The following is a 108,891-nucleotide window of genomic DNA, read 5'->3' on the forward strand; positions in this document are numbered from 1 at the left end:
GCTAACTGAAATAAACCAGACACAGAAAGATAATTACTGCATGATCTCATTTATATGTAGATTCTTTAAAAATTGAACTCACAAAAAAGAACAAAAAAAGTAAATAAATAAATAAATAAAAACATAAAAATTAAAAATATTGAACGCATAAAAGCAGAGAGCAGAATGGTGGTTGGCAGGGCTGGAAAGCAAGGGAAATGGGGAGATGTTGGTTAAAGGGGTACAAAACTTCAGTTATTCAGGATGCATAGATTCTGGAGAGCTAATATAAATCATGGTGACTAAAGTTAATAATAGTGTATTGTATACTTGAAGTTTGCTAAGAGCAGATCTTAGGTGTCCACAGGGAAAAATGTAACTATGTGAGGTGTTGTATTAATCTGATTATAGCAATCATTTCACAATGTCTATGTATATCGAAACATTATATTGTATGCCTTAAATATATACAATATTTATTTGTCAAATATATCTCAATAAAGCTAGGGGAAAAAGTATCCTAAACACTCTAAAATGTATGTTTCTCTTTATAGACACTAAAATGTTTTAGATATTATTCTCAATTATGTTATTGTAATAGTGTAATACAAATATGTTTTATTATACTATAATAAATATAAAAATTTTTAAATATAAAAATAATTGTTTTAAAGACAACAACAAGGAAGAACCGTAAGACCTGAGACTGTAAAACTCCTAGAAAAAAATATAAGAGAAAAGCTCCATGATAGTTGATCCATGAATTTCATGGATATGAGATCAAAAGCACAGGCAACAAAAACAAAAGTAACCAAGTGGGACAACATCAAACTAAAAAGCTCCTGCACAGCAAAAGAAAGAATTAGCAGAATAAACAGGCAACGTGTGGAAGGGGAGAAAGTATTTGCAACCCATATATCTGATGAAGGGTTAATCTCCAAAATATACAAAGAACTCCTACAACTCAATGGTAAAAAACAAACAAACTAATAACCCAATTAAAAATGGGCAAAAAACTTGAATGGACATTTCTCAAAAGAAGACATACAAATGGCCGACAGGCATAGGAAAAAATGCTCAGTGTCACTAGTTATTAGAGAAAAGCAAATCAAAATTACAATGAGATATTACCTAACATCTGCCAGAATGGCTACTATTTTTTTTTTTCAAGACAAGTGTTAGCAGGTATTTGGAGAAATTGAAACCTTTGTGAGAACCATTGGTGGGAGAGCAAAGCGGTGGAGCCATTGTGGAAAGTAGTTTGGAGGTTCCTGAAACGATTTTAAATGTAGTCTTTCGATTTCCACTTATATCTGCATCGGTTTCAGTATTCTTTGCTTCAACATCCCAAGTGAGAAAATATGATTGGTTTAAGTGGGGGGAAAATAAACCCAAACCTCTAAACCTTAAAGTGATATCCTTGAGCAGCCAGCTTATATAAATGGACTTGAAGCAAGAAGGGGGAAATTGGGGTGACAGATAATTATAATAGATGTAAAATATGAATCAAATGTTAGTTACTGTTCTGATTCATAGTCTAGTGTGCCTTCTAGTAGATCACACATTGGGAAAAACAAGCAGTAGTGGGAAATTACCTTCTGGGAAATTCCAACAGCTAATCTCCAACAGCTAATGTAGGCCACAAATGGTAAATCAGTTACTTACGGATTCCATGTTCCATTATTCAAATGTACTACCAGTTAAGAGAAAACCACACCTTATTCTTAGACTTCTGTGGGCATCTTATGCTTAGATTTCGTTTCAAATCAGTGCCTTTTGCTCCACTGGGCAATTCCTAATACAAAAATGTAGGTACTTTATCCTTTACTGATTTACACATATTTTAAACTTTTTTAGGAGATAAAAACCCTGTATGTTTTTCTGCCTTAAGACATAGAATTTTAGAGTTGGCGATTATCTTTGAGTTTAGACTAATTCTAATTTTATGAGTGAGGAAACGAAAGGTCCTGAATATTACAGTTACTACCCCAAGCTCCAGTAAATGGCTGGAGGCCATGACAGTCTAGGTCCTTAGTTTAGTTTGGCTCTAATACATGCAATAGCGCTTTATTTTCCAGTGACACTACATAAATGAAATGGAGTTTTTCCACGTGTGAATTTTCCAGATAACTAAAATGTAAGCACTAAATTAATTGTCAGCCATTTTTTGAAAAGTTTTAAGGTGGGTATTTTGCACTTTTTTGTCTTGAAAAACAAAGTAAATGGGTCCTCACTTAGCCTTTTATAGATGGCTCATTCAGTAGTATAAACATTACTTACTGTGTTATTATATAAGGAAATCCTTTTGAAATATGAAAAGCTGTATCAATAATGACTTTTCTGTGTCTTCATAGAAACTACATAAATATCTGTTGGTGGAGTGATTCTACACATTTGCAATCATGCAGGAGACTGAGGTTCATGGCAACTATTTTTCTCAGAGGCTTAGAGACAAAAGTTGGAGTCTGGTTCAAATTGAAGGTTGATTCCAGACTGGCATAGTATTGTGACATACATGTATTATTTTTATTAAAATATTATAAAATTCAGCTTTCTCTTTCCCATCCCCTCCCCTTCATCTTGCCCTTTCCCCCCATTTCCCGTTCTTTTTTTGAGCAATTCAGGCTTAAAAACATTAGGTAGAGCAGAGCCAGACAGGAATCAACAAAGGGACTGACTTGCATGAGGTGTCAAACCCAGGAAGAATGAGAAAGGTAACCACATTGGCAGGTGATGTCAATGTGAGAAGGGTGAGGAAGGCATCCACACAAGAAAAGGGGGCTAGAATGAGATGTCAGCTCCCAAGTGGTGTGAGAAAGGCTCCCACACATAGGGGAGCCTGGCATGGAGACCTGGAGCCCAAAAGAGTGAGGATGACACACTTGAGTGAGAGTAACCTGGCCTCACGTGTCAGAGCCAGAGTCACATGAGGAGGGCTTTCAAATGGGTGCAGTGGAGAAGGGAGAGACTTGGCTCAGGATGTGAAAGGCTATGCAGGGTAAGGAAGGTCCTTACACAAGGGAGATATGTGGTATGGGATATCAGGGCCCAAAGAGAGTGAGGAGGGCATCTACCTGGAGAGGCAGTCCTGCAGTGAAGCAGAGCCTGAGGAGGGTGTCCATGCATGGGGGCAACTTACGGGTTTCAAAGCTGGAGTGGATTAAGGAGGGAGTCCATATAGGAAGGAGACCCCACTTGGGGTGTCAGAGTTCAAGGAGGATAAAAAAGTCATCCATGCAAGGAAAGTAGCCTGATGTCGTATATAAGCCTGAGTAAGGAAGATGCACCATTTGGTGGGAAGGAGGTAACCCCGTCTCAGGAAGGCCGGGGGAGGTGGGGGGTTTCTATGTGGGAGAGGCGGGGCAGCAGATTGATGAAATAAACATGAAAAGGAGGAAACTAGGTTGGATTCTGTGGTGTTGGATTGGAATTGAAGGTGCCAATGTAACTCATGGATTTCAATATTTAGAGATAGATGTAGAAATTAATGCAGTTGTAAATATATATATGTGTATTTACACATATGTGTGTGCACATATGTATGTGTCCACATACACATACTTCCTACATCTAACCACTGATAGGGCCTTGGAGCAGTGACCACCCCATCCCCACACCCCACCTGCAATAGGAATCAGCACACCAAGCACCCAGATCATGGCTTAAAAATCAGTGTCCACTAAAAGGAGCCAAGTCTTCCTTGAAGAAATGACTGATTTCAGGGATGGGCTTGATGAAGTACTAGATGGGCCTGAAATATCTTGTCCTCAAAAGCAAGGAAGTGCCTTAGAAACATAGGGACATGTAAAGCACATGGGCATCAGCTTGAAGGAGCTCCTGCTGGTCAAATCTGGGGCCCTTAAGCCTGGTAGTAACAGTAGTAAAAATTTATTATGCATGGCTTCAATTTATATAAATAAATGAATACATAGAAAATTTGATGAGAAATAGAGTGTGGAGCAAAATTTCAAAGTACCTCTCCACAAAATACTTAGTAATTCCAAAAAAATATGTAATAACTTCACAATGGAGAAAGCTGACAGACTATACCTTAAGTGATTCAAGTTAATAGCCTCAATAGTGGGACAAATTGAAATTATTAGAGACCTGATAGAATGAAATTCTGTGATATTCCTGCCAAAGATGCAAAATCTGAATATAATCATAAGGAAACATCAGACAAATCCAATAGAAAAACATTTTACAAAATAAGTGGCCTATAATTTTGTTTTAAAAGGTGACGGTCATGAAATTCAAAGAAAGGCTGAGGAATAATTCCAAACTGAAGGGACAAAAAAAGACATGACAAATACAACACACAATTCTGAAATAGATCCTTTTGCAATAAAGGACATTATTGAGACAAATGGAGAAATGCAAATGGGGTCTGTGAACTTGATACGGATTTGATGGTTGTAATGTAGAAATGATAATCTCTTGATTATAATGGTTATCCTATGGCTTATGTAGGAAGAACGTCTTTGTTTGTAAAGAATATACCTCCAAGTATTTGAGGGTGATGGGTCAGCCACTTACTGTCTAATGATTTAGGAAAATAACATTATTTGCATTGTACTTGTAATTTTTCTGTACATTTGACAGTATTTCAAAATTTTAAAAAAGTTTCAAAAAATATCCTCTTTTATGACTCGTGTCATTTTCTCAGCAAGGTCTTCTCTGACAATCCCTTTAAAACTGCAACCTCTGCCCAGCACTCCCATTCCTTTATCCTCATTTATTTTCCTCATAGTATTTATCCTCTTGCATTCCACATAATTTACTGATATATTTGCTCTCTACGACCCCACCCCCACTCCATTCCATTTCTAGAATGTAAGCTCCTTGAAGATAGGATGATTTGCTTTTGTTCACTATTGTAAATCAATGTGTAGAACAGTGGCCAGCATATGATATGTACTCAAATAGTCATTAAGTTACTGAATACAGTTGGTTGTTCAGGGACAGGTTCTATTTTTGCTCTATAAATTGATAGCTCTTTGTTCATCAAAAAACCCAGAAGGCTATTGAGTTTCATGAAGTTTAGGTCTAAGTATGTTAAACAAGGTAGAGAGTTAGGGATCTTTAGAACTCAATTTATTCCTTCATCCTAACTTCTAATTAAAAAAAAAAAAAAACCCAAAAGTATATAAATGGGTATCAATGAAGTAACAAATAGATTTCACAAGCTAGCAATAAAATACATTGCCATGCTTTGCATGCATATGTATGTGTGTGAGAGGTTCATTTAAAATCATCTATATCTTGTTTATATTGAGATTTTTGCCACATGGTTGTCAATAAAAACTTCCCAAATATTGATCATTTCTTAATATTCAACAGACTACTCCTTGCTAAATCAATATTTTGCTCCTTCATGGTTCATGAGTTTCATTTGTATTGAAAATGGCTGTTGTAAATATTTTTGAGTCATAGAAATTTAGCATTATTATGTACATTTAAGACTATTTTAAGTAAAGTTGTTCTAAAAATTGTTATTTAATTACAAATTAACATCAACCATTTATGGTATCTTTATATCTTATTGGTAGGCAGGTATGTGTTTTCAATTTATGATTTCAAATATCTGTGATATTTTAGTATCTGCCTTTTCTTTCTATCATTAGAATCTAACAAAGCAGAGATTTGGCTTTGTTTCTTATGACCTAAAAATATACTTCTTTGTCTAGAAATAGAACTGTTTGTTGACAGCATCACATATCTACAATGCAATTCTGAAACGAGGGCAATGTAATAGTTTCTTGCATAACAACAACAACAAAAAAAAACTCCAAAAATCCCAGTAGTGCCTAGAGTGAACATTTCTGTTTTTTTGTATGTGTTCCATTTGTGGTTCTGAAAATACTCATAAATTAGCATGATAATCACCAAGTTGTACATGGTGACTGAGGAACAATTTTCAATATTACATAACTGAATATATAAATCTAGATATAGCATCAGTTGACTGGGCTATCAGTTTTTTACATTATTATACAGATCTTACTTAAAAGACAATGTAAATTACAACATAAGTGATAGCAATGAAATTTTAAATGTTTTGTAAAATCTCATGGGGTAATATTAGTTTATCATATGCAAACCAATGCTCAAACATGATATGTAAAATTCATGATCCATTACTAAATCAAGTATTGCTTTAAGAATTTCATTTAAAATTCCAGATGTTATTGTTTCAGCAGAGCCTGATAGTTTGGCAATTAAAATTAATTTTAAAATCTATTAAAAAGCTTTAATAAATCAAGCAATGTCCTCTCATTTGGCCTGCTGTTAATACAAATTAATGAAAATACTGATTATAACACAATTAGCAATTTTTCTAAAATGAAGAAAAAACAATTTTTACAAAATAAATATATAATAATGTATTCATTATATATATTTTTATACCATTCGGACATCACTGGCCTATCACTAGAATGCCAGACATGCCAAGCATAATTAAAATAAATCATCTTTTACATTTACTAACTTGCAGCTATTTAAAAGGAACATAGTTCTTTACTTTTAAAAATGTTATAAATATAATTTTGTCAGTGTAGGGTGATAAAACATTTTACTCAATAATTTGTTAACTTTTAACATGTAAATATTCAGGAAAATAGTAAGTATGCCTCCACAAATTCTGGGGTTAATTTGGTTTTTGCTTGGTTTTGTCTGTTTCTAAACTTTTATTTGAAGCTCAGGGGTACATGTGCAGGTTTGTTCTATTGGTAATCTCATGTCATGGGGGTTTGTTGTACAGATTATTTTACCATCCAAGTACAAAGCCTAGCACCCAATAGTTATTTTTTCTGATCCTTTCCCTCCTCCCACCCTCCACCCTCAGGAAGGTCCCAGAATGTGTTGTTCCTCTCTTTGTGTCTCATTTAGCTCCCACTTATAAGTAAGAACATGTGGTATTTGGTTTTCTCTTCCTGCAATAGTTTGGTAAGGATAATGGCCTCCAGCTCCATCCATGTTCCTCCAAAGGACATGATCTCATGTTTTTTCATAGCTGCATGGTATTCCGTGGTGTATATGTACAACATTTTCTTTATCCAGTCTACCATTGATGTGCATTTAGGTAGATTCCATGTCTTTACTATCATGAACAGTGCTGCAATGAACATATATGTGCATGTGCCTTTATAATAGAACAATTTATATTCCTTTGGGTATATACTCTGTAATAGAATTTCTGAGTCAAATAGTAGTTCTGTTTTTAGCTCTTTGAGGAATTGCCACACTGCTTTCCACAATGGTTGAACTAACTTACACTCCCAGTAAGTGTATAAGTGTTCCCTTCTCTCCACAACTTCGCCAGTATCTGTTATTTTTTAAAATTACTACTTAATAATGGCCATTCTGACTGGTGTGAGATGGTATCTCATTGTGATCTTGATTTGCATTTCTCTAATGATCAGTGATATTGAGCTTTTATTTCACATGCTTGATGGCCCCATATATGTTTTCTTTTGAAAAAGCATCTGTTTATGTCCTTTGCCCACTATTTAAAGGGGTTGTTTGTTTTTTTCTTGTAAATTTGTTTAAGTTCCTTATAAATACTAGTTAATAGAACTTGTCAGATGCATAGTTTGCAAATTTATTCTCCCATTCTGTAAGCTGTTTGCTCTGTTGATAATTTATTTTCTTGCGCAGAAGCTCTTTAATTAGATCCTATTTGTCAATTTTTGTTTTTGCTGTAATTGCTTGTGGCATCTTTGTCATGAAATATTGCCAGTTCCTATGTCCAGAATGGTATTGCCTAGGCTATCTTTCAGGATTGTTACAGTTTTGGGTTTTACATATCAGTTCGTAATCCATTGTGATTTGATTTTTGTATATGGTGTAAGAAAGGGCCCCACTTTCAGTCTTCTGCATATGGCTACCCAGTTATCCCAACATCATTTGTTGAGTAGGGAGTCCATTCCTCATTGCTTACTTTTGTCAGCCTTGTTGAATATCAGATGGTTGTAGGTGTGCTGCCTTATTTTTGGGCTCTTGATTCTGTTCCCTTGGTCTATGCATCTGCTTTCATACCAGTACCATGGTGTTTTGGTTACTATAGCCCTGTAGTATAGTTTGAATTCAGTTAGTGTGATGCCTCCTGCTTTGTTCTTTTTGCTTAGAATTGCCTTGATTATTCAAGCTCTGTTTTTGGTTCCATATGATTTTTAAATTTTATTTATTTATTTATTTATTTGAGATGGAGTCTTGCTCTGTCACCAAGCTGGAGTCCAGTGGCCCGATCTCTGCTCACTGCAACCTCCACCTCCTGGGTGAAGCGATTCTCCTGCCTCAGACCCCTCAAGTAACTGGGACTATAGGCGTGCACCACCATGCCCAGCTAATTTTTGTATTTTTAGTAGAGACGGGGTTTCACCATGTTGGCCAGGATGGTCTTGATCTCCTTACGTCATGATCCACTTTCCTCGGCCTCCCAAAGTGCTGAGATTACAGGCGTGAGCCACCACACCTGGCCTCCACATGAATTTTAAAACTGTTTTTTCTATTTCCGGGAAGAATGTAATTGGTAGTTTGATAGGAATAGCACTGAATCTATAAATTGCTTTGGGCAGTATGACCATTTTAAAGATATTGATTCTTACTATCCATGAGCATGGAATGTTTTTCAATTTTTTTGTGTCATCTCTGATTTCTTTGAGTAGTGTTTTGTAGCTTTCATTTTAGATATCTTTCACCTCCCTGGTGAGCTGTATTCCTAGGTATTTTATGCTTTTTGTGGCAACTGGGAATGGGATTTGGCTCTCAGCTTGGCTGTTGTTGGTGTATAGGAATACTAGTGATTTTTGTGTGTTGATTTTGTACCCTGAAAATTTGCTGATGTTGTTTATCAGCTGAAGAAGGTTTGGGGAGGAGACTATGGGATTTTCTAGCTGTAGGATCATGCCATCTGCAAACAGGGATAGATTGACTTCCTCTCTTCCTATTTGGATGCCCTTTATTTCTTGCTCTTACCTGATTGCCCTGGCCAGAACTTCCAATACTGCGTTGAATAGGTGTGGTGAGGGAGAGCATCCTTGTCTTGTGCCAGTTTTCAAGGGGAATGCTTCCAGCTTTTGCCCATTCAGTATGATGTTGGCTGTGGGTTTATCATAGATGGCTCTTATTATTTTGAGGTGTATCCCTTCAATACCTAGTTTATTGAGAGTTTTTAACATGAATGGATGTTAAATTTTATTCAAAGCATTTTCTGCATCTATTGAGGTGATCATGTGGTTTTGTCTTTAGTTCACTTATGTGATGAATCATGTTTATGGATTTGCATATGTCAAACCAACCTTGCATCCCAGGGATAAAGCCTACTTGATCATGGTGAATTAGCTTTTTGATAAGCTGCAGGATTCAGTTTGTTAGTATTTTGTTTGGATTTTTGCATCAATTTTCATTGAGAATATTGGCCTGAGGATTTGTTGTTGTTGTATCTCTGCCAGGTCTTGGTATCAGGATGATGCTGGTCTCATAGAATGAGTTGGGAAGGAGTTTCTCCTCTTAAATTTTTTGGAATCGTCTCAGAAGGAATGGTACCAGCTCTTCTTTGTACATCTGGTAGAGTTTGAATGTGACTCCATCTGGTCCTGGGGTTTTCTTGGATGTTAGGCTATTTATTGCTGATTTAATTGCAGAGCTCATTACTGGTCTATTCAGGGAATCAATTTCTTCCTGGTTCAGTCTTAGGAGGGTATATGTGTCCATGAATTTATCCATTTCTTCTAGGTTTTCTAGTTTGTGTGTATAGAGGTATACATGGTAGTCTCTGATGGTCATTTGTATTTTGGTGGTGTCAGTGGTAATATCCCCTTTGTCATTTCTAATTGTGTTTATTTGGATCTTCTCTTTTCTTCTTTATTAATCCAGCTAGCAATATATTTATCTTATTAATTTTTTCATAGAAACAACCCCTGGATTCATTGATCTTTTGACTGGCTTTTTGTGTCTCAATCTCCTCCAGTTCAGCTCTGATTTTGGTTATTTCTTATCTCCCACTAGCTTTAGGGTTGGTTTGCTCTTGCCTCTCCAGTTCTTTTAGTTGTAATGTTAGGTTGTTAATTTGAAATCTTTCTAATTTTTTGATATGGGCATTTAGTGCCATAAATTTCCATCTTAACACTGCCTTAACTGTGTCCCAGAGATTCTGATAATGTTGTATTTTTGTCCTCATCAGTTTCAAAGAATTTCTTGATTTCTACCTTAATTTTGTTATTTACCCAAAAGTCATTTGGGAGCAGGTTATTTAATTCCTATGTAATTGTATGGTTTTGAGTGATTTTCTTTGTCCTGAATTCTACTTTTATTGCACTGTGATTCAAGAGAGTGGTTAACATGATTTCAGTTCTTTTACATTTGCTAAGGATTGTTTTATGTCTGACTTTGTGGTTGATTTTAGAATATGCACCATGTGGCAATGAAAAGAATGTATATTCTGTATTTTTGCAGGGAGAGTTCTGTAGATGTCCATCAGGCCTGTTTGGTCCTGTGTTGAGTTCAGGTTCTGAATATCTTTGTTATTTTTCTGCCTCAATGATTTGTCTAATACAGTCAGTGGGGTGTTGAAGTCTTCCACTAGTATTGTGTGTGAGTCTAAGTCTTTTGAAGGTCTCTGAGAACTTGTTTTATGAATATGGGTGCTCCTGTGTTGGGTGCATATATATTCAGGATATTAGGTCTTATTGTTGAATTGATTCATTTACCATTATGTAATGCCCTTCTTTGTCTTTTTTATCTTTGTTGGCTTAAGTTATATTTTGTCTGAAATTAGGACTGCAATCCCTGCTTTTTTCTGTTTTCCATTTGATTTTTCTTAATCCCTTTATTTTGAGCCTATGGTTGTCACTGCATGTGAGACGTGTCTGTTGAAGACAGGATATCACTGGGCCTTGCTTCTGTATCCAGCTTACCACTCTGTGCCTTTTAATTGGGGCATTTAGCCAGTTTCCATTCAAGGTTAGTATTGATATGTATGGATTCATCCGTCATTGTGTTGTTAGCTGGTTATTATGCTAACTTGTTTATGTAGTTGCTTAATAGCATCACTGATCTGTGTATTTAGATGTGTTTTTGTAGCGGCTGGTAAAGATCTTTCCTTTCCATATTTAGTGCTTCTTTCAGTAGCTCTTGTAAGGAAGGTCTGGTGGTAACAAATTCTCTCTGCATTTGCTTGTCTGAAAAGGATCTTATTTCTTCTTTGCATGTGAAGTTTAGTTTGGGTTGATATGGAATTCTTGGTTGGAATTTCTTTTCTTTAAGAATGTTTTGAATCTAGGCCCCCAATTTCTTCTGGCTTGTAGGGTTCCTACTGGGAGGTCCACTGTTAGTCTAATGGACTTCCCTTTGTAGGTGACCTGTCCTTCTCTCCAGCTGCCTTTAACATTTTTTTCTTCCATTTCAATCTTGGAAAAATCTATGATCATGTGTCTTGGGGATGATCTTGTGAATTATTTTATGGCAGTTCTCTGCATTTCCTGAATTTGAATGTTGGCTTCTCTAGCTAGGTTGGGGAAGTTCTCACTGATAATATCCTGAAATAAGTTTTCCAAGTTGCTTCCATTCTTCCCATCTCCTTCAGGGATGCCAGTAAGTTGTGGATTTGCTCTCTTTACATTCCTTTTCATTGTTTTTACTTTATTCTTGTCTGACTGTCTTATTTCAGGAAGCCAGTCCTCAAGCTCTGAGATTTTTTCCCCCACTTAGTCCGTTCTGCTGTTAATACTTGCAATTGCATTATGAAATTCTTGTAGCGTGTTTTTCAGCTCTATCAGGTCAGTTATTTTTTTCTATGCTGGCTATTTTGTCTGTCAGCTCTTGTGTCACTTTATTGTGATTCTTAGCTTCCTTAGATTGGGCTTCAATGTTCTCCCGAATCTTGATGATCTTCATGCCTAGCCATAAATTATATTTGTCATTCTGGCCATCTCAGCCCAGTTATGAACCCTTGATGGAGGACTACTGTGATCATTTGGAGGAAAGAAGGCACTCTGACTTTTTCAGCTGTCAGAGTTCTTGTGACGCTTCTTTCTCATCTGTGTGGGCTAATAATGTTCTTTCAATATTTGAAGTTGCTGTTTTTGGATGAAGTTTTATTTATTTTATCCTATTTGATGACCTTGGGGGTTTGATCGTGGTATAACATGGGTTCAGTCGACTGGCTTCATTTCTGAAAGATTTTAGGGGGCTAAGGCTCAGCTCAGGACTCCTGGACTCCATGCTCTAGCTCTAGGGGACTGGTATTGAGCCCCAGCTTTGTTCTCTGGCTTCTTGAATTTAGGAACCTGCTGCACTGTAGGAGCTGGAGTGCTCCCAGACTGCAATTCACAACACTCCAATGGGTGGTGCCAGCCAAAACACTTCATAGGGTGGTGGTAGCAGAATTTATGCTCGTGTGCACAAGTCAGCAGCAGAGGCGGCAGCAGCACAGCACAGGGGTTGCATAGTCGTTATCTGTGTCAGGGTGCTAGTGGGTGCCAGGGTGCTGGCTGCTGTGCTGGCATTCACAGCAGCTGTGGTGGCAGCGCCGCTCAAGGGGGCAGGAGACCCTTGTTGGTGACTGTTTACATGTTCATACCTGTGGTGGTATTAGCACAGGGGTGGGGCACCAGTGGGTACAGGACTGTGTGTGCCCTCTGTGCTTGTTCCTGTAGGTGGAGGTGGCCCTCAGGGTGGAGGTGGATCCACTGTCTTCCATGCCTATGTTTCACGCTAGCAGCAGTGTCAGCACAGGGCTGGGGCACTAGCCAGGGCAGGGCTAGTGGGCTTGTGTCTGCCAATGCTCCAACGACAATGGCAATGCGGTTGGGGAAAGGATGGGTGCACTTATGCAGGCAGCAGTGGCATGGCAGGGTGCACGTGTACACACGCACTGCTAAGAAAGGAAAGGTAAGGTCCACCCGTGCCAGCAAAGTGATGCAGAGGGATGGAGTGAGTGCATGCAGGCAATGCACACAGGGCAGGCTGCCAAGTGGGGAGGGTGCAGGTTGGTTGGTGAGGGTCTGCCAGCCTTTCTGCTAGAGCACTCTGCTGGTCAGGCCACGTCCATTAGCCAGAAGCTATAATGTGGGTCCCTAGGAAGTACCTGGGGGGCTGCACTGCAAGCAGGCGTGTCCAGGCCGGGTCCCCAGAAGAGACCAGCAGAATGAAGGGTGCTCAGGTCAGATGGCCCCTTGTCACGGGCAAGACCACCCAGCAGAGTTCAGGTCGGACAGTACCACCAGGGCTCAAGTCTCCTATAGGCATCCCTGGCTATGCTCCACTAAGGACGCTCCCACATCAAACCAACTGGGCTCCATGCTGGCTGTAGCTCTGCCCCAACCACCTATCAAAGCAGCTCCCCCTGCCAACACAAGTGTCCATGGTGATCACAGGGTCTCCTCCTGCCAGGATTCCAGAGTCCAGTGGCCAGAATGGGTTGCTCCTTGCCTGTTCAAGCCAACCCTTCCCCAGGAGTTGCTGGGGACCAGGAATGAGTCTTGGTGAACAGTAGCCCTGTGCAAGGTTCCCAGTTTCCTTCCCCTTCAGCTCAGCATCTGTGTCTTTTCTCCGTCTGCTCTCAATGGCTTCCCTCTGAAGTTCTGCTAGGAGCATACCAGTCTTCCCGATGTCTCGGTCACTCGGTTGCAGATGTTTCTCCTGCCTGCATCTAGTTGGCCATCTTAGAGCAGGAAAAAACAGGCTGATTTGTTAAAAATCATTACATAAATGTGTAAGTTAGTATTTTTTTTACTCTAAACAAACTGAGGATTTATATCCTATTTATCTGGCTCATTTGCAGTTTATCTGGTGATATAGTCTGTTGACTCTGAAAAGAGATGACTCATTGCTCTCCATACTAAAGAACCCCATTGAAAATGGCATAAACAAATAAAGCCAAAATTTAGTACCAGGATAAAAAGAGAAATTGGTTAATCATTGAGGTATTGGTATTTGTATTATTTTATTCCTGTCTACAGAAACAATATATTTCTTGCAGTTTTATTATAATCTAATATATATAATATAAATATGACCTATAGGCACTACTAGAGTTATTAAGTAAAAATAGAATTATTGGAGACATTCTGTCAGGTCAAATTTTATTTCATTATGTCAGAGTTAGAAAGATTCTATGGGACAAGGAGCAGTAGTTCACACCAGTAATCCCAGGAATTTGGGAGGCTGAGGCGGGAGGATCACTTGAGCCCAGGAGTTCGAGACCAGCCTGGGAAACAAAGTGGGACTCCATTTCTACAAAAAATAAAAAATAAAAAATATTATTCAAGTGTGGTGGCACACACCTGTAGTTCTGGCTACTCAGGAGGCTGAAGTGGGAGGATCACTAGAGCATGGGAGGTCGAGGCTGCAGTGAGATATGATTGTGCCACTGCACTCCAGCCTGGGTGACAGAGTGAGACCCAGTCTCTAAGAAATGAAATCAAATTTAATAAATAAAATAAAATACAATAAAAAGATTCCAAAAGAACTATTAGAAAATAGTAGTTTCATATTAGGACCATTATATTAGAATCTTAGAGATGCAAATCTAATAATTAGAGAAACTATATATTGGTAATGCTAAAATAAGGTAACTTGGTGATCAAGATGCCAGCTTTGATCTTGACCCAGGTGCTTTTGTGGCTCCTGGGCTCCCAAAGTATACTAATATGCTTAAATGTGAATTATCATAGATTCTTAGACAAGTCTAAGACAGACTTTATTATTTAAAATATTTGTATATTGTTTTATTACCACACCTCTTTCTTCCCCAGAGTATCTGTTCTATATCCAGCAAATTTTCAGTGGCTTCCTTGCAAAGTATTTGTTCCCTATTTTGAAGCTTTCCCAGTTAAGTGAAACCTAACTTCTCAGTAATATATGCAGTTTCAATACAGGGTATCTGGAAGCTCATCAGCAGGATGTGTTTCTGCCAGAGATGAATGAAGAGGGGGAAGATTGGAACCAGGAGGCTGGAGAGTATGATTGGGGGAAAAATTATAAAGGGGGCAGGGGAAGATATACCGATTGACCATAGAGAGAGGCTTTTGGAAAGAGTGAAGATAGCTGTGAACTTGAGAAGAAATTTAGGAAAAGAAAAGAGGTGTAAAAAGCAGATTTTCTGAAGTTTGCCATATGATTTGCTATTTGAACTCACTCTCCTTCACTTTCTAACCTTAATGTGAGTTTGATTTTCAGGTTGTAGTCTTTTCTAATACTTATCTGTCAAAGTGAAATAAATAGTGGACCCTCTGTATCCGTGGATTCCACATCCATGGATTCAACCAACAGTGGATCAAAAATATTTGGAAAACAAATTGTGTTTGTACTGAATGTCTTTCCTGTCGTTATTTCCTAAACAATACAGTGTAACAACTATTTACATTGTATTAGGTATTATAAGTAATCTAGAGATTATTCAAAGTACACAGGAGTATGTGCATAGGTTATATGCAAATACCACAACATTTAATATCAGCGACTTGAGCATCTGATAATTTTGGTATCCACCGGGGTTCCTGGAATGAATCTCCAGAGATACCCAGAGATGACTGTACTTAACTATTAAGGTAAAAAATTTTCAATCATCTACTATCTGAAATTGTCTCTACTTAAAAATTGTACATGGAAATATGTGGAGAAAGAAGAGGGCTTAGGACCAAGCCCTGGAAAAGTGCTATCTTGAAGTCAGGTAGTGAAGAGACAGTAAAGGAAAGAAAGCAATAAAAGGAGAAGAGGAGCAACCATATGGTATCCTGGAAGTGAAGAAATGGCAGTATTTGGAGTAAAGTGTGGTCATGCTGCTGAGAGTAAGAAGAAGGCAGAAAACTGAGCATTGGGTTTGGCAACATGACAAGTAACACTGACAAGAACCTTTTGAGAGGCCTGATGGGAATGAAAATCAAATATAAGTGGTCGAAGAGAGATTTGGAGGTGAAAACATGACAACCACCTGCAAAGAAAAATCCCATGAGAAGGTTTCTGTGAAAGGGAGCAAAGACAATGTGGCAGCTGGAAGGAGGCCTATGGGAAGCAGAGGAACTCTTTCTTAGCTATAGTGGGGGCAAAGCAGGAGAAGATGGGTGCAGATGCAGGGAGGATTGTAGAACACTGGTAGGAAGAGCAGATTCTCATGGAATGAGGCCATCACTGAGATTGAGGGCAGGGAGTGGGTTAGATCACTGATACTTAAACATAGCTGTGCATTGGAGTCATCCAGCAGGTTTTAAATAGTGTTTATGCTCAAATCTCACTCCCAAGAGACTCTCATTTAATTGGCATGGGTTGAATCCTAGCATTCATGAGTTTCAAAAGCTCCCCACTTTCCACCTCCCCTCCATTCTCGGCCCCAGGATTCTGACATGCACCGAATTTTGAGAAATGCCAGTTAATGCTTTTTGAGGATACAGAAGATATTAGGCACCAACTAGTTGCACAGATCCAGACTGCTACGTAGGAAAAATAAAATCAAAGTCACTTCCTGCTTTCAAGGCACTGTAAATCTGTAGGTTATTCAAAAATCTAAAATCAGTCCAGGAAATATGAAAGTAATTTAGGAGCATTAGCAATTTAAAGTATATTAAAGAAATCAGGGTATAAACCATATTCAACGATGCAGAATCAAGGGGAATAAGAGATCAATTTTGGAGATTGTGGCTCAGGGAATGTTCACTAAAGGAGAGTATTGAGCCATATTTTGAAGAAGTAAAGTGCAAAATTTGACAGCTATCTGAAGCACATTTCAGATAGAGGAAGCAACAAAAGCTTTGTAAACAAAAGCAGGTGATCAAGGAAACTATGGAGAAAACACATTGCTGAGCAACTGAAGGATAGGAGTGGGAGAGAGAATTTTCACTCTATACCACTTTTTTTTAGCCTTTTAAATGTTGAAACATTGACAACTTTAGCCTTTTCAAGAATAAATTAATAAACAATGGCTTTTTAAATGGGAAAAGAATAATCTAGATTGAGACCATTAGAAACAGTGAAAAGTGAGAGTAAAGAGATACAGATGAGCCTGTTATAAAGACATTGAAAGTACTAGCAGTGTCCACAGGAGTATAATCTATTTTCTCTACCATTCACCTGAAAAGACAGAATAATAATTTATCTAAATAAGACCTAACATCACTGTAGTGAAATGATCCTTAGCAGGCACAAAGTAAGAAACCAATGTGAGCCAGACACGGTGGCTCACGCCTATAATCCCAGCATTTTGGGAAGCTGAGGCAAGTGGATTACTTGAGGTCAGGAGTTTGAGACCAGCCTGATCAACATGGCGAGATCCCTGTCTCTACTAAAAATACAAAATTAGCCAGGCATGATGGTGCATGCCTGTATTCCCAGCTCCTTGGGAAGCTGAGGCAGGAGAATCGCTTGAACCTGAGAGGCAGAGGTTGCAGTGAGCCTAGATCGCACCACTGCACTCCAGCCTGGATAACAAGATCAAAATTCTGTCTCAAAACAAGCAAACAACAACAACAACAAAAAACAATGGGGAAGTCTATCCTTGTGTGTCTAATTCTCCTACTGACGGAAATACTAGAGCCAGACCAAATGTGTTTCTTGTTGCTGTTTATTAGGAGAAATTTTTGCTTTTGTTTTCAAAGTACTTTGTAGCCCTTAAGCCGTTAATTACTTTGAAGAGATATTAATGTTGTTTCATGTGGCCTCTTTTTCCAAAAAGGGGATAAGGATAAAAGGTTATGTTTTCTTAAGTTCTCTCTTCATGACTCACAATTATGTTGTAAGAACAACTTTTCATTAATGCAGGATGTTTACGTGCCTTAAACAATTTCCAGAAAAGCTGAGTTCAAGTGCAAAACAACACTGAATATTGGCTGCAAATTGAATTATAAATTACTCAGAACCATCTAAGTCACAGTTAATGTTGCCTGTGGCTTCTCAATATGGTACTCAATTTATCTGTAAGTTTTTGAAGAGGCGAAATTGTATTATGTGCTGAAATTAAAACAAACAAACTTGAAATATTAAACATACGGTATAAAACAGTAAAACTCGGGTGATTTTCTTCATTATAAAATTATTTCTTTACTCTGGTATCTTTTTAAAGGAAATTTTCAGTGTAGTTAACTACACCTGAAGAGACAGAATAATAGTTTTTCTAAGTAAGACCTAATATCACTGTAATAAAATGATCCTTAACAGGAACAAAGTCAAAAACCAAAGTGGAACTCTGTCCATGTTGAGCAGATCTGATTCACCTGCTGACGGAAATATGTAGAGGCAGACCAAATGTGTTTCTTGCTGCTGTTTGTTAGAGGAAATTTTGTAAATTACTTTTAATTATTTTTAAAAATCAGTGTAGATAATTTTTCACTTTTGTAAAATGAAAATAGTCATGAAATATTGCCAGCACTCATTCTTCATGCTAATAATATTTTATCTTGGTATGATGCATTACAGTTGAAAAAGCACATGACTTAGCTCATGCAGTCTTCACAATAGTCCCATTCTGCCCAAGAGAAGTGGAATGCTCACATAGGTTGATTAGACCAATGTCTCTTAGCTGGGAAGCATAAATGTCAAATCCAGTTTGTTCTGAATTTAATTTTCCTCTTTTTTTCCACTGCTGCATCTTTGCTTCTTACCTTTTGTGGTTCATGTTCAAGTTATTTGCATGTTATTTTAGTATAGCCCAACAAAACAAAATTTACAGTCAAAATATTTATATATGTAGATAAACTTATCTATTAAAGACAGCTCAGCACAACTTCAAACAATAAGTATCATTTATGTGGCGAAGCCAGAGTGGCTAAGAAGCGAAGCTTGGTTTGTTTAAATAGGATATTGGGGTTGGTCTTTTTTCTTTTTTTTTTTTCTTTTAACTTAAGGGTAAAAACTATGATATGAAAAGGTCACAAACAAGGGCAAACTGCATGACCACAAGGCAAAGTTTACCATTTTTTTCTTCCTACACAGAGACAGCATCTGCAGCAATTTCATTACCAATTTTTTCTTTTTGAACTCTACTGAAAATTTCAAATAAGCACTAATGTCAATAATTATAAATATTTTGCCATATTGTTTATGCTTCCTGCATTAAAAAAAATTTTTGGAGCATTTTAAAGAAAATTTCAGAAATCATTTTATATTTCCCTGAAATACTTTAATGTGCTTTCTTTAAAAGTAATAAAACAAAGGACATTTTCTTACATAAACAAATGCCACTGTTTTCTCTAACAGCATTAACAATTATTGCTTCATATTACCTAGTTCTAAGTCTATATTCAAATTTCCCCAATCATGTAAAATTTAAGGAAAAAAACACCACTTAAAAAAACAACCACTACCACTAATTGGAGGTTTAATGACATCAGCTTCCAAACAAGGTTCACACATTTTACTGGGTTGTTCTATCTCGCAATTCTTTTTAAATATCTCTTAATTTAGAACAGTTTTCTCCTCTTTTTTCTCCTCCCCTGAATTCTATTGCCTTATTGAAAAAAGTAGGTCAATTTTACACATTGTGGATATGGCTAATGATTCTTTGCATTGTCTGCTTGGTGGCTTTTTATTTTCAGTGCCAAGAAATCAGTCCTGAAGACTTGAACAGATATGGGTTCAATTGTTTTTTTTTTTTTAAGAATACTTGATAGGTGGGATTGTGTAGTTCATTTTCATGTTAATTACATCAAGAGGCATGTGGTGTATCTGGTTGTTTTAGTTTTACAATACTAAGATTGATGGGGGGTAACAGCCATATACCTTCATTGTAAATTTCCTAACCTTACATCTAATGATTTTACAATAGATTAATGACCTTTAAATGATTCATGTGAAAGTTTAAAAATTGAGATTTAAAAATATATATATTATTTATTCTGCATTTATTAACTGACATTCTGTTGTTCAGAGAAATTTTTCTCATCAGTTAGTTCAGTATAAACTGAAACATAATTCATGGCATACAGACAAGATAAATGCTTATTTTTTCACCTTTATTTGTATCTATTTATTTGAGACAAGATCTCACTCTGTCACATGGCTCACTGCAGCCTCAACCTCCTTGGCTCAAGCAATCCTCCTGCCACCTCAGCCTCCAGACCAGATGGGACTACAGGCATGTGCCACTATGTCCAGCTAATTTTTTTTTAAGTTTTTTTTTTTTTAGAGAAGAGATCTCACTATGTTGCCCAGGCTGATCTCTAACTCTTGGGCTTAACCAACCTCCTGCTTCAGCCTCCCTAAGTGTTGGAATTACAGGCAGGAGCTACCTTGCCTGGCCTACTTCTTCACCTTGAATTATCAGTCATGAGATATGAGTAATGAGTTGGTGCTGTGGACACTTACAACAGCATCCAACAAATTTTTTTTCTCTCTCTCCTCCTCTCCTTCTACCTTCTTCTTTCTCCTCCCCACTCTTCTCTCTGAACTCTCTTTTTTCTCTTCAATTTGGACTCATTACTTTTTAAAAATCCAATAGGTTTGACTCAAACTTGTGTTCATTATTGTTTTTGTTGCTCAGTGTGCTCCAATTTGGCCAGTGGAAGAGTCTTCAAACTTGTTCTCTGTCCTCTCTGCCCTTCCATTCACTGTCATAATTTTTATTACTTTTTCATTTATCCATCCACAATTGTTGTTTTGTAAATATGACCATTTATGCAATATTTTATCCCTCACATAACTTAATACATAACCTTTGCTGTACTTATTTCTTTCACTTAATAATACATCCTGGAGATTATTCTATATTTGTATGTAAATATTTTTCTCATTACTTTTCAGTGCGCCATCCTACGTCATTGTGTCAATGTACCACATTTTATTCATTAAGCTATCTATTAGTGATCATATGATAGTTCTTTCCAATCACTTGCTGTTGCAAATGCCACAATAAATAACCTTGTGAATAATTTTCTTTTTTTTTTTTGCAAAGCACAGTCTTTTTAAAAGTAAAGAGTGATTAAAATAAGGGTTATTTAGGAGAAAACGTTGGCCGAAACTTCTTCTATTACATATTATTAGCAAATGAGACTAGTGTCCTAATAATGAATTATTACATAGATGTAAATCTCTTTAAAATGTCTTTACATTGATTGTGTTGTGACTGCAGACCAGGCATACTAGTTAAGGAAGGCTAAGTACTGCCAAAAAAAAAAAAAAAAAAAAAAAAAAAAAAAGCAATTGTGATAGCTTAACACAATTTAAGTGTCAGTGTTCCTGATTGTCAGGTATCCTTTCATGTGATCAATCTTGTAAATTTAACCTCTTCTATGCTGTGTAGTCATATGTGTACAACTCTCAAATACAGAAAAAGAAGGCATAGAAGGCACACCTACTTTTCAAAAGCCTCCATGTTGAAATAACACGTGTCACTTCTAGAAACACTAACAAGAATCCATCACATGGCCACCTCAGGAAGAAGAAATGGGTCTGGTGAACAGTGAGCCAGTCTCAGCCATTCAGGGCTTTGATTACCTACTTCATATTCTTCAGTGTTTTTACCTCAATGTTTATATACATATTTATAATCCATAATCCATATGAAGATCATGTTAAGTGCAATGGTGCCTTCTCCATTCCAAGTAGGTTTTGCAAATGTAAGAAGCAAATGGAGTGAGGAAGCTAATGGCAGCTACAATTTTAAAAATGAATGGGCCAGGCACAGTGACTCATGCCTGTAATCCCAGCACTTTAGGAGGCCAAGGCGGGCAGATCACTTGAGGTCAGGAATTCGAGACCAGCCTGGCCAACATGGTGAAACCCTATCTCTAATAAAAATACAAAACTTAGCCGGATGTGGTGGTGGGCACCTGTAATCCCAGCTACTTGGGAGGCTGAGGCAGGAGAATCGCTTGAACCTGGGAGGCGGAGGTTTCAGTGAGCTGAGATCTCGCCATTGCACTCCAGCCTGGGCAACAAGAGTGAAACGCCGTCTCAAAAAAAAAAAAAAAAAAAAAAGACTACATTTTTACATGAGCTATCATTCAAAACAAATTTCAGCATGTAGGGGTGACTTGGGGAGACCTGGCCACTCCAAAATATGCAGTCTGAATAAAAATGTTGCTTGTTTATAACTGCAGTTTCAAATTATGTCTCTGAGCATTGTAGGACAATCAAATTGCCATAGCCAACCAAGAACAGAGCTGCAATATTTCAGATACTAGTCATCTGGAATTTTCAACATATCTTTGGAAATTTAACTGTAGTTTGGACCAGGCGCGGTGGCTCACGCCCGTAATCCCAGCATTTTGGGAGGCCAAGGCAGGCGGGTCACTTGAGGTCAGGAGTTTGAGACCAGCCTGACCAACATGATGAAACCCCGTCTCCACAAAAATAGAAAAATTAGCGGGGCATGGTGGCAAGTAGCTGTAGTCTCAGCTACTTGGGAGGCTGAGGCAAAAGAATCGTTTGGACCCAGGAGGTGGAGGTTGCAGTGAGCTGAGATCACGCCACTGCACTCCAGTCTGGGTGACAAAGCAAGACTCTCTCAAAAAAAAAAAAAAAAAGAAAAGAAAAGAAAAAAACAAACAAAAAAACTATAGTTTGAACTATCCATAAAGAATGTTTATAAGCCAATTTAGAGAACACAAAATGTAGAAATTTCCAAACATATATTTTTAAAATTCTTGAACTTTGATAAATTTTCAAATAATGCTATTATAAATCTTTTTTTTTTTTAAAGCAAATGTACTAGTATTTGTTCTTGACACCACTGATTAGCAGCCACTTGGAGTTTTACATATATTCATATGTAAAAGTATTATAAATTTGTTATATGTTTATATTTATACATCTCATATATGTATACACTCCATTTATTTTTAAGTGCGGTATAATTCATAATATTCATTAATTTGAGGAAGCCCTTTCTGCAAATGAGTAGTTTTACTACATTGCAAAATCAGTGATGTGAAACAAGTACTTCTACATTATAACGTACAATAACACTTATTTACCAGACTTTCTCCTCTCCCTACACATTTTGTAAAATTCCTGAATTGTCAGCTTAGCTGGGGGAAAAAAGTGACTTGTTTTATTTTTTTAGAATTAAGTTGAGTATACTGTTTTGATTTTAAAACAGGAAAAAATGGCTGGGCGCAGTGGCTCACACCTGTAATCCCAGCACTTTGGGAGGCTGAGGCCGGAGGATCACAAGGTCAGGAGTTCGAGACCAGCCTTGCCAACACGGTGAAACCCTGTCTCTACTAAAAATACAAAAATTAGCTGGGTGTGGTGGTGCCCACCTGTAATCCCAGCTACTTGGGAGGCTGAGGCAGGAGAATCGCTTGAACCCGGGAGGGTGAGGTTGCAGTGAGCCAAGATTGCGCCACTGTACTCCAACCTGAGAGAGAGCGAGACTCCGTCTCAAAAAAAACAAACAAAAAACTAAACAAAGAGCCAGCATGTAAATTTTTATATCTTGTGGTGAAATATGAGAAGTCACCTGGACAGCTCTTGCCTGGAGATGTTGGACTAATCTATTAATGGAGGAAGAGATTGTCTCTATTTCCTGCTGAGAATCTGAGCAGTAGAGAAGGATTATGGAAGAAATGACTATTTCACAAACTATGAGGACAGTAGGAAACAATGAAAACAATATTCATCTAGAAAAAATGTCATTGATGTCTTAAAAGTTGTTCAATAATAGAGTTTACGTATTTCATTAAAGACAAAGAAAATCACAGGCATGTAGACACATAAGCACTAATTAAATCCTCTTCTGAGAAGTGTTTCATTTAGAAGTACGAAGTTATAGAAAGAGCATGGAGGACCTGAATCAGGTCATTGTATGCCTGAATGTCCCCTAAATCTGTTTTTTCATCTTTAAAAATAAAGATGAGCTCTGCTCATGTCTACCTTGGATGTTTTCAGGTTGAAATGAATCCTTAGGAAGTCTTTTAGTGCGGTTGATCTTCAATATCATGTCTTAAATATCCTAAATCTGCTGACTCACTAATCATTATCTGATAACCATGTATCTATTCCTATGCACAAAAGCACTGCTCTTTCATCCTCTTCTTGGGCACTAACAATATTAAATTCCAATAACAGTAATTCAACAACAATAGATACAATATTTACCAAGATAATTCTCAGATGCATTGACAGCCATATTTGTTTCCACTAGGTTATGCTGAGATAACCAATGACTGTAAGCTCCTCTACCCCCGCATTCCACTATAAAACAGAGTTAAGAAAGTCTAAGGGTGTAGAAAAGCCTTTATTTTAAAATATTTATTTCAGTAGTTTTGGGGAACAGGTGGTTTTTGGTTACATGAATAAGTTCCTTAGTGGTAGTTTCTGAGATTTTAGTGCACTTGTCGCCTAAGCAGTGTACACTGTGCCCACCAATGTATAGTATTTTATCCCACATCCCCTCTAACCCTTCCCCCCAAGTCCCCAGTGTCCATTATATTATTCTTACACCTTTGCATCCTCATAGCTTAGCTCCCATTTATAAGTGAGAATGCATGATGCTTGGTTTTTTATTACTGAGTTACTTCACGTGGTATAATTGCCTCCAGCTCCATCCAGGTTGCTGTGAATGCCATTATTTTGTTCCTTTTTATGGCTGAGTAGTATTCATGGTATATATACATATACCATAATTTCCTTATCCACTTGTTGGTTGATGGGCATTTAGGAGGGTTTCATAGTTTTGCAGTTGGGAATTGTGCTGCTATAAACATACATGTTTCTTTTTCACATAATGACTCTTTTTCCTTTGGGTAGATACCCAGAAGTGGGATGGCTCAATCAAATGGCAGTTCAAATTTTAGTTCTTTAAGGCATCTCCATACTGTTTTCCATAGCGATTGTACTAATTAACATTCCCACCAGTAGTGTAAAAGAGTTCCCTTTTCACAATATCCACACCAACAGCTATTATTTTTTGATTTTTTTTAATTACGGCCATTCTTGCAGGAGTGAGGTGGTATCTCACTGTGGTTTCAATTTGCATTTCCCTGATAATTAGTGTCGCTGAGCATTTTTTCATATGTTTGTTGACTGTTTCTGTATCTCATTTTGAGAATTGCCTATTCATGTCTTTTGATTAAGTTATTTGGTTTTTTTCTTGGTGATTTGTTTGAGTTCCTTGTAGATTCTGGATATTAGTCCTTTGTCAGATGCATAGTTTGCAAATTTTTTTTTTCACACTATGTGGGTTGTCTGTTTACTGTGCAATTATTTCTTTTACTGTGCAAATGCTTTTTAGTTTACTTAGGTCCCACTTATTTATTTTTGTTTTTGTTGCATTTGCTTTTGAGTACTTAGTCGTGAATTTTTCACCTAAGACAATGTCTAGAAGAGTATTCTAACGTTGTCTTCTAGAAATTTTATGGTTTCAGGTCTTAGATTTAAGTATTTGATCCACCATAAGTTGATTTTTTAATAAGATGAGAGATGAGGACCCAGTTTCATTTTTCTACATGTGGCTTGCCAGTTATCCCAGGATCATTTATTGAAAGAAAAGCCTTTGGACTCTTCTCTGAGCATGACCATCCTAGTGTATTTGACTCCCCAGTCCTTTCAATAGGATGGTCACACCTTTTATATGGTTTCTGCCCTGAGGCTCAATCTGTGGAGGGGTGTGAAGTATTGTATAACTTTATATTCTATTTTGTGGTGCCTCCCTTTTAGGACAAAGGTGGCATTTAGACTCCTTTTAATACTAAGAAAGTTGTATGGAATTTCAAACGTAAAGAATTCAGCCAATGAGTTTTTCTCAGTTATGATTCTTTCGTAACATTGGGCATAAGAAATGTACGTAACAAGCAAGAGTTTTGGTAATACCCAATTTAGTCACAGAACCCATGGCAACATCTCATCTTTGATAAACAGTCAAGTATTACAGATCAAAAACAGATTTGATGTTCATTATGCAAAGCTAGCAGTGCACATGCAGAAATGTTGTGAACACCATCTTGTTAGATATTACCACTAAAGAGAGTTTTCTAAGTTTAGTATAAAGTCGTTGTGCCCACTGTGAAATCACTTTAATTTTCTGGGTCTGTTGCTTCAGCTGTCTTTTAACTTACTTTCTTTTTTAAAAAAAAAAATTCAAATTTTTTATTCATTTATTTATTATTATACTTTAAGTTCTAGAGTACATGTGCACAATGTGCAGGTTTGTTACATATATATACATGTGTCATGTTGGTGTGCTGCACCCAGTAACTCATCATTTACATTAGGTATTTCTCTTAATGCTATCCCTCCCCGCCCCCCACCTCACGACAGGCCCTAGTGTGTGATGTTCCCCTTCCTGTGTCCAAGTGTTCTCATTGTTTAATTCCCACCAATGAGTGAGAACATGCGGTGTTTGGTTTTCTGTCCTTGTGATAGTTTGCTCAGAACTATGATGGTTTCCAGCTTCATCCATGTCCCTGCAAAGGACATGAACTCATTCTTTTTTATGGCTGCATAGTATTCCATGGTGTATATGTGCCACATTTTCTTAATTTAGTCTATCATTTGGGTTGGTTCCAAGTGTTTGCTATTGTGAATAGTGCCGCAATAAACATACATGTGCATGTGTCCTTATAGTAGCATGATTTATAATCCTTTGGGTATATACCCAGTAATGGGATCACTGGGTCAAAAGGTATTTCTAGTTCTAGATCCTTAAGGAATCGCCACACTGTCTTCCACAATGGTTGAACTAGTTTACACTCCCACTAACAGTGTAAAAGTGCTCCTATTTCTCCATATCCTCTCCAGCACCTGTTGTTTCCTGACTTTTTAATGATTGCTTTCTCTTATTGCCAACATACTTGGTAGGAAATTCCACTTGGACTTCCCTAATGTCAACTTACAGTCAGTATTTCACAACTTTCCTGACTTACCTCTTTCTCTACCCCTCTTAATTTGCATCTATCCTTTTACCTTCCCTATTCCTACAGATGATCTTGTTACTTTATATCCCAGACCACCACCCTCAAAAACCTAGCTCTTTTCTCTTATCGCTTAGTATCCACCATCCCCCCTACATCTTCCTAAATAGCATACTTAGTCACAAAATCTTAGTGCTTTTTCTTTCAAGATGTTTTACAACCTTCACTTGGTTTCAGTGTTATATAAGTTTTAGGCTGTATTGGTAAATTTTCATGCTACTAATAAATACATACCTGAGACCCGGCAATTTACAAAAGAAAGAGGTTTAATTGGACTTACGGTTCCACGTGGCTGGGGAAGCCTCACAATCCTGGCGGAAGGCAAGGAGGAACAAGTCGCGTCTTTCATGGATGGCAGCAGGCAAAGAGAGAATGAGTTTGTGCAGGAAAACTCCTGTTTTTAAAACCATCAGATCTCGACCAGGTGTGGTGGCTCACACCTGTAATCCCAGCACTTTGGGAGGCTGAGGCAGGAGGATCACCTGAGGTCAGGAGTTTGAGACCAGCCTGGCCAACATGACGAAACCCCATCTCTACTAAAAATACCAAAAAAAAAAAAGAAAAAGGCTGGGTGTGGTGGTGCATGCCTGTAGTCCCAGCTACTCTGGGAGGCTGAGGGAGGAGAATCGCTTGAACTTGGGAGGCAGAGGTTGCAGCAAGCTGAGATCGTGCCACTGCATTCCACGGTGGGTGACAGAGGGAGATTCTGTCTCAGAAAAAGCAAAACATAACAAAACAATGAAACCATCAGATCTCGTGAGTCGTATTCACTATCATGAGAACAGCACGTGAAAGACTTGCCTCCATGATTCAATTACTTCCCACCTGGTACCTCCCACAACACATGGCACATTCAAGATGAGATTTAGGTGGGGACACAGCGAAACCATATCATAGGCTTTACACCTAAGTGATATCAACTTTATCAGCCTTCTAACAAAATTTTTCTCTTTTCTGATTTGCCCTGTAACCCATATTAGATTAGTATCCTAAAAGTGAGGAACCCTGTATTCTTTCTTTCTCAGAAATATTAATTGGTTCCTCAGTCTCTCAGGGTAAAGTCTGCTATCCTTCTACAAGTATTTAGGGTATTGACTCATTATAATAGTTAGGATTGGGTTCAGCTGCAAGTGACAGATGACCCAAAATAAAAGGGGCTCAAACAAAATAGATGCCCATGTTCAGAGAGATCCAGGGTAGGTTTGACACTCCATAGTATCAAAGACCCTTGCTCCATTTATCTTGTTATTCCCTCATGTGTGGCCTATATTCCTAAGTTCATTTCATGGTTCAAGATGACTGTCCAATTCTGTTTTCAATCCAGTCAGCAAAAATAAGAAATCGGTTTGCCTTATTTAAGGAAACTTCGTGGATGTTGCACCCACCACTGCAGTTTACACCTTTTGGTCAAAACTTATTTTCAAGTCCAAATTTAGCTTTATTCTGATGAACATTAGCTATGGTTGGAATGTTTTTGTCCCCTTCAAAAATTATGTTATAACTTATTTCACAATGCAAAAGTGTTGGCAGGTGTGGCCATAGGGAGGAGACTGAGTCATGGGATCACCCTCATGAATGAGATTAGGTGCCCTCATAAAAGGTCTTCATGGAGAGGGTTCATCCCTTTTCACCTTTCTTTGTCTTCCACAATGTAAGGACACAATGTTCCACTCCAGAAGATACAGCATCAAGGCTCCATCTTCGAAGGAGAGAGCAGCCCTCAACCAGACAGCCAAACCTGCCAGTGCTTTGATCTTGGACTTCCTAGACCCTAGAACTGTGAGAAATAAATTTCTGTTCCTTATAAACTATGCAGTCTCAGGTATTTCATCACAGTAGCACAAAACAGACTAAAACACTATGTGTCCAGCTAAAAATTGGAAGTTTTATGACTGAGGTTGATAGAAAAATGGACATATGATTATAAAAAGAAATCTCTGCCATATCTACCTTCTAACTGCTACTTCTTACACCAATTCACCATTCCAGTCAAAAGCTCTCCTTAGTCCATTTAAACATAAACTCTCCAAAATGCTCCAGCCTGCAGTTGTCTCTGTCCTTTAAACTAGAGGTACTGTTGATTTGGCAGCCAATCAGGGACTTATTTTGTAACAACCTTCTTATTTATTTATTTATTTATTTAGAGGCAGTCTCTGTCACTCAGGCTGGAGTGCAGTTGCATGATCTCTGTTCACTGCAACCTTGGCCTCCTGGCTTCCAGCAATTCTCATGCCTCAGTCTCCCGAGTAGCTGGGATTACAGGCATGCACCGCCATGCTCCGTTAATTTTTGCATTTTTAAAAGAGACAGGGTTTCGCCATGTTGGCCAGTCTGGTCTCGAACCTCTGGCCTTAAGCAATCCACCCACCTTGGCCTCCCAAAGTTCTGGGATTACAGGTATAAACCACCACACCCAGCCTGTAACAGCCTTCTTAATGTGGTTTTAATGATTAAGACATTGTTTGAATATTCCTCCCATTTAATTTTCTTAGCTAGATTAAGGGAGGCTCCTAAGCACTATATATCCCATCTCCCAACTGCTATTGCTTGGCGTATTGCCTGGAAAGTAGAGTGACTTGATGGATATGCTCTATTTTACCTAACAGGCTGACAGCACAAATCTAGTGCTATCATATATTCTATTATTAGGGAACGGTTATGTATCATGCGGTATAATGTATGGTATTGCCTTCCATCTCAGTTGCATATATACAGACAAAAGAAGACAATACAGTAATAAAAATGTGTTAAATCTCTACAACAATTTCCTTGGTCACTATGTAAGAAATATGCAATAGGGGCATTAGTGGGTGTATTTATAATTTAGCTGTGGAGATAAGTATCAAAATACTAATACAATCATCCCTCTATATCTGTATCTGTGGGGTATTGGTTCTAGGATCTGTCCCCACCCCCCGCTGCTTGGATTCCCAAATCCATGAGTGCTCAATCCCTTCCATAAAATGGCATAGTAGTATTTGCATATAACATATGCACACTATATGCTTTCGATCATCTCTAGATTACTTAGAATATCCATTACAATGCCTACGCTATGTAAATAGTTGGTACACTATATGGTTTAGGAAATTACAGGAAAAAAATGTCTGTATATGTTTAGTACAGATGCAACCATACTTTTTAAAATTTTAAAATAGAGAGAGAGAAAGTCAGGGTCTTGCTTTGTTACCCAGGCTGTAGTGCAGTGGTACAATCATGGTTTACCGCAGCCTTGAACTTCTAGGCTCAAGGGATCCTCCTGCCTCAGGCTCCCTAGGAACTGGGAGTACAGGTGTGTACCACTATGCCTGGCTAATTGAAAAAAAAAAAAAATTAGAGACAGGGAATTGCTATGTTGCCCAGGCTGGTCTTGAACTCCTGGTTTCATGCGATCCTTTCACCTCAGCCTCCCAAATTGTTGGGATTACAGGTATGAACCGCCACACCCCAAACGCAACTTATTATTATTATTATTTTTTCTCGAGACCGAGTCTCACTCTGTCACCCAGGCTGGAGTGCAGTGGCATGATCTCTGCTCACTGCAGCCTCTGCCTCCCAAGTTCAAGCAATTCTCATGCCTCAGCCTCCAGAGTAAATGGGATTACAGATGTACGCCACCACACATGGCTAATTTTTGTATTTTCATTAGAGAAAGGGTTTCATCATGTTGATCAGGCTGGTCTCAAACTCCTGGCCTCAAGTGATCCACCTGCCTTGGCCTCCCAAAGTGATGGGATTACAGGTGTGAGCCATCACGCCTGGCCACACCCAGCTTATGTTGTGAATATTTTTGATCCTCAATTGGTTGAATCCACAGATGTAGAACACAGGGATACAGAGAAGGAGGACCCACTGCATAGACAAATACACTATCATTTAGGAAAACAATTTCAACACATGGACTCCCTTCCCCTGCCCCGAAAATCCTAAAGATAAATATTGATATCGATAATAGATAATAAAAGGATAATATGATAAGAATCTTGATTTTTAAAATTTTAAAACAATAAATTTCCAAAAATTCTGAGGATTAATGTATGGAAAAAGTAAGTTAGTGCTATATTAAAATGGGTATTGGGTCCCATGATCTTTGTTCTTCCTGAAATGACAGTGGATCTGGGTTGAGCAGATTCTGTTGATCTTTGTAATATATTCCCTGCATTTGTGAATCATTACCTGTGTGCAATCTGTGGTCATGAGAAGTGCAAAGCTGGGCAATTTGGAATTTAAATCGATGGCTTTGGTTTTATCAACACTGAATTAAACACACAGGCTTCTCAATCTAAACAGAATTCAGGAAGGACTATGGCTTTGGGGCCAAAAATATTATTACATCACTTTACATATTCTTCACACTTAATGAAACTCTGTCACAATTCTATCAAGTTGGTTTATCTGATGCTATGAATCCCTATTTAATAAATGAAGAAACAGTGCTTCAGTGTTTAACACACTTCAGGCCATATAGCAAGTAAGTGGTTACCCAAACTCAACCCTAATTCTTTTACTCTAGGTCAATATTTTGCATAATACCACACTGGAACTCAGTTTATTCACAGCTGTGTGAATCCTTGAAGGCACATATTTTTCCTAGATGCCCTAGGTAGAGAGAACTAAGATTCTAATGTGGATTTCCTCATGAGAAGAATTTTGCCATTTTTGATCTAAGCTAATATCCTTGGAAATAACTGGGGAACTTATTCATATTTTCTTAAAAATAGGTTTTTAAAGCAAGATGTAGTTGAGAAATTTGTAATTCCCAAGTGTAAGAGTCTCAAATTCTCTACATAAAAAGACAAGAACAACAGTAGTTAATATACATGCTAGTGTTTCAGAGGAGATAGTAACTAGTCGTGGAAAATCTAGATTAGTTAGGAAAAGGCTATTAAGGAAAGATTCAATAATAGTGGGTTTGCCTACCTCCTATTAGGATTTTGTTTTGTTTTTTTGAAACAGGGTCTCAGTTTATCACACAGACTGGATTTCAGTGGCACAATCATGGCTCACTGCAACCTCAACCTCCTGGGCTCAAGTGGTCCTCCCATCTCAGCCTCCCGAGTACATGGGACCACAGGCAGGGGCCACCATGCATGGCTAATTTTTGTATTTTTAGTAGAGATGGGTCTCACTATGTTGCCCAGACTGGTCATGAACACCTGGGCTGAAGTGATCCTCTTGCCCTGACATCCCATATTTTTTATGGCAAGAGAACTAATTGGGTATGGCATTAAACAAAAATAATTACATAGCTCTGGCTAGGTATATTATATACACGTATTACCATTAACACAAGAACTGGAAAGATAAACCAAGAATATTAACATATTTGCATTGTACCTTTTCCAGGGGGTAGGAAAGAGAGTAGGAAACCATCGCACCACTCTGAGAAAAGTGCAGAAAGTAATACTGTCCTGTTCTCTGAAGGAAAGCTATGGAGTTATTAAACCAATTTCGGATTTTAGTTTGGATGTTGGATGACTTGGTTGTGTATACTTTGGGCAGGTTTCAAGCTTGCTGCTTCCACATCGAAGAAAGAAAATACACCAAATAGCAAAAAAGATTTTTGAATAGAAATAAAAGATACTTTATATCATCCCTCTCCACCATCCAATGTAGAAAATAATAGCAGTTATTTACTGAGGGCTAACTATGTGCCAAACACATGCTACCATGTACACTGCATACCTTTTCCCTCAATCTTTCAACCATGTGAAAATAGATACTATCTTTTCACAGAAGAGGAACTCCAAGCTCCGAAAGATTAGTAACTAAGATGACACAGTGAGGAGGAGGCAGAACAGAATCCATCTCTACTTGCTTCTGAGTTCATCCTCTAACCACTATTCAGCGAGGCAACAGTAAATTCCTTTTGTTGGGCTTCACAGCAAAGAGCTGGCAGAGTATTATCTAAACTAGACATGGCATTAATGTTGGTTTGTTATATATCACAAAGCTTCCCTGGAGCCATCGTTAACTATTATATCAGGTTTTGTAGTTTAATATATCATCATTACATCATCAGTAGGAAAACGGTTCATGAACTCTTGCTATCGACATCGTAACAGTTCCTTGGTTCCAAGAAATAATAAACCTCAATGTCAAAATCCTTGGGAAGTTCTTCTCTAGAATTTATCTCACAGAAATTGGGAGGTCCTCTGATTCAATAAAATCTTTCCAATTGAAACCCAATCTAAAGTACTTCAGAGTATATGTTTGTTGTTGTTGTTTTTGAGAAGGAGTCTTGCTCTGTTGCCCAGGCTGCAGTGGCGTGATCTTGGCTTACCACAACCTCTGCCTCCCGGGATCAAGCGATTCTCCCGCCTCAGCCTCCTGAGTAGCTGGGATTGCAGATGGGTGCCACCACGCCTGGCTAATTGTTGTATTTTTAGTAGAGATGGGGTTTCACCATGTTGGCCAGGCTGGTCGTGAACTCCTGACCTCGTAATCTGCCCGCCTCAGCCTCCCAAAGTGCTGGGATTAGAGGTGTGAGCCACCACACCTGGCCTAGAGCATATGTTTCAAAACGTTCATCACACTGAAACTATTCAGTTATGTTAAAAAGTATAATGCACTAAAACACTACTAATGAGATTGAGACACTACTGTCCCCAAGCAGCTGGAGATATACGTAGGTGTTAATAATCTACTAGTTGGAAGGATAGTACTGTGTGTACAGTATCATTATTTTAACCTCATCATTTGCAGTTGATTGCATTGCACCGACCCTCTGTAACTGCCTGTGAATCATGTCAGAGTTACTCCGTCGACATTTGCCGAACATTTGTCATGTGGCAAAATATTTATTGTAGAAAAGTTGACACATAATAGCTCTGAGGTTTCACTAAATGAGCTTTACACATCAGGCTACAGGTACAACTCATTGATGTGTAGTCTCCAAAAAATATGGTTTATGATTTAAGAATACTGCCTCGCCAGAAGCTCCTTAAGTGTAAACAAAAAGGGTTTCGTGACCAGTGAGGTCACTTGGCTTCACCGTTTGCTGTCACAGAACTATTCCGTGGGGGATTTCATAAGTAGTGAGGGAGAGGTGGAAGACCCGGCTGAAAATAAAGTGGGAGCAACCGGTCCTGATCTGTTGTTGGTGACTGGGGATTCGCCTAGAGGGAAGAAACACGGAATCTCTACTAAGGCTGAGGAAGGCGTCAGGGCAAACCTCAGCCTCCCCTCACTGGACGCGTTCGCGCCACCTGTCAGACTGGAGGAGCCGCCAGGGATTGAGAGGGTCGGGAGAGGGTGCCCGGGGCCCCGGAAGGCGGCTGCAGGTCGCAGGTCTCCGCCCGAGAGGCGCTGGGGGTGGGGTTGGGAGCGGTGGGGGCTGCGTGCTAGATACGGACGAGACTTCACGTGGTCTCCAAAGCCCTGCTAGGGGACCCGGGGCGCTACCGCGCGCCCCTCCCCTGAGGTCTCAGCTCCTCCTCCCCGGCACGTGACCGCAGCTGGCTGGTAACTGCGCTCCCGCAGAGTAGCTTGCTCTGTTTCTTCCCTCCCGCCGCGGTGCCCTTCTTCTCCCCCGTTCCCATCCCTCCGCCCTCCCCCGCTTCGCTCCTCACGTCCCAATCGCGGCTAGAGCTTAGAAGCGCCCGCCCCTCCACCCTTTTCTTTGCTTGCTCATTGGCTGAAGTCTCAAGGACGCGTCCCGAGGGCGGGTGGCAGCCATTGGTGGGATGAGCAATCCGAGTTCCCGGATGAGGGAACATTCTGCAGTATAAAGGGAGCAGGGAAGGCGGGAGACAGCGCAGTTTGAATCGCGGTGCGACGAAGGAGTAGGTGGTGGGATCTCACCGTGGGTCCGATTAGCCTTTTCTCTGCCTTGCTTGCTTGAGCTTCAGCAGAATTCGAAATGGTAAACTTCGCAGAGACGCTCGATGACTTCGCGGGTTTTTGCCGGCGGGAGAAAAACCCGTTACACGGGGGATGGGGGTGAAGTGGCGACGGTTGGGAACGCGCGGAGACAGGATTAAGAAGAGCGGGGGGAGGTGTTTTGTCGGCTGCTAGCGGAGCAGCCTCGGATCTCGCGGCGGGCGGCGACGGTTGGGTGGCGCGCGCAGCGCCGCTGGGGGCCGGCGGGCGGGCGGAGGCGCGCGGCCGCGGCGAGCGCGCGCGGCGGGGGGCGGACGGGCGGGGTCGCCCCTGCGGCGCGCCGCGGGCCAGAGACCCCGGCGGGGTGCGGGGACGCGCTCGCGGCGGGACGCGCCGCGGTGGGGGATGGGCGCGCCGCCTTGGTAATTCTATATTCTCCGTTCCTCCTCCGCTCGCGGGCGTGTGCGCGCCGCAGGCTGGCGGTAAGGCTGGAAAGGACTCCGGAAAGGCCAAGACAAAGGCGGTTTCCCGCTCGCAGAGAGCCGGCTTGCAGGTCAGTAGTTGTTCGTGCGGTCTGGGAGTCGTGATGTTTTTCTTTGCATCTCCTTTTTTGTTATTCACCGCTCTCCATGGGCGTTTCGTCTATGCGTGGGTGATGCGGTGTCGCGACTTGGGCTGCCCATACGATAAATATGGGGGGGAGGAATCACGTGTTTCGATGTCGGGACGCGTTGCTGCGCCCGTGCCACTTGCTTTGGCGCGCATATAATTTCCCCATCTCTAGTTCTCCTATTTTTGTGCATTTATGTTTGTGTATGCTTAAAATTTAAGTTCCCAGTGGGCCGTATTCATCGACACCTGAAATCTAGGACGACCAGTCATGGACGTGTGGGCGCGACTGCCGCTGTGTACAGCGCAGCCATCCTGGAGTACCTCACCGCAGAGGTAAATGGGTGAACGCCTATAATCCGGAGAAGGTTTGGGGGGCGGGGAGACGGCAAGAGGGAAGGAGGAAAGTGATGCAAGAAAACTCACAGGCCCTGAACGCGGCGAGAGGCCTAAGAGAACGCTAGAGGGAGCTGCTGTTCAACAAGGATCCTACTGAGCTTGAGTTCTCTGCTCTTGGAATTAAAATTGCGTGCCCCCTGTATATCTTGCCAGTCAGATAGTGGGGAACGACTCCAGTTGGTAGATAAGCGTTTGTGAGGGTTTTATTCTGTTCTCTGAATCTTGGCCAAAGGAAAGTTGGAAGGGAACTGATTAGATTCTGCCTTCTAGGTACTTGAACTGGCAGGAAATGCATCAAAAGACTTAAAGGTAAAGCGTATTACCCCTCGTCACTTGCAACTTGCTATTCGTGGAGATGAAGAATTGGATTCGCTCATCAAGGCTACAATTGCTGGTGGTGGTATGTTAACTTCTAAAATTTTTAAAAATTTCTTCAGAGGAAGGAATTCTTTGCTGCTTTAATTTCATTAGTTTTTCTAGAAGAGAAAATTTAAGTATATTTTCATTGACGCAAGTATGGTTTTATCATGAAATTTGATTCATATGTATAACTGAATTTTTACTTCATACTTGAGCTGCACGTTTTTAAAGATACTTGAACAGTATACTTTTCTTGGTTTCAAATACTGTGATTTAAAAAAAAAAATCTTAAGTAGAATTAATTCCTGTCACTTTCCTAGGTGTCATTCCACACATCCACAAATCTCTGATTGGGAAGAAAGGACAACAGAAGACTGTCTAAAGGATGCCTGGATTCCTTGTTATCTCAGGACTCTAAATACTCTAACAGCTGTCCAGTGTTGGTGATTCCAGTGGACTGTATCTCTGTGAAAAACACAATTTTGCCTTTTTGTAATTCTATTTGAGCAAGTTGGAAGTTTAATTAGCTTTCCAACCAACCAAATTTCTGCATTCGAGTCTTAACCATATTTAAGTGTTACTGTGGCTTCAAAGAAGCTATTGATTCTGAAGTAGTGGGTTTTGATTGAGTTGACTGTTTTTAAAAAACTGTTTGGATTTTAATTGTGATGCAGAAGTTATAGTAACAAACATTTGGTTTTGTACAGACATTATTTCCACTCTGGTGGATAAGCTCAATAAAGGTCATATCCCAAACTAGTTGTGTATTAAATTGGCTTGATTGTAATATGAATTTGTTTTGAATATCTAGCAGCAATAACTAAGCACATTTCTTTGTGACTGACCTGTCAAATCTAGATCAACAAAGTGAGATAGACCAAGTATATATTTTTAATGTTATATAATAAGCTACTAAAGTTTTAATTTAAAAAGTTGGCAGGAGCTGGAGTGGGAGCATTTCAGTTTGTGCATTGACTTTGCTTGCTGTGTGACAGCACTGCACTAGTATGCTGTTAGTGTGGTGGACTTGGGGAGGGAGAGAATAGGTAGGAATGTCCTGTATATCCACATAATGAACTCCGAATTTAAATTCTGAAGCTAATAGTGCTACGTGCTAGGCCCTGCTTTGAAGTCTGAAATTGAAATTGTTAAGTGCTCAGTAACATCATTGGGGATATACTATCTCCATTTTATTGAAGAGAAGCAGGCTTTCTTATTTGAAAGTACCGAGTTCTGGTGGTAGTTGGAATTAACAGCTTGGCTCACAGCATTTTGTAAAAATCGTTACCTTGTTGGGTTGAGCAGATCGTTTCCACAGTTTGTCATGTTTTTTAAAAAAATTAAAACTGCACATAACATTCACCCCCACCCTCACCGTGAAGACTAACATGACACCGTACTTCCAAGTGGTAATGTTACCCAAATGGGAAGGAAAAGGTGAAATCAAAAGTTTGCTTTCGTTAGGGCAACACTTGAGGGGCTGATTCCTCCCTTGTTTTGAATACACAGGATTAGGGCCGCTCTGCACCACTCGTTGCAAGCTACAAATTAAACTGCTTTGTACTTCTTTGGATAGCCTGACATCTGGGTCAGAAAAAAATGTGCAGCTGAAATAAGGCTGTCGTACAAGCCCTAAGATTATTTTCAAACGACGCTCTAACAGTGTCCCGGAAGTGCTGAGACTGGACTGACACCTTGGTCCTCACCTGACCGCATCCTCCCTCGCTTGAGGGGCTCAGAAGCGGGGCCTCCAAGCCTGGGAAATTAACTGAAAACGAGTGTCCCCTTCCGCCATCCCGTCCTCCTGCCCCCATCTGCGAGGGCCGTGCCCGGAGGTCACAGGGCAGGGCGCTTCCAATGCCGGCAATCGGGTCCGGGGCGGAACCCCCCACTCCGCGATGGGCAGCCCGGCTGCCATTGCCCGCCTCGCGGGCAGGTAAGCTTCTAGCCTACCGGCGCCGTGCGCGGACCACCAAGTCAGCTCGGATGTCCGGGCCCAGCAGCTTGGTCCTGGGCCGGGACGGATGCGGCTAGCACCCTAGGGGCTCGCGGGGGGCGGGGAGGCCGCCGTGAGGAGGCGGAGCTGCAAGGCCCGCCCGTCAGCCCGGGCCGTCGCCGCCGCTGCCGCGGTCCCCTGCGCTCCTCCCAGCCGGCCGCCGCACGCCCCCAGCCGGTCCGCCTCGCCTCCTCCGCGGCGGCGGCTTCCGCCCCTCTTAGCTGCGCTGCGAGAGGAAACGGAAGAAGGAGCAAGCTATGGAGGGGAACAGGGATGAGGCTGAGAAATGTGTCGAGATCGCCCGGGAGGCCCTGAACGCCGGCAACCGCGAGAAGGCCCAGCGCTTCCTGCAGAAAGCCGAGAAGCTCTACCCATTGCCCTCGGCCCGCGGTGAGACCTCAGCGTCCCTTCTCTCCCTGCCCAATCCCCAGAGCACCGCGTAGCCCTCCCCTGCCCCCACCTCGGCCCCTCCTGGAAGCCTGCGGAGCCCCGGCCTGCCTGAGCCATCCCCAGCCCCAGGCCGGTGGGGAGCATCTCGACACACCCCCGCCCTGGCCCCGGCCCCGGCTTCGGGCCGGGGCTCGGGGAGAGCTGCCGAGGCTTCTCTGCTCCAGCCTGCCCGCCGGCTCCGCGTTCCGCTGTCCTGAATGTCCAGGTTTCATTCTCCCTGGAGGAGACTTGTCTGGTCCCGTCTTACCACAGTGAGGCTTTATTTGTATCTGTGTTGTTTATGTGGCCCCCTTCCTCCCCATTCTCAGTCCCACATAAGGCCTAGGCCCCTATCGAAGTGAGAGGAACGGGGTACTCTAGTGGCTAATCTCAGGTGCCATCATTTCTGAGATCTGTAGAAAACTGTTCCCAAAGCAAACATCGAATACCTGAGATGACATTGCTTTTCCCTGGGAGAGAGTTCCTTTAAAAGAGAAGAGCACACATTCGGCAAGAATGGTTAAGAGTCAGTAATGATTGCTGAATAGTATCTGATTTGATAACACCAGAATTATCGACGAACCAAATCTCTGAGGAATATGGTACTGGGTTTCCTTTAGTTGAATTCAGCTTATTTATTGTCCTACTCAATTGGCTTCAGAGTAATAATAGCCAACATTTATTGAGCACTTACAAAGTGCCAATAGTTATGCCTAACATTTTGCATGGATTATTTCATTTATTCCTCAGAACAATTCTGTGTAGAGGTGTGGGATTCATTTGACCAGGTTTACCCACATGGAAACAGACTTTTTGATGAATGAATGAATGAATGAATTAGCAAATGAATGAAAATATCTTACCCAAGGTCACACAACAATTAGTGGCAAAGTCAGAATAGTAGCCGAACTTTCAGACTTCAAAAAGCCTTTAACCACTACACTGTTGCCTTGCCGTTAGTTTTTCCAGATTGAGAAGAAAGTTATCGATAGAAGAAAGTTATCGATAGATTCAATTAATTGTGGAAAACTGTTAATGAAAATACTTGTTTTGTTGTCTCTTAAATTTTTTTTCCCTACGTCGTTGAAGCCCTGTGCTCTTTGCTTTTCTCTCTATCCTTTCTATTACATTGCCTTCTAACACTATACCCGTGAGGACAGGAAAATAAAGTTAAAGAAAAGAGTTAATAATTTTTAAAATTGTGGTTTAAAAACCCACCAAATTTATGGTCTTAACTATTTTTAAGTGTACAGTCCATTAGTGAAGTATATTGACATTGTTGTGCAGACTCTTAAGAACTTTTTCATCTTACAACACAACTGTGTACTAATTAAACAGCTCCCTATTGCCCCGTCTCCCAATATTCTGGCAACTACTATTCTACTTTGTGTTTCTGTGAATGTAACTACTTTAGTTACCTCAGATAGGTAGAATCATGCAGTATCTTTTTGTGACTGTCTTACTTCACTTAGCATAATGTTCTCATATTTCATTTATGTTGTAACATGTGAAGGATTCCTTTTTAAAAGAATACTGAATAGGCTGGGCGCGGTGGTTCACGCCTGTTATCCCAGCGCTTTGGGAGGCCGAGGCGGGCACATCATTTGAGGTCAGGAGTTTGAGACCAGCCTGGCCAACATGATAAAACCCCATCTCTACTAAAAATACAAAAAAGTTAGCCAGGCATGGTGGCGCATGCCTGTAATCCCAGCTACTGGGTATGCTGAGACAGGAGAATCACTTGAACCCAGGAGACGGAGGTTGCAGTGAGTCAAGATCGCAACACTGCACTCCAGCCTGGGCGACACAGCAAGACTCTGTCTCAGAAAAAAAAAACAACACTGAATAATATTCCATTGTATATATATACCACATTTTGTTAATCCATTCATCTGTCTATGGACATTTGGGTTCCTTTCACCTCTTGGCTATTATGAATGATGTTGCTATGAACAAGGATATGCAAAGATCCTGCTTTCCATTATTTTGGATACCCAGAAGTGGGATTGTTGGATCATATGGTAATTCTATTTTTAGTTTTTGAGGAACCACAATACAGTTTCTGTAGCGACTGCACCATTTTACTTTCCCACAAACAGTACGTAGGGTTTCAGTTTCTCACCATCTTTGCCAACAACTATTTTCTGGTTTCGTTTGTTTTGATAGTACCCATCCTTGGGTGGGAGGTGATATCTCATTGTGGCTTTGGATTTGCGTTTCTCTGATGATTAGTGATGTTGAGCATCTTTTTATATGCTTATTGGCTATTTTTATAACATCCTATTTTTGGAGAAATGTCTATTCAAGTCCTTTGCCCATTTTTAAATCACATTACTTACTTTTTTGCTGTTGAGTTGTAGGAGTTCTTTGTTTATTCTGGATATTAACTCCTTATCAGATACGTGATTTGCAGATATTTTCTCCTATTTATATGTTGCCTTTTCATCACTTTGTTGATGGTGTTATTTGATACACAGTTTTTAAGTTTGTTGTAGTGCCGTTTGTCTATTTTTGCTTTTTTTTTTTTATGCTTTTGCTGTCATATTCAAGAAATCATTGCCAGTAGTTAATTATTTTTGAATCCTCCCCTACTGTTGAATATGATTTCATGTAGTCATTATCTAGTCCTAGAGGGACAGTTTTAACATTAAGCGAGTAGGCAGTCTAGACAGAATAACTTGGCTTTTGAAGTCTGACTCCACCTACTAGCTTGTAACCTTGTTCTTGAGCAGGGTGGAGAACCTCTTTAGCCTTTAGCTTTTTCATCTTTAAAACGGAGACAATGTACTAATCTCATAGTGCTGTTGTGAGGATTACATGGGTTAATACAGGTAAAGCATTTAACAGTAAGCACTCAATGAATTTTGGTGTCATCCCCATTTTACAAGTGTGAAGCTCTGAGAATTCTTAAAACCTACCCAAACTTACACAATCTATCATGCTTCTGTCATGCAAACAATTTGAATGAATCTTCTAAAAGACATTATAAGATACCAAAGCACAACACAATTTGTTGCCCTTAAAGACATGAATGTAGGAAAAATTAAATATGAGGGTGAAAGTTGGTAGTACAAATGTAAGGCAGTATGTGATTACCAGTTAAAGTGATAGGGGATAACTATGTAGTCCAAAAACCTTAGTTCAGATGCAGATGTTGTCTCTGACTCCTTTTTAACCACTGACAAATTACTTAACTTCTGTGAGCCTTCTTTAGTTACATGTAAAGTGAAGATGTCATCACAGGATTTATGTGAGCTGAAATAAAGTTATGTGCCAGTATTCAGAAAAGTGTATTTTATATAGAACATTCTAGAAGATGTTTATTGGCACAATTTAAGAATTCAGGAGAGAGAAAGATCTAGGACATTTGTGTGAGATCCTGATAAAATATTTCATATAGAAGTTGAAGCTATTGGTTACAATGAGATTTTACAATTTTAGCCCTGAACTTCACTTATACTAGTCCACCACCAAATTCTTATAACTCAGAAAGTTGACTGAATGTTCGTCTGGATGTGCTTAAACTAAGAGAGGCAAAATAAAAGATCACATTTTGATTTCCATTATTCTTCCATGATAAGTGGAAAAACATGAGACTAAATTCCTGCTAGATTCCAGGATTTTTGTCCTCTTAAAATTTTATTTATGCCAGGTAAGAAGTCTGATACATAAGACACTTTCAGAAATTGGCAAGAGTTTTTCTTGACAAAAAACTTGATCCCCAAATGGATCTAGGATATTGTTTCTTTCCATGTTTTTAGTTGAGAATATTATTTTACAGTTTACTTATTGCAGTGGACTTCTAAGTGAATTCAGTTGTACAACTTTCAAATATTTTATGAGTTTAGGTTTGAAAGTATTGATATATATGAATAGCTACCACATAGAAAATATAAATATTCAAAAAAATGTCAGTAAACAGAACTCAGTAACTGTAGTTTCTGAATAAACTGTACATTTATTGAGTTATTGATATGTTCTGGATTTTCAGAGAGGGATGCAATCTGTTTTAATGCTTTACATTGCAATTTTAATACTTTAATGTTTCATAATAATTGGGAGATAGTTTGAAATGTAGATTTTTTTTTTTTTAGAGAAAAGCATTTTTATTGTTTTCAGGAACACTGTAGTAATTTGAATCAATTGGTGGCTTACAGCTTCAAAAAAGACCATTCTTCATCTACTGTAATGAATGGATAAGTATGATAATCCAAATTATATATTGAATAGTATATAACTCGCAGCATCCATCTGCACAATAGCAATTTAAATAGTCCTTTTTCTTTCTAATTTTTGCTACATTATTTTAAAATTTATATCTAATAAAAAATTCAAAGTTCTCTCTTTTTGTCTATCTTAAAATGGTTTAAAAAGTAGCTTTTAAATTTGTCATTGTACATCTGGAGTATTATCCAACATATTCTTTTTAAGATAATTTCATTCTTTTGTGTTTCTGACTTAATTAAAATTTAGTGACAAGTACAAATTATACATTCAAAACAATTATTTCTGTAGCACCAACTGAAGTGTTACAGAAATGATTTCCAAATTTCAGCTAGTAGCCAAATTATTTCAGATATTACAGTTGAAGAAAGAATACTGATTTGGGGTTTGAATCTTGATTTAATAATGATGTGACCTTGGATATATAGCTTAATCTTTCTGAACCTCAATTTCCTCATCTATAAAATGGGGTTTGATTTATTCAACAAATTTTTACTGAATATACATTTTTCTGTCCCAGACAATATTCTAAGAACTGGGGATTCAGTGGATAGTAAGACAAAGTCCTTGTCCTCATGGAGCTTACATTCTAGAGGAAATATGAAGTATATCTGTCTGGTATATGACACAATAATTCCATTTCTGTCATTGCCTCTTCCTTTCCTGAGCCTCAGCTTTCTTGTTTATAATCTTCACAGGCTTATTGTGAGGATATTTTATTATCTTAAGTGCTGTAAGCATGTCATGTATTATTTCTATAGGAAAAAAAACTTGCATAGTGCCTTGGGGTTGATAGTATGTTTGTCTCTTTTGTCATTTGTTAAAGTAATTATTTGAGGGTAAGATAATTGCTTTATATTAGGAGTAATCTTAATCTGGATTCAACTACTCATTCCATGCTTAGTTAACATTTATTTCTTTTGCCTTGCTGACTTCATCTCTTACCTTGCCTGTGTATATAGCTGCTGTCTCTCTCCTACATCTAAAATACCTTAGCAGTCAGGAACCATTTTAATCTTAATTATCTTTTTTACTCCCATGATGCCTAACAGTATTTTGCATGTATTTGTGACATCTATGGGCCTGGATTTTCTGGAGTGATAACTGTTTATTTAATTTTACTCTCTTCAATAAAGATAATTTGTTAAATAAATAACTAAATGAAAATATAGCTGTAAGGCTTTCTATATTAATACGTTCACAAATGAAGCTTTTCTACAATCAGCCTAAGTGTTCAAAAAAAAAATATATATATATATGGATTGTCTCTATAGCAAAAATTTGGAAAGCGTATAAATGTCCATTAGTGGAAACTGATTAAATTCATTGCATTCATAAACTATGCACCTATTAAAAATGATGACATGGACCTATGTTTATTTCTATAAGGTGATATATCTAATGTGTAAACAATTGAATAAAATTAAGCTAAAAACAGGTAGATTCTTACATTTTTAGTTTAATGATGTCTAAAAAGCTAGAGAGCTAGCTAACTAGAGTAACCAAAAGGGTATAGCAATTTTTTGCAGGGGGAGGGGAGGGTTGGAAGGGGATTTATAAGTGATTTTTACTTTGTTATTTTATTTATTTATTTTTTTGAGACAGAGTCTCACTCTGTCACCCAGGCTGGAGTGCAGTGGCACAATCTCAGCTCACTGCAACCTCTGCCTCCTGGGTTCAAGCGATTCTCCTGCCTCAGCCTCCGAATAGCTGGGACTACAGGCGTGTGTCACGACACCGGCTAATGTTTGTATTTTTAGTAGAGATGGAGTTTCACCATGTTGGCCAGGCTGATCTCAAATTCCTGACTCCTGACCTCAAGTGATCCACCTGCCTCATGCCTCAGCCTGCCAAAGTGCTGGGATTACAAGTGTGAGCCACCACACCTGGTTGTTATGTTTTTTAATGAGCTGAACATACATGTTTGTATAATCACACAAATAAAAGCTATTTGTATTTTGTGAGAAAGATAAAACATTATTTATTTTTCAAATCATGTGTTCTGATATTCAATTCAGCTAATGATATACATTATATAGGAGTCCAACAGAAACAGGAATAAAAATAGATTTCAGTTCTTCCTTTTTGGATTATCAACATAAATATTTTAAATTATATATTAACTTTTTCATTGGTCTTTAATATGGAATATACTAAATTACATGCAGATTATGTTAAAACTCCTAGTAGAGCAGTATGTCTGGAAGGTAAATGCATAAAATGAGATTAGATAAAATCTTTCATAAAAGTGAATGTTCTCTGGTTTATAAGTACTATCCCAATTAATGTTCGTAATACTGCACATTATTGTAAAAGAGATCCCATGTGATAACTAAGACATTTAATAAATCAGAAAGATCCAATGTGTTCTAAATTCTCACGGTAGTTGAACTGAGTCATCTTCTTAGGCATCGGTTCCAGTGATTATTGGTACTGACAACCTTGCTGATTCCATTTTTAAGATGATTAAACTAGATTTTGAGGCCCAGAAGTAATATAACTTGTCCACATTTTCACTTGATGGAGCCAAAGGCTGTGTAGTATGAGCTCATGTGTGCACACAGCTACTGTTAGGCAGAAGCCCTATGCATGAAATTCCAGAAAAAATTTCATTATCATAGTAACTGCCAAAAATCTGTAACAACTATATGATTCTGCTCTAGCAGTATCCAAAATTTAGGTGTTAACATGGAAAATGTCCAGAGGAACCATGGAAGAACATGTTTGTGCTGAAAATGAAAGGGGGAACACACAGATAACTTCTAATTAGCATGCATTGGGTCATCGTGGCCACCTTTATTTATTTTGTTTTATTTTATTTCATTTTTAAAAATTTTTTGAGATGGAGTCTTGCTCTGTTGCCCAGACTGGAGTGCAATGGTGCAATCTTGGCTCACTGCAAACTCTGTCTCCCAGGTTCAAGCAATTCTCCTGCCTCAGCCTCCCAAGTAGCTGGGACTACAGGCATGCACCACCATATCCAGGTAATTTTTGTATTTTTAGTGGAGACGGGGTTTCCCCATGTTGGCCAGGCTGGTCTCAAACTCCTGACCTTAGGTGATCTACCCGCCTCAACCTCCCAAAATGCTGGAATTACAGGCATGAGCCACTGTGCCCGGCTGGTGGCCATTTTTAAATATTAAACCTATATAACCACTTTCATATCTGGCTCTACAATTTTTAAAAAGTATTTTTTTTTCATTTATTAGCCGAAATAGTTATATAAAGAGACACTTCCTCCCCCACCTGTCTTATGGTTATGCAGTGGTATAGTTTATATAGGAAAATCATGATAAATGCTTGATTGCTTTTATCAGTTTTCAAGAAAAGGAGGCTGTTCCTTTTCATTCTCCAAAAAAGAGCAAGTTATTATTTTTTAGGTTTTTGGTCAGTGGGAGCCCCTTTATATTAGTACATTTAGTTTTGGAAAATTTTGAAATAATTTCAAACTTACAGAAAAGTTGCAAGAATAATATAAACTTATACAAATACAAAATAATACAAACAATACAAAGAATACTAATTTCCATATACATTTCATTTGCTTTGTATTTGTTAAAGTTTTTACATTTGCTTTATCATGCCCTTCCTCTCTCCCTCCCTGCTACCCTTCTCTCTTTCTCTTTCTCTTTCTCTTTCTACACACACACACACCACAGTCTATTTTTTCTGGAACCAATTAACAGTAGTTGTAGACATGATCTCCCATTACCCTAAATAATTAAGTATACATTTTTTAAGACAAGGACACTCTCTTAGATAACCACAGAGTAACCATCAAGTTTATGAAATCAGTGCTTACACCTTATTCAAATTCTGCCAGTTTTCTTAATTATGCCCCTTATGGCAAAAAAGCACATGTCACATTTATGTGGCCATGATGTTTTATTCTCTAGATGCCATCATTTTTTTTCTTGACCTTGGTATTCTTGATGAGTATAGGCCTTTTTTTTTTTTTTTTAATCTCTGCTCACTGCAACCTCCACCTCTCGGGTTCAAGCAATTCTCCTGCCTTAGCCTCCCAAGTAGCTGGGATTACAGGCAGGCACCACAGCGCCCGGCTATTTTTTTTTTTTTTTGGTACTTTTTAAGTAGAGACGGGGTTTTGCCATGTTAGCCAGGCTGGTCTCAAACTCCTGACCTGAAGTGATCCACCTGCCTCAGCCTCCTAAAGTAAAGTACTGGGATTACAGGCGTGAGCCACTGTGCCTGGCCTAGGCCAGTGAGTTTATAGAATTTCCTTCAACTTTTTTTTTTTTTTTTTTTAAATACATAGAGACAGGGTTTCACTGTGTTCTCCAGACTGGTTTCGAACTCCTGGGCTCAAGTGATCCTCCCACCTTGGCCTCTCAAAGTGTTGGGATTACAGACATGAACCACCATGCCTAGCCCTTAATTTGGGTTTGACTGATAGTTCATTATATTTGTTTTTTGTGTAATACCATGGAACTGATATATGTTCCTTTATTATTATTTTTTGAAACGAGTCTCACTTTGTCACCCAGACTGGAGTGTGTAGTGGCATGATCATGGCTCACTGCAACCTGTCTCCTGGGCTCAAGTGATTCTTCTACCTTAGCCTCCCAAGTAGCTGGTACTACAGGCATATGCCACCATGCCTGGCTAATTTTTGTATTTTTTGTAGAGGCAAGGTTTTGCCATGTTGCCCAGGCAGATCTGGAACTCCTGAGCTCAAGTGATCAGCCCACCTTGGCCTCCCAAAGTGCTGGGATTACAGCTGTGAGCTACCGTGCCCAGCTGATGTGTATTCTTAGTGTAACATATCAGGAGACACATAATGTTGATTTGGTCCTTACTGGTGAGGTTACTTTGATCACTTTGTTAAGTTAGTGATTGCTGTTTTTCCCCACTATGATATTATTCTTTGAGATGGAGTCTCCCTCTCTCACCCAGGCTGGAGTGCATGGCACAATCTCTACTCACTGCAAGCTCCGCCTCCTGGGTTCATGCCATTCTCCTGCCTCAGCCTCCCGAGTAGCTGGGACTACAGGTGTCCGCCACCACGCCTGACTAATATTTTGTATTTTTTAGTTGAGACGGGGTTTCACCGTATTAGCCAGGATGGTCTCGATCTCCTGACCCCGTGATCCACCCGCCTTGGCCTCCCAAAGTTCTGGGATTCCAGGCGTGAGCCACTGCGCCCGGCGGTGTTATTCTTTTCTTACTTGTATTTAGTACGTGTTTTGTAGGGAAATACTTTGAAACTGTATGAGTCCTGTTACTCAACGAACTTTCACTATCTCTTTGTAGCATCCATTGATTATTCTTTCCTGAATAAATTTCTGATGGTTGCCAAATGTGGTTTTCTAATTCCATAATTCCTTCTACATTTATTAGTTAGCATTCAGCCTCAATTATCTGTTATGGATTCATGGTTTCCTATTTAATCTGTCATTGTCATCATTTATTTTGGTGTTCAGATTTAGTTAGTGGGAGCCCCTTCAGGCTGGCTCCTGTTTCTTTTGGACGTCTCCTCATTGTTCTTTGAATTTTTCAATTTCCTAACACAAAACAATTTCAGGTTCACATTTTACTTTCTCTGCCCTAGGAATCAGCTAGTTCTCCAAGAAGTCCTGATTCCTTTTACTAAACAATGGTATTTAGAAACTAGATGTAGATACTAAATGAACTCATAGCTTACAGAGGTGTCATTGCTTCCAGCCTTATCAGTGGACAGAGTCAGGAAATAAATGTATGTGTGAATGCATGTATGTATATTTATGTATATATGTGTGTTATATGTGTTTGTGGTCTACACATATCTATAGTAATTTGGTCAATGTTAATTTTAGTATCTGTGATGCATGCACACATATATATTGTATTCACATACTTCCATTTTTAGTAAAATACACAGGGTTCATTCTAGCCATCTCCATTTCCATATTTGTGATTCTGTTCTCTGTTACAGAATGAGAAATGTGGCTACCACTTATTTGCTCATTTTCCCTTTTATGTAAAATTTTGCATGTATTTTAGCATATAAAAGCCCATTGGTCCAGGCCCTCTTGAGCTCAGCCATGATTTTGGTTGTGACTGTTTCTATTTTTTAATTTATTTTATTTTTTGATATAGTCTTCGTCACCCAGGTTGGAGTGCAGTGGCACAATCTTGGCTTACTGCAACCTCTGCCTCTTAAGTTCAAGCAATTCTCCTGTCTCAGCCTCCCGAGTAGCTGAGACTACAGGCGCGTGCCACCACACCTGCTACTTTTTGTATTTTTAGTAGAGACAGAGTTTCACCATGTTGGCCAGGCTTGTCGCAAACTCCTGACCTCAAGTGATCCCTCTGCCTCTGCCTCCCAAAGTTCTGGGATTACAGGCGCGAGCCACCGCACCTGGCCATGACTGTCTCTTGAGTCCCAGTAAGCTTCCTTGGTTCAGGGTTCACAGGCGTTGCCAGCCCCAGATGGCAAAAGGAAGAGAAGGGAAAGGAAGAAGCCTAATTTTTCTGTTAGAGGAGGGAAAGACAGGGGAAGCCCACCATTTAGAAAATATTCAAACCGTGTCTACAGTGTTAGAAGATACTGCTGTTACATGCTGTATGCTCTCTCTTAACCATCATTTAGTCTTAGCTGTATAAATAACTATACATTTAATGCTTACTACTACCAGTCCTTATGTCAGCATATATGTAATTATTTTGGATTCCTAACACCTGTTTTATAGTGGCTTCCCAGAAGGGCTTGTGGGAACTAAGTTCCATTAATTCTACAATGTTGAAAACAGTTCATTTGTGACCTTACTGCTTGAAGTTGGTTTGGTGGATACAAAGTCTTTGCCTTACATTTTCTTTCCATGTGTATCTGTGTTAACTCCATTGTTTTATGCAAGTACTACTGATGAACAAAGTCTGATGACAATCTAATTTCCTGTCCTTTATAAGTCATTTTCTCTTTTTGCCTAGATGTTTAGTTAATTTTATTAGAATATGTCTTGGTGTTGGTTATTCTTGTACAATATTAGGTCTGTGATTTGCCCTTTCATTTAATAGTTTCAGATTTTTTGTTTTTGTATCAGAAAAGTTTATTCTATTCTTTTGTTTTTCTTCAGTACTCATTGTACGTATGTTGGATCTTTATTGTTAATATTTGCTGTTTTCTCTTGAAACTTTTTTGTCTTTTTCACTTTAAAAAATTTTTTTTAAATTTCCCTCTGGTATATTTTCTTTCTCTTAAATCATTATCTGTTGTATTTATGAGTCTTTGTTTCTTCTAGATTAGTCTTTTTTTAATTGATTTTTTAAAATGTCTTATTTTTTATTGAGTTTTATCATGTAAGTTTTTGATAGATAATTTCTTTTTTTTTTTTTTTTTTTTTTGAGACAGAGTCTTGCTGTGTTGCCCAGGCTGGAGTGCAGTGGCACAATCTCAGCTCACTGCAACCTCCACCTCTGGGTTCAAGCAATTCTTCCACCTCAGCCTCCTGAGTAGCTGGGATTACAGGCACTGGCCATCATGCCCAGCTAATTTTTGTATTTTTATAGAGACAGGATTTCACCATGTTGACCAGGCAGGCTAGTCTTGAACTCCTGACCTCAGGTGATCTACCCACCTAAGCCTCCCAAAGTGCTGGGATTACAGGTATGATCTACTGCATCTGGCCAATAATTTCTGATGTTGTAATTTTGATATATATTGTTCTTTTATATAATGCATTATTTTTTAGTTTTTTCAGCTTGTTTTGAAGTAGTGAAGTGTTCATCTGTTTTGTTAGCAAGTGTTTGTGGTATATATTCATTGTCTTCAGAGGTTTAATTTGTATTCATCCTTTTCTTCTTATAATTTTGTACCAGATTTGGCTTCTGTCATTTTCTTTTACTCATTTTTATGTGCTGTTAGACTTTCTAAATACGTAGCGATCCTTCTGTTTTTGTGTAATGTTTAAAAATGTCACCTTGCTAAATGAGATCTTCTCATTCCTTTATCCTTCCCTACTTTTATCTGGAGTTTCTCTTTTTGTTTTTTTTCTGTTTTCCCTCTCCTCTTCAGTTTGGGTCCTGTTCCCAGCAGTTTCTTCTTGGTATGACTTTGTTCTGGAAGAGAGCTTTGGTTGATTATTTTTAAAGGCGTGTAGTGACTAGAGTCTTCCATGCCCTTAAAGTTTTATTGTGGACCCTTGCACTTGTGTACTCTTGTATATTGTAGTAGGCAAAACTCATTCCTTTTTACACACTTTCCCCAGTTTTGCCTGCTGTGCTATATAGAGAGTATCTGTTGGTTATTTTTATTTTTATTTTTTTTATGTTCTGTGGGCTGGCAAATTCCCCTTTATTATACTCCACTACCTACACAGATCTTGTAGCAGTTGGTGGTTTGTCCCCACCTTCTTATATTTTGGGATTTTGTGCATGAGATTTTCTCTGATTTTATGAGGGAATTTGGAGAGATTTAAAATTTAAGCTGCTGTCAGCCTTTTTTCCAGAATTCCCACGAAAGTTTTTATGTTTAAATGTTGTGAACCACTACTTCCCTTAGACCATGCTGGTTTCCATTGTGATTGCAGACTAAATACAGACTGTAGTTTAAAAATTGGCCAGACGTGTGGCTCACGCCTGTAATCCCAGCACTTCGGGAGGCTAAGGCGGGTGGATCACTTGAAGTTAGGAGTTTGAGACCAGCCTAGCCAATATGGTGAAACCCCGTCTCTACTAAAAAAAAAATTACAAAAATTAACCGGGTGTGGTAGTGGGTACATGTAGTCCCAGTTACTCAGGAGGCTGAGACAGGAGAATCACTTGAATCCCGGAGATGGAGGTTGCAGTGAGCCGATGTTACACCACTGCACTCCAGCCTGCCTCAGTCTTTAAAGAAAAAAAAAAAAAGACTATGTTATATTTCTCATTAATAACTGTAGATTGGTACCTAGTTGAGTGTGTGTGTGTATATATATACACACATATATGTAACATAACATTATGTATAAATATATATACATTTATTTATGTTTTATAAATATTTATTTATATATAACTATATATAAAAATAGCTTTATTGAGACATAATTCACATACCATACAATTCGTTCATTTCAATTATACCATTCAGTGGTTTTTTAGTATTTTAGCAGAGTTGCACAACAATTATGGAAATCAATTTTAGAATATTTCCTCACTTCAAAAAGACACCTCATTACTCTTTAGCAGTCATTCCTCATTTATTCCCAGTTCCACCCTCCCCTGAACCCCCAGCTTTGTCAACGATTCATTTACTTTCTGTCCCTGTAGGTTTGCCTGTTCTGTACATTTCATATAAATGGAACCATATAGTATACTATCTTTTGTGACTGAAGTCTTTCACTTAGCATAATGTTTTCAAGGTCCATTCATGTTGTAGCACATATCAGTACTCTGTTTCTTTTTATTTTTGAAAATATTTCATTGTTTGGATGTATCATTATCCATTCATCAGTTGATAGACATTTGGTTGTTTCTATCTTTTTGCCATTATGAATAATGTTGCAATGAACATTTGTGAGTCAGTTTTTGTATGTTTTCATTTCTCTTGGATATGTACTTAGGAATGGGATTGTTGAGTCAAATGGTAACTGTGTTTAATTTTTTAAAGAACTACTAGATGATTTTTCAAAGCAGCAGTACCATTTTACATTCTCACCAGAAACTTATTAGGGTTTCAATTTCTCCCCATCCTTCTCAACATTTGCCATTGTTCATCTTTTGGATTATAGCCATCCTTGTGGGTGTGAAGTGATACATGTCTTTGTGGTTTTGATTTTTATTTCCCTAATAGCTAATGATGTTGAGCAACTTTTTTGTGTGCTTATTGACCATTTGTTTTTTTGTTTTGGAGAAATGTCTATTCAGATCCTTCACCCGTTTTTTTAACTTGTGTTTTTGATCTTTTTATTATTGAAATGTAAGAATTCTTTATATATTCTGGATACATTTTTTTTTTGAAAATCAGTTATGTTATTTGTAAACATTTTTTTTCATTCTGTTGATGATAGCCTTTGAAGTACAAAAGTTTTATATTTTGATAAAGCCCATTTTCTCTATTTTCCTTTTATCACTTTTACTTTTGTTTCTATAGTTAAGAATATTTTGCCTAAATCAACATCATGAAGATTTACTTCTGTATTTTCTTCTAAGAGTTTTGAAGCTTTAGCTCTTACATTTAGGTTCATGATCCATTCTGAGTTAATTTTTGTGTCCAGTGTGATGGAGTCCAAATTTATTCTTTTGCATGTGGATAGGTAGTTGTTGACCCACAAGTTCTGATATGTAGTATTTTCATTTCTATTCAGTTCTAAGTATTTTGTAATTTCTATTATAATTATTTCATTGATACACAAGCTGTCTAGATTTTTGTCATTTTGTTTTTTCAACCCATTTGTGATTTTTTTTTTTCTTTGAGACAGAGTCTCACTGTCTCCCAGACTGGAGTGCAGTGGTGCGATCTCAGCTCACTGCAAGCTCCGCCTCCCGGGTTCACGCCATTCTTCTGCCTCAGCCTCCCAAGTAGCTGAGACTACAGGTGCCCGCCACCATGCCTGGCTAATTTTTTGTATTTTTAGTGGCGACGGGGTTTCACCATGTTAGCCAGGATGGTCTCGATCTCCTGACCTCGTGATCCACCTGCCTCAGCCTCCCAAAGTGCTGGGATTACAGGTGTGAGCCACCGCACCCAATCCATTTGTGATTTTTTTTTTTAGTTACATTTTTTGTAATTGATTTATCACATAACTGTATTGTGCTCATATATTGTGGTATATGTATATGGTACTAATTCTTTGAGATTTGAAGAATACCACTCTATGGTCTATCAATAATGTGGGCCTGTGAGAAAGGAATATTCACCAGTTGGGTATAATGTTATATCTCTTAGAAAAAGCTTATAAATTTGATGTCTAACTTACCTGTATCCTTAGTATTTCTTAAAATTTACCTTATGTCAGATACTGATTGAAATGTGTTAAAATCCACAATGATGATGGATTTCCCTTTTCCATTAGTTTTGATAAAATTTTTTACGTTTAGTTTTAACTTTTATTATGGAAAGTTTCAAGCACACACAAAAGGAGAAAAAAATAGTATAATCAATCCCTATCACTCACCTGTCTTGAACCATTATGAATATATATGGCCAACCTTATTTCATACACATTCCTTCTACCCCTACTTTTATGCTTCTCCTCCCCAGATTATTAAAAAGCAAATCCTTGATAAGACTATTATTTTTTTACACACATTGTTCACATTTACTCTCGTATTTACCACACTATTTGTGTACCATTCCTTTTTGCATCTCAGCCTATCTGTAAATGTTTTCCTTTTGCCTGAAATGTATATATTACAGTATCCTCTAGTGAAAATCTTTTAGTGATAAATTTTCTATTTGTTGGAAAATGTTTTTATCTTGTGCACTTTCTGGAAAATTAGTGCATAACTCAAGTTAGCAGTTTATTTTTTCTGAGCACTTGAATGATAATATTCCAGTGTCTTGGCTCCCGTTGTTGCTGTTGAGAATTAAAGAGGAAGGCTAAATTTCTGTTATTGTGTGGATGATCTCATTGGCTGCTTTAAGGACTTACCTCTTTTTCTTTGGTAATCTGCAGTGTCACATGATATGATGAATAATATTATGTCATAAATAATTGAATGATTATAATCTCCAGTTACTAGCTTTAACTTAACATTCTACTTGTAGGTGGTGATTAGTGTTCTGTAAAAAGTTAAGTACATAAGGGAATGCATGCTAATTAAAAAGATCCTATGGTGAATCTTTTTGGAGAACACAGTTCATAATTTGTCTGCTTTAAAACTTTCTTCTCAGGATCTTGTGTATGTACCTTGATGTAAACAGGCACAGTATACTTTATCTTTCTACAGCACTATTGGAAATAATTATGAAAAATGGAAGCACGGCTGGAAATAGCCCTCATTGCCGAAAACCATCAGGTAGTGGTGATCAAAACAAGCCTAATGGCACAAAGGACAGCACATCTGGTAGTGGTGAAGGTGGAAAAGGCTATACCAAAGACCAAGTAGATGGAGTTCTCAGGTAGGAATAAATATGGTTTACATCTCAATCATAATTAGTATTGTACTTTTTGATGTTATAACACCTGAAAAAAGTGAAATATAACATTAGAAGAATAGACATCAAAGAATTGAACTCTGGGTTTGTCTTATGCTTCATATTCTTTATAAAACCAGTCTGTAGGGGCCGGGCGCGGTGGCTCAAGCCTGTAATCCCAGCACTTTGGGAAGCCGAGACGGGTGGATCACGAGGTCAGGAGATCGAGACCATCTTGGCTAACACGGTGAAACCCCGTCTCTACTAAAAAATACAAAAAAAAAAAAAAAACAACTAGCCGGGCGAGGTGGCGGGCGCCTGTAGTCCCAGCTACTCGGGAGGCTGAGGCAGGAGAATGGCGTGAACCCGGGAGGCGGAGCTTGCGGTGAGCTGAGATCTGGCCACTGCACTCCAGCCTGGGCGACAGAGGGAGACTCCGTCTCAAAAAAAAAAAAAAAAAAAAAAAAAAAAAAAAAAAAAACAAACCAGTCTGTAAAGTACCAACTCTATAGAATATTCTGTTTTTTAAAGTAACCTCAAGTTACAAAGCTTTTTCCAAATAATTTTTTTAAGAAAAATTATTGCAGCTTTTTGACACAATATGTTGTTTGCATAGCAATATTAAAAGAGGATGAAGAATTGTTTTATTTTACATAGATGAAAATGGGAGAATTTCATGAGAGGAATATTGAGTGTAATAGCAACATTTTCAATTTCCTAGTTATATTAGTGAAGGATTTTTTTCTATTTATATATTTTTTAAGGCTATATATATGCAGACACTATAATGTCTTTTCTTTTTGTATATTTTTAACTCTGATTATTCTGTCTCTGTTTTTAGTTTTACCTCATGATATACTTTTACTTCAAGCAGAAATGTTAGAGTTGAAAAGCTATAAACTGGGTTTTGGGTATCTGGCTTTTAAAAATTTTATAAGTAAAAGGTTTTCTGCAAATGAGATGAAACTTTTGGAAACACTAGAAAAAAGTCTGTTTTGTTTCCTGCTAAAGCTTAAGGAAGCTGTATTGATGTTGTACTGATATTACTTTGCTAGGGAAACTAAAGATTAAGAATTTTGAACAGAGATTAATTCAAGAATTCTCATGGAGAGTGAATAATAATTTAGTGAACTGACTCAAGTGAAGAGTAGTTAAAATTAGGTTAAATCTCTTTCTCAGTTGTTCTTTCTTGTCTCTCTTTTAATTTTATTTCTTTTTTCACCTTTTTACCCCATTCTCAACTTTTTATTTACCATAATTTGTAACTGAAGTGTATTTTGAGATATAGGTTTTATTTATTAAGGAAAGTGGTTTACCATATCTTAATTTTAAAATCAAATACCCATATATTTATACTTTGCATTTGTCCCTATATATTTAAATGCAAAACTTGGTTTTAACATTTTATTTGAGAGTGATTACAATGAGAAAAAAGGATTCTCTGGGTGTGGTGGCTCACGCCTGTAACCTTAGCACTTTGGGAGGCCAAGGCGGGCAGATCACCTGAGATCAGGAGTTTAAGACCAGCCTGGCCAACATGGCAAAACCTCATTTCTACCAAAAATAGAAAAAGTAGCCGGGCATGGTGATAGGCACCTGTAATCCCGCTACTCGGGAGGCTGAGACTGAAGAATCACTTGAACCCAAGAGGCAGAGGTTGCAGTGAGCCAAGATCGCACCACTGCACTCCAGCCTGGGTGACAGAGCAAGCCACCTTCTGAAACAAACAAACAAATGCACAAAAAAGTATTCCTTAATCATGGTAAAGCCATTATAGAGTATTTGATGAGTATGAATGAAGCACTTTGAGAATATAAATAATGCTACTAACCACTTTTATACCTATAGTACTGTATCAGAGGTAGCTGAATAAGTTAAAGAAATGAATAAGTGAGAAACTTACTTTTGAAATTATTTCGTAAAAAACTTTTGTTAGTAAGCAGTATGCTTGAAACATCTTCCTGGAAAACACATCCTAAAACAAATTGTACTTGCTTATAGGATTTACTTTATGTTGGGAGAACATATTCTCAAGGGTTCAAAGAAAGTTAAATGTATTATATATGATTTGTTTTTTTTTTTTTAAGAATATAGAATCACCTATATATTTGAAAGTCTACCAAAAAACTATGGTTGAAAGTTTTGGAAAAGAAGAATCTCCTAAATCTGGTGTTTTTAAAAAGTCTGTTTCTTCATTTCCTCTACCCTAGCCTTGAAAGAAAAAGAAGAGTAGTCCAAGGTGTGGTAGAAATAAGGAAGGAAGAGCATTGATGCCTCTTTGTTCTGGTATTGATTATATATATATGTGGGATGGGGTTGGTTTTGTGTGTATGTGGGTGGTTGTGTGTGTGGTTCTCCAAAGCCCAGAGGAACTGGCTCTAGGCAAAGAAACACCTTGAGAATGGAAGAATGAAAGATGATGGTGAGTGTAGATATGCTCTGTGTGTGGCCAGAGTTGGACAGGTGGAAACATAAAAGGTGGAGGGAATTTTTCTGTTTTCTCTGTCAAATTGGAGATGAGGTCTTCTGAGAGTAAGAAGAAAAGAGATGAGGTTGAAAGCTTAAGAGAGTGGTAAAAGTATGGAATATTTGCAGAGGATAAAAGCAAAGGGAATGGAGTGTGACTGATTTAGCTTTGAGGCCCAGCCACATTTGAGACCATGAATTCTTTAGGAGTGGAAGAAATAGCTTAGTAGTATACCTGTATTAAAGATTGGTCCCCTGGTCAGTAATCTTATTATACCTTTTTAATTAAATATAATTTTTTGGGGGGACTAAATATGATTGGAACAGTCTCTAAGAGAATCCCTACATTTTCAAAATACTTCAGTCTGTACTTTATGTGAGTTTCTTAGCTGAATATACCTTTTCGCTTATATTAGCCTTCATAAGTGTTGCTTTAGTGAGGGTACAGATCACCAGCAAACACTTACATGATGTATGTTTTTGTTTTTTCTTTCACCTATACACAGGGGATTTTTCTGAAGAAAGCCATGTTATCTTGTTGGTTAGCATGATTATGCAAACAAGTTGCTCAGTAACAATTTGGCTCAATGGGGAGAAGTCTTGCAATAATACTGCATCCATTGCATAAGTAAGAGCTAGCTTACAGTAAGACTGAGGAAAAAGTGTGTAACTTTGTAAACTAATATTCTGTTAAACTTGGCTATTTTTTTTTTTTAGTTGAAGCATATTGAAAAATAATGGAGACAAAGTTGTCATGGATCTTATTTGAAATTTTTAATATACCATTGAGAAACTTTAATGTATCATTTAAAAACTTTACAAGATCAGTGTGAAATTATTAATGGGAGTATCATTGTATTTATCAATTAGAAACACTGTACAGCTGTTAAGTCAATTTAATTATGGGGATTTGAATTTAAGATTTGATTTAAGCTTCAGTTCTTTGAGAAGAAAAGAAATCATTTTGCTAAACTTATAAAATAAGTAATTCCTTGTCTCAGGAATAAATAAATGTTTCCTTAAACACTAGTTAAGTTTGGAGTATATTTAAATAATTAGCTATATAGCACACATGAGAAAAAGAGAATCGAAAAATGACCTTCCTCTCCCACCAACTATGCTTCCATGTACATAAGAGAAGACATAAAGTCTGGACCAGGCAGAGTTTTCCCATTGTTGAGCTCCACACAGATCCTTTTGGCCTTTTTGTACATTATTTCCTTCCAAGATAGGTAATGGGTTACTCTTTTTAAATTTATTTTAATTCTTCAGTGAGGCAGGAGAAGGTTTTACTCTTTTAGAAAGCAGCAGATTGTAAAAAGTGTAACAAACAGATGTAGCTGATGAAAAGGAGCATGATGAACAACAATGTGAATGAAAATAGATACCTGAATGCTAATTTCTCATTCAGGTGTGAAAAATTAGGTGAATGGGTATATTTGGAGCATTACTTCAAATACATAGCCTTCAGGCTGTCCATTGGTGATGATGACTTTATAACCGCTGGCTTCTCAAGAATTTCTGCTCTAATATATAATGAAAATTTAGTGCAGAGAAGATATGGTAGAGCTGGATACAGCTAAGACTTAATGAAATAACTGTTTTTCCTGTCTAGCCTTTTTTTTTTTCCCTCATCTGTGGCAATTCTTAACTTTATGACCCTATCTAGAGCAATGTAGTTTTTCACCTACTTTGTCTACACTATCCAGCAACCTTCTCCTGTGCTGGCTTTTTAAGTTGACCAGGCTTTTGTGCTCAGTAATTATAAAGAAGACAATTTAGAGACTTAATCTGGAACATAATTCAACCTCCTACACACTCAAACCAAGCAGTAATGGCTTTAGGATTGTTCAGTGTTTAACTTACCTTTTATTTTTTGCATTCAGGTAGTGTCTGCCATATTCATAGCTGTATACCTTGTCTCACAGTCTGTTTCACTTCTGTTAACTGCTTCTCTTCTATTCCAAATGACTTTTATTACCAACTACATTTTCATGACAGCATTCATCACATTTGATCTGAATGTGACTTTTTAGATCCCCATCATTTCTGCTCTCAAATTGAAAGTCATCTGTCCATCCATCCAATATATATGGTGAACAAAACATAATCCCTGCCTTCAAAGAATCTGTAATCTAGAAGAGTTGTCAGACAAGTAAAGAGGCAAATGTAGTACACTGTGGTAATTGTTGGGATAAGGCTAAGTTCAGAGGATGTGGGGAGGATGTAAGAGGGGCAGCAAATCTACTTCTGAGGAATCTGGATTCTTAGGAAAAGGAGGAGTTAAGCCAGAGTCCGGAGAGTTGTAGAAACTAGCTAACCAAGAGGAGAAGCAGAGAAGGTGTGCTTAGCACCAAAAACAGCTGCAAAGATCTAGGAGGTAAGAGAGTCGGCTTCAATACTGATTGTAAGAAAGAAACAGGAAGATGATAGGTCGCTTTGAAATCTGAAGGGTATCCTTTTTTTCTGTATTCCAGTTCTGAGACAGCACATTTTCAAGTCAGATAAACAGATTTGAATTCTTACTTGTGAGGCCTTCCTTTATTACTTATTTGAAATAGGAGGCCTGCCCTTCCTTTCTGTTTCTATTAGCTACTTTATTTTTCTCCAGATATTTATCACCATATGATGTACATTATATTTTACTTATATATTTGTTTATTGCTTGTTCTTCTCCAAATTGTAAATTTGTGATTGTTTTATTCAACACTGTAGCATCTGAAATTGTGCCTAACAGAAAGTAAATATTTGTTGTTAGTAAATATTTGTTGAAGAAATAAGTCCTCATTCTCATCTGTTACTTGATTATGTGAATTTAGGCAATTTACTTAACCACTCAAAGACTGGTTTTCTCATTGGTTAAATAGCAATAATGTCTACCAAATGAGGAGTAAATGAGATAATTTGTGTAAAATAATCAGTATAATAAAATTCTATAATTCTTTATGTGAAATCTTTGTGACCAAATGCAATTTGGAATTCAGAATTCTTCGTATTTTAGAGAGGTACTAATATAGTCGGCTCTCCATCTATGGGTTCTGCATCTGTGGATTCAACTAACTGTGAATTGAAAGTATTTGGTGAAAAATAACAATACAACAATAAAAAATAATACAAATTAAACAACCAATAAAGTGTAACAGCTGTTTACATAGCATTTACATTGTCTTAGGTATTATTTATAACCTAGAGATGATTTAAAGTACATGGGAAGATGCATAAAGGTTATATGTAAATACTACACCATTTTATATCAGGGATTTGAGCATCCATAGATTTTGGTATTCAAGGAGGGAGGATCCTGGAACTAATCCCCTGTGGATACCAAGGAATGACAGTGTATTATATATTATACATCTTAGACTCTAGGGCAGCAGTCCATAACAAATAGTAATATATTGCAGCAAAACATACAGGTATTCACACTTAAATGGGATAAATGAAGATTCTGTAGTAGCTTCACATCTTTTCAGGTCAGATTTTTGCCTAGAGGCAAAATCTAAGTCCAGTTCAGTTTTTTATGCAGTAAAATTAGTTATAGAATGACTTTGATTTTTCAGAGCTTTATGGATATTAGAACATTGATATGGGATCGTGGACCTGTACCTAACACACAGTAGGTGTTTTATAAATGCCCCCCATTTCCTTTATTTCTATCACATAGTTTCTAAACATTTCTAGGAGAATGAGTCTCCACACAGGTGGGGATCATTCTCTTTTTTTGTTTACAGATACATGTCAAATACCTAGAACACTGGGCATAGTAGGTATTCAATAAATATTATTGACTAAATAAAGGAAATGTCATGTTTTTGAAATAAAATTGACATATGTTAATGTTTTTTAAGTCTCTAAAGTAGAAAAATCCAATTTTAATTTCTGTAAATTTGTATAATTTTATATTGCTTGCCCTTTTAACCTCCAATTTCATATAACAAATGATAGATGCCTTCATTATATAAAGAAAGCTAAGGCTCATTTACTTCAAAAATATTTACTGAGACCCTATTGTGTGCCCAGCACTGTGATATCTAATAGGTTTAATAGTTAAAAAAAAAAAAATCAATCTTGTCTCTTTTCTTTGAAAACTTTGAATCAGTCTTTGCAGTTCTTTTGCTGCCAGTGTCCACTTATACCCTAGATCATTTCGCCAGTCACTACCTCTGTCTACCTCTGTTATCAAGCCACCCACACATGGAACACATCTAAAGTTGCAAAGTACTCTCCAAAAATTTTGAAAATGTACTGTGGTTTTGTGAAAGTAAATTACTAGATTGTGGAAGAAGGTTGGCATCCACTTGTACTTAATGTTCTCTGTTCCATTCAGAGTATTTCTTTTCTAATCCTAATGTACTTTAAATACTCCAGGCTTAAATCTGTTAAATATTTAAGGTACAAACTGTATGTATATAATCTTTAGAAATGTGCTTATCACAATGAAAATCAGGGATAACATTTTTTGAGTACCATGTTGTATTTTATCATGAGATGTTATCTTTTTCAGAGAGTGACACAGATAAATTATCTTCGGCATAACAGGGCTGGCTGGGTGCAGTGGTTTATGCCTGTAATCCCAGCACTTTGGAAGCCTGAGATGGGAGGATCATTTGAGGCCAGAAGTTCGAGACTAGCCTCAGCCCCAACATAGCAAGACCCCATCTATACCAAAAATAAATAAATAAATAAATAGGCTAACTTAATTTGACATTTAAACCATAGAATACTGCAATTGTTTTGCATATACTAAACTATTGATTTGATAGTTGGTTAGATCTACATTATGCAAGAACAAAATTTTTGGAATGTAATGCATGTTCATTCTTAGCTGTGACACGCTTTTGAAGAGTTTTGGAATTACTTTATCCACTATGAGTAGTAAAAAATTGTTCATATTGTCTCATTTTAGTTACAATATATGTTCTGACTTTCATCCATGATTATTATGGGCTTTGCTTTACTTCTCTGTACTTGTGATACCTTACACTAAGGACATTTTCATGGTTTACTCATCTTAGACTAGGGAAGAGGTTGGAGGAATGGTCTGTGGTCGAAAAAGAGAATGAAGTAAACTAATCCTTAAAGAGATAAGCCATCATTAGATTTTGAGAAAGAGTCCACAGATAGTTCTTTATACCATTCTAATAAATTAAAAAATTAGAGATATTACATGACCGTCTTCCTTGAAATTTACATTATAACACACTTTCTTGTTCACAGCATAAACAAATGTAAAAATTACTATGAAGTACTTGGAGTTACGAAAGATGCTGGTGATGAAGATTTGAAAAAAGCTTATAGAAAGCTTGCTTTGAAGTTTCATCCAGACAAAAACCATGCACCTGGAGCAACAGATGCTTTTAAAAGTAAAGTAAACCTTTTAAAGCAATTTTACTAAGCTTTCTTTAAAATTCACTTTATAGTGTTTCAGAATATTAAATTCTGCTTTTGGACTGGTGCATTTAGAGACCAGCACAAGCAAGGGTCTGGAAAATCCTTTAAAACTTCAGTATTAACTGGTCATACCCGAAGTCAAACGAATGCAGTTTGGCTTCACAAAAGCAATATTCCAGTTCTGATACAGTCTTAAGTAACTTTTCTAGGCACGTATGCATGCTTTCTTGTTTACCAGGAACAAGTAGGGTGATGATTATGCATGAGCTTCTAGCGTATTGCCATCTGGTTCTAAATGAACTAAAAGCAAAATATAGTTTTTGTGAGTTTTTAAGGTACAATAGACTGGAACTTGGATATTTAAGAAAAATCTCCCCAGAGTTATTTTATTTCTATTAAACTTTGCCCAGTTTTTTCATTTTATATATGTAGTTTTAGGTAATGTCATTTTTTCTTTTTAAAAATATCATTCCTCTTGCCTACTATTTATTTTTTGTTTTCCATCCCAATAGTCTTTAAATTTTTTGCCAATTTAATAAATTTCAGGGAAGTGATTTTGTCATTTTATATTTTGTTAAATACAATTTATTTGTAATAATTAATTTCTAATTCATAGTTAAATGCCTAAATTTGTGATTGTTCATTCTTGTGAATTTGGCATTCATAAAGCCAGTGTATAATGTTTACAGTACAATGGTGGGGTCTTAGAATCACTGGAAGTAGATACTCATTTTAAACATCTTCCAAAAAGATAGAAGAATCAATTGGTGCTTCATGAAAATACTGATAAGATTGTTTCCAAAACAGTTTTGTTTCTTGAAGGAAGTTGCCAAGAAAATACATTTGGGAATTAATAATATATTCCAATAAAAGCCACTGCCAAAGTGGTGCTGGTGACAGTAAATTACCACTGTGACAGGGAGAGACGTCTCAGTTTGTTTCCTTAAAGTAAAAGTGGCATGTTGAAAGTACAGGAAAAGCTTTACTCGAAAACACTAACTTGCAAATTACATTTCCATCAGTTCATTACCTGAAGAATGTGTCCAGAAAATAGTGCCATTATTTTCTTTCCTCCAAATACACACCTTTATTAAACAAAAGTAAAGCTTTCATTTTTAAAAATAACACAGATAATAGCACTTAGGTTAATTTATAATTCAATAGTACAGAAAGTTGGGAAATTTCTGATGGAATTGTCAAGTAGAATAAGTATTTGTTTAATTTGTGTTATAGCTTGAGCCTAATGTATGCAGTCACAGAGTTACCAGAAAATGTAACTGAAATCTTTAAATAGCTAATTTATTATCATATATTCCCCCAAAAGCTAAAAGTGAGCTTAGATTTATGAGTTCCACAAATTTAATTTAAAGTTTTTTGAGTTTTAAAAACGTTTAAAATATTTTGGCAGTGGATTATTCATATGTTTGTGATCTGCTAAGTGATTTCAGTGTTAATTCTTCATTAATGCTAAGAACATTAAACTATTTCTTCAACTTCTGTATTGAAGTCATATTAGCATCTTGGAATAACACTAAATGTATGTAACATATTTCTACAGCCTCTGTAGTGTTTTGAATAGGTTAACAGCATAGATGTCACCTAAGGAAGCCAGCTAGACACTCAGTGGGGTTTTACAAAGCTGGTTATACTTTTGTGTGGTACATTTCAGAGTTTAGTGCTCTGCTTTGCAAAACTAGAGACTTAATACTTACCAACATGCCAGGAGATGATTTATATCAAGAGGAGAGGATCACATTGTTCAATACACAAAGAGATTACCTGTAAATCAGAATGCCAGTTTATTAGTCCCAAAGAGGATCAGAATAGGGAATTGGCTGATGAGCCTATTTTTCACTGAGTGGAAACTACATAGAAAACTCAAGTTGTAATCCACAAATGCTTGGCTAGTAACAGTAGTTAATTAGAAAATATTACAGATAGCATCATCACACAGAAATGGCAGGTTTCATTCATTTAGCATACAGGATCTTCTCATTGTCTTCTGTATCATCTTATTTTATTTTTAACCAACCAGTCTGTTTTTGGAATACTAAGCCATATATCTCTGAGCAAAGACAATACTGTTGTCTTTTTTATAAAAGCTAAAGTATGGATTGATTGCTCTGTAATTACTAAAACACTTTTTTCAGAAAATGGAAACTACTTGCTTTTATTTCCTTCAAGAATAGAAAATGAAGAGGTAATTAGTAATTAAATGAAGAGATGTTTCATTTGTGTGTTTTGTAAAGCTTTAAAAATAAAAAAGATTGTTCTCAAGGAGAATGAACTCATACGTTCATGTAGCTATTTTGCCTTTCCAGTTAGGATTATAAGTTTCCCAAGTGGGGAGTATTTTATTTACATGTAAAGTGAGTTGCAAAATACATGTAAACATATTTTAAAACACATTTTAATGAAATGAGTCCCTTTCCTTTTTTCTGATGTAGACGTCTTCAAAACATACCCATTCTACATTATCTTCAAAGATTCCCAAGTATTTCAGAGACTATTTGAATAATACCTGTGTCTATTGACATACACATGAATGTAGTAATAGAGCATATATTAGTTGTTTATGTGTTTTCTTGACAAGTAATAGTGGAATGGGAGTTGTTGCTTGTATTAGTTCTGGTAGTTCAATATGAACATCTAGAGTATATCTCTAAGTACAAAGAGTTTAATTCTGCCATTTGGGTTAGTTCTTGTAGAGAAGTACAATGAGAGAATCTGAGATATCTTCTTCCCCAAAGAATTTATAATTCATAAAGGGGAGATAAACCTTACACAGAACTTTTGTGATATAGTAATGCCTCACATTTAAGAAACATCTTACAGTTTTTCATTCCCATTTTTAAATTTAATGCTTATTAAAAAATCTCATGAAATAGTTAAGAGACCAGTGTCATCCTCATTTCAAGAATAAGAAAATTGAGACTCAGATTTACCCAGGATCTCACAGAAGACCAACTATATTTAAATACTAAAACAGACTACAGATGTCCAAAGAAAGGTTAGAAAGATGAAGTCTCATTGTGAGCAGAGTAGTTGGAGAAGCCTTCATAATAGTTAGAATTAAGGTTAAAATTAAGAATTTTCTTAAGAGTTAGCATGATGTCTATGGTTAGAGAAGAGAGGGGATAGCAAAAGCTTGGCAGCGAGAATGAGGTGGGTGATCTAAAATTCCATGAGGACTTCCACTTTCAGGAAGATAGGACAGATATACTTTTCCCTATTTCTCCCAATGAGTACAACTGAAAACCCCAAACATTAATATATAAAATAAAGAAAACAAACAAAGGAAGACTCTGAAAGGTGGAGAGAAAAAAGGTAGACCAACTAGGTAGGGACCTCAGGATTCAAAGAACAACACAGCAGTTAGTTGCTTAGGTTTTTTTGTTTGTTTGTTTGTTTGTTTTTGACGGAGTCTTTCTGTGTCGCCCAGGCTGGAATGCAGTGACACAGTCTTGGCTCACTGCAACCTCTGCCTCTTGGCTTCAAGCAATTCTCTGCCTCAGCTTTCTGAGTAGCTGGGATTACAGGCGCCTGCCACCACACCTGGCTAATTTTTTTTAATTTTTACTAGAGATGGGGTTTTCACCATCTTGGCCAGGCTGGTCTTAAACTCCTGACCTTGTGATGCACCCACCTCAGCCTCCCAAAGTGCTGGGATTACCAGCATGAGTCACCGTGCGTGGCCTACGTATTCTTTTTTTACCCCATATATATCCCAGATTAGATGCTGGAGGAGTAGGTAACACAAAAACACCAATAAGTATAGACAGAAAAGCCCCAAGAAAAGCCTGCCTTATCTAGCCAAATGATCAGGAAAGGGATAGCCTAGAAAGACAGAAAAACAGTAGCCACTCTACTGCAAACACCACAGGAAAAACTGTTGCCCCACTCTGACCCACACTAGCAAAGGCTGAGTAGAGAGCCTAGACTACCACCCCCTCTATGCTGTAATGAGATGCTCTAAGCTCCCTCCTGGGATGGTAACAGAGAAGGTTAACTAGATAGCTTAGACTTTCATTTATGCTGGGTAGTAAGAAAGGCTTCCCTCACAATGTCAGTGGGGATCATGTGGACTTTCACCTCCACCTAGCAGTGAAAGGGTGCTCATTCTCCCTGCTGGGGTAGTATCAGAGGTAGCCTAATGTACAGTCAGGACTTTAATCACCACCCAGAGGTAACAAAGTCATTTCCTTATGGTGTCAGTGAAGTTAAATGGAGAACAGTAATGAAGCATCTCTTCTCCTCCTAGCCAGCGAGATATAAGTGGAGGTCTGATATTCCCATAAGGGAACTTCTGTATCTATCCAATGGGACCCTTCCCCTTGAGTGTCTTCAGAGGCCAAGGGAAAAAACCTGGACTTCCACTCCCGCTTAGGAACAATGAGATGGTATTCCCCCTTCTCCGCTGAAGTGGAGTCAGAAGAATACAATAAAAACAAAATATATAAATAAGATCCAGACTCTCATAAGATAATACCCCATATTATGAAGTTTCAGTTGAAAATTACTTGTCAGTCTAAGAACCAGGAATATCTCAAAACTATAGAATGTTTATGATCATATAAATGTTTCAATGGGTCATCATATGTTTCAATGAGCAACTACAAATAAGCTTAAAACAAAATAATCTTTGCAAAGCAATAGAAAGTCTGAGCAAAGCTATTAAAGTATAAAGAACAAAATAGAAATTTTACAACTCAAAAATAAAAACTATCAGTAAGTGGAATAAACAGCAGAATGGACAGATAGAGGAAATAATTGGCGAGCTAGAAAATAGAAAAATAGATGTTATCCAATTTGAACATAGAAAATAAGCTCAAATGAAAAAGGACATAGCCTCAGAGACTGGTGGGACTATAGCACAAGATCTAATATTTAGGTGATTAGTGTCCTAGAAGAAAGGGAGAAAGAAGGCAGAGCTGAAAAGGTACTCAGAAAATTAAAGGTTGAAAACTTCCCAAATTTGGCAAAAGATAGAAGCCTATAGATTCCAGCTGAATGAACCCCAAACTGATAAACCCAAAGAAAGCCACACCAAGACACATCATTGTCAAACTTTGGAAAACTAAAGACAAAGGCTTGAAAACAGCAAAAGAGAAATGATGCTTTACCTATAGGGGGAAAAGCAATTTAAGTGACAGCAGATTTCACATCAGAAACCACAGAGGCCAGAAAGAAGTGGCACATATTTCAAGTGCTGAAGGAAAAGGAACTGTCAACCTAGAATCCTATACTCAGCAAAAATATCTTTCAGGAATGAAGGGGAAATCCAGACATTTGTCAGATGAAGGAAAAATGGGAAAATTTGTCATGAGCAAATACAACCTAAGAGAATAGCTAAAGGAAGTTCTTTAAACAAAAGGACACAATAAAAGAAAGAATCTTGAAATATCAAGAGGAAAGAAAGAACACGGTACTCTGGTATTATTTGTGGTGCCCCAAAGTTTGTATGTTGAAACCTAGTCACAAATGTGATGGTATTAGGAGGTGAGGCCTTTGGGAGGTGGGATTCTACCTTGTGAAGACACAGTTAGAAGGAACCATTTGTGAACCAGAAAGCAGGCCCTCACCAAGACACTGAGGCTGCCAGTGTCTTGATCTAAGCCTCAGCCTCTGTAGCTGTGAGAAATAAATTTGGTTATAAACTATCCAATTTATGATATTTTGTTATAGCAATCTGAATGGACTAAGACACATGGTAAGCAAAAATATGGTTAAATACAGTATACTTTTGCTTGAGTTTGATATTTGAAGCAAAAATTACAACATTGATAAGGTTTTAGATGTATGTAAAGAAAATATATAAGGCAATTATTTTTTTGTTTGTTTTTTTGAGATGTAATCTCTCTCTGTCACCCAGGCTGGAGTGCAGTGGCACAATCTCTGCTCACTACAACCTCCGTCTCCCGGGTTCAAGTGATTTTCCTGCCTCAGCTTCCTGAGTAGCTGGGATTACAGGCTTGCGCCACCACACCCAGCTAATTTTTTTTTTATATTTTTAGTAGAGACGGGGTTTCACCATGTTGACCAGGATGGTCTCGATCTCTCAATCACGTGATCCACCTGTCTCAGCCTCCCAAAGTACTGGGATTACAGGCATGAGCCACCGCGCCTGGCTGGCAATTATGTTTTAAATAGGGGAAGATAAAGGGAAGTAAAGGGAGGTAAGGATTCTGTACTTAATTCAAACTAACAAAATGATGACACCAGAGGATTATAAATTATGTATATATTATGTATATATAATACATATAAATTATGTGTATATAATGTATATATAATGCCTAGAGCAACCACTAAAAAGTTATACAAAGATATATACTCAGAACAGACTATAGATAAGTCAAAATGGAATTCTAAAAAATGTTCCAGTAACTAACTCACAGGATGTCAGGAAAAAGAAAACAGGAATGAAAGGACAGAAAATAAAAAATAAAATAGCAGGCTTAAACCCTAACTTATCAGTAATTACATTACATGTAAGTGACCTGTCTATGCCAATTAAAAGTCTTTTGGTATAATGCGTTTTAAAAGCATGATTTCACTAGGTGAAGTGGCTCACGCCTATATATTCCTAGCACTTTGGGAGGCGAAGGTGGGAGGATCAGTTGAGCCCATGAGTTCAAGATCAACCTAGCCAACAGTGAGACCCCCATCTCTACAAAAAATTAAAAAATCAGCTGGATGTGGTAGCACGTGTCTGTTATCCCAGCTACTTAGGAGGCTGAGGCAGGAGAATCACTTGAGCCTGGGGGGTTGGGGCTGCAGTGACCTGTGATTGTGCCACTGCACTCCAGCTGGGGTAACAGAGCGAGACCTTGTTTTAAAAACAAAACATGATTTTGCTGTATGTTGTCTACAAGAAAATTATTTGATAACACTATGTCCAGAATAAAAATAAGATTGAAAAACTATATCATGCAAATATTAGTCAAAAGAAAACAGGAGTTGCTATATTAATATTAGAGCAAGTAGGCTTTAGAGTAAAAAAATTATCAGAGTAGTACATTATGAACATGTACATGATAAAAGGGTCAGTCCTTTAAGACATAAATGTATATGCACTGAAAGACAGCTGCAAAATATGTAAAGCAAAAACTAATAGAACTGGAGGAAGAAATAGACAAAGTCACAGTTATAGTTGGAGACTCTGATACCTCTTTCTCATAACTGATAGAACAATTAAACAGAAAATCAACAAGAATATAGAAGAACTAAACACCACCATCACCCAACAATATCTAATCAACATTTATACATGCCGCTCAACAACAGCGGACTGCAAATTCTTTTCAAGTGCCCACAGAACACACAGGAAGATAGACCATATCCTGAGTCATAAGATAAACCTCCACTAATTTAAAATATTGAAATCATACAAGTATGTTCACCAACCACAATGGAATCAAAGTGGAAATCAGTAACACAAAGGTAATAGGAAAACGTCCAATCCTTGGAAACTGAACACATACTTCTAAAGTATCCACGGGTCAAACAGGAAATATCAAAACAAATTTTAAAAAATATATTGAACTAACTTGGCCGGGCACAGTGGCTCACGCCTGTAATCCCAGCACTTTGGGAGGCTGAGGCGGGTGGATCACAAGGTCAGGAGATCGAGACCATTCTGGCTAACACGGTGAAGCCCTGTCTCTACCAAAAATACAAAAAGCTGGGTGTGGTGGCGGGCACCTGTGGTCCCAGCTACTCGGGAGGCTGAAGCAGGAGAATGGCATGAACCCGGGAAGCAGAGCTCACAGTGAGTCGAGATTGCGCTACTGCACTCCAACCTGGGCAACAGAGCAAGACTCCATCTCAAAAAATATATATATATGTGTGTGTGTATATATGTGTGTGTGTGTGTGTGTGTGTGTGTGTGTGTATATATATAAAACTAAAAATGAAACTACAACAATCAAAATTTGAGAAGACCAGCTGAAGGAATGCTGAGAGGAAACTTGTAACATGAAATGCATATGTTAGAAAAGAGGAACAGTCTCAAATCAGTTATCTGTGCTTCTACCTTACAAATCTAGAAAAAGAATAGCAAAATAAACTCAAAGCAAGCAAAAGAAGGAAATTATAAGAGTAGAAATCAGAATTGAAAAGAGTAGCAATAGTGAATATCAATGAAACAGAGCTGGTTCTCTGAAAAAAATCAATAAAATTGAAAGACTGACCAAAAAAAGAGAGAAGACAGAAATAACCATTGTCAGAAATGGTGTCAGAGACAAGGATATCACTGCAGACATCAAAAGGATAATAAGAATACTATGAACAATTCCATACACGTAAGTTTACAAATTAGATAAGATGGTTCAATTAGTTGAAAAATACAAATGATCACAACTCAGTCTGATATAGGTAATGTGAATAGCCCTATAGAAATTGCTGTGGTTTGGGTATATTGAAATTTGATCCCCAGTGTGGCAGTGTTGGGAGGTATAGCCTAGTGGGAAGTGTTTTTGTTATGGGGGCAGATCCCTCATGAATGTCTTGGTGCTGTTCTCACAGTAGTAAGTTCTTGCTCTTTTGAGGCTAGATTAGTTCTCGCAGGAATTGATTATTTCCTGAGTGAGTGGGTTGTTATAAAGCCAGGACACCCCTCAGGGTTTCCCCTCTTTGCACCTGTCTGCTTCCACTTTGATTTTCTCCACCATGTGATGTAGCACAAAAGCCCTCACCAGAAGCCAAGGCCATGCCCACAAACTTCTCAGCCTATAGAACCGTAAGCTAGTCTCAGGTATTCTTCTATAGCAACACAAAATGGACTAAGAACTGTTCAGTGAATTAAAGTTGTAATTACAAAATTCCCAAAAAAGAAATATCCAGACTCAGATTCCCGCCCCCCCCCTTTTTTTTTTTTGAGACGGAGTCTTGCTCTGTCGCCCAGGCTGGAGTGCTGTGGCGCGATCTTGGCTCACTGCAAGCTCTGGTTCCCAGGTTCACACCATTCTCCTGCCTCAGCCTCCCAAGAAGCTGGGACTACAGGTGCCCACCACCACACCCCGCTAATTTTTTGTATTTTTTAGTAGAGACGGGGTTTCACCATGTTAGCCAGGATGGTCTCGATCTCCTGACCTCATGATCCACCCGCCTCGGCCTCCCAGAGTGCTGGGATTACAAGCGTGAGCCACCGTGCCCGGCCTTCAGATCCTCTTATTGAAGAAGTCTATCAAACTTTTTAAGGAAGAATTAAAACTAATTCTACAGAATCTCTTCCAGAAAATAGAAGAGGAAGAGACATTTTCCAGTTAATGTTAAGAAATGTTTTACCTTGCTTATATCAAAACCAAAGACATTACAAAAAAACAAAAACAAAACAAAACAAAAAAAAACTACAGACCAGTATACTTTGTGGAATAAACCCAAACGTCCTTAACAAAATACCAGAATTTTGCAGTATATAAAAAGAATAATATACCCCAAACAATAGAAGTTTATTTGAAGGTAGCAAACTCAATTCACTATTTGAAGATCAATAAGTGTAATCCACCACATTAATAGACTAAAGGAAAAAAAATCCCACGATTATATTAATCAGTGGAATAAAAGCATTTGATACATTTCACCACCCATTCATGATAAAAACTGTCAGAAAAAATAGCAATAGAAGGGAACTGCCTCAACTTGATGATGAGCAACTACAGAACTCCTGTAAGCTGACATTAAATGGTGGAAGACTGAATGTTTTTCCCTTATGATCAAGAATAAAGCAAGAATGTCTCTTTACCACTCTTATTCGACAAAGTGCAGGAAGTAGTAACCACTGTGTTAAAGAGAGAAAAAGGAAATAAAAGGCATACAGGTTGGAAAAGAAGAGCTAAAACTACTTATATGCAAATGACATGATTATCTATGTAGAAATCCAAGGAATCTACAGAAAAAAACTATAACTACAAAGTGAATCCCGTAAGATTGCAGGACACAATATAAATATATAAAAAATTAATTGCATTTCTATTTACTGGCAATGAACATTTAGGCACTAAAATTAATAATACATTAGCATTTACAACCATACATACAAAAAAAACTAGATGTAAATTTAATAAAACGTATCAAATTTATATACTGAAAGCTATACAATATTTATTAAAGAAATCAGAAAATAGCTAAATAAATGGACTGAAATATCACGTTCATGGATGGGAAGATTCAACATAGTAAAGATGTCAAGTCAGCTGGGCGCGGTGGCTCACACCTGTAATCCCAGCACTTTGGGAGGCCGAGGTGGGCAGATCACCTGAGATTGGGAGTTCTAGACCAGCCTGACCAACATGGAGATACCCTGTCTCTACTAAAAGTACAGAATTAGCCAGGTGTGGTGGCACATGCCTGTAAGTCCAGGAGGCTGAGGTAGGAGAATCACTTGAACCTGGGAGGCGGAGGTTGCAGTGAGCCAAGATCGTGCCATTGTACTCCAGCATGGGCAACAAAAGCAAAACTCTGTCTCAAAAAAAAAAAAAAAAAAAGATGTCAAGTCATCACAAATTGATATACAGGTTTAACACAATTCCTGTCAAAATCCTAGCAGGATTTGTTTTGTAGATAGAAACAAGTTTTATTCTAAAATTCATATGAGGGGAAGAAAGAACCTGAATATTTAAAAACATTTATTTTTATTAAAAGAATGTAGTTGGAGTAATCAGTGTTCCTGATTTCAGGATTTACTATATCAATAGTAAACAAAACTGTGTGGTATTGGCAGAGAAATATACACATAGATCAGTAGAACAAGATAGGAAACCCAGAAACAGACTGATACTAATATAGCCAACTGGTTTTTGACAAAGATGCAAAAGCAATTCGATGGAGGAAAGACAGCCTTTTCAACAGTTGGTTTTGAGGCAACTGGACACCCATAGGCCAAAAAATTAACCCCGACAAAAAGTATCATCCCTTATACACAAAATGAACTCAAAATAGATCATGAATGTAAATATAAAACATAACACTTAATCAACAATCATGGGAGTAAATCTTTAGGATCTAGGGCGAGGCAATGATTTTTTAAGACTTAACCCCAAAAGCACAGTACATAAAAGGAAAAGTTGTTAAGTTGTACTTTAAGATTTTTAAAGTTTGCTCTGCCCTATTACAAGGATGAAAAGAAGCTCCAGGATGGGAAAAAAGATTTGCCAGGCACATATTTGACAAAGGACAGGTATCTTGAATATATTAAACATAAAGAACTCCCAACACTCAAAAGTAAAATAACAGACAATCCCATTAGAATGGTCAAGAAAATGAAGAGATATCCCATTGAAGATGATATACAGAGGGCAGATAAGCACAGTGAAAGATTTTCACTGTCATTCATTAGTCATTAGAGAAATGCAAAGTAAAACCAAAATGGGATATCACTACACATTTATCAGAATGGCTTGACTGAAAAATAATGACAATACCAAATGCTGGTATGGATGCAGAGAATGGATCACTCATTGTTGATGGGATACGTAATGACACAGCCATTCTGCACAATAGTTGGGCAGTTTCTCAAAAATATATGCAGCTACTATACAACCCAACAATGCACTCCTGGGGATTTATTCCAGAGAAATGAAGATTTATGTTTACACATAATCCTGTACATGAATGTATATAGCAATTTTATTTGTAATAGCCAAAAACTAGAGAAAAACTAGATGTTATTCAGTGGTAAATGGTTAAACAGTGGTACATCCTTAACCATGGACTACTACTCACTGATAAAAAGAAATGAACTGTTGGCAAATATGACAACCTGGATCTCCAGAGTGTTATGATTTACAAAGCCAATCCCAAAAGGTTTCAATCAATTTATATATCATATAATATAATCCCATTTATGTACTGTGTTATTTCATTAATACAATATTCTTGAAATGACAAAACTGTCAAAATGGAGAATAGATGAATGGTTGTCAGGGGTTCGGAAGGGAAGGAGGAGGAGTTGGATGTGGTTATGAAAGATCAGCATGAGGGTGGTATTAGAAATGTTCTCTATCCTGACTATATCAGTATCAATATCCTGTTTGTGATATTGTAAGATAATTTTGCAAAATATTACTATTGGGAAAAATTAGGCAAAAGGCATAGCGGATCTGTGTATTAAAAGTTTAAAGAAAAATAAATGAAGTGGAAGGTACCTTTTGGTCAGATAAGTGAAAATGAGGTAGAAATGCATTTTGTAAAACTTCTGAATACCAAAATAAATTTTGGATATAATTATTTAGATAATAAGGAACTGCAAAAAATCTTGATTATATGGGTATAATATCACAAAGTAAATGAATAGAAAATTACTCTGGCCACAATATATAAATTGTCTTATGTGTACAATTTTAGATTATGACAGTATTTCTCAAATACCATCTAAATATCTTAATGTTTAGAAATTACTTTTTCTAAAAAAGGAAGCCTTAAAATAGAATTGAGTTGCCTATATATTAATAGTTTTAAAGTATTAAAACTATTAAAGTAGCATTGTTACATAACATGGGATAGCCCTTTTAGTTTATAGATGTTAAATCCTAAAATTGATATTGTTACTAAAACTACAATTTTAGGAGACTGATAGATAATGCTTCTTTTTTTAGGTATGAGTTAATACCTTGGTGGTGTTTGTAAGTACATTGTTTCTATCTTTGACTGTGCTTTCCCTTTGAAATAATTCATAAAATGATGGCTACATTTCTGAGTCACAGATTCTTTGAGAATCTGAAGAAAGTATCTCCTCAAATAGATGGACCATCCACCTAATTTTTCATACAGCAGGGTACACATACCACCTGAAAGCAATCTCTGAATCCCAGTTTTAAGAAGCTCGATTAGAAGAAAATATCCAGAATATTGTATACAATTAATTTCAGGATAATGTGTAATCATCCAAAAACAACTACCTAATGAGCATCTGTTTGCTTGTACAGTATCTATGGCAGCCACCACATGGGATCCAAAACTATTTTTAAAATATTGCAAAATATTGTATTGCAAGAGGCTTACAATCTAGTTTAAGAAGCAAGATGTATTTATGAAGTGATTATTAGAAATGTCAGAATAATAAGAATAGGGTAGTTCCTAGTTTTAGATTCAAAGCATTACAACTTGTAAATTGGTAAATTTGTAAACTTTAACAATTTTCTGGATTAGTTTCAGGTAGTCTTTTTTTTCAGCATGACATTAGTTTTTGTGTGAGGCAGCCTTTTATAATATAAAAACTTTGCTTGCCAACTTTTACTCATTTCTTTTTCAGGGACTGGAAATGCTTATGCTGTTTTAAGTAAATTCTGGTAACCAGTGTACCATTACCTCTTGGATTTGGGACTGTGAGATGGGAAATAGAATTATTTTTTATAAATAAATGTTATGAAGGTAGCAAAGTGAAACAGAAAAACCGAGGACTGTCTGTATTTATTTAAAAACTAATTCAGACTTTATGCTGGACCTTGAGGATATGGCCATGAAAACATAAACACAGTCCCTGTCTTAATAGAGTTTACTGTTTTAGGGGATAAGTTGTGCGGGATGATAGAATGAAAGAATAGCTCATGCAGGCTCCACGGTGCAAAAAACGATTTTTGGTATAGGCTGCATAAAGAGAGTGTACTTATTGTGCTAAGAAGAATTTGAGTTCTTGAATTTCAGGGCCCTCATTTGTAAGGTGGGGATAATAATGGACAATGTAATAAGGTATTGGGTGCAGAGCCTGGCAGTTTTAGGTACTCAATAAATGGTAGCTACTGCTATTGTTATTTGTTTAAACCACTTGAAAAATGGCTTAAGAGGCAGGATTTTAGGAGATGGAGCACAATATTAAAAAAGGAAGATGGATATTCCTTTGTTTTCAAGGCAGTAGAGACACTTGTCTGGTATAAAAAGTTGTATTGAGAGATAATATGTGTAATTGTACACAATGTATAGCTTTAAAAGAACATATTTTTAACAATTTTCTGAATTAGTTTCAGGTAGTCTTTTTTTTTTTTTCAGCACGACATTAGTTTTTATGTGGGGTAGACTTTTATAATATAAAAACTTTGCTTACCAACTTTTACCCATTACTTTTTCAGAGATTGGAAATGCTTATGCTGTTTTAAGTAATCCAGAAAAGCGAAAACAGTATGACCTCACGGGCAATGAAGAACAAGCATGTAACCACCAAAACAATGGCAGATTTAATTTCCATAGAGGTTGTGAAGCTGATATAACTCCAGAAGACTTGTTTAATATATTTTTTGGGGGTGGATTTCCTTCAGGTATTTTAATGTAATTATAGATACTATATTTTATGAAGCTACAGAGTCTTACCTCCAGTTACATTATTTAGAGATGTATCTATCTTTTCTCCTACATTTCTTGTAGTGTTATGATCCTGTGATGGTTTTTCATGAAAGCAGGAGAAAAATGTTAGGGTGATTACTTTTATAATAGCCTGCCTTTTTCCTAGAACATATTTTAATTAAAAAAAAAATGAAGAGTACAGATATTCTGTATTTTATATAAAGCTGAAAGGGAATGTAAGCATGAAATGTAATGTCTGTGTCTTAGGTAAGTACTATTACAATTATGAATGGTTTTCTTTACTTAAACCCAGATGACTATTTGACATTGCTTCTCTAGAAATCTTTGTACGTCTTTTATCAATAATATTATAGTTGACTAATTTGGATTTATGTAGAGGTACTCATCTCTATTTCCATTTAAACAGTAGAAAGTCTGATTCATAGGTTATACTCAAAGTAAGTGGATTTTTAAGGTTACATTAAAATAGAAATAGCTAACTTTAACTAGACTATCAAAGTGAAATATTGTAGTGATACCACTAAATAGATAGATTTTATACTACCAACATAAATAGTATTAAACGCCACTTACATTTACAGTAAGTGGTCACTTAACATAAGGTTTTTGGAAACTGTGACTGTAAGTGAAACAATGTTCTGTATAACAACTAATTTTACCACAGGCTAATTGATATAAACGAGAGTTAAATTGCTAAGGCATATAGTACATCATGTTTACTTGAAGCTGCAGTTTCCAAGGACCTCTGGATGACATTAAGTGAGGACTTACTGTACTGTGAGTTGTTAGTGTGGAAATCTATTTTCCTTGAATGTAGCTCCTCTAAGGTACTTAAAATTATAGCTTTAGTCTTGTTTACAAAATTTACTTCAGGCGCTGAAGTAAATCCCATTCAACATTAGGAGAATCTTCATGAATGGAGCAATGTAATTGGACCTGGTGGCCCTCTCTGAATATTATTGAGAAAGGTTGTGGTCATTTCTTTTTATTTTTTAATAGAAACAGGGTCTTGCTCTGTTGCCCAGGCTGGAATACACTGGGATGATCATAGCTCAGTGCAGCCTCAAAATCCTAGGTTCCACCAATCCTCCCACCTCAGCCTCCCAAGTTGCTGGTACTACAGGCATGTACCACCATGTCTGGCTAAGTTTTTTAAAACTTTTGTAGAGACAGGGTCTTGCTGTGTTGTCCAGGCTAGTCTTGAACTCCTGGCCTCAAGTGATCCTCCCACCTTAGCCTCCCAAATCCTGTGCTGAGATTACAGAGGGGAGCCACCATGCCCGGCAAGGTTGTGGTCATTGATAGGACATTTTGCAAAGCATCCTTGAAGGAAAGAGGATATATAAATGCAAATTAATGACTGAAAATATAACCTGTGTTTTGACATGTTAGAATATATAATTACAGAAAAATTATTAAAACTAGTAATTTAGACTGGAAATATACTAGAAACAATCAGAAATCTTTCAGGCAATAGTAAATTTTCTTCTGATATTTGATTTGCAGTTATTTTGCTAGTTTTAACATAGTTTGTCAATGGTAGCCATTTCTGATTGCTCATCTTATATGAAAACAACTTGAATGTTTATCAGCAAGAGAATGTTGGAATAAATTGTGGTCCATCAATACGAAGATATATTATAGAGCTATTTTTAAACAATGAATTTGAATACTATCTTTTGATTTCTAGAGATGTTTATGATTCATTGATAAATGCAAAAAGCAAAGTTTCAAAGTAATAATACAACATTTATAAAAACAACTAGTCATAAACAAAAGAGGTTTATAAAAACCTCTATGTGTGTGGAGAAACTCTTAGTCAAGTTTTCATAAAGAAGGAACTTCTACCTGTAAAGGAAGCAGATTGGGAAGAATCATTCCTATTTCTATCCACCCTTCACTCACAAGAGGAGAGGGCAATAAGTATTTACTACTGAAAATAAACATGCATTATTTTACTAATTTTTAATAATTAAAGAAAAATGTAAAAGAAAATATACTTTTTCTGATCATAATTGCTCTCCCTAATTTAACTCTGCTTTTAATCTTTTAGGTAGTGTACATTCTTTTTCAAATGGAAGAGCTGGTTATAGCCAACAACATCAGCATCGACATAGTGGACATGAAAGAGAAGAGGAAAGAGGAGATGTACGTTTATGACTAGAAATCACAAAATGGCAAATTTCAGCTCAGGAAAAGCAATTAGAGTTGTCTGGAAAGAGGGCAAGTTGTTGTAGGAAATATTGAGTTTTTCTCTTACTAGAGGTGTTTGGTAGAGACTAGAAAATCCTTAGGGATATTGTAGGAATAGGAGGAGAGGTCAGCCCTGGGTGGTTGGATAGTATGACCCCTTTAGATTTGTTATTCTGTGATTCTAATGAAGGTACACCTGCATTGTGCATGTTGTGAAGGCAACTTGTTATTGTTGGTCCTGAAGAATTTAGAATACTGAAAAACTTGAATTGGAGGTAACTTTCCTTGTTCTAATGCAGTTATACCTAATTGCCTATAGCAGTTTAATTACATGAAGTGGAAAGGTAAATGGAAAGAGCACTAGACTAGAAATTAAAAGGCCTGGCCCCCAGCTTTGCCACTCATCAGCTCCCATCTTCTACCCTCAAATCCAAGGTAAAACATGGTTTTACAGCCTGCAGCATATTGACAGAGTCTCTGTGTGTGTCGGGGGAGGGAGTCGGGAAAGAGAGAGAGAAAGAAATGAGGACTTCCTCATCTATAAAATGAAATCACATTTTATCAGTGTTTTAAAAATCAGAATCTCCTGGTGATGTGCCTGGGCAGTTATATTTAAGAATCACCCCATTGGTATTGTTAGCAGATTTGAAAGCACTGAACTACATGATCTCAAATGTTCTTTCTGCCTCAAAATGTATGACAACTGTTGGATTATTAACAACTACAGTTATATTACAATTTGTTATTCTTTGATGATTTTTTATAGGGAGGTTTTTCTGTGTTTATCCAGCTGATGCCCATAATTGTATTGATCCTCGTGTCATTATTAAGCCAGTTGATGGTCTCTAATCCTCCTTACTCCTTATATCCCAGATCGTAAGTAGCTAAGTGAAGTTTTACAAAAATGAATTGTTGCTATTTCTGACCTAGCTTCCTTTAAAGAGCTTGTGCTCGTGTAAACTTTGAAGTGCCAAATCTATTACTGCAAGTGTACCAGATTTTAAATTTCTATCTAATTTTTAAATTAGTTACTTTAAGTAATAAATTTGTCTTATGTTGTTAATTTACATTTCTATTCTCCTACTGTGGATAAGGACAGAAATGCTATATTTGAACTTGATAACAATTTAATGTGGTAGGTAATGTGTTGCCATTAAAGGCAAAAAATACTCTAAAGGACAAAACTACTTTAAAGACAAAAAGAGCAATGATTGATCTTACATAGTTTTATATCATTAAGGGGAAAATGACTTTACTCTTCATTTTGCAAAATATTGATTAAATAAAAGCAAATATTACTTTTTTATGGTGTATTTTTTTCACCATATACTTTACATATAAGAGGTCAGGACATAAAGGAAATTTAATACAGCATCCATTCTAGACAACTTTAAAACAGTGAACATAAAGGAAACTATAACATCATATTGGCTGTTAATAGCAGCATGAACAAATAAAAAGCAGATAAAGAAAAAATAATAAAAATCATATTGGCAGTGATTTTACAGTATTACAATCACATTGGTCTAAAAATAAGAATTACTTTATTCCAAATAAGATTTTTATTAATGAAAAATTGAGATAACTTTATAAAAGCATAGTGTATTTAAAACTGTGGTTACTTTGTGACATGAAATCATTGTTTTGGGCAATTTGACAGAACGTAAATAAATTACAGGTTGAGTATTTCTTATCCAAAATGCTTGGGACCAGAAGTGTTTTGGATTTTGGATTTTTTCAGATTTTGTAATATTTGCGTATATTTTATCAGATGTCTTGAGAATGGTACCCAAGTCTAAAAATGAAATTTATGTTTTATATATACCCTATACACATAGCTTGAAGGTAATTTTATACAATATTTTTAGTAACTTTGTACATGAAACAAAGTTTGTATACATTAAACTGTCAGAAAGCAAAGGTATCACAATCTCAGCCACCCATGTGGACAACCTGTGGTTGTTTGGCATCATTCCTGATTCTGAATTTATATGCTACTGATAAGCAATCATTTTCTTACTCTAATTCACATATAAATATTTAACAGTGAAAAAATAATGTGTTCAGGGTTAACTAACCAGCATAGTAGCATCACCAGAATACCTGTGTTAGCTGTTAAACAATAGCAACAACAAACAACTACAGGCTTTTAGTTTTCACCTATGATGCTGTGTTTTGATTAAAAGGTGACCCATCATATGAGGTCAGCTTTGGAATTTTTCACTTGTGCCATCTTGTCGATGCTCAGAAAGTCTTAGTTTTAGAGCATTTTGGATTTCAGATTTTCGGATTAGGGATGCTCAACCTGTATTACCAATATTAACTTTTCAATGATTGTTAATTGTTTTTGTTCGCTTGGTTTATAGTAGCATATTGGAATGTCCAATTTTAATTAAAATAATGTTGCTGCATCTCTTTTACAGTGGAACAGGGCAAACTATTAAAATGCAGACAGAAAACTTGGGTGTTGTTTATTATGTCAACAAGGACTTTAAAAATGAATATAAAGGAATGTTATTACAAAAGGTAGAAAAGAGTGTGGAAGAAGATTATGTGACTAATATTCGAAATAATTGCTGGAAAGAAAGACAACAAAGTAAGTTTGTCATGGGTTTAACATTTTAAAACTTATTCACAGTCTTTGGAACTGATTAATGTAGATTTCCCTATTCAAGGAATGTTCTGGAATTCCCTGGCACGTAATTGGGGCACAGTACTTAAATGAGATCATATATTTTATATACATGTGGCCTAACACAGGAATTCACACATAGTAAGATGGTACTTGTGTATTGTTGTTATCGATAAATATTTGGTTGAATAAGGAATACCAAATTTTATTGTACTGATAATATCCATCGTAAGACACATCATTCTTTTATGTACCACCAAGAAAGAAAAAAAATCCTGGGAGATAAACTGTGTCATCAATTTTAAGATGCATCCTGTTTTCAGGGTTAAGTTTGAAACTCTTTGTTAATTTAGCTTTAGTATTTAGAATTTAATGTACAATGAGTTTTGTTGACATTTCATTTTTCTTTACTTTGTTCACAGAGAGGCTCTTCGGAACACTTAATTTTCTTAGGCTTTTCCAGCCTCAGTTTTGTTAATTTAAGGAACAGTTCCATCTATAAAGATTGACCATAAGAATCTGCTGAGATGTTGCACGTGAACTGAGTGTTGTGGTTCTTGTTTTTGTGACCATTGTTATGAATAATAATGTAGACCATATAGTGTAGTGTAAGGAGAACTGACTTTGGAATTAAACAGAGTAAAGTTGAATCCTAGCTCTGAAATTTTTAGCTGACGATTTTAGCTGACGAATTGTAACCTCTATGAGTTTATTTCATGTGTAAAATGGGTGATGATGAGTGGGCGGAGGAAATAATAGCTATCACTTATATAATGCCTACTGTTTCAGTCACTGTCCCAAGCATGTTATAAGTATTAACTCATTTAATCTCCACAACAACCCTGTGAGGTTACTATACTCATTTTACACATGAAGAAACTGAAGCAAAGAGAGATTACTAACTTGCCCAAGGTCATAGAGGTTGTTTGTGATTCAAAACCAGACAATTTGTCTCTCGAATCCAGGCCCTGTGCTCCAAAGTCTTCTCAGAAATAACCAGCTTTATGGGGTTTGTTGTGAAAATTAAATCAGGCAATAAAATACTTCACACATAGTAAATGCTCAGAAAATGTCGGCGATTATCATCATCTCCCCCTTGCTAGGGAAGAGTTGATAAAATGTAACTTCCAAGAGAGTCTTTAACCTCTCTGGTCTTGGTTTTTTCCTCTATATAGTGGCAGTTAGAGATGTGACCTCCTTGACTTCTAACTCAATGAGTTTGTGAAATCAGTCTGTCTTCAGTGTGGAGAAGGTTACATTAGACTAGTGACTTTTAGGTTTTCAGCTGGGAATGAGTTGCTACCCTCCCTCCACCCTACCCATCTCTAGAGATGTTTGGTAATGTCTGGAGATAGTTTTGTGTGTCATCATGGGATGGGAATGGAAAGGGATTGCTACTGGCATCTAGTGGGTTAAGGTCAGGGATGCTGCTAAACATCCTACAATGCACAGGACAGGCCCCCCACAACAAAAAAAATATCCAGCCCAAGCAGTACTTTAAATAATTGAACGAATATTAGGCTAGGCATTGGAGAGTTGGATTGGAATCTAGACTCTGCCATTCGTTAGCAGTGTGAACTTTGGTTTATCTAAGTCTCAAATTTCTCCTTTGGGAAGAATCATCTGTAAATAGATATAAGTGCATTATGTGTAAATAAAAGGCATAGTATAATATTGATTGAGTTGTTAATCCTAGTCCAGTTGATTTAGTAAAGATTATTTCTGGAGATTTTTACAAATGGAATGCTCTCTTAACTGTGAGTATATTTTTAATGTGATCTTGACTAATCCATATAAACCAGATGTCTTCTACTTTGACCATTGTGTTCCAGAAAGTAACTGATTTCTTTTTTTGTTAAATCTTCTTTAAGTGCTCCTGGTCTTTACAGGTATTAATAAACAGTGAAATGACTGAGAGTAACAGGAAAAAACAAGGAATACTCCTTGAAGAATTTTGATTTGTAGTCTGTATATCATTAGTAGCTGTGCTGTCTACACACTGAAGGAAGCCTCAGAAGTACTTATTTGCTGAATAGCAATATTATGATCGTATAACAAGCATTTTCTTAATCTATGTTCCTTCAGTAACATTATTATATGTATTTTTTAAGTAAACTCAGAACAAGATTTAAAATTTTTGTATTAAATACTTAAGTCTTGGAATAATCTGAAATCTTAACAGAAGGCCACAGCAAAAATAACCACTGGCAGTATTGAAAAGCATATAATATTTTTAGGAAAAGAGGCCAGGATGATGCTTCAGAGGAATAGTTTTTAAACCACTGGGGAACAGGAGTAGAGAGAAAGGATTCCAACATGAATTGACAGGATTCTATCCTTATTTCTTTTCTGTGTTTGTTTTACCTGCTAGACTTCAGATAAAGTTTTCATTAAAATTTTTTTTTTCCTACTAAAACAGCTTTTAGGAGTTGTACTTGCATTTTTTTAAGTCAGTTAATCAAAATATATCGAAGGGCTCCTGTAAAGCATCACTTGAGCTTAAGCAACTAGGTGACAAAAATTTTATTCAATTAGCAAAATATTTTTCTTTCTTAACAGAAACAGATATGCAGTATGCAGCAAAAGTGTACCGTGATGATCGACTCCGAAGGAAGGCAGATGCCTTGAGCATGGACAACTGTAAAGAATTAGAGCGGCTTACCAGTCTTTATAAAGGAGGATGAACTGGAATTTTTATTTATACCTTTTAGCGTACTCTTTATTTTTTCTGTAAGTAAGTTTAGTTTCATCATGAGAGATGAAGAAAAAGATTTGATACTGAAAACTAAACTGAATAGTTGGTTCCTGAAATCTTGGACTGTTTATGACCTACTGGCTCCTTTAAATAGTAATTGAAAACTAAAATGGAATATTTTAGTTACGCTTCTACAATTATTTTCATTTTAAAAGCTTACATGATTCCTAACTAAAATGTCTTGAGAAAGGATTATCACACCTGTAGCAACTTCCAGTTTTAGTGATTCTCCATTTTTTCCCTTGTCATGTAAATATTTATGGAATGATCATTTTGTGTACATACAGGTTACTGCTTTTTTATTTAAATTCCTTTAGTGTTTAGCTCCATGAGACACTTCAGTTTAAATTGATGGAATAAATGTTATATGACACATTTACATTTTCCTTATCAAGGTGTCAAATATGTGGACTTTAAACAATGAAACTTTTCCAAAAAGAAAAAAACTTTAACTTTGTGTAAAATCTTATAGTATTATCAGCTTAGAGGGAATTGATATTTTTAATATTGCCGTTATATTCCAAAATATATATTGAGATAAATGAACTGGTGTAGAATATCAGTTTGCTATTTAGTTTTATGAATTACTATACATATACATGCATAGAAATGAAATGCTATACTGATAGATTTTAAAGAAAATATGAGGAAATGGCTATAAATATTAAACTAAAAGGGTGTTGAACAGTAAAGTGCAGTTATGTCATTTACAATTCCAATACGTAAAAGGCCACCAAATTTTGATGTATATGTCCTTGAAGACTGCTAAAATTTATGAAGAGGACTCACATTTTCCCCCATAGAAATTTGCAGTTTCTTGGTGATCATTTAAGCAGGATCCAAAGAAGTTCTTCTACAAATAAGTAATAAGAAATATGAGTACTAAAATATAGCTTTGTGCCTTTTAACCCTATGCCAACTCCTAAACATAAAAGTAGATTACAGTATACTTACCTGATCAGAGCATGATCTGTTTGGCCATATGCAAGTGTGAGCAGAAATAGAGCAGCAGGTAGAACAGTAACTTAAAGCAAGTCATCCTTTAAAAATTCTGAGCTAAAATCTATTCACCATTGAGTAATTGAATTAATCCTATAAGAATAAGCTCCTTGTAAGTAAATCCATAATATGAATTAGAAAAAAGAAAACAGCTGGAAATTGAAGTTTTTGGTGCCTGTATACTGGATATGAAACTATTTGATTTCTAGTCTTCTGTGGTTAGCAGTTGTAATATTTTAATGATTTTGCTTCATACTTGGTTAGTGGAACATAAACATATCTTTGGTACTTCTTTGTGAGTGAGAGAATGCTAGATAGGGTGGCTTTGTTCTTTGTTTAAATTTTTTTTCTGAATGTAGTTAATTTATGGCATCTGTTGAATAAAACTGCTAAAATGAGCTCTTAAAAATGTTCTGTTGTATCCCCTTTTCCAGGTGAATCAATAGAAATGCCTGATTGAATTAGTAGGTTAAACTAAACAACATACTGTCATAGGAAAACTAGACAGCTTAACCAACTTGCTCTTAGAAATGTTACCTTAAAAAAAAAAAACAGTGCTTAAGAGAAAATACAATTTTAAATATTTTGTTGAGCCTGTAGAGTAAGTTTTTTTTAAAAAACTATGTTCATAGCATTTTAATTAACTTTGAAAGTTCATATGTATCAGAAAATTTATGAAAACTTGAATGAAAAATATTTCATCTATTTTTCTAATTTTAATGGCAAATTTACACTATTATGGCTGATAATTCTGTGAACTTACCTTCTTGTTGACTGATTCTTTTTCCCTTAATCCCAGCTTTAAGGAGATAGGTGAAGTTATTATACAAAGTTAAGTGGTACCATAAAGTGTATATTATAAAGTCATACATGGCTTTTGGACAGTATTATATTTCAGTTGCATTGCTGCATTCCATTAAATTTCATAAAATGCTAGGGAAAATGTGTTTGATAAAATTTTCTGCAGTGAGAAATGACAGACTGAGTGCCTGACAGTTTAAGCCACATATGAAATATGCAAGTAAAGATTCAGTCCTTAATGTCATCTATATCATGGTGTAAAAGCTCAACAAGTGTCTTATAATTTGGAGTTAATCATACAAAGTAAGAAGAGTTTAGATATCTTGAGATGAAATATTTTCATGTTTGCTGCTTTTTTATAATAAAAATCCCAACATTTTGCCATCTTATTTTTAACTACATGAACTTTGCAATTTCATTGGCTCATTCTAATGACCACCTAAAAGTCCTCAATCTTTGAATAGTGCTTTATTAGCTCCTCTAACTGGTATTCTAACAGTTTAGCAGCAGTTATATTTATTAATGCTTTACATTTTTACCCCTTTTTACATAAACACACACAAATACACCAATGCATATGCACACAAACATTATTGTCCTTGTGAGGGTTTGGGGGAAATGACAATAGTACCCTTCTCCTCTTCTTTTGATTCCTTAGTTCCCAAATAGACTGGTGCTAGTCATTTAGTCATTTGTAAATTTCAGAATGTAGTTTGATTAAATGTGAATTGAATTCTCAACAATGAAAAATGTCAAGTTGGATTCATCTAATAAGTGAATATAATATATTTTGTAAACATTACATTTGAACGCCTAAATATTTGTTTCATAATCATTACATGCTTGTTTATGATTTATAAAGATTTGGTAGAGAAAAGTACAGTCCTTAAGGCATATATATGCCAGTGCATCAAACTTCTCAGCTTTTGTGTCAGCTCAGGTGTTCATAGGAACAGGAATGTGGAATACCAGCTTTTCACTTTAATTATACTTTTATGCTTAATTTTTCTTCCAGTTAAATCTTTAATTACACTAGTATGTAAAGTAGTTACTGAGAAAAATGATTAAGTTTTTGATTTCCCTTCTGTTGATCTGTAATATTTTTAAACGAAGCTATTTAACACATACGACATGCTGATGTTACTTAATGGATTCCTATGTATTTCATTAAAAAAAAAAACTCCCACCTGTGTTAAGACAGCTAAATATTTCTTGATGTTGGCTTGAGGACCAAGTGAGCCATCTTGCCAGTTAAGCAAGTTTTATGTCCAAGGACCAAATGGTTAAAAGAGGAGAATTTGTACATTTGTTGAGCTTCCCCATGTGAAGCTTGGGTTCAGTACTATCCTATTACTACTAGCCATCTTCATACTGAGTGAAGCAAACTGAAAGGGAATTCATAATCTTTTTTCTTATCTGAACAGAAAAACTAATGAAAATCAACAATACCTATTTTAATTTTCATTCAACAGCTGAAAAACCATGTCTGTTGACCACATTGGACTATTGCCTAGTTAAAATCCATAAAATACCCTATAAACCAATGAAAAGAAAGTAATCTGGCAATAATTTCCAACATTTTAAATTCTAATTTCTAGTTACAAAGAAAAAGGATAGAATGAGGCTTTTCAAGGAATTCTTGTTCATCCCTTCAATAATTTGGCAGGCAAAACAGTCCTAGAATTCAGCTTCCTTTTTGGTTTTATTACTATTAAATAGATAACTTTCATATAAATGGAAACACTTTTCCTCAAAACATTAATTCAAAACATACTCCTTATATTAAGGATTATAGTACCACATTTTTTGTAAATTCCCTATGTGTAACTTTTTCCTGTTGGTATGTGATTTTTTTTATTTAATATGACTATCTGCTGGTGTTGGGGCCAATAGATTTGTGAATATTCTGTGGATGTGTCTATGTACAGGTGTATATATATATTTTTTTCCAGCTAATACCTCAAATGTGTGATTGTTTAATATATACCACACTATGTTTGCACAGTGCAGGGCTTCCATTAGCAGTGGATATTTTTATTTCTAACTTTGAAAATCAGTCAACACAATTTCATTGGTGTGACTTCTTTCTGTTGCTCTTTTTCATATTTTAATGCAGAGATTCCTATTATAAGGTCCATGCTTCAAACATAATTATATCTTTCTATATCCAGCCATCTGGAAATATATAGGGTTAAGAAGTATTTCTTGAAATGTCCTTGTTTAGTAAGTTAGTAAAAACTGGGATGACTAGTTGCCAAGATGTCTTGTAACTGCATAGCAGATGACACCTGGCATGGCAAGCCTCATTCACTTCAGCACAAGACTGTACATTTCAATCTGATATTCTACTTTGCCATTTAAGTACACAATTAAAATCAGAGATTTTCAGTGACATTGGAGTATTGTAATTATTAGTTTCAAAAAGAATTATTTTGAATAGGATGATTAAACCAGTGAGAAGAAAGAAACACACATAAATGATATTTTGCAGTTTATCTGTATTAAGAAATGCTTCTTGCCAATTTCTGGTTTTGGTTTTTGGATTGCTGCATAAGACTTTCTTTCCATTTACTTTATGTATTTTTAAAAGCTGCAGGTAATTTTTAAGGTTTGATGGAATTATAATGGAAGCCTTGTATAAGTTAAATGAAACTAGTAAAGGAGAGCTTACTTTGTCTATAATGCATTCAGGATTATAAATTAGATTTTAAAATGAAATGTCTGATTTGTAAAATATTTAATGTTATATCAGACTTAAATAAAATTTTCTGTGAGAACGCAAAGTAAATGCATTTGATTTTTAATGAATGTTCTGAATGAAATATGAATTTTTGTCTTTCAGTCTCTGTAGTTTATCTCAATATATTAATAAAAAGGTCTGTTCTCACTGTAAAATGTTTGTTTTTATCATGTTTTATACTCTTAATATGGCCACTCTTTCATTCATTCAACTAGGCAACAAGTGTATCAATGCTTGCTATATCCCAGGCAGTGAGCTGGGTGCTGGGAATCAATCATTGAATAAGAAAGACAAAAACCTTAGAGTTTCCATCTAGCAAAGAAAATAAATATCAAGTAAATAATTATAATTATGATAAATTCTACAAAGAAAATTACAGGGCACAATGAAAGCATTTATCTAGAAGGCCTAAACTATTCAGTGAGGGTCAGGAAAGGCTTCTCTGAGAGTGAGTTTAAGCTGAAATGCAAAAGAAGAGATTAGTAGGATTAAGGTATGCTAGAGAAATATCTCAGGCAGAATGTGCTAAGTTGGTAAAGTGATAAAAATCTTTATGGAAGTGGAAACAAACTTGTATGATCATAGCATAAAGAATCCAGGGTAGGTGAGAGAATCAATATAGGGGCCAGATCCCCATAAGAACGATATATAAACCATGATGCTGATATTGAACTTTATCCTAAGTCAATAAAGTTGATTTTCAAGAAAGGAGTTAAATGATCCGATTTGGGTTTTTAGAACATCATTTTTGTTGCTCTATGGAGACTGGAGGGCAAAAGAGAATGTAAGAAGAATAGGAGGTTATTGTCAAGAGAGAGATGATCATGGCTTGCACTAGGGTACGAACATAGATAGGTGACTAGTTTTCAAAGATAGGAGGTAGAATCAACAGAACTCTGATTAGATTTGTGACATGCAAGCAGCAATTAAAAACCAGGCTAAAATTTTCTGAAAATTTGGCTATGAAAGGGAGTAGAGGAAAAACAGGGTGGTAGCTGAAAGAGGATGTGATTTCTAAAGAAGCTTTTCTTTTGAGCATCTCGCTCTGTCACTCAAGCTGGAGTTCAGTGGGGCGATCACCACTCAATGCAGCCTCAAACCCTGGGCTGAAGGGATCCTCATGCCTCAGCTTCCGGAGTACCTGGCGCACGCCACGTAAGGCTAATTCTTTATTGTTGTTATTAGTAGTAGTAGTAGTAGTAGTAGTAGTAGAGATGGGGTTCTATCTTGCCAGGCTGGTGTGGAACTCCTGGGCTCAAAGGATCGTCCCGCCTCGGACTCCCAAAGTGCTGGGATTACAGGCGTCAGTCACCGCACCCGGCAAGGCTTTTTTTTTTTTCCAATTATTATTTATTATATGAGACCTTACTAATTTTTAAAAATTCTGATGTAAAAGGGAACATAGAAAGTACCCGTAATCCCGTGTCTGCATGTTAAAAGTAGACGCTTGAAGTGCTCCAGAAAACCCATGGCTCCTCCCCATTCAATCTAGATAAGGCCTTGAGTAAAGAGCACCCATGGGGAAGTCACAAGAACCTAGGAAACAAGTCAGAAACCTGTGGACCTGATACTTCCAATCACAGGCAATCTGTTGCTTGCTCTTCAGCTCATCACACCATCCCCTCAAATTTCTTCATCTACAAGAAAAGGTTTTAAGATAACGGACCCTGAAAAACTAATGACATTTATACACCCTCTCTGCACAAGAATGTCTTGTAACACATAACCTTGCTTGCATTTTCTGGGGTCCTCAGGGTCCAGCGATCTCGTACAAATCCTCTACCCCACAGCTGACGTCCCTCGGCCCGTGACACAAGGCGCAGGCGCAAGACGCGGCCCGCGGTGGGCGGGGGAGGGGCGGGGCGCGTCGGGCGGCCGCGCCCTCGAAGCTTCCGCCAGGCCCTTCCGGAAATCCAGTATCGTGGGGCGACGGCGTAGAAAGTGCTTCCCGGAGCGCCGAAGAGGTCATCAATCATGTGACGGTGGCTTGAGGAGGAACCTGTCTTTAAAGCTGTCCCTGAAGTGACAACGGAGAGAACCAGGCAACCCAGAAACCCCAGGTAACTGGCGCTACTTTGCCTGGTTTGAGGCCTAGTCCCGGAGGTGGCGCGGGTGGTGAGACTAAACAGAAGGAGAGGGCCCCCTCTTCTTTTCTTTGGGCCTAGCTCTTTGGGGTGGAGGGGCAGGGATGGGGTGGGCTGAGGCAAGGCGTGCCAGCTGAGTACCCGTGGGGGTGTTGGGGCACTCCGACTCCCACTGGGCTCGCTGGGCCAAGCCCTAGAACCGCGGGGGTTTTGCCGGGTTCTGACCAGGGCTGATCTTGCTTATTAAGTTGGGGGTGGGGAGGACGAGGAAGCCAAAGAGGTAAGAGTCACCGGGAGTTTCTCTTCCAGGCGTGGAGATTGATCCTGCGAGAGAAAGGGGTTCATCATGGCGGATGTGAGTGACACCCCCACATAAGAGGAAGGGAGAGTGGGGAATTTGGAGGGGAATACTGAGCGGGGAGAGGTAGAAGATCCTCCCATCCCCACCCATCCCAGTTAATTATTTTATCTTGTATGTGAAATGGGAGACTAATATGAATGAATTTGCAGGATCCTGAGTTTCTGCCTCGAATGGGGGTGGAGGACACTAAGGTGCTTGAGACTGAGAAAATTATATTCTCCCTACTCACCAATCCAGCTGGGGTATAAGAGAGGCTCTGTGTATTTACCATTTGAAATTCTGAATGATGGTTCGCTGCTTTTCCTGTCAGAATTTGGTCAGTAGGACATGTACCCAGAATACTTTTTTCCAGTAAGTGGTAACAATATCTTATTAGGTTTATTGTGGCAATTTACGATGATTTCTAACCCATGCCTCTTTAGAAACATAACATGAAATAAAATGAGGGGTGTGTGTGTGTGTGTGTGTGTGTGTGTGTGTAGGATGAGAGCAAAAATAAGCCAATAGTCATAACATGAAATAAAATGATCATTCGGGTTTGGAGAATAGTAAGTGTTGGAGGCTCAAAACAACAGATATCTGATTAATCCATGCGAGGTCAAAATTGATACCTCAAGTGTCAGTGAAATTCCTGGAATGAGAGAGTCTAATGAGACAAAATAAGATAATCTTCTGGCTGGTGCGGTGGCTTCGTCTGTAATCTCAGCATTTTGGGATGCCGAGATGGAAGGATCACTTGAGGCTGGGAGTTCAAGATCAGCCTGGGCAACGTAGCAAGACCCTGTTATACAAAAAGAAATTTAAAAATTAACCAGGCGTATTGATAACCCTGTAGTCCCAGCTATGCTGGAAGTGAGGCGGAAGGATTGCTTGAGCCCAGAACTTGGAAGTTGCAGTGAGCCCCAGCTTAGAAAAATAAAATAGTCTTATATTTCTTTAGTCTTAACTGTGTTTAGTGTTAAACACTTGACACACTTCGCCATTTATCTTATATTCTGTAAGTCTGGGCTGCGCGTGGTGGCTCACGTCTGTAATCCCAGCACTTTGGGAAGCCAAGGCGGGTGGATCACCTGAGGTCAGGAGTTCGAGACCAGCCTGGCCTACATGGTGAAACCATATCTCTACTAAAAATACAAAAAATAAGCTGGGACGTGGTGGTGGGTGCTTATAATGCCAGTTACTCGGAGGTTGAGGCAGGAGAATCGCTTGAACCTGGGAAGCAGAGGTTGCAGTGAGCCGAGATTGCGCCATTGCACTCCAGCCTGGACAGCAAGAGCAAAACTCCCTCTCAAAAACAAAAAAAAAGACTGTTGCCTCACATAGTCATATATAATTTATTTTAGGTCCTTAAGCAGAATATTTTAATAATTATGTTATAATAATATGCCTTACACTGTTTCATTATTTGTTGAGTAGGTGAGTTCAACAAATAATGAAACAATGGAAGGCATATTTTTATAATGTGAGACAACAGTCTTACAGAAGTCATATCACCTTACCCAAGACCATTAAAATGATGGTGGAAAGTCTATCTTTGAACCTGGAAAGGTGTTTATAATGTCTTCTCAAGTGAACACAATAGCAACAGGATATAAAACACTAGTATGAAAATTATGATATATTTTTATGGCTAAAATGTATTTGTGTTTCCCATTTCTAGGTATGCTAATCCATGCAACTTCTCAAAAAACTTTAACAGCACTCTTATGATGTAGGTTCTATATTAGCCCTATTCAACAAATAATGAAATAGGCTTAGGGAAAAAAGGTTAGTTAACTTACTCCAAGTTGCATGACTAGTAAACATCCAAATCAGACAGAGAAAGATAAAACACAGCAAGAAAGGTTACGAATGATAACTGAACGTCCCTAAAATTTGGATAGGACAGGATCTAGAAAACAGTGGAAGGCCTATTATTATAACATGATTTTTTAATATTCTCTTTCAGGACCTAAAGCGATTCTTGTATAAAAAGTTACCAAGGTAAGAAATTTTTAATTTGTTACTGAATAAATTCTATATGCCATATGTTAATTTTATGAAGTATTTTGTCTGTGTATTTTCAATGTTTTGAAGTATCTCTGAGATTTCCTTTAATATGAATATTTTTTGCCAGCATCATGTCCTCTGGAAAATTTTCGTCACAACCGCTTTCCTCATTTATGTCAATAAGTTTGCCTTCACTGAGTTCTCTGTGTATCTAGAGGGATAGTGTCAGCATTCCCTTGGTCACCTGTTTCTTCTATAACTCTTTATTTGAAATTCACTTCCAGCATTATTACTTTTCATTTCTTTGCTGTATTTCATCTTTGTCGGCCAGTTTCCTCTTTTTATTATCTCTTTTTCTAAATGTCACATACTTTATCATTGGGAGACAAGGAGGTACAAAACTACATGCTTTGCTATCTCTGCATGAACTGCATAACAGATGCACAGTGACCAACCATCAACATACTTTGAAAGAAATGATGTGGCTGGTTACTGATGACAGTGTGCATCTCTTAGTTGCGTAATTATTTATGTTATGATTTGTAGACTAAAGAATTAGAAAAGTTTATACTACTTTATGCAGTTATTCAGGTATTATGCCATGCTAACTAAAATGTGCATATTGGGACTGTGCAAAATGAGGACTTTCTGTATTTTTCTGTAGTTACCTTAGCATAAAGGGTGCTCAAATTGGAATGGAGAGATACCCCACTACACTGGCGATATGACGAAATAGTTAATAGTGCAGTTAATTCACTTAGAAGTCTTAGTGATTTACAGTCCTCTTTTGAGTGTTAGCATCTCTTATTGAAGAAACAGCAAAATTACATTCAATGTTCTTAAGTTATAAACCCACCAGAAAGATACCCATTATTCATCTGGAGATCTAATAAAGCAATAATTGATTCTAATTACATCATCTGTGATTATAAGTATCAGAAATGTTTCAGACAATGGTGATCTCATTTTAACTATTAAGTGTACTCTGAAAGTCATAATAGTGTGTGACACTGGGTATGGTGAAGCTGTCTGTATAAAGGAATTAGAGAATAATACCAAAAGTATTTATTATATTACTGAGTAGTTCTAATGTTGATCAGAAATAGTTGGAAAGTATATGCTTGCTCCTTCTTTGAATTCGGATGTCTTTTATCTTTTAACGAAAGGGGAAATACCAGGTTGTCGTGCTTATCCAAGAAATAAATTCAGTTAAAGGATATTTGTTAAAAGCTTTATGAAAATCTTTCATAATAGCAGGAAAGGTATTAGTACTGTCAAGTTTTTTTTAAATAATGAAAAAAAGCCAATTCAACTCATATCATTTACTGAAATTAGGCTTACTGCATCCCAGAACAATAATAATGAAGAAATAATAATGTTTTGAACATTCATGAAGAATAGTAGAATACACTTTGATTTGTTGCTAGATGTATGGGTTTGGATGCAGGCATCCTGCTTCAGAGCCATGGATTCATGCTTTTAACTGTTGAACCTCAGTGCCTCTCAGTAACAAAGTCTGCCAGCTATGGATACTAATGTGTGTTTTTGTGCATTTTTTGAATTCTCTGCAAAATATCGTTCTTGCGTTTGCAATTTAAAATCTGATTGTGACCCAAAGCAGTCTCAGGCTTTAATAATCCCACTTTGTATGTTTTAAAATAATCAAATATTTCATAATTATAAAACTAAATCTGATGACTTTCATTAGTACTGCAACATTTGTTTTTAGAAAAAAATGGTTGTTTTAGTAAGCTTAAGGTTTAGATTTCTTCAGAATATTTCACAAAATTTAATTCATTTCTTCTAAAAGTGTAATATCTCTTCATGAGCCAGTTATTTTTAATTATTAGTAAAATCTATTCATATTACTCTTTGTGCATTGTATGTAGAATTGAAAACAGCTTTTATATTGGGACCTGATTTCTAAAATTATATACTTAAGAGTGTAAGTAATTTTTCTACTTTCTTGAATTCATTTCTCTGTGAAGTCCATCAGAAAGAAAGTCCTTTTATTTTCTTTGGAGCATTAGTTGTATTTAAAGTAATTTCCATGGAAATTTTAAAAAAGAAGCTACCTGTGGTGGCACTAATTTTTCTAAACATTTTTGTGGTCCTCTTTACCTGTTTTTTAAGTTATTTTGGGAGTAGGTAGTACATTCATAAAGTTCAGATTCAGGAGTTCACTGAAGAACATAGAGTGAGTAGCTGCCCATCCTTCCTCTCCAGCCACATGCACAGTTTCCCCTCACAGAGGCACCCACCATTATCTGTAGAGATATTTTATGTACCTATGAGCAGACATGTATATACACATATTTATACACACAGCATACACATATGCCTGCACATTTTGGTACATAATTTATTGCTGCTTGTATACACTGTTCTAAACTGTATTTTTTCACTTAAGAATGTAACTTTGAGAGTAATCTTTCCTGGTACATAGAGAACTTCCTCTTTCTCATGACTGCAGAGTATTCCTTTGTAGGTGTATATCATATCTTACCTTGTCCTTCTTGATGGACAGTTGGGTTTGTAATGCTTTACTGTTTCAAATGATGTTGCTTTTGGTAACTGCACAAAATAATTGGCATATGTACAAATATCTGTAGGATATGTTTTATATAATCTAGTTTTTAACTTAGAAGAATATATTTATTTTATGTATTTATCTGTTTTGGTTTTTTTTTTTTTTTTTTTTTTTTTGAGACAGAGTCTCGTTCTGTCACCCAGGCTGGAGTGCAGTGGCGCGATCTTGGCTCACTGCAACCCAGGTTCAAATGATTCTCATGCCTCAGTCTCCCAAGTAGCTGGGATTACAGACAAGCACTACCACACCCGGCTAATTTTTGTATTTTTAATTGAGACGGGGTTTCATCATGTTTTCCAGGCTGGTCTCAAACTCCTGACCTCAGGTGATCTGCCCACCTTGGCCTCCCAAAGTGCTAGGATTACAGGCATGAGCCACCGTGCCTGGCCTATGTTATGTATTAATCTTAGAGATATATTTTAATCCATAAATAAGTTTAGGATTGAATGAATAGGAAATCATGCCAATAATAGGATAAAAATAGTATAAAAGTCATTTATAAAGTTATTTTATTCTTATTTTTTGTGTAAGGAAGACAAATGATTTTGTTTGTAACATTTTCCACTCGCATTTAATAACACTTCTCTGACTTAAAAGTTTTTGCAATGGGGTTTTTAAAAATTTAATGTCAGTATTTAAACATAAGGTTAATATACTATTTCTTATTCCTTAGTTAATATATTAAAGTTAACACTTTAAAGTTAACGCAAAGAATAGATAATTCCGGGTTGCAGTAGGGATATTGAACATATCTCTGAGTTGTAGTTTATAGATTCCATAAGATAGTTACAGGACTATAAGTTTTATGTTAAAATGAAAGGGTTTTGCATAAATGTTGAAAGTTGAGGAGTGTCACCTTATATTTTTTAACACAGTACTTTTGTGCTCTACTGTATGTATTTCTTAATTGCTAATTTCCCAGGGATTCTCACTGATTATTTAGTACTTAAACTTTAGTGATAAATTATGTCATTGTCACTGTGCACAATTGACACCATTGGTATTAGTTAATAAGTGATATTTTCGAATTATGTGCCAGCCAACACTTTATGTGCGTTGTATTAAATTTCACAATATCTAAGTAAGTACAGTTATTCCCATTTTTCAGATAGTTAATCTGAGGCTTATAAAGGTTTCATAACTAGCCCAAGACAGCATAAATAATCAGTGGCAGAGCCTGGACTGGAACCCAGGTCTTTCTAACTTTAGAGCTATAGCTTGACCATTCTGCTTACTACTTATGTAAGCATGGCTGAAAGCATTGCTGCATGGCCTTCATTCGTTTTGCCCTGTTTCTTCAGCCAGGAACAGTCTTTCCACGTCTTTTCACTTAATACCATAACATCTCAGCTGAGATATTACTGCCTCAGAAAGCCTTCCCTGGTCCACTCTCTGTCTGCATCAACCTCCTGTTTTCTAGGTTCTCGTATCACTATGAACTTTTTTTTTTTTTTTTTTTTTTTTTTTTGAGACAGAGTCTTGCTTTGTTGCCCAGGCTGGAGTGCAGTGGCACGATCTCAGCTCACTGCAAGCTCCGCCTCCCGGGTTCATGCCATTCTCCTGCCTCAGCCTCCTGAGTAGCTGGGACTACAGGTGCCCACCACCACGCCCGGCTAATTTTTTTTTTTTTTGTATTTTCAGTAGATGGGGTTTCACCGTGTTAGCCAGGATGGTCTCGATCTCCTGACCTCGTGATCTGCCCGCCTCAGCCTCCCAAAGTGTTGGGATTACAGGCGTGAGCCACCGTGCCTGGCCCCTATGAACTTTTTAACAATACTTGCCCCCAATTTTAGTTTTACGTTTGTTCTTGTGAGATTATTGATAACACACTCACTTTTTAGATCGGAAGCCACGTGAAGGCAATGATTGTGCTTATTTCTGTTTTTCATAGTATCAAAGTATTAAGTGCCACAAACACCGGCCATTTAATATTTGCATGAATGAAAAAAGAAGAAGGCTCTTTTTTGTCACTGCAGCCATTGCTGATAATCTTTCATGCTTTTGTAAACCATGGACTGATCATTCATTAGCAGTTTTAATGGAGAGTTAGCTTTGTCTTAGATTCTTATTAATAAACCGCATGAATTTATAAATATTATAAACATTTCTATAATAGACATTGATTCCATTTCTGGGAGAATTTTGGGGTCCTGTGGTTTTTCAGAAAATACATGAGAATTATTATGTCTTTGAGGTGCATAGTTTGAGAAAATGAAATATTTTATATTTTAACTTTTTTTATATTTTAACTATTCTCTTTTTCTAGTGTTGAAGGGCTCCATGCCATTGTCGTATCAGATAGAGATGGAGTACCTGTTATTAAAGGTAAAAGTGAACATTTAAATGCAAATATCTTCTTTGCTTTTGACTAAAAATGCGTGTAATTTACATCTGAGTAGTACAGCAGGCAAACATGTAAAATTCATTTTAGTAAATTTTAGGAGATGGTGGTCTTAGTATTGGCGGAAGTGTTTGCTTTTGTATGTTGAAGGTTGAATTTGAATCTACAGTGTATTATATATCAGGTGTATCATGTTAACATCTAGAGTTTAAGCATGGATTTATCACAGACCCATTTCCCGTTAAAGACATTTACAGTGCAACGTAAACCATTAGTAAATCTAAGTGATGAGAGTGAGCATGTAGGCAGCTAGATAAACACACAGACACCCCTACATTACATACACACACACACACACACACTTTATCAAATTGCTAGTTGTTTTAGGATAATACCCATGTATTTGAATCATAAGTAAACATGATGTCACAGAGAGTCAGTATGGATTCAGACAATTTTTTACTATTTTTATTTTATGGTATTATGAGCATGGATGTTCCTAGTTTTTTTGGGACACTGTAATGGCTTTATCAAACATTAAAGATTGGATAATGTTCTGTATATTTTGTGTACAATTTTCCACCTGGAGTTGTCATATATGTCAGATAATTTTAGACTTTGGAAATGAACGGAGGTTTAGAAGTCAACTGATTTAGTTCTTTCATTTTATAAGTGAAGGTAATAAAGTGCAAAGACACTTGGACTTCATTAGCAGTTTCAGTGGAGAGTTAGCTGTGTCTTAGATTCTTATTAATAAACTGCATGAATTTGTAAAGATTATAAACATTTCTATAATAGACATTGATTCCATTTCTGGGAGAATTTTGACAAACACATTATAAGAACATGGAATATCAACAAAGGAGGTCCTGTGGTTTATAATCTTCAAACATTGCAGTCCAAAGTCGGGCGTGAGTCAGTAACAGAACCCATCATCTCCTGATGTGTGGTCCAGTGTGCTTTCTAACTCACTATAAAATGGTCGTTGAATGGTTGTGGACAGATTACTTGCTTTCTCTTAATTCTGTAATGAGGGATTTGAACAAAATAATCTCAGATTTTCCAGTTCTAATGTTCTTCATGAGGATATCTGTGTTAAAGCCTTGAGCCCTGCACTCATTAATACAACAAACTCCATGCAGACCTTTTAATGAGTGAGAGAAACACGAAACAGGTAACTAGCTGCAGATTGCTAATATCTATGAGAGATATTCCTTGCTGTGGGTTTTATAAGAGCAGAAGTTTTGTAACTTTTTTCATTAGTTTATTCTAACCTAGTCCTCAGATAACCAGTTAAATGTGCTTGATTAATCTATGTTTTAAGTTAGATATCAAGAAAAGGTAAACATTTAATTTTCTTTTTAAAATTTAAAAAAATTGTGAGAGTCAGCATTTCTTCTCTTATTTGTGATCAGTGAACTTTTGACTGAGCAATTTTTCCTGATTAGTGATGAGACCCCATTAGTGATATGATTTTCAATATTGTGAAACGTAACCTTTGTGCTCAGTTTTTAACAGAGGTTTATGAAAAAGGGCTGTAAATCTCTCTATCATATCCTCTGCATAATTTTTACTTAAATCACTTATTTTTCTAGTGGCCAATGACAATGCTCCGGAGCATGCTTTGCGACCTGGTTTCTTATCCACTTTTGCCCTGGCAACAGACCAAGGGAGCAAACTTGGACTTTCAAAAAATAAAAGTATCATCTGTTACTATAACACCTACCAGGTAAGTTCATAATTATCAAATGATTTGCTGATTTCAGTTGTCATTTTTGTGCCTTTTATATATAAAATAGTTTGTGTTATAGTTCTCAATTTCAGTTTTGAAGGGGATGAAATTGTAAAATTTTAGCCTTCAAATTGGTTGTGTTAAACGGTAGTAATTTTCTTCACATTTTATACCAGGAAATAATTACGATGGAAAAGTAATTAAGTGACTTAATAAAGTACATGTTATCCTAAAAAGTGTACGTCAGGTCACTGTTATCTCCAGTAGATGGTGCCCTTAGCTAAACAACTGTGATTTCTCAGATGACACACTTTTTTTGTTGTAGTAACAGATAAAAAAAACTTTCCTTGAAAGTTTATTAAATTTGCTCTTGCTACTAATTCCTTCATTTTTTGGAAACATATATATGTAATAAATGAGGTTATTATTTGTGGGAAAGAAGTTAGTTTTTACATGTCTCTTGATCTCAAGCTATATTTTCTTAAGACTGAATTAATTCCTTGTGCTTTAGAGCTATGTTTCCTAATCAATTGATGTTAAGTTACTCTTTTTTTTTTTTTTTTTTCTTCCGAGACAGAGTCTGCCTGTGTCGCCCCATGCTGGAGTGCAGTGACATGATCTCATCTCACTGCAACTTCCGCCTCTCAGGTTCAAGAGATTCTCAAGCCTCAGCCTCCCAAGTAGCTGGGATTACAGGCATGTGCTACCAGGCCTGGCCAATTTTTGTATTTTTAGTAGAGATGGGCTATCACCATGTTGGCCAGGCTGGTCTTGAACTCCTGGCCTCAAGTGATCCCATCCACTTCAGCCTCCCAAAGTGCTAGGATTACAGACGTGAGCCACCATGCCAGGCCCATCTTTTATTTTAAAAGTTACATATTTTAATGTGTATTAGGTAAAACATAACCAAACCATCTGACCTTTAATTTCAAATAAGGATTAGGTTGAAACTAAGTTTTTTTTTTTGAAGGTAGTTAATTTAAAGTTATTTTAAATTTAATTTAAATTACTGTAATACACAAGAGCCAGAAAATATCGTGAAGATAAACCTACCTGAATGACTGAGAACTACTGTATTTATCCATTTAATTATCAACTACTTATTAAGTCCTTATGATGTAATTGACATTCTGCTGGGCTTTAGAGATAAAAAAATGAAGACATGGTTTCACCTTAAAAACTTTCCAGGCTCAATGGTATTAATGTCTCTAAGAGATCATCACTAATTATGGAAATATTCACTGAAATAGAAAGTTCCTTTCTATTTCATAATGTAATACTATGATGTTGGACTAAAACATTAATCATTTTAAAGGTTTTGAAAGATTAAGACATTTCAGTTTAGTTATACTACCTTTTCACAATGCAACATATTATTTGGCTCTTATTTTCTTTTTAGGTGGTTCAGTTTAATCGTTTACCTTTGGTGGTGAGTTTCATAGCCAGCAGCAGTGCCAATACAGGTGTGTTTAATTACCTTAAATATCACTTTTAATCCTTAATTTAAAAAAATTAACTTAATTACCATACCTTAATTTAAGAGGAATAGTAGATTTAGAGCCAAAAATCTTGAACTTGTGGCCCAGTTTCACTGTCTTTTTTCCATGTCTTGGGAAGTGATTTCTCTGAATCCTTAGTTTCCATATCTGTATAATGGAGATAATATATGCTTTCTCCATCTTACAATGTTATTTTCTAGTTCAAATGAGACCGTATGAGTAAGTGATTTTTTTTTTTTTTTTTTTGGAGACAGGAAAATTAAATATTATCTTGAGTGCTACATCTTGCTCCCATTACAGCAGTTTAAGAAAACAAGGTGAAAATAACCCTACAAAATGCATTAAAATGATTGATGAATTATAGACCAATCTATTAAATTAGAATTTTTAAAATTTTACCTAATGGGGAAAATGAATGTGATTGAGAATTTAAAGAGCCTGAATAAGACGAACGTAGTCTCATTCTTCTTGAGAACTGAAGAATTTGAGAACAAATGCTAGGAAGCTGTATCCTTTATAGAGGATAGTAAAATTCCATTGTATCCAATACTTCCACCGAATATTTATGTGTAAAATAATGACTATTCACTTGGTTGTAATTTTTTTACTTCATTTTATATAAAGTAGGATTTTTATTAAAAGGTCTGTCTCCTTTAGATTTGATTGCTGTTGAGAATTGTAATGTATTTTTTTTCTGTTTGATTTTTCTCCAAGCTGAGCAAATTCTTCTAGCTATGTCACTGAAGCCTGTTCTTAGATACCTTATCTTTAGAATGAGAGGTTTAGATTTGATGATCTATTAGATCTCTTCCATTTTGAAACATTTTAGAAATCTGTAAAATACTATATGTAAAAGCACTTTCTGAATTATATAGGATAGTAATGGTGTTTAGATTTTAAGTATATTTATGAAATATACTAAATCTCAATTTTGGTACATGACCTATCACATACCAAGTCACCAGTTGTTGTATATTATGATAATGTACAGAACAATATTTTAGTACTTGGACCCTTTCCTTGAGAGTCCAGATGCTTTTTATGTTCTATAAGACAGAGAAAGATCTTTATTTGTTTGAACATAAAACAGGCTCTGTTTGAGGTAGGTAGCCTTTCACTCTAGTAAACTAAGGAGAAGCTAGATATGCTGATTTCTAGATGTTTATCTCCCAGGTTCATCAATGAACTCCAGTGTGTTTTATACTCTACCATTTATTTTTAAAATATGTTTTCATTTGAAATATTTATTTATGTCTTAGCTTTGTTGAATTTATAAAAATAAATTTCTGATTTCCTTTGTTCAGTATAGAAGCTATCTACCTATCTTTTGATGTAATCCATTAAAATTTGCTCGGAGACAAAAGTATGCCTGATTTAGTAAAAATTATATGTATTTTTTCTGAGTCAATGCAAATTTTGAAACAGTAAGGTATAAATTAAGATTTTCGTTCTAGAACTCTAACAAATTATAGTGCATATAATTTATTCTGTATTTCCTAATATATAAGTATTTTTCACTCATTTACTTCAGTAATAGATGCTGAAAATAAACTTATTAATGACTACAGAGTTTTTGGTTACTTTATTTAGGGTTATAGTACAGGTTGAACATCCCTCATCCAAAAATCTGAAATCCAAAACATTCTAAAGTCTGAAATTTTCTGAGCACCAATATGGCATTCAAAGAAAATGCTCACTGGAGCATTTCATATTTGAGATTTTTGGATTAGGGATGCTCAGCTAGTAAGTATTGTACAAATATTCCAAAATTCAAAACACTTCTGGTACCCGGCATTTTGGATTGGGGATATTCAACCTGTATTTTGTTTCAGTCATGGGAAATAAACTATGTTCTGATTTACTTTTGGTAACTATGTATTTTGGGCTTGAGGAAATTTGAATTTCAGACTTTGAGGAACATTTTTCTAACATGTAATTTTCTTAATCTCTTTATTTTAGGACTAATTGTCAGCCTAGAAAAGGAACTTGCTCCATTATTTGAAGAATTGAGACAAGTTGTGGAAGTTTCTTAATCTGACAGTGGTTTCAGTGTGTACCTTATCTTCATTATAATAACACACTATCAATCCAGCAATCTTTAGACTACAATAATACTTTTATCCATGTGCTCAAGAAAGGGCCACTTTTTCCAACTTATACTAAAGAGCTAGCATATAGATGTTAATTTATGGATAGATCAGTTGCTATATTTTCTGGTGTAGCGTCTTTCTTACTTAGTGTGATCTAGGGATACCACAGAAATGGTTCAGTCTATCACAGCTCCCATGGAGTTAGTCTGGTCGCCAGATATGGATGAGAGATTCTGTTCAGTGGATCAGAATCAAACTGGTACATCGATCCACTTGAGCCGTTGAGTGCTCCCTATTGTACAATATGCCCAGGCTTGCAGAATGAAGCCAACTTTTTATTGTGAATAATAATAAGGACATATTTTTCTTCAGATTATGTTTTATTTCTTTGCATTGAGTGAGGAACATAAAATGGCTTGATAAAAGTAATAAAATCAGTACAATCACTAACTTTACTTTGTACATATTATTTTGCAGTATAGATGAATATTACTAATCAGTTTGATTATTCTCAGAGGGTGCTGCTCTTTAATGAAAATGAAAATTATAGCTAATGGTTTTTCCTCAAACTCTTGCTTTCTGTAACCAATCACTGTTTTAATGTTTGTGTGTTCTTTATAAAATTTAAATACAATTCGTTATTCTGTTTTCAATGTTAGTATGTATGTAAACATGATAGTATAGCCATTTTTTTCATACGTGAGTAAAAATAAAATAGTATTTTTAAAAATATAGTTTGAGCACTATATAGGTCCTGTTTTTGTTCAGACTTTTTCCAAAAATCTAAACTTAATTACTCTTTCAGCCACATGAATAAATAATGAGTGTTTCTTGTAGGTATTGGTTTGGAGGTTGTTTTATGGTAGTATAAACTGTTAATTGGAAAAGAAACCTCAGGTTGCAGTCAGCCGAGATTGCGCCACTGCACCCTAGTCTGGGCAACAGAGACTCCGTCTCAAAAACAAAACAGAAAAGAAACCAAGAAACCTCAGGCATGAAGCTAATTTAATCTCCATGAAAGAGGTACTACAGTTCTGGAATATGCCCTTTATGTTCAGGAATGCAGTCTATCATTCAGAGTTGTTAATTTCTTTCTAGTTTCTTTGACAATCAATTTTTCCCTGGAACAGTTCAGTACATGTGCATTGAGCACCTGTGTGCCAGTCAGCAGAGCTATCACATTGCACAATTCTAAGAAGCACCATTCATGTCACATCATATTTCTATGCTCTGGGAGTTGCTTTTCACATAGAATATGTGTGATTGTTATCCCTAAAATTGTGCAGTGAGGCAATTGGCTAGGTGCTGTGCTGCTTTTTCTTTGTTTTTTTTTTTTTTTTTTTTTTTTTTAGAGACAGAGTCTTGCCATGGCCATGTTGCCCAGTCTGGAGTGCAGTGGTGGCATGATCTTGCCGCACTGTAACCTCTGCCTCCTGGGCTCAAGCTGTTCTCATGCCTCATTCTCTCTTGTAGCTGGGATTACAGTCTTACACCATCGTGCTTGGCAAATTTTTATATTTTCAGTAGAGACAGGAGTTCACCATGTTGGCCAGGCTGGTCTTGAACTCCTGACCTCAAGTGATCCGCCTGCTTTGGCCTCCCAAAATGCTAGTATTACACATGTGAGCCACAGCACCAGGCCATGTGCTACTTTTTCTTCCTTCCATCCTTCCGCCCTCCTTCCAGTGTAAATATGAGATTAATTTGTGATACTGTCCTTTAAAGAACTTAGAGGTCAGTAAAGGAAGCAGGTATAGAAAGTGCTATGATAAAGCTATACATAGGATGGTATAGAACCACAGACTAGAGGCACCTAAAATGGGCAAGAAAATAGCCTTTACAAATAAAATAGAAGCAAGAGATATAATGCTTTACTTGCAAAAAAAACTATAAATACAGTCATGTACCATACAATGATGTTTCAGTTAATGAAAGACCACATACGAGGGTGGTCAGAACAGCAGGCTATACCATATAGCCTAGGTGTGTAGTAGTAGGCTATACCATCTGAGGTTCCTGTCAGTACAGTATGATGTCCATATAATGATGAAATCACCTAACAAAGCATGTCTCGAAATGTATCCACATTGTTAAGCAACACATGACTGTAGTTAATTGTTACAATTGAAATATTAGATGTACTTATTAAAATCCAGAATTCCTATTATCTGGATTATTATTTAATAATGTTCAGGAAATTTTGCCAGTGCAATGGTGCATTAAACAATGTCTTTTAGAAATGAGGTGGCCAGATTTCTATTTGCAGGTAATAATTGTATATCGAAAACTAGAAAAAGAAATGATTATAAATGGAGCTACTTAACCTTTACATGTTGAATGCTGCCACTGTTAAAATTTCTGAGGGGGTATAATAGAGAAACTATCCCATAGTTCATCTGGAAAAATAAGTAGGTGAAAATAGCTAAGAAGTTTTTGAAAGGGTAATATAAACCTAGATTAACTATTTTTGAAAGGTAGTACAGAACTGAATGCACAATTAGATATCAATGGTATGTACTCACCCAAAAAAGATTTCAGTATCATACATGTGAGGGCTTAAAACATTGTGATAAAGATGGGATCACAATGGGAAAAGGATTATCCAATAAGTAGGGCAGGCATTCTCTGTGCCTGCTAGGGAAGTGTAACTTGTTATACTCTTTATGTACAGCAGTTGGCAGTCTGTGAAACTTAAATTCACATACATAACCTTTTGCCCTGCAGTTCCACTTCTAGAAATTTATCTTACCAAACAAAGCACATAGATGTGCAAAAGTATGTATTTACAAGTATATTCTTTGCAACTTGGTAATATCAAAGAATTGGAAGCAACCTAAATATCTGCCATAGGTAGGATAAGCATATGCTCTGGCTTTTTGAACACTATGAGTTTATACCTGCTGTTCTTGGTATAATTATTAATCGTGCTCCTTTCACTCTCAGTGTCTCACTTTAGATAATAAATTACACAGGATTGGTGAAGCAAATTTCATTTGCCCAGTGGAAAAAGGAATGAAGAAGTGCTTTAGGTACTGAGATGAAAGGATCTCTAAGGCATAATAATGTTTATTGAGAAAAGCATGGTGTGAAACTGTGTGGCATGCTACAATTGATGTATAAGAAGAAAAATGTGTGTATTCATATTTGTTTGTATATGGTAGACTGTCTCTGAAGATATACATGGAAGAACCTGATCACATTGGTAGTCTCCAAGGAGTGGAACTAGATACCTGGGGGATAAGGATCCCAGGAGTGCTCCTTTTCATTGTAAACTTCATTGTACTTTGAGTTTTTAACTGTTCAAAAATATAAAATTAGAAATAAAATATTTCAACAAACAATAAAATGGGATATTTGGGGAAGAAAGTTATCTCAGGGCCTCCAAAGAAGCAGAAGCAGTTGGATATATGAGTATTTATTTCAAGGAAGTGGCTTATGCGATTGTGGGGACTGGCAAGTCTAAAATCTGTGGGACAGGTCAGAAGACTGAAAAGTCTCAGGTAGGTGCTGAGGCTGTGGTTTGGGAGCAAAAGTTCTTCCTCTTGGAAACTTCAGGTTTGCTCTTAAAGCCTTTCAGTTGATTGGATGAGTCTCACCCACATTATGGAGGATTATCTCTTTTTACTTAAATTTAAGGGATTATAAATGTTAAGTACAACTCCAGAATACGTCCACAGGAGTACCTAGATTCAAGTTTTATAATAGTTTTTTAATATAATAGTTTTTTAATAACTAGGCAATGTGTCCTAGCCAAGTTGATGCACAAAACTAACCTTCACAGTCCACTCTTAGTCAGCTTGGCACCTGTATGCATCTTTTTTGGGGGTTTTTTTGTTGTTTTGTTTTTTTGTGAGACAGTCTCACTCTGCCACGTAGGCTGGAGTGCTGTGGCCTGATCTCAGCTCACTATAACCTCTGCCTCCCGGGTTAAAGCGAGTCTCCTGCCTCAGCCTCCCGAGTAGCTGGGATTACAGACGTGCACCACCACACCTGGCTAATTTTTGTATATTTAGTAGAGACGGGCTTTTGCCATGTTGGCCAGGCTGATCTTGAACTCCCAACCTCAGGTGATCTGCCTGCCTTAGCCTCCCAAAGTGCTGGGATTACAGGCATGAGCCACTGCACCTGGCCTGTATGCATCTTAAACCATATTTTAGTCTCTATTCAAATAAAGACAGTAACTAGGTTGTACTTCTAACATGTACAACCACGAATATTCCCTGGAGGAGATTTCCTCAGAAGAGGATGCAATCCATTCCCCAAAGGAGGATGCAAAGTCCTTGGTGATCACTTTTTTCCTTGCTATCCTGTACCTTAATACTGCGATGTAAGGATACTATTAATATATCTTACATTAGCTAAGAGGATAAAGGAGGGGGAAAAAGATTTGTTCAGTATATATATGTGTGTATGTGCAATATATACATATTTGTATACATAAGTACACAGACATAATCACAGTTCTTGTTTTGGCAATTGGACATGTGATTGTAGCTGGTATTTTTAACACCTTGCATTGCCTATTCCATATTTCCTTGCTCTCAGCAAGCAACTTGGCTATTTGGGATTCTGCCTGGTGAGATATTCCAAACCTTCATTCCTGAAGAATCTGAGCCATTCGTTGTCCTTCCTGTATTAGGTTTTAAAGTTTTCCATTGACTTTAATCAGGGCTTGGTAAAACAGATCTAGTGGATCTCCTGTATTCCAGACATACCCTTCTTTATTTCCTTGTGCAGTAGCAGCCCAGTTTCCCCAGGCAATCAGGACTAGTCACCATAGTCAGTACAGTAATTCTCTTCTTTATGTGTTGATTCAGAGGCATGAGGAGTGCAAAGTGGCAGAGTGGTAATCTTAATGTCCAGTTTAATAGAATCATTGTGTCTCCTGGTTGAGGTATTACTGGTTTTGGAACAAAGTCTGCTAGAACTAAAGAGCATAGGAACTTGGGGACAGAAAACAAAAATCATGCCAGTGGACAAGGGGTGATAGTGAGTGGCACAGCTCCCATTTCCACCCCTTCATTGCTGGATCTGTGAATCCTGGCTCTGGAAGAAAGAACACCATATATTGGATGCTGATTTTACAGCATATATAGCCTCCTGGAGAACATTGCCTCAGCCCTGCAAGATACCGCCAACTACCTAGTGCTGTAACTGAGCTTTCAAAAGGCTATTCTACCATTTTCTCAAGCCAGCTGCTCCAGGATTATGG

The 108,891-nt window shown here is 36.9% G+C and overlaps 3 protein-coding genes across 4 annotated transcripts; all 3 read left to right on the top strand.

Moving 5' to 3' along the window:
* The first annotated feature begins 34,471 nt into the window (after positions 1 to 34,471).
* On the top strand, positions 34,472 to 36,770 carry LOC126955216 (histone H2A.Z). The gene is made up of 5 exons (XM_050791551.1): positions 34,472 to 34,689; positions 35,122 to 35,199; positions 35,478 to 35,591; positions 35,925 to 36,054; positions 36,335 to 36,770. The coding sequence occupies exons 1-5, from the start codon at positions 34,687 to 34,689 to the stop codon at positions 36,394 to 36,396; spliced, it is 387 nt and encodes a 128-aa protein (XP_050647508.1). The 5' UTR covers positions 34,472 to 34,686; the 3' UTR covers positions 36,397 to 36,770.
* Positions 36,771 to 38,112: 1,342 nt separating this feature from the next.
* DNAJB14 (DnaJ heat shock protein family (Hsp40) member B14) lies at positions 38,113 to 89,148 on the top strand. 2 transcript variants are annotated; one of them, XM_050791544.1, is made up of 8 exons: positions 38,113 to 38,400; positions 54,532 to 54,703; positions 62,402 to 62,547; positions 76,642 to 76,827; positions 78,927 to 79,021; positions 79,833 to 79,942; positions 81,490 to 81,662; positions 84,258 to 89,148. In XM_050791544.1, exons 1-8 carry the CDS (start codon positions 38,268 to 38,270, stop codon positions 84,380 to 84,382), a joined length of 1,140 nt encoding a protein of 379 aa, XP_050647501.1. In that variant the 5' UTR covers positions 38,113 to 38,267; the 3' UTR covers positions 84,383 to 89,148. The 2 variants fall into 2 exon arrangements, with proteins under 2 accessions (XP_050647501.1, XP_050647502.1); XM_050791545.1 differs by lacking the exon at positions 54,532 to 54,703 and having other exon boundaries at positions 38,206 to 38,400.
* Positions 89,149 to 90,841: 1,693 nt separating this feature from the next.
* Positions 90,842 to 104,413, top strand: LAMTOR3 (late endosomal/lysosomal adaptor, MAPK and MTOR activator 3). The gene is made up of 7 exons (XM_050791552.1): positions 90,842 to 91,053; positions 91,387 to 91,432; positions 93,387 to 93,421; positions 98,284 to 98,342; positions 99,954 to 100,087; positions 101,490 to 101,553; positions 103,549 to 104,413. Exons 2-7 carry the CDS (start codon positions 91,424 to 91,426, stop codon positions 103,620 to 103,622), a joined length of 375 nt encoding a protein of 124 aa, XP_050647509.1. The 5' UTR covers positions 90,842 to 91,053; positions 91,387 to 91,423; the 3' UTR covers positions 103,623 to 104,413.
* The last annotated feature ends 4,478 nt before the right edge of the window (positions 104,414 to 108,891 follow it).

The sequence above is a fragment of the Macaca thibetana genome, chromosome 5 (assembly GCF_024542745.1).
Source record: "Macaca thibetana thibetana isolate TM-01 chromosome 5, ASM2454274v1, whole genome shotgun sequence".
Classification (NCBI taxonomy): Eukaryota; Metazoa; Chordata; class Mammalia; order Primates; family Cercopithecidae; genus Macaca; species Macaca thibetana.

What these genes read in the sequence shown, in the direction of transcription:
- DNAJB14 (XM_050791544.1), top strand. Translation starts at nt 38,268, where the DNA reads ATGGAGGGGAACAGGGATGAGGCTGAGAAATGTGTCGAGATCGCCCGG. An exon ending in CCCATTGCCCTCGGCCCGCG is followed by an intron (nt 38,401 to 54,531) that starts GTGAGACCTCAG and finishes ATCTTTCTACAG; the next exon opens with CACTATTGGAAATAATTATG. An exon ending in TACTCCTTATATCCCAGATC is followed by an intron (nt 79,943 to 81,489) that starts GTAAGTAGCTAA and finishes TCTCTTTTACAG; the next exon opens with TGGAACAGGGCAAACTATTA.
- LOC126955216 (XM_050791551.1), top strand. An exon ending in CGCAGAGAGCCGGCTTGCAG is followed by an intron (nt 35,200 to 35,477) that starts GTCAGTAGTTGT and finishes TTAAAATTTAAG; the next exon opens with TTCCCAGTGGGCCGTATTCA. An exon ending in TGGAGTACCTCACCGCAGAG is followed by an intron (nt 35,592 to 35,924) that starts GTAAATGGGTGA and finishes TCTGCCTTCTAG; the next exon opens with GTACTTGAACTGGCAGGAAA.
- LAMTOR3 (XM_050791552.1), top strand. An exon ending in TTGTATAAAAAGTTACCAAG is followed by an intron (nt 93,422 to 98,283) that starts GTAAGAAATTTT and finishes CTCTTTTTCTAG; the next exon opens with TGTTGAAGGGCTCCATGCCA. An exon ending in GTTACTATAACACCTACCAG is followed by an intron (nt 100,088 to 101,489) that starts GTAAGTTCATAA and finishes TTTTCTTTTTAG; the next exon opens with GTGGTTCAGTTTAATCGTTT.